This window comes from Haemaphysalis longicornis, unplaced genomic scaffold (genome assembly GCF_048455015.1).
Source record: "Haemaphysalis longicornis isolate Haplotype H1 unplaced genomic scaffold, Haemaphysalis longicornis Haplotype H1 scaffold_28, whole genome shotgun sequence".
Taxonomy (NCBI): domain Eukaryota; kingdom Metazoa; phylum Arthropoda; class Arachnida; order Ixodida; family Ixodidae; genus Haemaphysalis; species Haemaphysalis longicornis.
The window spans coordinates 2,652,520-2,796,698 of NW_027526329.1; the positions used below are offsets into that span (position 1 = coordinate 2,652,520).

At 46.4% G+C, this 144,179-nt stretch overlaps 2 protein-coding genes across 2 annotated transcripts; both read right to left on the minus strand.

Moving 5' to 3' along the window:
- Window positions 1–7,844: 7,844 nt before the first annotated feature.
- Window positions 7,845–19,691, minus strand: LOC144172978 (uncharacterized). Its single transcript, XM_077701564.1, has 5 exons — window positions 19,601–19,691; window positions 15,715–15,866; window positions 14,185–14,252; window positions 11,098–11,184; window positions 7,845–8,094 (listed from the first exon to the last, which is right to left on the minus strand). Exons 2-5 carry the CDS (start codon window positions 15,861–15,863, stop codon window positions 7,979–7,981), a joined length of 420 nt encoding a protein of 139 aa, XP_077557690.1. The 5' UTR covers window positions 15,864–15,866; window positions 19,601–19,691; the 3' UTR covers window positions 7,845–7,978.
- A 51,242-nt stretch (window positions 19,692–70,933) lies between these two features.
- On the minus strand, window positions 70,934–113,003 carry LOC144172979 (uncharacterized). The gene is made up of 5 exons (XM_077701566.1): window positions 112,780–113,003; window positions 92,992–93,143; window positions 85,880–85,947; window positions 84,143–84,229; window positions 70,934–71,154 (listed from the first exon to the last, which is right to left on the minus strand). The coding sequence occupies exons 1-5, from the start codon at window positions 112,894–112,896 to the stop codon at window positions 71,030–71,032; spliced, it is 549 nt and encodes a 182-aa protein (XP_077557692.1). The 5' UTR covers window positions 112,897–113,003; the 3' UTR covers window positions 70,934–71,029.
- Between the last annotated feature and the right edge of the window lie 31,176 nt (window positions 113,004–144,179).

Below are 144,179 nucleotides of genomic sequence, written 5' to 3' on the forward strand. Positions count from 1 at the left end.
TCCCGGCTGTCAGATATTCAGTTGCCTTTCGGCTGCCGATGTTGAGAAAGAAATCGGCCGGAGTACGGCTTTAGGGCATCCGTTTTTCCTTCGGGAAGCGGTGTTCAGCCTACGCACGGCAAGCGACCGGCCACAGGATATCCGTATTCTTGTGGCAGTTGGTGTTCGAAAGGACACCGGCCGTAGCGCGGCTGCCGCGCATCCGCTCTTTCAACGTGATCCGCGCGTCCGGCGGCAGAATATTCGTTTTCTTCGAGCAGCCGGTGTTATAAAGGAGACCGGCCGACTTACGGCCTCAGAATGTACCTTTATCTTTTAGTTAGCGGTCCTCGGCCGAATTACGGCAAGCGAACGGCCACAGAATTTTCAGCAACCGGTGTTCAAGAGGAGACCGGCCTTCGTAAGCTATCAGGTTATACGTCATTATGCGAACAACGGCGTGCGTCTGGGCGCCGAGAATTCATGCACAGACGTGCTTGGAAGAAGATCCGCCGATGTAGGACCGGTTTTTCCCTGGGTGAAAAAATAGCCGTTAAGGAGTCGAATGGCGCAGACACGTTTTTCATCCGCTCGGTGTTCCTACGTTTTAAATGAACGAACTACGTTTGTAAAACAGTAATGAGTGTTCTAGGTGAACGCGCAAGGTGCAAGGACTCGCTGGACATTACCCGGCAAACGTTTAGGCCATCGAAATGCCAGTTATTGCCACAAGAAAACTGTGCCACACCGACGGGTGAGCTAAGCCTCGCCAGTCATAGCCGCTAGAACGCCTCGCCCGTCGGCTGCGCCGACGCATCAGCTCGCGGCTATTCGCCCCCTCAAGAAATGGAGACCATTGGAGACATCGACCCGGCTGCGATGTCCAACCCGAGATGGCGGTGGTTAACCAAAATAGGTGGCCTTAAAGGGTGTCGAGAAAGCGGCCACCATGCAGGAGCTGAACCGGCGCCATGTCAAGGACTCCCCACCAAAGAAAGGCAAGGGCGCGCAAAAGCGCAAATTTCCGGCTATTCTTCTCACAATAATACTGCGAAAAACAATGTGCGCTATATTGTTTGTGATAAACGTAGAAGAGGCTAAGCTCGTTCATTGGTAGGCTCAACTTCGTGCCCTGCACTATGTTACTTCATGGAATTTTATGACTGCCTATTTAGAAACAAGTGTAATTTTGAACTTGCCATAACAACAGACCCTTGTGAATGACGAAGTCTGGATGTTAATTTAGTTGCGGTGTTTGAAATTGAGATTAGCTACACTTGGGATATAATTCATTTGGTTAAACATAATCGCCAGCATCCTAGCAAACACGGATTTCGTGGGCTTTTTCTTGCTCAACGCAGCTTGTTGAGTTCACGCACGATTTGGCTCTAGCAATAGATAAGCTTAAAGTAGCTGACTATTTTCTTGTGCGGCAAAAAAGCATTTCACGGTGTTTCATATCACCTTCTTGTTGGTACATTGCGGGCAATGAACTGAATGAATCGGTTATTGCGTGGATAGCCGAGTATATCTCTCTAAGACAGCAGCTGGTCGCTCTCAATGATTTTTCGTCCGGATATGTTCCCGCGACCTCAGGAATTCCCCAAGGCTCAGTTGCGGGCCCCCTTTTGTTTGTGTGGGAAGCGTGCTCAGGAAGACACCGGCAACACTGTCGCTCCAGGAGCCATTAGAGGATAAGACACCGCCGGGCGTTCACCAAGCCGAGCATGCGCAGTGGGGGTGTGGGCGGCGCAAGAACATCAAGGGAGGGTACATAGCGCCGACCATGAGATGCTTCACATCTACGAATAGGAGTAGCCTTGACCCAGTTAAGACCACTTGTGTTGTAGCCTCCAAAACACGTGGGTTGCTACGAAATCCTGGCATAAAGTGAATGATCTCCTGATACTAGTAAAACCAATAACACATTTTTTTGGGAATTGGTCTTTATGATAGACTCACGTTTATCGGGCATATCAAACATCTTAAAGAAAAGCAAATTTTAAAAACAATGAACATCCTAAAGGTCCTGTAGCACCAACCTACCAGGATTACATACAACTTTTACTGCGTCGTTATACCGCTTCGGTGTGATCTCGAATGGATTACGGCCGTTTTGCATACGCGTAGGCCACCAAAACAGCGCTGCTAAAAATGATCGACACATTGTTCCACTTAAGGCTTCGCCTTTCGCGCCACACTTTCGTTACCAGCCTGCCCAGAGTGTTTCCCCGGTCTGACAAATGGTTCGTGGCACACCAGCGAACTTCTATTGACTTGTTATACGTCTTTGAAACTTCATAAATGAATAACCTCCCCTGAAAACCTGTTTTTATTATACATCGTCCATTTTTATTATAAATGGCCCATTCATTTCCGTACCTGTTTTATGCAGGGTGAAAGAGCAAGCGTCTGAACTGGCTGTCTCTCACGTACCGAGGTATAATCGGTGGAACGGGAACCGACGTATAACGGGTGCAACGAGGTACGAACCGAGGTATAACGGGCAACGCAGAAAATGTTTTTACGGGGAAACATTTCTGTACAGAATTTTACAGTGACGCATCCAAAACTGCCTCCACGTGTCCTGTGCTGCGCACAGTACCAATTTTACTACACGTCGGAGCATGAACACAAACACCATTATCTGTATATCTGAAGGGTAGGGCCATGTCCGTGTTGCAAGTCTTATTGTCGAACAATATATCTTTAGGCCTGTAATTTAAACATACTATTTAAGTTGTGTTGTGTGCAGTGTCGTCCGCAAAGCCTTCTAAAAACCACATCACCACTCTTGTTACCAAGACAATTATCCTTGCATATCACTAGAATCATGGACTGACTCTGTGTTCGGTGCCTGGTCCCTCTGGTATAGCCGGTAATGAGACAGCGGATGAGACGGCCAGTGCAGCTGCACTTCCAAAAACTTTGCACATACCAACAGTACAGTACAGTTACCTAAAACCACGCCTCAAGCCACACATCCGAAAACACCTTCCCAACATATCGCAAGCAGTCTGGAATACACAGTAAAGTTACACTTAATGAAATCACGCTTAGCACCGTACACCACCGAAAAACACCACTGACACACGGAAGATGCCTAAACAAGGTTATGGATAGGCCACACACATGTAACACGCTCATCAAGACCCATGGGAAGTGCGTATGGACAGGGGCAATTTGTAATCCACATACTCATCTAATGCAAGGGACTTGACACAACACGGCGGAAACGCTCTCTACGACTATACACACAGCAAAATCCACAACACCCACCGTACTTGTTACGAGATTCGCGTATGTTTTCCGTGAACCGCTTTTTGGAATTTCTCACCGATGTTAAGTTATTCAATTTTGAGTATTACACTGCATCTCTACAATCTGGCCCTTTACACCAGTAATCTTTATTGCCTTTTGTTTCTCTCAAGTTTCTATTGAGATAGCTCAAATCCAGTCATTCCACTATCATGAAAAACTTTCCTGTGTCGATGGTTGCCCTTATTTAGGCTCACGCCAAAAAATCAAACATAATATTCATTATTATCATGAGTTGACGTACCTTTCTTTTTCCCACATTTGAAAGCAATTAATGCCACACTCGTGCATTGTAAGCCACATTGCCGCAAACCATGCATTGGGTTTGTTTTCTCATTGCCACCCGGCTGCGCCGGGCTATATTTTCTGTGCGATCAGTCAAGCGCGGGTTTCATTCTTTATTTTTCGTGCTGCACGTGTTATCTCCTTTGATAGGGGGAGTTTGTCGAACTAACATCTTCAGCCTAGACTAATCTTGTTTGATCTACAATGTTTTGGATGTAATTCGGTGGATCGAGAAACACTCGCGCTTAAAGATAAATGCCCGCAGAGCAGACGCCGCATCATTCGATTCAACGACACTCGCCTGAGCACGTACCATGGTTGACTGCTGCTTCGCTGCCTGTGTAATAATTCAAAGCAGTGTATGTCTCACATCCCTCTACGCTCCCGCCCCCCCTCTTTTCGTTGCAGTGAAGCACACTTACTGGGCGACGCTGCGGGGCTGCTCCTCGACGCCGCCGACCTTTTTTTTACAAGGGTTATTACAAAAGTTGTTCCCCTCGCCACCACTGATGCCTGTTGCACAAGTTGCGCATTCGGCTGACAGTGGCCGGAGCACCATTCTCGGATGATTGCGGAGAATCATCACCTTCTCGAACGGGTCTAAAGGCACCCTAATACCGCCGCCACCGCCGCCACCAAAAATGTAGCCGCGGGCGTTTCCATTTCACATTCCACCTCACCCACTAGCTGTGCTTCCCTGCCTGTCGAAAGTACTTGCCCCGTTCGAACGCCGGCGTGAGCCCTTTCTTTGATTTGATCGCACGTTTGAACGCGCTGTCGAAACGCAGGTGCTAAGGCGCGCCGTAGTGGAAGGCTCCGAAATAATTTTGACCACCTGGGTATCTTTAACGTGCGCCGAAATCTCGTACACACAGGCGTTCATGCTTTTCGCCTCCACCACGAAAGCGGCCGCCACGGCGGGAAATCAAACCCGCGTACTCGTGCTCAGCAGCACAATGCCTTAGCCACTAAGCTACCCCGGCTGGTGTCAGCACATTCTTCTCCTTTAGTTTGAAAGCCATTCCGAGCAACACTGTCACATTGGCGGCCCTCACGGGCGAGCTGATCATAATTCTTCTGCCGGAAGAATAATAATAAATCTTAGTCTGTTCGAATATAAAGTATTTCTCTCTCCATTCACCAGTGTATTTCACATCTGATTACACACCTATCCCTCGTTGCCGATTTAGGCGTGCACGGTGGGGTGTGAAGGGGGGCGGGCATGCATGTACATCAGGGCCTAATGTCGCTACGGATGACATACCCGTTGTGGTGCTGGGAGATTGAACCATTGCGGTCTCATGGCCCAATACGCCCAGTCAGCTGTCCTCCGCAATCGAGCGGTTTGGGTCTGGGCTGGTGTGTTGCATAGACACGAAATGCCTACGACTAGGGAGTGAAAGGGACACGCAAGTGTGTGTCCACTTGTATAATGGTCGAAGCCCTCGAGGTGGTAACTCTCCCTGAGACGGACGCATGTCTCTCGCTTTTGGGGAGAGCGGAAACTTAAGAAGTGTCAGCCCAAAGAGAAGCTTGAATGGAGTGAAAACCACAGAAAGCCGCTGCCGTCGCCTTTGCCGACTCAAGTTCCAGCTGGTCATGTAGCTGAGAATGCCTCCTCTATTGAGAGCAACTGAACAGCTTAGAACGCCTACGGGGGGCAATATCAGTCGTTTAGCTTTAAGGGCTTTCACAGGGACATGTTCGACGGTATTGTTCACTTCTAAACACCCGCACATGACCAATTGCCGGTTTATGCATGGAGGGATTGGGAGAGATGGCCGGTTTTACATGCAGATATAGGTTTCATACCCTTACATATGACAGGTCGGTTGTGTTGGCGTGAGGTTCAACATGGCCGTCAAGAAAATTGGGTTGGCGAGTTACACAAACAGTAATATGCCTACCACGCGGGAGGGAACTAGACAGCCCTACGTTTGTCCACAAAGATAAGCCATGGTCTTTTCAATATTTCATGCAGTTAATTGGCTAGGAAGTATGCTCAGTTGCGACTTAATACAAATGTATTTTGTTTCTTGCACTCGGTGTAGGACGTGTTGCTGTACAGGTCATCCTTCTTCATGGAACGGAAGGGCGCTAAATGTTTTTTAGTTGTTTGGGGAGCGCAAGTCCGCTCCAATAAAGTGGTTTTTCCTGCAATACAACAGCGTCATCTTTGACTTCGTGACAATGTTTCGGGTAGTTTTGCTCTATTTACCCCTGTTCCATCGTTTATTTTGCACTGGCCGGTACTTTGATTTCTTTTGTATCGTTTTTGAGAGTTTGCTTGGATGTTTTTGCTTATCAGTGTGATTTTTATAGTTAGGAAGGTTTTGCGTAAACGTCTTTATTAAATTTTGATGGTTTTGCCCCTTGTGTGGTCAGCTTCAACTAACCTGAAGGAAGGCAAGCTGAAGCAGGCGTAACTGCAAGACTGTGTTAGGTTTCCATTCCTGTTTTTTTTCTTTAGGTCGGTGTATTCCTTCTACTAGTTTTTTTTCACTATTATTTCAAACATGACCCAGTGAGATACAACCGCGGCGGGACATGGATCTTGGACGCGCTGTTCTGCACGCACTGGTAAACAGCGTAAAAGCGACTCTCCGGCCTAGCGATCGCTCCTCTTGCAGGATTGTAACGCTCGGGAAGTGTGCCCAGCGTGTGCGGGAAATCACACTCATAAACTAGGGCAGCTGGAAAGTGCAACATTTTTAGGTTTTACATCACGGCACTCCACACGAGTGATCCTGATTCAATTCCCAGTGCCAAAATCTGGTCTCTTTCTTTGGTAATAAAAATTTAGCTCAAGAGACGTCACAGACGGGTTTTCTACTCGAGTCTACGTTTATATGTTTCTCATTTATTAACGCATGACACACTTTCGCGTTTCGGTAATGCTCCGACGCAAGCTAGGAGAAAGCAGCGCTTGGCCACATGCTCAGCACATGAAAGATAACGGGGCTATGTGCCTGGGCAGCGCCAGCCATGCTCCTAGCGCTTCCAACGAAGGTTGAAAACAAGAGGTTCGGTCTCGTTCTTATTGCGGCCTGCTTGCCTGACTCGTCGTGACTCCTCCTGATCGCCTTTTGTAAATACGTGTAGATAAACCGCTATTTTTGCATCTTCCTTGTAACAATACGTCTCAACAATTTAAACAATAAACCTAGTTTCAGCACGACCAGCGGATTCTTTGAAACAAATTTCACCATGTTCCCGTAGGGGAAACCTGAGTAGTATTCCAAGCATCCATGGGGTGGATGCAAGTTCCCATTAGTTTTCAGTTCGATCGCGGCGCTGCGTGAGGAGAATGACGGAAGCGGAGTGCGCTCGCGCGTCATTATACCGCGGAGCTACAGGGGCGCCCCCAGCGGAGTATGCAGCAGCTACCGTTGCGTCTTTAACCCTAAGCTGCTTCGCACTATCGTGCGCGGACCTGCAGGTGTTTCCATTTGTTGTGCAATCCCAGAGAAGAGAGTAGCTTAAGAAAAGAGAGGAGGAATTCCGAAAAGGAGAGGAGCGTCAGAGAGAAGAGGAGGAATGCCTCGCATAACGCTCAGGGTTCCCTTACGGGAAGATGACGACGGTGGTTGAACGCGAAGCTATCTAGTGATGAATTCTGTGGTTGGCCAATTCCTAGGGACACCCTGCCACAATCATCACAATCGGTGCCCGAAAAGGCATGCGCAGTGGGGGTGTGGTATTCAGGGTTCCTCTACGGGAAGATGACGACGGTGGTTGAGCGCGAAGCTATCTCGTAATGGATTCTTTGGTTGGCCAATCACTAGGGGCATCCTTCCACAATCATCATCAGCGGTACCTGGCCAGGCACTCGCAGTGAGGGTGAGGACGCCGCGCAACGGCACCCACACAACGGCGGACGGAACAGCCTCGACCATAAGATGCTTCGCATCTGAAAGTGGTTACTCTGTCGTGGCGGAGTGTCTATGTTAAAAGACCTCGCCCTCAGAATCTTATTTATGAATTAGAAAAGCGGATAATGCAGGAGGTTTCGTAAATCATGCTTTCGCTGCGTAAAATTACATGGATTCTTCTTTTAATGGTATTGTGTTCTCTATTACAAAGCAACTTTTGTGATACCCTTGTACAAGTGTCCTGAAAAGAAAAACAATGATACACACTCCACTAGAATTACGAACGAACACGTACTATATCGTTTGACTACAACCGCCGCATGATCGAAAAGTTCATGTTTATCAAAGGCACTTTTATTTAAAACACTTTCATGCAATAGCAACTGCCGCACAAAAAAAAATTTTCTGAAGTTACATCTGATAAACACAACAATTCAAGGTACTACACCCAAAAGAACTGAAAGCTGCACTGGAGCTATGGTTTGGTGCTGTGTCTCCAGCGGTTAAATTTTGTGCCAGGTCGCCTAGCAGAGCTCCTTGGAGAAGTCGGGATATCCTTCGCCGCATGTTACACGAAAGGCGTCCATGCAGCGCTTAGGAATGTTTTCCACCGCCCACGTCGCCACCCACAGCATACACACTGCAATATAACATAAAGACAGGATTATCGCTCCGCAAGAAATACCATTTATTGAATGATAGTTCATCTTTTTTGTGCTTTTCAGGGTAAGGGCAACAATCACACCCAACTCAATGTTTTATATACATCTGACAGTGGAACAAAAAATTTATTATGAGTCATTTCAATCTGTGAGGTTGGAGGGCAAGCAAATCTGGAATCCCGGTAAAAAACGCGGTTAGCCTGTTATGACGATAAAAGAGAAGTGAAATTCAAAATGGATGACGGCAATTTGCCTTGACTTAGGGGCTGCCTTCCCGAGAGGCCGCAATCATCTAGACATGAAACCACACTGAAGGCCGGCAAGAAAGGGCGGTGCCACCGTACACCACCGCCCCGAATTTTAAAAGGAAACTGGACACGCTTGCGCTCGCGTGCCGACAAAGCGAGGTCAGTGCACCCTGAGGTTGGAGCACGTTCGCACCGAGGGGAATTCATTAGAATCCTCTATTACATAACCGACCATACTCACATTCAATATTGAACCTCAGCTCCTTTTGTTTAATAGCTAATGTATTTGACCCACGTTGTGCGAAGCCACAACACAACAGACACTCCACTTTTCCCCGCCATCTTTTAGATGCGACTGCATCTCATTCACTCGCCTTGTCCCTTCATACAGCGTGGTTGTCGTCCGTCCACACCCCTCCCCCATTCTCCTCGCCGCGCGAGCTGCGCTCTCCGCCACTCAGCCCCTCTCCTCTCCGATACCGAACACTCTCTCGCGAGGGGCATTGGATTGGATTAGATTGGATTGGCTTGGCTTGGCTTGGATTGGATTTGATTGGATTTGGATTGGATTGCAATAAAGTGGATTGTGTTGGGTTGTGTTGCGTCATAGCCGCGCCACGTTGCGTCATAGCCGCGGCATGGGGTTCGCGGCACGTTTCACGCGATGGGAGAATCAACCTAACAGAAACAACAACGGAACCCCCTATGCGTCGCATCTACACAGGGGTTCCCGCGAGGGGAGGTGGCAGTAATTTTTTTCAGGCAATCCGGGAGCTAATGGAGGTAAATTACCATCACTGGTCGTATTTTTCAGATTGCTCACTTTTGTCAGAAAGATTTATCCCGCTTTTATTTCAGGAACAAGGCTCTCCGCCGAACTCAATGGTTTCCCCGGCAAAACCTCCTCTTTCAGCGGGGACTGGTGTCGTGGCGCTAGGGCCGAAATGCACTTCACGCGACTTATCTATAGAGCAAGCTACACGCACTGTTGTGCTATTCTAATTTTTATAATTTTGGGCGGGCCAAATTTAACCCCCAAATGTTCTTTTATGTGATCGCAGAATATACCTCCAGCATGCGTTTCATGTATATGCACATGTCAAGGTACTGCCGACAGCAATTTTCTTGCATTTCGTGCATGAACCGAAGTCCTTGAGCACTGATTCTAAAAACTTAAAGAAGACAGTCGAGAGCACGGGGTCTTTCGTAAGCTTCCACTCTTTTTATAATAACAAGATAATCATCGACATATCGAACCATGGTGGCAACTGTTGCTGCCTCCAGGCACGAGGCAATATGTTAACAAAATGCGTTAAAGCCTGTTCAGTTAACTTCGCTGCCATACGCAAACTAATACAAGTTCTATCTCTCTGAACAACGTACTCTTCACTAAAATGCACCACAGAGGAGTAAAGATAAATCCTGAGCAATTGTAAAAAATTCTCAACAGACGCTTTGCAGAATTGCGGGAGGCCAGCGGACTCAACGCGTCTATGGAACTCGTCGCACTTCGCAATTACAATGTGCACCACGGACTTGCAGTTGAGTAAACGTTCCCGTGGAGGACAGAATCCTGACCGCATTACTCCAACAGCTTCCTTCATTAAAATTGCTGTATGAAAATCAGTAAAATTACACCCTTTCAGGGAGTTTGACGAGAACCAGCCCAAAGTAGCATAAAAACATTATCTCCAGATCAACTCCCCCAAAACTAAAGCCGTTCCACTTAATGTGAAAGCTCTCTGAAGTGCAGAGCAGTGATTCGCCATAATGAGCCGCCGCGCCGTTGTCCGCTAACTGCTGCCGCTCACAGCATTTCAAATTTTCCGCCTTCGCAGTGCTGCCTCGCCCCTTGTCTGAAGCTGCGCCAGCGGGAGTTGTGTTCTCCTCGTGCTTTTCTCCCCGCTCGTGCGGGAGTTGCACTGCCACATATTACGTTTACTATCGTAAAAACCAACCAAACGGGCGTCCTTACTTAAAGGAACGCGAGCGCTTCCAGTTAATTGCGGATATATTTTTTAAATGTGTCTATGGTTTGTTTTACGCTAAACAACGGGGAGATGTATGACAAGCGCCAGCGTTTCACGAGTTTCGAACGCACATCTCTATATACCGCTTGGCTTTCGAAGCCTCTGGAGTACGCCGCGAACACCAGCTTTACCCCGGGACGCCGCATTTGTGCTCTATATACTTGGGTCGAAGGAGCGAGCTAGGACGACAAGGCAAGCGCCTAAAGTGCTCTGCACTTACTATTAACGCAACTGGTGCATATGGAACATGGTTATATCCTATTTGGGACACATGTCAGGGAAAATAAATACGTTTCAAAGAAATAGCCTGACATCCCCAAAGGAGGAAAGGTTACGCGTGTCTAGTGATTGTGTAGCCTGAAACACGGTTGTCTATATCTAATTTGCCCTCGAAATCATTCAATGGGGGAAGGGCACAATAAAACTCAGTAAGATTTGTCATAAAAAGATGCGATTTAGAACAAAATTTGCTGCAAAATAGAACAAAGAATTCTTGTGTAAACGAGTTAAAGTTTGATTTTACTACGCACAAACAATGCACAAGTGAGCTACAACATTCCATATCCTGTCCCTATAATCTTTTACCTTCCCCTGAAGAACTCGTGTCTACAAGGTGTTCACCGATATAATTACGTCCCACTTTATTGCAATAAGCAGCCGATTGCTGATATGATTGACCACGTTCAAGGAGCACTGCCCTTACTGTTGTCCTGGTAGTACGGAGATATGGTAACCAAGCATGTCTGGTAGTCGCTGTACATCATGTAAGCAGTGTAGTTGCGACAGGAATCTGAAAAAAGACAGTTTTTAACAGGTGTGTTTTCGAGATGTCAGTGTAACGTGTCTTTCATACTGTAAGCCACTGCTTTATTTCCGCAGATTAGTAGAGTGGTAAGGATGCAGGAATTGGATTGTTCATCTGCATGTTCCATAGCTGTGGATATATCTAGTATTTGCATTGTTGAATACACGCATGTTTTAAGCACATTGGTAATGGGTTCCTTACGTACATGAACAAAGCGTTGTAATGTTGTCTGAAAAATATAGGATAAGGCATCCGCGCTGGTAATTGCATGCCTGATCTGCATACCGTTGTAAATGGGGACTTTGCAGTCCATCTGCAATGATTAATGTGCCAAGTAGCCCTATGCTACACAGCCACCGCATCCTTATCGTCTGCCTTGTACAGGGATGCCAGGTGGTAAGGCGTGCATGAGGTGGCATTTAGAACAGCGCCTTAAAAATGGCACTGATGGCCACCTCCCATAAAAAAGCTTTAATTAGGCCTCTCAAGCTGCCTAATACAGGCAATAGAGCCTGTTGATGCAGGATGGTTAGTTAACAACGGTATCCACGTACTTTACAAGGGTATGACTTTTATTTTTATTTTATAATAAACTAACGAATTTAGATTTGCACGTAAATAATCTATTATGGGGGGGGGGGGGGTGTAAATTTTCCTTTTTTGCGCCCTGATGCAAGCGTACAGTGTGCTATCAACTTCTGATTTTGGCTTCTGTTTGCTCCTGTCGCCTTTTCAAAGGTCTCATTTGGTTTGGTCAAATTATTAGCGTGGTCGACTTTTAGGCACATTTTCAATGTCACTTCGGGTCAGCATTGCGGCCAGTCGGCAGCCTTTCCTTGCCAACGTTGATGGTCACAATATGAGGCCCAAAGCTTATAATCATCATCATCAGGGATATGAACATAATAGTGTGTGTACTGCTTGATTGGTCATTTACTGCTAATCTCCTTCCCTGCTTCATGTATTCTTCAAACATTTTATATCCTGTCCCTTCATAGAGCTGTGTCTTCCTGTAGTCCGAGCGCTTTCTTTCGGTGTCCTTGTGTTACAGCGATGGCCTACTGGTACCATTTTGTTACAGCGATGGCTGACTCCGCATGACATACCTCTCCCCAACCGCCTCCCCAGTGATAGGAGGCTGGTCTTTAATTTTTCTAAAATATCTCAACGTCACGGCTATCATTCTGAATTTTATGACCCTTCGGTGAGTCCTAAGTGCTCTACAGGTGTTTGGTTATTGTTCAAACTGATGTGTTTCAGTAAATACCGGTAGTACAAACGATGATTCATTTGATTCTTTTATTCGATCTTCCGCTGTAGGCATCTCTTAACTATATGAGGGCGATGACCGAATGCGCACCCGCTGAGAAACATTTTGTGCCCTACTTTTTCCTCGCGGTTAAGATCGCCATTCCGAATTGTCAGTGTTAATACCGCAATTTTTTTAGAAAGAAAGAAAGACAGAAATAATTTATTTGTCCTGAGTCTTTAGAGGGACGGGAGCTGTAAAGCTGTAATTCTGACGTCGAACCCCATATACAATTCTAAATTACTGCTCTTGAATTTGATCGTCTGTCACAAGGTCTTAATAAGTAAATAAATCACTAGTATTACCGTCAATGTCCTAAATTTTGGTGTCCTATTTTTTAGCGGGAATGCAAAATCTGTTTAAAGTTTTCTTCATTTTAACAAGTCGGAACGAACCACACTAACCCGTCACCTAAATCCTTTGACATAAGAATACAAAATTTGAAACACCGATGCTATATACTGCCATTTAGGAAAATAATGATGTGGAGCAACTCCATCTTTAGTAATTTCGTCTCGGTGAAAAACTCGTGTAGAGGGGGGAAAGTAAGGAAGGTATGAACTTCCTTAAATATTTTGCTTCTTTTCTGCACTGTAATCATTTTATTAAAACACAACATTACCTCGCCAAACTGTTTCGTTGATGAGTTTGGCCTTGCGTATTGCAGTAAACACATATAAGTAAGGAACCAATCAAAATATTCAAGCAATAATCCCGGCGAAATGTATACATTTCTTAAGGTCACTTCTACAGACGCATCGCAGTACCCTTCTGAACGTCAAGGTGGATTACGAACGCGGGTTTGTTTGGTGGCCTTGTTGTAGTGCACTTCTTGTTGCTCGTACGCCAAAGCTCTTCCGTGGGATGACAAAGATCTCAGCCAAAGCGAGGTTGTTATGGCACTTGAGGTTTTCTGCGGTGTCCACGCAGCTGTACGAAAATATTCGGAGAATCTGCTGCTGAAAAAATATACTTGGCCTGAAGTATTGAACACGTTGCCAACGCTGAGAAGGTTGTTTGTGTCGACAACGTGCATACGCCGACACTAAAAATTTGAAAGAATACAAAACACAACTCCCAATTGAAACAATTCGACCTTAGGCACCGCCAGCCATCCGTGTTTGGAAGTACCAAGTAAATAACTAAAAAAAAAAAGGTTTGGTATGCCTAAGCACTTATGTATAATTTTTAAAACATGAATGTTCATTTACAGAACACCACGTGTTTTCCCTTTATTTTGATCATACTCTAGCTCTCTCTATCTTCTTTTGGTTATGACGACACAGCACACCGATGCATCCGCGTCGCCAAGAAAAGATGGCATATGGGAAGATGGACTTGTCTTGGAAATCCCTGGTTGTTAAGGTGTTTTTATACTATTACAGCTCGAACGTTTATCACTGTGTTATCCCTTCCTGCTAGTATACTATAATTGTTGTTGTAGTAGTCATTTATTTCTAAAGGGAAGGACATGCGGCAAACTTATGAGAGGGTAAAAGAGAGAATGGAGGTGTAGCACAGTTTCAAAAATATTGTGTTCATGAAGCCCACACATGAGTTCTTTTGAAGCAGTGGAGTCCAGGCTAAGGTAGATCATATCCTATTTATAGAAGCATTTTCTTTTACAATACGCATCAGCAAAAAGAGTTTTGTGGATGTATGGAACTTAAACTTACCACCATCGATGTAAAACCATGTCTGGTCTATCGTCCTTCCGTAATGTATGTCAAACAACGAGCTTCTTCTTCATGAAAGAAAGGAGTATTTGTATTGAGATGGCACAAAAAGGCAGCTTGCACTTGAAAAATGACAGGACGTGGCACAGCTATAGTTTTCCATCTAAATCTTCCAACATGAGCAAGGCACACAAACGCAGCACGTAAATAAAAGTGTTTGAACAGTAAGTTTCAGATATTACCGATTCACAGGCACCTTTTAAAGGGTGTTACAATCAAATGTAAGTAATCTGCGTTTATTTAGGCTAGGAGCCACATACGGAGATCGCAAACAAAGGGGGTCATGTGTTTCTCATATTTATGAGTTCAGTCTTTTTATGAGCATGTTTTTATTTTGGGAGTGAAGCAGAAGGGAAGTATTTTTATTTGATGTATGTTATTGCGCTCTCTGAAATAATTTATCGTCATTGTAATATGTATCAACGTACTGCAGGTGTTTTACGTTTGACGCGTGGCCTACTTATCTGTCTGTGAAGCTCCCCCGGGCATTGCATTTACTAAGTTGATCCTGCACCACCAGCACCGCCACCACCCTACCCGATGAGATCGCTTCAGGTGTACTTCGCGCGATAACTCCCTGTTAGCACCCTGATGCGAGACTTTTTCACTCCCTTCGATGCACCGCTCCCACAGACATCGTCAATGCATACTAGAGTGCAGGTACGCCATCTTAAAAGCCAGAAAAAATCCTCCCGTTTTAACTCCTCTCCAACCTCGCTTTTTTCCGCATGAACTTGCTTTGTGTCGAAAAAGTTTCCCTCGTACACGAAAACGCGAGAATTCCCTTCAATTAGTCGTACAAAGCTGCGCTTTACTGCATCCATATTTTACCCAGCTGTCAAATGTTTGAAAGTAGATTTTATGAAACTGAATCCAAAAACCAAATGTTTGTACGATGGGTCCCTGACGCATGTGCAATTTACCTCCTTAGCCAGACCCAAAATATGCACCCGAAATATTACAAAGGTAGGCGAAGGTTTCTATTTTAATGTTTTTTGCGTGGAGTTACTCTTCAACACGATAATTTTCGGCGGTACCAAAAGCATTCTTTTTCTTAATCGATAACTATACGATTCTACAAGACAATCGCTACCACAATCGAAATGCCGCAGGAGCTATGAGTGTGTAGGGCTGTCTTTAGTAACATCCAGAATAACTAAATAGTCATGGTTTCTTGACCACTGCGCGAACTTTACTGCATTCTTCTAGTGCCTTCCGTCGAGGTACTTAGCAGCCACCAAGAAATAAAATTCTTATATATTGGAGTAGCTGGTGGAGATCAATGAACCCAAAGCTTGTTACCCGCCGTCTATGTACCGGGCCGGTTGTGTCTTTAGCTGCGCCACCATTCGACCCCGCTCCTTTTTGTACGTAAGCAGGGTTGTTCCAGGCTCTTAAAAAATATAGTACCTGGGGCCCAACAGCTCCACACACTAAATGCTTTAAACGGCAACGTGTTTATTGACTCACGTCATTGTGCTGTTGGGACCCACGAAGTTCCACATGTAAGACACTTCTCTAGTCTCCTCATCGTACCGAGTTCGCGTAGCATTGAGACACATATATGACGGACAGTCGCTCGACGTGTAGGCCGCTACAGCCTCTGGAAGCCTGCCCATTGCCTGCGTGGAAATAATTAAGTACTTTTTGTGCATAAATTGTATAGACGCAATAACTATGCTTCTTATTTATTTTCAGTAAAAATATGGGACACGAAATTTTAGCGCAGTCAGGTCGTGCAAAATATCTACGAAGACACCGAAGCGGTCCTTATGCACTGATTGCGAAAGCACGAACGTTCAATTGGAGAACTCTAAGTGTCTTCTGGTTAGTTTTCATCACCACTTACATCTCTTTATTCTTTGAATTTGGGCAACACAACACACATATGCATTCGTATCTCAAAGAAAATAGGGCATTCACAAATGTACTTGGCCTTGAAAGCACGGTCTACGGGGGGGGGGGGGGGGTCCTATACAATCTAAAACTAATATTTTATCTCTGGCTTATCTCCTTTTCCTTAAGTACTGCAACAAATTATTTTGAAATACGCATTAGTGAAACTTGCTTCGTGCCGGCGTTTTTAAAATATAAAATCTTGATTTGAATTGCACTCGTGAATAACAGAAACGGATATAGAACTTGCAAAAGTAAAAACTGTGCGGTGGCCTAATATTTACGAAATAACAAACGCCAAAATAACTAGTACCACTGTGTACAACAGTGCCAACTAATCGGGCATCTTGCGGGTAAATACCCAGCGATCGAGTGAGCCCTTTTTGATACACAAAACGTTTACCACTCTATTGTACGGGTCAGGTAGAGAAATACGTTTTCTCTCACAGCAGAAAAGTTTAGCACGAGTGGGGGCACACATCCACTCGCTTTGTACAACCAGGAAAATTTGTATACGTACGAGTTTTTGGTCAATCTCTGCTGTGTTAAACGCATACTGAAGCAGCACCCCATCTGCGGCACGTAGATCTTCCCACAACACAGGGAACTTCGGTACACAATATAAATTCTCGCGTGGCAGCACAGTTGCTGAGGGTGGTCGGCCTTTGCCGGCAGTTGTTTTTTGCTGGCGGTTGTCTGTGCCGGCAGTTATCTGTATGTTTAAGAAATTTAAGCTGACTTTCGTATAAGAATTGAAGTCGAAGGGTTCCGGCTTGTTGGTAATTCATAGGGCTATCGCACGGAGAAAAAAAATAGGCCAAACTCTAAAGGGGAACCCTTTTCCCGGTCAAACAGAACACAAGATATGTTGAATGTGCTGAAGGGGTAATATAGAAGATTTTCCTGTCGGGTGTTGAGAACTGCGTAGGGCAAACGGGCCGCTGGTTTAACAGCAGGTTGCGGGAACGCGACACTAATTTGAGAGTGGTCTGGAAAGGCTTCTAAGCTTGCATTGTCGGACATGCGCCTATAAGGGCTGCCACCGTTTATTTAAGAAGTGTGTCATGATTTTCACTCATAATTATGAAATAATACACGATACCATCCAGTCAGCTGAAATAGCAAAGCAAGAGGAAGAATAGACAAAGTCGCCTTTCGTTGTACTAAAACAAGAAAAGACAAGTTATTTAGGATCTCCTATATTCTGAGCTCACTAAATACGTGCCGCGTGTCTGCCATTCCCATAACTGTTTTGTTTGGTTCAAGCAATTTTAACCAAAGGTTTGTGAAATGACGATAGGTGATTTGACATGACTTATCCTTTTTTTATGAATGCATATTAGGGTGCGTCTTGTTCTAATTGCAGGTAGTTGGAGTCAGTGCTTTTGTGGGTCTCTTTTTTTGTCGGTTATCGGTTTATGCGCTTTTTAGCGGTGTGACCTCTGCAGCAAGCTCTCTGGTGATATTTATTCTAGTTTTGGTATTTTAAAACGTCTCCACGGCAGCTTAAACGTTCTATGACAGTTCATTACGTGGTAGGACAAACAAGTGATCATCCAAGTATCTTCCAACACCGAATACTTCTCCTGCAAGTATTTTTTGTGGTCATATTTTGAAGTTTTCTATTGAAACGCCGCTGAGAACAAGTGCGAATCTGAAGCCACCATAGCAGATAGCCGGGTATTGTCAAAGCACTTTTTGCTTCCAGATGAAACAAGAGCTGAATAGACATAAGATAATAATATATACCTCGCCTGCAAGTAATTTTTGGTGTCTAACTTTGAATTGTTCTACCGAAAGGTCGCTAAGTAAAAGTGGGAATCTAGAGCCTTAGCAGACGGCCGGGTATTGTCACAGCACGTTTTGCTTCCAGATAAAAAAAAGCTGGCGGACATAAAACAATTATTGCCCATGAACAATGCTACTCCCAAACTGTAGTCTTTTAAGAAATTTAACTTGTTTTTGTTGTCTTTAAACCAGTCTATGCACACCCCGTTAACGCCAGATGTGAAACAGAATAAAATATGTCAACAGAAATGACGTGGTCTACATCAGGAAGGGGAAATCGTGCCTTCTGGCGGCTCTGTATTCAGCCACACTTTTAAATTCAGAAAGCTGCTAATACGGTTTCCTTTTGTAGCCTACGAAAAACACAATCCCTAAAATTATATCCTCACACCAGCCCTTTATATTCTACAATGTTTTTGTGTTCCGCAATACAACGAAAACTACTTCGCGTCAGTTTGTGTGCGGCTCTGTATCAGGGATCACAATCAGAAATCATATACACAAGCTGTTATTAACGGCTTTTAAAAATGTATTTTCTATGCGGCGCTGTTTAGCGCCCTGTATTTCGAAATGATGTAAAGTGAAGTTTCTCATGAAGTTGCTCGTTGTTTTAGCTATGCTAAGACGAGCACAATTTTTAAAACAGACCCAACGTCCTGAGGAGCTACAATGAAAAGTTTCTGTAACTGCTCAATCGTTGAAGAATTTCAACTTTCCTGTAGGGTATTTCCCCAGTCACTTTGCCTTTGCAGTACCAATATATAGTTTTCAAATGTACTTCACCTCCTGGGTGGCATAATTTTATGTTGATTCTGGGCTAGAGGAGACACTCTGTTGAGCAAGCGACTTCCAAAAAGATACTTGCAGCAATTCCTAAACATTATTATGTTGATTGTTTTGCTTCCACCCCCAAAAATCTTGGCTTCAGTTACAATTTCACATTAAAGGTTTGTATATTTATGAGTCCCGTCTACTGAGGTACCCGAATTGCTTGGCCCTTAACACGGTCCTTTGTAATTTAAATTCGAAGACAAGCGCCTAATGTTCGCAATTATTTGCGCAATAGAACAAACGATATGTCCGGTGGTACGTTCTTTACTTGCAGTTCGAGTAAGTAGTTTTTTTACCCTATACAATGCAGTCCCATCAACAACCTTGTAGTCGGTAACTCTTCGCACTATGTCAGACTTTTCTGCGGTGTGTAAAAATTGAAGGGGTGGCAGACAGGATATTAAGAGCTCTTTAACATACGAAATATAGTTTACCGTCGAACAAAAGCGGAAACCATGTTGAACAGTGCAGTCTCTTCCAAGAAAAAGCCCTTATGTCTTTCGTCTTCCCTTACGAAGCGCAGGGACAAAGTACACTAAAAATATTCGACCGGGGAGTGTTATCATGGTTTCATGAAACTTTCGCATCTGGGCGAAAGTTTGAATCCGTCAACAGGTACGTGGTAGTAATCAGGAACTGGAATAACAGGAGGGGTTCTCACGCAGAAGGATAGCCATGGTATTACGTAGCAAACTGCGCTAACTACAAATATCATGATTAACGAAGCGCTGATGGCACTCAAACTTTTAAAAGACTGCAGGCTGGGCTCCTCAGAAACAAACAGCAAACACTGGCTGATCACTGTAGGGTATGTACAACCGGCATAAATGAACTTACCAACCTTTTTTCTCACACCAGGCGCGGATATAACCGGAACATTATCGTTGCTTCAAATTCTGGGGAATAACTACGCTCCGGATGTATTTGCGGCCTCTCTACTGACGTACAGAACACAGATATTACCTTCCAATTGGTCTTGCTGGACGTGGAAACGGTAATGGTGATTGCAGTGCACACTTTCGTTGCCATAACAGAAATTGGAGGCCTTTGTAACACATACTCTTTTCAACAACGCGTAGACATAGTCAGAGAGTAGACGAGGATACATGTACCTCTGAAATCATTTTTATATTTTCCTTGCAAGATGTGGAACACGTATTCAACGATGAGTACTATCTTTAATAGCAAGTACGTGTGGAATAAATCTAAATAATTTACCACTTCAGCTTTCCGACAAGAAAACGACACAACCTGAAGTATACCTAATGCATATATAACTGTATTGATTTTTAAAAAAAATCACAGCACCGCGTGTGCTTGGCGGTGCTTTGTATTTTTAAAAGTCCCTATTCAATTTTCTGTCACCGTCTGCCCCTAAGGCCAGCGGGAAACATACATTTAATAGCAATAAATAAAGGAAAAGAGGTAAGAAACATTGCGGGAGACAAATGCTAGCTTTTAAAGGATTTCGGGAAATTCAAGAGCTTTGAGATAATATCAATGTACTCAGGGTCGGAGTACGGTAATAAATTGTTATGACCAATATCCGATGCAAACTGAAGGATAGTTACCTTTGAAATAATTAGGATGGAGAATTACGAATAGCAGAGGCGAGCGAACCAGCGAAACGTCCAAACACATACCATAGTCTTGTTCCCTGATATCCCTTGCATGCTTTCAAGCGCCCGTCATAACAACTTAAATGCTAAAACGTGGTACTGTAACCACCCGCAGCCAAATACGCATAGCCACGGAACAGACATATTTCAAGTCTGACACCAAGGCCTGGGAAACACATCTTAGTTATGGCTGGTATTGTGACCTAGTTGCGTAGATGCGAAGAAAGTAGAATGATCAAGGCATCATCTTCTGCACTTTTTATTTGGCATTTCAGTATATTTACCGCGCCGTGTTACAGAACACCCGCGCTGTTGTAAGGGCGCTTCCGAAATTACAGGTCATATACAACACAACGTGCTACGCCTTGATCCAACACTAACTCAATGTTCTCTACCTTGAATTTTTAGGGAAACCGCCCGCCTTCTCCATCACAAGAGTGCGGAAAATTTGTACCTTGAAGCAGACCTACCCTGGGCTCACAGACGAGTTTGCATATCTGAGTTTGCACTGAAGGCGCTCTGGATGGTGGACACCATATAATAAAGAGCCGTCAAATGCCACACCATCCCATAGAGCGACGTCGGTGTGACTCACAACCCATTCCATGTGTCCCCTGTGAAGACGTCTGTGTAACAAAGATGCGCCGGCTATCGCCGCAGATAAATTGTGAATCTTGTCCAACACAGTAGGGACTGATGAGCCAGAGCGCCCGGCTCAAATTCGTTGCATGAGGTGACGCGCCGACAGCGGAGCCAATTCGCGCCTCGACCAAACCAGAACAAACCGCCCGCGGCCGACAGGCCCAAACTTGCATCAACGCAGAGTTACCTATCGTTTTCCCGTCGTGGCGGCTCGGCCAAATCATGGACCGGGTGAACGACCGGCAAATAACATGCTGCTACTTGCTTGGAGGCGGCTTCACTGAGACGGCGGCAGCGTGGCTTTTCCATTCCCCATCGGGGCGGCGCGGCTGAAGCAACCGCTTCTTATCCATTCGTCGGACTTCAAACGCGGGACAGCGAGAGTCCTCGTTGGCGCGATTCAAACTTCTCGTGGCCGCAACGGACTTCCGGGGGTATCAAAACCAGCCCGGAGGCCCTTATCGGCGGCACTCTTCGGGGGCACCGAGTGCAGAGGTGCTGTTGCCTTTGTGCCAGCCATGTAACGTTGTTGTTATCCTTGGGTATATTGTAAAGAAATCTTTCTTGAACGTTTTGTCGGCTAGAGAACTTCATCTCTCTGCTCTGCGCCGCGTCGATAGCGGACGGAGCACGGCAACGGCGCTACACCGGTGACTGCGCTGGGATGGCCAGTGGGAACAGTAGTGGCTGCGGTGAGATTGCCCAGTCCCAACAGTGGTGACAGCGTCGGGATGGCTGTTTCCCAACATCGGTGAAACTTCTGGGATTACTGATTTCCAACAGGGACGGAAGCGCCGGGATAGACCGGCAACGGCTGCTACCAAGTGTGGTAAGCGCTCAACGTTTTTTCTCAGTTCACCAGACTGCACAGGTTATGGTAGTTTAGAGAAGAGCTGTGTGAAGCACTGTGAAAGCTTTGGTTGTTTCAAGCCTAGGGAAAGTGTGTTGACGCAAGAGCTGGTGCCTAGGGTAAAAACAAAGCAGCGTAGGAAATTACATGTGGGTACCTTAATAGTATAGCTAGATAGTATAAGAACCGCAAGATAATTCTAACGGGGGCTAGCCGCAAGAGGCTAGTGCAAACAATGGAGGACCTTAAAGTGAAGGAACTCACCGAAATTTGCAAGGAGCTAGGCCTTGACTTCGGCCATGCGAAACGGAAGCATGCGATCTTTGAGATCAAGACAAAAAAGAAAGTTACATTTGAGGAAGTCAATGAGGCCATGGATGAAATCAAAGAGTGCCGTCAGCACGATGAGGCCTGGAAAAGAGAACAACGTGACTGCGAAGAGGCCGAAAGGCAGAAACGGAGGAGAAGCCGAAAAGAAAGAGCGCTGTCCGTGCGAAGAAGCGGAAACAAAAGAGCACCGTGAGCGCGAGGAAGCCCAAAGGCAGAAACGGAGAGAGCAAGCCGAAAAGAAGCAACTGAGAGAGCAAGCCGAAAGGGAGCTCGAGTTGATGGGGCTACAGATGAGGCTCCGGCGGTGCTCCGTGGCGTCCAACATGACTTCTCCAACGGTTCAGGCGAGCGGTCAAGATGCCGGGACCAACGGCTGCCATTCGTTGTTGAGAGGTCAGGGGCGGAAGACGGAGCGTACCAAGGCAAACGCGTAGCGATCGCACTCGTATTCGTGAACAGAGAAACGAGCCAGAAAAAGAAGAAGGGCGCAGGGGCAGACAACCAGCATCGAAATAAAGATTTCGATACGCGCAAACAGTCCGCCAGTAGCGGCCAGTGCATGAGACTCGCGAGTTCACATCCGGGAAAGTTCTCGCAGAAATTTGGCTCTTCCAAAGCGAGACACGAAAGCACGCCGAGCAGCGTAGCCCGAACTACTCTCGTGGTAGCCTAGTCGCGACGCCAGCGGCTGAAGCGGTTTGCGTGCAACGCTTCGGTGGAGAAACGCGGCGGATGCAGCCGGGCGACACAAAGAGTACGTTGGCCCTAGCGTACGATCAGCGGTTCCGCGGAAACGAGTCCAAGGTAGAAACGCTGCCGAGAGAGAAATCCAAGGAGCTCGTAGCTAACGACGTTTACAGGGAGAGTACTGTCGTCTCGGAGGCCAAAGGCGTACCTGGACGAGATAAAGCACTTGCCGAGACGTTCGATAGAGGGCCGTACGAGTCCCCTGATAGCGGTAATATGTCAGCCTCGGTTTCAACGACCTCGTCAGAATGCTCAGAATCGGGGGAGACCTTTTGATACTGCTTCAAACCGGGGCGCGCACAGTGCGCGTGATAACGAGATTTCGCGAAGGAGTGTAATCTGTGATGCTAACCAGACGAAGCCGCGCGAGCCCCCGCAAACAGATGCTCCTTCGGGTAGGAGCTTTAACTCAGGCGATGTGGTGGCAAAGCCGGCGAACCGGGCACAAAAGGTGCTTGAGCAACGAAGTGGAGTGGCACGCCATACTACCCATTGAGGGAATTCGGCTTGCTGACGCGAACTATGCCATCGCGGCGAAGACTTTAACTTAGCGGTTCGGCCTACGAGACTTGCTCATCAACGAGCACATTGACCAACTCATGGCATCGAAGCAGATACTAAGCTCAATGGATATCGAGAGGCTCCGCCAATTTTACGACAAGGTGCAATTCCGTGTCAGCGCCCTTGAAGCTCTGTGAGTTCCATGAGATCTATACGCCGTATTCCTGAACCGTGTGCTCCTATGATGCCTGCCGGATGACCTCACTCTAATGTACCGGCAGATGGTTATAGAGACGGACCAAGGGCTAACGTATGAATCCGCGAGGCAGCAGCAAGGAGCTGGCCAGCTGAAAGAACTGATGGAATTCCTCAGGATTCAAATCGAAATTCGCGAGAAAGGAAGACGCGGACAGCCTTCATCGAACGCAGCTCGTCGATCCGTCCAATATTCCGACTTAATCCCTCCAGGACAATCAGAGACACCCGTAACCTCAGCGTTGGCATTTGCCGAGTAGACCGAGTCCCCAGCCACATCGACAGTGTCCCTTGTGTGACTGCCGTGGTCACAAGCTGGCGGACTGTCCCGTCAACCGGTTCGGCGGCCGGGAAGAGGACGCGATTGCGCAATGCTCGCTTCTACTTCGGATGTGGCCGCCGCAACCATGTTTCTCGTCAGTGCAGAGCGTCGCGCAACCTGACCTGCAGTACCTGCAATGGCCGCCACCTCACCGTGCTGTGTGACGTGCTCCGCCACGCCCACATCAAAGCCGCAGCTACAGCCTGCACAAGGTGCACCGGCAACTGTGGTAACGGCTTCGACCATGCACTCCAGACATACCTCAGTACTACTGCAGACGGCCCGAGCCTAAGCAGAGGGTGCTCGGCGACGTTTAGTGCGAGTACTTCAGATACCAGAAGCCAGTGAACGTTCATTCGTCAGGCCCTGTCTAAAGCCCTCAAAGGACTGTTCTCGACACAGAAGAGCTAGCGTTGGTAATGTTCGGCAGGACAAAGGCTCACAAGATATTACGCTGCCGGCGAGTCGAGGTAACGCTACGCGGATAAGCTTGCGGACAGCCAATCACGTTGAAAGCCTTGGAGGTCCCTAAGAATTTCTTGGTCACAAGTCCACAACTCGACAGCGCCAAAGTTAATATCCTGAGTGAAAGGCGGTACGACCTCGCCGATGCCTTCCAGCCTAATACGTGGAAGGAGGATGAAATCGGCATACAGTTTGGTTAGGACGCCTACTGGAATGTGGCCATGGGTAAAATAGACATGATCATTAACGATATGACAGCTGTAGAAACTGTTCTAGGTTAGACGGTTCAGAGGATGCTCGAATCTGCGGAGTGCAGGTTAGCTAGCGTCATGTGTCTGTCGGATGGCACACGGAGTCATTTAGACTTGGAAGCATCTACTGTATGGCGGCGGAAGAGCTGCTGTTGCTCATCGCTGGAAATCGAAAAACCTAAGGCCCGTCCGAGCACTCGTAAAAGGACATGCGCCAAGCAAGAAGTTTAAGACGCAATGACCATCGAAGAGACGCAGGTGACTTGTAGTGCTAGCCAGCTGACATCCGAGGGCGCAGATACCCAGAAGACAATCAACTCGAAGGTCTCATCATGGAAACGGGAATTCACCGATATCGCCACTGAAAACGCAGCGTGGGGACGTCAACCCAAGCTGGGAAGTTCAAGAATAGGTGACCCGCCTAAGACAATTCAGACAGGTACCGGCACTAAGGAGCCACTGGAAGAATGGTAGACAGAGACGCCGATCCGTTGAACAAAGTCCAAGAAATTATGAACTTGACGATACTACGCCGAATCGAAGCGCAGCATCAAAAGTGACCACCGCAAACGGGCAATGGAATTCGGTTAGTTCTGGGCGTCCACCCAAGTGGGAGCCGCAGACCCAACATGTGCCCGTTGGTCAACGGTACGAGAAGGAATACAGAGGTTTACACGGAACCACATTCTGGCAGCAAAGAATATGACTGGCTTACCGAGAGGACCGTATTGTCTGCCTCAAGCTCCAAGAGAAGCCAAGAGAGAGCGAGGAATTTGCATCAATAAACAAGTGGAAACGTCTGTCTACAAGTGGTTCAACTGCGAGCCGAATGCCGCTTGCGACAGATAGACAATGCTCCCACCATTGACCACAAGGAAGGAAAAATGAAGATGGACGACATCGCAATCGTGATCCTGAGCGACAATGCACTGCAATCGCAATGGGACTTTGCCAAGTCTCACTGCCGCATACGACAAGTTTCATGTGCAATCGTCCAGTGCAAAAACTGCACCCTTTTGAACTCGCCGCCTCACCATCTCGGGCCCGCAGGAATATGTTGAAAATGAAGAAGATGGGAAAGCGGGCAAGGGCACGTGGCACATTATCATAATTGGGAGAGTGGTTCGAGCACATCTAATAAAGAAGCACTGGTCGCTCTCTCTAGGGCTCAGGGTCCTTGAGTCGCACTAGCGTACGCGATAGCCCATGCGGCGAGCGGACTGAAAGCTCCGGCGGTAGCCTTAGACAAGCCGCCAACGGCCGAAGCGGGTGACGTCATCCCCATAGGCACAGAAACCCAACTGGCCGCACGTTGGGAGGCAAACTTGATGTTGTCCCCTGTTCTCGATGGCTTGCTTGAAATCATGTTGGGGCATTTTCACCCGAAGTGTAGCCCAGTGGAGCGAAGGCACTCAGTGTGAAAGCGAAAGTTGAAAGCTCTCTGCTCTGAGCGACGACCCGATTGGGAGGCATGCGTGCCTGCCGCAATATTGGGCTTGTATAAGACGTGTTGCTGGGCGAGTTGGTTCATATTACAGAAATAAGACTTAGCGCAGCGAAAGACACGGACCGTGAAAAGGACGGGACGGGAGTTTACTCGCAACTGGATGTTTATGCAGTTTTACATATGCAGTATCTATGCAGTTTTGCATGCATATATACATTCGGCGTAATCTCACACGTGTGTTAAAAAAACTAACTGGCTTCCAGTCAAGGCACACATCAACAAACATCGGAACAGAACAGAACAAAGTAGTTTATTTCATCAAAAAACATCAAAAAACCTGTTGATGAGGCATCTGGATTTATAGCCTTTACGGTACTATTGGATCCATTGCAGAAATCTTTTCAAAAATATAATTCTGGCAAAATGATTGATTGTCGCACACAAATAAAAATATTTGGCCGGAAGTTACATTGTTTAGTGTTTGTACAGTAGTGTTCCTTACATTCAAGTTAGCGCTTCTGGTTTATTGTACTTGAATTCTGAAGCCATGTTTTAAAGACGGCAACAATTTTGGTATTGTATTGATGGAGTTTGGTATGTAATTGCATATTTTTGCTCCCATGAAGGACAAGAGCCGCTTAACCTATACATTATATTTTATTGGCATGTTAAGACTTTTGTGATCAGCGTGCCTTGTATCTCGCTTGTGTATAATTTGCGTTAGCGAGTAGTACGCATTGTTTGTGGTAAGTATTTTGTGGATAATTACAGCAGTTGTATATTCCCTGACTCAATAAAACAGCAATTTGCGAAATTCGGCGCAGAACATCGCTGGTGGCTGATTCCTCGGCACTACGGCCAATATTCTAAAGGCTCGTTTTTGGATTACACTGAGTGATTTGTAGTAAGACGCGTACGTGAACCCCCATGACTCAATGCAATAGGTCATTGGGCTGTGAAACACGGCAAATTAAATGAGGCGTAAAACTTGCGGCGAAAATTGTTTGCGTGCGTTCATCAGTGTGAAACAGCCACATGATATTTTTTTTGTTAATTATTCTACATGAGGGGTCCACTGTAACGACAAATCTAATGTTATACCTAAGTATTTATGGGTGGTAACCTGTTCTATTGTTGTTTCTCCGAGGTTCAAGCTGCATAGGCGGGTCTGTTCGTTTCCGTTCAACGCGAATACTACAAACTTGGGTTTTTAAGGGTTGAATTCGAGCTTATTAGCTTTAAACAGCTTAAGGTGTTTCGGAGTTCCTGCTTAGCAAGCGACCCTGCTTCTTGATAGGATTGACAAGAGATCATAAGATCTGTATCGCCCGCTTACAAATCAGCATTGCCGTGTTTTAACAGGCGTGCAAGGTCATTATGTAAAGAGGAAAAAAATGGGGCCTAATACAGAGCCTTGATGCACACCCATTATGACATCTTTGAGTGAAGATTTACTAGATGCTATTTGGACAAATTGTTTCCTGTCGGAGACATAACTTCGGGAAACGTTAATAGCTGAACCTCGAAAACCGTAGCGTTGTAGTTTTTTTAGTAGTATGGTATGGTTCACGGACTCGAACGCTTTTCTGTTATCCAGAAATATACCAAATACCATGTTATTACCGTAAAGGGCCTGGTTTACGTTTTCTGTAACTGCTTTAACAGTGGTACTACCTGAGTATTTATTCCTGAAACCGTGACGGTGTTCCTTTATTATGCTAAAAGTTTCTAGAAAGTTCATTACACGCTACGCTATTAGTTTCTCAAAAAGATTGCTGATGCAGTAAGAAAAAGCTATGCAATGGTAATTTGCCAGGTCATTAGGGTCATCTCCTTTATAAATGGGCACGACCTTCCCAATTTTCAACTGTGATGGGTAAGTTCCAGAAAGAAATGCCTGATTAAACATCGCTGCTAACGCTGGCGCAAGGATTTCAATGTTGTCTTTGATAATTTTAACAGTAATTGCGTCATGTCCAATGGCCTTACTTGGTTTCATCGGTCTTGCCTTGCTTATAATTTGCATTAATAAAAGTCTCACTAAATACAAATGAATTGGGTTACGGTAGAGGTAAGATAGGATCGTTTTCACCACACTTACTGCTAGGGGGGTGCTTTGCTAGGTTAATATAGAAATCGTTAAAAATTTCCGCGGCACCATCCAGACTGCTGTTTAATATCCGGAAATCTGGCAGACTATTGCATTTTTGGGGCGATTATGTTACAGAATTGATTATACGCTAGATGTCTTTGGAATTGCCTTTGCTTTATTGACCAGGTTTTTGTAGTACTCTTTTTTTCTTTTGCGCATGAGGGCAAGTGATAAGTTTCGCGCCGAGCGACATTGTGCTTAATGGTAAGGGTTGTCGTTGTTTTCTTTCATCTTATTCCTCCAGTGCTTTTTGCGCTTGATAGCACTGATAATGCTTTCCGTCATCGAGGGAAAACTTGGAACCTAAAAGTATGTCGCACGGCGGAAATACATGTTAAAATTTAAACAGGCTGATAAAAGCAGTTTTGAGAATCTATTGTAAGCTATGTTTCCACTTGCTTCACAAAGCGACGAGAAGTCTTGATCTTTTACATTATGGCTTGTTTTTTTATAATCCCATCATTCCACCAATTGCGTATCTTGATTTTTTATTTTGCGATTGTCAAGAATTGCCAACAAAAATGTCGGATAGTGATCGGTAATATCTTCTGTTATTACTCCTGCCTGGACACACTTCTCGTCGTAATTTGATAGCATGTGGTCAATTATGGAAGACGTATATGCAGATACTCTCGTTGGGTTTACTATATGCGTTTTGAAGAAACTTGAAGAAACTATATGGTTTTCGAAGAAAGTTTTCGAAGATAACTCAAGAATGTTATCAAGAAAGTTATCAAAAAACGCACATTCTTTTACGTAGATTAGCAGCGATGGCATGCTCCCGCAGTTATCATCCTTTCGCTTGATGTAGAACGCTTCCGCTACTTCACGTGCCGTGACGTCCCGACTTCGTCTCAGAATTTTTGTTTTATCGAAGTCTGGTACACCGTAACATTCTTTGCAGTAGGTGGCAAGTGTGATCCGGTCCCGTTTTTCATGAAAAGAGCGTGCTCTCCTACTCGCTCATTCGCGCATCGACCAGTTTGGCCGATGTGTACTTTGCCACAATCCAACAGTATCTCGTACGCATCACCTTCACTGCAGTTTACAAAAGGTTTAGCATGCTTCTTATCGCATGTTTTGGGCTGTTTCTATGTAGGGTCGGTTCACCCGCATAGTGTGCCAAGGTTAGGCGGTGCTCAAAACACAACCGGGACGTTATACCTTGCGCAGGCCTTCTTTATATTATGTGCGACTCGGAGCACGTAAGCTATATCTTCAGGGCGTGTTTTCTCTTTGTGCAAAGGCTCTGTATGAGATTTTTTCAAACCGGTTTTTCTTTTGCGAAGCAAAGCCTTGGCCACGAAAGTAAGCATTGAGCGTGTGAAACCTGTGGTTTCTAGTCTGGTCATCTGATGCCCAAAACGATTTTCTATAGCATACGCGCATACGCGCAATTATAAGGAAGCAGTTCCTTGGCAGTCGTGGTGAATATTCCCAACTAACGCGGTCGTCTAAAAAGTTAAAGTGAAAATCTAAAAACTGGAGACTCCTGTAAAGGGTTACCTCGTAAGTAAAAGTTAAACCCTTCCCATCCAGAATAAAAAGGTCTAAAATTTTAGTCACAGTGTTCGGGTAGGTGGCTTTGCTTGTTTCTTCATGAGGACCAGAAAATCGTAAACGTACCTAAAAACCTTGTCAGAGCTAAATGAGCAACTTAGGTCACGGTCGAAACTCACTAGGAAATTGTTGAACAGAACTGGCGCTACACACGAACCGGCGCTACACACCGGCGCTATTGGCGCTACTGGCGCTACTGGCGCTACACACTGGCGCTACAACCGGCGTTACTGGCGCTACAAACGAACACACAGTTTCTTTTGAATGAAAAGCTTCTCGTCAAAGGAGATGCACGTTTTACTTAGGTAGAATTCAAGTAGAACTATGAAGTCAGTGATAGAAATACCTGTTGCATTTGGAAGGCTATGTCACCATTTGCCTTAATGCATTCTACAACCGCGCGAAAACGTTCACTGTACGGTACGGAATAAAACAAATCTTCTACATCAATCGAAAAGGCGTAGCCGATCTCCGTGTTGCCCCGCATTCCACTGATTACCATCGTAGAGTACCTGGTATCAAATGGGTCGTTTATTAACAAACCGCTAAGCTGCTTCAGACGGTAGCGACTAATAATTGCTTTCCAAGAATCTTTCTGGATCCCAATGGTCCTGAAGGACATCGCAACTTTATGTGTTTTGGAAGCGAAGAAAACCGACAGGCAGGTTTTATTACTAAAAAAAGTTCCTGTGTTTTTGCAGCCGCCTCTTTCCATAGGGGCGATTTCCCGTGCAAGCCGGGTGAACTTCCCAAGCGTTGTAGTCCCACACAAGGGCCGAGCGCCAGGCCGGGGAGTCGCTTGTACCTATTTTACCAGTAGGTGCCCGGCGCCACCAAGGAACACGAATTCACTTGGTGCCTTCCACAGGCACGATGGACGCCCAACTCGCAACCGACAGTGGCAGGACATGCCGCCAGACTCTTTCACCCCCGGCAATGGCGCAACGCGGCATGATGGTCAGGGGCCCCGCCAGATGGACAAGGGTCAGGGGCCCCTCGATAGGGTAAAAGCAGCTTTCCAGGCGTGGATCCCCCTTTCAAGGGTCCGCACTCGACGAGGGACCCATTAAAGAAACCGGTGGCTGCCCGGCGGTACCAGGATTCGTACCCAGTACCTCCCGCATACGAGGCGAGTGCCTCTGAGCCATCGCTGCGGTTCAAAAAGTTACGACCCCTTCCACCGGGGCATTTCCCGACAAAGTTGGGTAACTTCCCAAGCACTAGATGCCCTGGGCAGGGTGTGCTTGTACCAATTTTTACTGGTTGGTGCCCAGCGGTACCGAAGTACCTCCCACATTCTCGTACCCCATGGTACAAACCGATGTGGTGGAACGGTTTACAGTACACTGGATAACCCGTACAGGGGGCGCCTGTCCCCATTTTTATTCTAGTGGGTCACCAGCGGCTCCAGAGGAACCTACCACGTCAGCCGCAGTGGTAGTGCGTGTCGAAGCCCTTCATCACCCGCCGAGACCGGGGGCGCTTGTACCCTTTTAACTGGTGGGTGCCCAGAGATCCCAGACCCCGCCCGAAGGGGTTAGAGGGATCTTCTACATGGCCTCCCATGGCTGCTTGTGGTCAAGCTCCAAGCGTTTGTTCCACCGTCGAGACCAGCTACGGTACGGGGACACTTGTACCCTTTAAAGAAACCGGTGGTTATCCGGCGGCCCAGGATGTTAGATGCCCTTAGAAAGTTTAGTAAAATCACGATTCTTACAAAAGGCTACAGCGTTTTTCTTCCCCTTGGCGGCACTCACGTTCGTCGGAATACAGTTCCTGTGGACGGCCAGGCTGCCCTTCTCATTGGACACTCCGGAGGTCACCACCAGAAATCCTCCTTCCTTGTCTCCTCTGCAGAAGCCTCAGGTCATTGCCATTGAGATGGGTGGCTGCGTCGTCCAACTAGTGGTGATGGGGTGTTGCTGAAGAGACGCTACTAAGTAGACTGTCCACGCCATCCAGAAGGCACCTCTCCCTGTCGTCTTCTTGGGCTTTCTTGGCTACCCGCTTATTCAAGGTTAGCAGCCCGTGGGCTGGCATCCTCTTTTCCACACTGTATTTGGGTCCCTTCTGGAGAAGGCCGGCTATTTCCCCTAAAACATGGCCATCCCCGATGACCTTCAGAGTTCCGGCGGAACTCACTTTGCCACCAGTGGCCTTGGTTACATGAACCACAATGGTTCTCCACCAAAATTCTGTCGCTTCACCAAGAAGTTGTCTGTAGAAGTGGAGGTTCCTTTGGCCGATCTATTAGGGTGCCGTGCACTAGCGCCCTTCCCGTCCTTTCCACCATCCGTGTCTTTCGCTTCGGTATATCTTATTTCTGTTTTTGGCCTTCAAGTTAGCTCCGCACGATATTACGGGCGTCAGCCCTGCGAAGCTTGTATATGACCGGGAAAAGAGAACGCGTTTCAAATGACGATTGGTTTTAACGCGCCAACGAATGACGAAGACATGCCAACAAATGGCGAACAAATGACAAATGACGTTTCAAATGACGAAGGGTTTAACACGCCAACGCAACGCAGGCGATGAGGCACGCCGTAGTGGAAGGCTCCGAATCAATTTTGACCACCTGGGAATCTTTACGTGCAGCAAAATCTCGTACACACGGGTGTTTTCGCTTTTCGCCTCCGTCAGAAAAGCAGCCGCCGTTGCCGGTAATCGAACCCGCGACCTCGTGCTCAGTTTCAAATGACGGAAGGAGCCCGGGGAAAAGAGCTAGTTCTAACGTTTCCCAGTGCGGAACAGTACGTCCCGTAATGTTGAGCTTCAGTCTCAAAAACGCGCCGTATTTCCTCTCAAAACTTACGGATTGTGTGTTTCGTAGCCTGTCTGAGAATGCGCTCCTTTGCTTCAAAGATGCCGCCAGCTTTTCTAGCACATGGGAGGAGCACGTGAGCACTTACGAGTCGGGCTGAGCAGGCTCAAATAAGCAGGCCTCTCAGTCCAACCGTTGAACGGCTACATAGGATAGACCGAAGTGACGCATCTAATGCAGGTGGTGGCAGCGCGGCCGACGCCGACCGTCGGAAAACAAATTACCCCAGGCAGCACAGAAAGCATGGCCAGCCTTTGGCTTATTTTTGGCCGATGCTTGGCCTGTTTGGCCATTGGCAAAGTTTGGACTGCCAGAGAACATATGTTCTTTGGCATGCATTTGGTCACGGAATACTTGTTGTCTGTTCGGCCAGCCGAGGTCTTTACACCAAAGGCAAGCATCTGGCCACAGAGAACATGTTTTTTCATTGGTCACTATACGTCCGACGACGAGCAGCACGCGCCCGGCCACAGATTACTTGTTTCCTTTTTGGCCAGGTGAGGTCCGAAGACGAACTGCAAGCGTCTGGCCACGGGGGCCGCGTTGTCTGTTTGGCCAGTCAAGGTCCCCAGATGAACGGCAAGCATCTGCCCATGGAGTACACGCTTTCTCCATGGCCACCATACGTCTGATGACGAAAAAAGAGCGTCTGGTCACGCAGTAATCGTTTCCCATTTGGCCAGCGGAAGGCGGAACACGAACGGCAACAGTCTGGCCACGAATTACTTCTTTCCTGTTTGGCCAACAAAGGTCCGAAGACGAACGACAAGCATCTGGCCGCGGAATATTCGTTTTCTCTGCGGCCACCCATGTACAAAAGATCTCCGGACAGAGAATTGCGCGTGTGTGCGTGGCGACCTCTGAAAGGAGGGGTCGCGGTGGGCAGGAAATACAATGGTGCTGGGGACGAGCCGCTTGTCCGCGGGGACTCTATGCCATGCAGTACCATGATATGTAGCTTCGCGAGCGCCTGGCGGTGGCAGTGACCTCTACCGCGATTCTCCCTTTCTGTGAGTCAGCTAATGATGGCCATTATAGGCAGAAAGATCTCTCCTTCAGTTTATAAGCTCTGATAAAGCAGGTACGGCTGCGGACATGAGACTTGCTTTAACTGAAATATTAGTGTGTGGGATGCTAAATCCTACTTCAAACATTTTTTTCGCGCCGAAGCTGGCTCAAACAAAAAGGCACACCTAAATGCTACATTTACATCCCACGAGGATATTACGTTAGCGCCGCAAAGGCGACGTAAGGGCATTCTTAGAAAAAAACAAAAAAAACGGCAGCTGTTGCAATGGATCTAACTAGCATTCGTGTCGTGTTTGGAAGCACCGCGCCACTCTGGTTACTTTACGCGTGATACCCATGAATAAAAGCAAAAACAGGCAATGAACATGTAGATAAGTCATTTAATTTTCTTTTTACCAGCCTACCAAGCACATGCATATGCTCCTAGCATACAGCTAAGTCCCCGTGATACACGTGGCGCTACTGAGCCTTTCATTTGAGACATGTGTTGTGTTAATAAATATTATTAAATTTGCGTTGTAATAACAACATACCCCTTAGACCTGCATTGCATTACTGCATACTTCCCTGTGCCACAATGTCTCGTGACCCAGCTGCTTCGCCGAAAACACGATGTTTCGTCTTTTGTGAGTGGAACATCCTTGACACTTTATTTCGGTTATATTTCCTATAGAATTTAGTACCTGGATAAAAAGAAGAACCCTTCGAGGATTCGAAATATGGAATTTACGATAGCTACAGGCCATGTAAGGTTTTACGCTCTAATGTATACTTATATGAAACGCGAATGCTCTGAAACGACGTGAGTTATTCATCAAAAGGGGTGGGAATCACGCAAGTTGCGAAGCCCTATATTTCTGGCAGCCAGGCCATAAGAACTCTCCTGACATGCACAGAGGATAATATAAGGGTTACGAGGTTGCACGCAGGTTGTTGAATCCAAGCTATACATACGACAATTGTGAATACCTTAATAGTACGAAATCGCGTGCTGGGCGCGTCCTGAATTTGAAAATAATGTATTCCGTGGGTGTGATGAAACGCGTAGGCGTGTTGTAACATCATACCCAGCTTTCTCGCTCAAAATTACAACCTCTCGGCAACCTAGAAAAACCACTTTAGGAAAATGAAATTTGGCATAATGCTAGAAGTCAACGTAAAGATTAAAACGCTAAAAGAACATTTCAGGTTTCTGAATATGTTTTTGTATATTTCGCTGTCAAATCTAACTCCTCATGCATTTCTATGGGATAGTTCCCATGGCTCAGGAACCCAGTCGCGCAACGTGCGCGACTTGAAACTGTGCACAAAGCAAGTATTCACCCTCAAATATTAGTTGTGCAAACGAACATTTTAATTTCGCTAAAAAATTGCAGAGTAATCACTGTTGAAAGGACTGCCATGAGCGGGAAAGCTGCACATGGGAGATTTAAAGGAACGTTACGCGGTGTTTCCCTGCAACGGAATATCATGCTTTCAATTATCGCTTTAATAATCTTCTCCGTGTCGTTACCACAAACATATTCTCACCCAGGCAACGCATGTATCACAGCTTTTTTTCTTTCAAAGTAGCGAATCTAGTGCATTTGAACGCTTTCTTCACGATTTTGACTGCCGCCATTTTTACGCAGCCGAGGTGATCAATCTGTCTACAAAATGAATTATTACGAGAGCATTACGAATAGTTACTTCCGTACAATGTCCTTGTGAGGCTATCAGTTGGCCAAGTACTTCAATAGTATATTCGATATCGTCAGTAAAAAGCCATCTATAAAGTTAACGAAAAACCAATGGAGGTTACTGGTGACACTGCTGAAGGAAGATCCGGCATGAGGTCACGTTTTGCCTGAACACAAAAATGTTTGCCCCTACGCCTCCGTCATCCGGTTTCTCCCACATGCGCGCTACTCTTGCAACGGTCGCTTCCTATTTTTTCACGAACATTTCCGGCCAAGCGGAGCTTTGCGGTTACTAAAACGCTTTTGAGCTACTTCTGTGGATTTTTCCTCACTCGAAAGATAGAAACAAGAAGCATCGGTTCTGTGCGGGACTATATGCTTGTTTAAAACTTAGGGCAGGAAGTGAAAGTGTACTGTCACCCGCCGCGATGGCTCGATGGCTAAGGCGTTGCGCTGCTGAGCACGCGGTCGCGGGTTCGATTCCCGGGCACGGCGGTCGCTTTTCTGATGGGGGCGAAACGCAAAAATGCCTGTGTGTACGTGATTTCGGCGCACGTTAAAGATCCCCAGGTGGTCTAAATTAATCCGGAGCCCTCCACTACGGCGTGCCTCATCGCGTGCGTTGCGTCGGGACGTTAAACCCTGCAATCAATCAAATGAAAGTCTACTGTCGGCTCAAACGTCGGGCTGAGTGTTACTGAGGGAACAGGAGGGGTAGGAGAGGGAGAATAAGGGCTCTTAGCGAAAAGTAATACGTTTGAAATACCTACGAGTATGCTTGAAGTGCACTTCAAATATGCTTTGTATATGTACATGTATTTCAAGTGCATTAAAAATTGTACTTTCTCAATTTTTAGTAAATATTGAAAATACATTATAAAAATGCGGAAAAAATACAGTGCTTTTAAGTACCCTACAAATAGATTAAGACTGTACTGAACCTCACGAATGCGCGCTTAAGCATTCAGAATATATTGAAAATGAATTTCTTCCCGCCAAACAATCATGGTGTAAATCCACTCTATATATTATAAAAATACGCTTACATAACTACATTTAGAGCCGCACTCTGAGTATACTTAAAAAGTGTGCTGAAGCATTGAAATATACTCCGAATATATTCGAAATATAATTCAAATGCATTTTACGTTTGTGGAACGAACATGGTAGAGATACACTCTCAATGCAGGAAAAATATTTATTGAAAATACATTCTGAATGTATTAAAAAAGCTTTGCCGAAATACACTTCGAGTGCACTACAGGCGCTACTTCAGTTGCTGAATCGTAAGATTCACGTAAAGCATATCTTAAGTGCCGGATAAACTACATCTGAAATGAATAAACGTACTGAGAATTTCTCCTCGATGTTTGCTTATAATAAAAGAAACTGAGGGAGATACTTTCACTTACTGCACTGCCTAAGGCAGGCATACATATAAGGTCTCCGTATTAGGGAGAAACTCTGCGTACAAATATGTAAGCGGCGGTGTTCCAACGCAATCGGCAAAGCAAAAACATCTAATTCAACAAGTATATATATGTATGAAAACACTAGCACTTTGCCAGCGTTGTGACGACACTATCACTGTGGAGGCTTTTAAAATTTTCTTTTTCTGAAAAATGCTGGTCTTAGATGGACAACGCTGGCTATGCTTGCGAGGGCGAGCAGCTTGGCGCCTCTCAGTGCCGCTCACTACCTCCTCCTCTGTGCCCCGTACCTGTGGTGAGTGGCGCACCCCTCCTGCACGTTTTGTCTGCCCTCGCTGCGTTTCTTTTGGCTGTCTTGTGGTGTTACAAGTTTTCGGACTCCTCAACGCGCGGTCGTCGTGCGGACGGATTCTCTGCTTGGACGGCGCGTTGCAGCGGCGTTTTTATCAGGATTGCCGTCTGGCCAAGGTAAGCACGATTTACCGGCTATTTGCGCGTACGGTGTCGCACAACAATTAATCGATGTATGTTTGCCTTGCAATAAAAGTGTGTTAACGCCTTTTATGAAATCCGCACGTGGTTGTTAAGCTAACCTCCACCTGCGAGCAAGATTTCTGACCGTCACTACTCCTTGCAAGGGAATATACCCATAAATCAACAACCGCAAGAAGATGTTAAAAAACGGGTTTTAGTGCTTTCCTTATTGCGCGTAATTTTTAGCTGGGGTCCTGCTGAGTGGCCGGGGGACTGTTGCTACGAGTTTTCTTGAAGATCGAGTTATTCCGTTCTGAGTTTATTGATGACTAACACTTGCAGTAAACACATAACAGCCAGGAACGTTGTTAGCACGGCCTGATCACAGAAAGTCCGCCGTCCATGTTTACACGCTTGAGAAATTTGCGAAGTGTATTCATGCTGAGCACGAGGTCGCGGGTTCGATTCAGAAGCGCCCGTGTGTATGAGATTTCGACGCACGTTACAGTCCCTTAGGTGGTCGAAATTAATCCGGAGCCTTCCACTACGGCGCGCCTCATCGCCTGTGTAGCTTCGGCGCGTTAAACCCTACAGAGTGTGAGAGGGAAAAAGGTTCCTCGCCTGCACTACATAAATATCGCACCCTACAAACAATCAAATCAGTGTATTCTGGGACGCAGCTTTTTTTTTCTGTTCCCAGCAGCCGCTCACAGCTGCGCATGTTCACAGCAGCCGCCGTACGGGTCAGGAACGAAGTTTGTGGCATACATGCATCCGACTAATGCGCATGCCCGCGCCATACGGCGAGAAGCTGAGTAGCCTTAGCGATTTTTGTCTGTCGCATGTCACCATTCTGTCAACTAAAGCATTGAAAGAGTTTTCGCCGTCTGTTTGGAAGTGACCAAGTGTTTCAAGCCACCCACGTAACTTCGGTGCAAGTGGCTTAGCAACACTAAGTGTTTCATGCCTAGGGACTTAAAATGATTTGTCCATCTAAGACAAACTGTATGAGAGTCGCCGCTAAGTTACAATCAGTTTCCGTTCCCAGAACCAAGAACCAGCAAAAGAAGGACCGTGAAGGAAGGAGGGCTGCGAGGGGGAAACCAGTTCCCCCGCACGACACCCCTCGGTTCGCGGAACGGGTCCCCCAGCCGGGTTTGTCTCTTTTTGTTTCTTGGATCGCTCCCCCTAACAATTCGTGAAACTTCAGGATGTTCCACCCTTCCTCTTTTGTGTTTCCTAGCAACTTTTCCCCCCCTTGCTGTATTCATTTTGTAGCGCATTCACGAACACGTGTGCGCGTTCTGAGGGACCCTTAGGCCGCTCATGGTCGAGTGGGAATTTCAAAAATGTGCGCGTTGGCTGCTTGGCGGTTGTGTGTGTTTAGCAGCCGTAACTGCTCATTTGCGTCTAAAGGGTGTACTTAAACGAGTTTCTTTTAGGTGTCTCGAGTATTTATGAAGCCACTACTTTTTACTTGATGGTCCCTGACTCTAACAGGCGTGTATCTGTTTTTTGTATGTTAACGACGCGAACATTTACAAATTTTTCCGCGTTGCTCCCCAAATAAATTATTACGTTGTCTGTGTACAGCAGAAAGTATAAAATTACCGGTGACGTGCGTTGGCGAGCAAAAAAATTACATATGTGTGTCAGCAAAATTACACTTTTTCTTGCTTAGCTTGTTTTAATCGCCTCGGTTAGGTGCCTACAATATCAGAGCTTGTAATTTTAAGAACGGCTTGAAAGTTTATTTTTTTCGAAATAAACTTACTTTGCCCTTCCTTTGAAGGCATTGTTGAGTGGTTACGCCAATCTAATGACTTTTATGTAAGCTTTCTACTACAATCCTGCCCATGCATTTTTAAACTGTTTCGCTGCGCAGTATTTTTTTAGCAGGCAATCTCCGATGAAGTTGACGCCGAAATACGGAACACATAACAATAATTATAGTTAATAAGTTTACTACTTATTTTATTAGCGTCCTGTGAGGTCACATAACAGTTTTTTCCTAGTTAGTTGAAAAACTAGAATGGCGACCATTTGAAGTTAGCTCAAGCCCCTAAGAAAGAGAAGTAGCGTAACGCTAAGAACTCTGTTGCATGTTTGCTAACGTTGTTATCTTAGCTGTGTCTGTTTTTTTCTCGTAATTTTCGCTAATTTTTATTCCAGACAATGTCCAAACATAAGCGTACCCCCCAACCACCATCCTTTCTTTATAATGGTCTTGAAGATCCAATGTCGCTGCTGCATGACAATATAAACTATACTTAACATTGCATACATTGTCTGACGTCCTTCAAAGGGGCATTGTTTTCATGAGTTTTTTTTTTTCTTTGAAAGGGAAGCTAAAAAATCCTTGCTCTCGAGGAACGTTGGCCCGGCTATAGAAACGGCCTGATTGATTTGACATTGATTTGCTTGCAAAAAAGAAGTGTTTCCCTAGTGTTTTCCCCGTTTTCTTTTCTTTTTACTGCAGGTGCTGGTGAAATTTCCCGCGTGGAGAATCCGAAGTACGAGGACTCTGAGGCGCAACGCTGCATCTGCGCTGGCTACATAGGTGACTGCAAGGCATTCATTCCTGCAGCTTAGTAATGGTGAAATTGACCACTTTGCTGAGGTGTACAATAAACAACTTTCAAACAGCCAATCTGTGCGCATACATGCAGTTCTTTTCAGTCATTTGCTGGCCCGCAATCAGAGCATGACCGGTTTACATTTTCACAATGGATCATATTTTTAGGCTAGAGCCTATTAAACTTTTCGAAACCACAAAATGAAATTTTCTAGTTGAACGTGAATAATTCCCCCTAAGACACATTGTAAGGCATCTCTCAATGTATTTAGGGTTTTATTTAGTATACACTAGTAACACATATTGAGTATATTTGAAGCAGTATTTTCTGTGCATTTAAAATGCATTACGATTGCATTTTGTACCTATTTAAAATTACATTGTCTGAGCCTTTTTAATGCAATTGAAATGCATTAAAAATATATTTTCAAAGTTATTCCAAGATTAAAGGCCTGCTGTAGGGCATGCATGGCAGCAACCTTGGGCGGGCTTCCTCTGGCCTGCATAGAATAATCTGAATCAGGCCAATGGTAGGCCATACATAATTGGCCAATGGTAGGCCATACATACTTGGCCAATGGTAGGCCTACATGCTTGGCCAATGGTAGGCCATATATGCTGGGCCAATAGTAGGCCATACTTCTTTGGCCAATCGTAGGCCATGCGTATTAGGCCAATGGTCGGTAATGGTATTACCGGCCATAGCAGATTGGCCAATGAATGACAGCCAAGCTCCAGCCTTACACGGCCAAGGACCATTTTGGACTAAGGCCCGAACACTTTGGCCGAAGATTGGCGGGGAGGAAAGGGGCTGGCCAATCTTCTTTGGGCAAAGATTGGCCGCACATGCTCGTGCTGCCTGGGACCCGCATTCGTGAACTATCGCCTACCAACCACTAAGTCAGAGATAAGGGCTTTTTTTGGGGTTGCTGGGTATTACCGGCACAACGTGATAGACTACTCTACACTGGCTAGTCCTTTAGCTGACGCTCTCTGAAAGACGGAGACAGTAAAGGTGGAATGGGACACAAAGAAAGAGGACGCGTTTCGAACTCTGCAAAGAGCCTTGAGCGAGGAGCCAGTTTTAATGGCCCCAGACTTTGCAAAGAGCTTTGTGATTCAGTGCGATGCCAGCGATTGTGGCATGGGAGCTGTAGTATGCCAGTAGGGTGGCAACTGCTAGGAACGACTACTTTTGTGCTTAGGCCGTAAGCTAACTTGCACTGAAGAGGCATACAGTACGTCCTAAAAGGAATGTGGCTGCGTCGTGTGGGCAGTACAGAAGTTTGCGTGCTATTTAGCCTGTTCCAAGTTTGTTGCAGAAACTGATCATTTCCCGCTATCCCGGTTAAATAACATGTCATCCAAAAGTGGTCGTTTGCATAGGTAGAGTACGTTACTGAACCAGCACAATGTATTCGTTCGCTTTAGGAAAGTAAAGTTGAACGCTAACGCAGACGCACTAAGCCGCGCGTTCTACGTAATGCTGCCTTCGTCTTCCGCGTGTCTTTCGTTTCGCCTTTTGGAGAACAGCTTTTGACTGACAGGTATATGGCAGAAAAATTATTGCCCTTATTTGCTGTCTCAGTTGATTATTTCGCACCGCGTGACTTCAAGTAATCAATCTTAGTTATGATCATTTCATGACGTGTGTTATCTTCGACACATAGTTTGAGTTCTCATTTAGGAGTCTTGCATCCCGCATTGGTCGCTTGTTGTAGAGGGTACAAATTTGGGATAGACACTTAGCTAGGAGAGTTTATTATGTTTTGGAGTCATGTGATCTGACGGAGGACACAGGGTTATTGCTTGCGCTGGGTGTTGCCTGTTGGAAGTTGGTTTTTTGAAAGCTACAGAACGATGGGCAGCCGGTGCTTAGAAACAATACTGGGACAGCCGGGCAAAGCTGGTTAAGACACCTGGGCAGCACGGCGATGTACCTTCGATCACGACCTAGCAGGTGGTACCTGTTCGTTGAAAGGAGCGTTGTGGAGCCGCTGTTTCCGGGAGCACTTAGGTGAACCTGAAAGAGCCTGGCCAACGAGCACGCCCGGAATCCGAGCCACGTGAAGGCAGCTCGTTTTCCTGACGCATTTTCTGGTGGAGGGGGTGCTATTGTATCAGAGCGCCCAGCCCAAATTCGTTATAGGGGGCGACACGCCGCCAGCGGGGCTGATTCACGCCTCGACCAAACCAGACCTAACCGTCCGCGGCCGACAGATCCTAACTTGCAACGCCGCAGAGTTGCCTCTCCTTTTCCAGTCATGGCGGCTCGGCCGAATCACGGATCCGGCGAACGACCGGCAAACAACATGCTGCTACTTGCTTAGAATTGGTTTCGCTGAGATGGCGACGGCGTCGTTTTCCCTTCCTTCGTCGGTGCGGCTCGGCTGACGCAACCGCTTCGCATCCATTCGTCGAAATTCACACTTTGGCCAGCGAGAGTCCTGACTGGAGCGATTAAAACTTCTCGTGGCTGCTACAGAGCTCCGGGGGCATAAAAACCAGCCCGGAGGCACTTATCGGCGGCACTCTTCGGGTGGAGAGGCGCTATCACGTTTGTGCGAGCCATGCAACGCTTTTGTTACCCTTGTAAATACTGTATATAAATGTTGCCTTAACTTTTCGCCTGCTCAAGAACTTCATCTGTCTTCTCTGCGCCATGTCGATAGCGGACGGAGCGAGGCAACGTCGCTACACCGGTGACTGCGCCCGGATGGCCAGTAGCAACAGGGGCGGCTGCGGTGAGATTGCCCAGTCTCAATAGTGGTGACAGATCGGGATGGCTGATTCCCAACATCGGTGACAGCGCTGGGATCGCTGATTCCCAACAGGACGCATGCTCATGTGGCCCTCTATGATTCACAGATGTTCACTGTTTGCATTCAAGCCTCGTGGGACGTCAATACTGCAGAGGCTGTATTGGGAACTGAAGCCAACCACCTCAGTAAACAAACAGATTGCTTTTACTCCAAAGCAGTATGCGTCTAACCCCAGTTTTTATTCTGGGGAAGCCTATATCCTCGGCGTCGCGGCGGCGCTCCTTTTAACCACCGCCGACACCACTTTCACAACTGTTATCCTCCTTGCCCCCGCTCTCGCCCCCGCCCCCCCCCTTCCGATGCCTGTTTCACAAGCTGCGAAATCTACTGAGTACTTCGGAGGCTCACTTATCAGGTGCAAACAGAGCAACTTGCCCGCTTTAAATACCGGCGTCAGCCCATAATTCTTTTTCAGCTATAAAGGCTCTAGGCAATATTTTCGCCACTGTAGTTAACCCTAAGCAGTGCCCAGCTTCGGTTGCCAGTTTATGAGTTTATGCGTGCACTGTTTGGAGGTGAGACTAGGAGGTGTGCATGCACAGGTAGACTTCATGCTATTTCCGAAGACGTGCGCGTTGTGCTAGCGGAAAATTTAACAGTGGAAGACTCGCAATTCATTGCGACTTCCGAGCTCTCCTCAGTGGTCGAGTGGTTTGGGTTCAGGATGGTGTGCTACGCTGAGAAGATGCCTACGACGCGGGACGGAAGGGGACAGCCACATGTGTCTCCACTACAATAAATGTCCTGTCTTTCTCACCTTTAACTCCCTTTGGACAGACACATAGCGTTCGCTCGGGAGAAGAACAGCTGGTATCGAAGGAGCGTCTTCCGGAACTGAAACGTGAACGGGTGCGAAAACTCCACAAAGCCATAGCCACCGTCGTTTCGACCACACGTTCCTGCTCGCCGAGTAGCTGAGAATTTCTCCGGGATCAATCGCAACGTCGACGTGGGAATGTATTTTTTGTTGGGCTTGAAGGGCTTTCAGAGCGAAACTTTTGGTGGTGCCTTTCACTTCTAAGCTCGCGCACTTGAGCCACGAGTTTCGAGTGGAGGAAACGGGGGCGGCGTGAACATATGTATGTAGGTTTTTTTCTCTCAATGACGACATGTCTATGGTGCTGGCGGCAGGAATAAACGTGTAAGTCCACCGCCCCAATCAGAACTTTCCGGTGGCCTCAGTGGTCGGGTGGATTAGGCTGATATGTTACGCAGACAGTGAGATGACTACGAAGCGCGATGAAAACCGAAAGCTTCATGTTTGTCAGTACCATAAATATGTCGTCCGTAAAAGTTTGATTGGGCTAAGTGATAATTGCTGGATAGTAAATTAGAAACAACCGTGTTTTGTTTCGTGCATTTCGTGTATTGCGCGCAGCTCCACAGGTCGTCCATCTTCACAGAGTGGAACAGCAATAATTGTTTCTATCTTAAGCTGACCCTCGGTAAAACGGGCGTCTAGTAGTGGAAAGTTGGGAGGACACATAATGTTCGGGTGTACAAATTAGATCTTCGGGTGTAGAAATGTTCGGGCGTAGAAATTTTCGGGTGTACAACTGCCCTCCTGATCTGACGAGAGATAGGGGCGAATTCAGCCTTTTTTTTCTGCAGCAACCGTGTTTGTCCACCAATTTTTAAGAGCCCCAAACTCGCCGTCACCGGTTCGATATTTTCGCGTGGTAGGCATTCTGGTTGCATGCAGTCACAAAAGTAGCTGGCTAGGCTTCCTCATCCTATAAGCCCGAGGCACGGGGCCGCGCAAGCAAGGGTCCCTATTCTGATCCAGACGAGCAGTGCAGTCACTGAAGACAGTCCTCCCTAGATTTCCAGCCTATGCGGTATAAAATTTTTTACATGATAACATATAGAAATCTTTCACCTACAAATTATTGTTTTCTTACTAAAAGTTGGGGCTAGAAAATTAGACTCAGAAGCAATATCGCCTCGAAAGATCCCAGAAAACGCAGCGACCTTAGTAGGGTATGGCGCAGTTATATGCGATTTTAGTAATACCGGACGAGTTTTAATGTCTGTTGATTGATTAAGGAGTGACACCGGTGGGAAATATACGTTGCCGTTCCATAGAAGAATACTATTGGAAGACATGCACTCATTCAGCAACAATCCTGTATCAAGTAATTTAACAAAACTTGCAGGGGGGGCTACTTGGTTCATGATTGTTAAATATGTTTTGGGCAAAAACAATATTTACCTACAAATTATTGTTTCTGTAATTACTGGCTCCGGCGGTGATTATACATCAGTTGAAAGTTAGTGCTTGTCCTGTCTCCTTTCTTGCGTACCGTCTTTGTTTTTGCGCAAAACAGTTATGTATCCTGTATCCCTCCTCCTTTGCTGGGGCAGTATTTTTTGGGGAGATATGTTACTTCTTGATAAAAGAACAATGTTCTACAATTTGCACTCGACCGGTTGCCAACCTTTCTCTACAACTTGTTCGTGCAGTGTTTGCCTTGGAAATCATGAACCAACTAGCCACCAGCCAAGTGGTACTGAAATGGGTTGCGTGCCCCCTCTGGAGGGCTTTTTAGGCATGCTTACTCGGATCTTGAGGCTAGTCCCATGCCGGCAATTATGTTTTATTTGGCAGCAGTTCGCTCACTTCATCTGAGCGAATTTATTCTCTCACTGAAAAGGATTGCTTTGCAATTACGTTCGCCGCTTCAAGATTGGACATGTTTATCAGGGGAGCTGTCACACAATGGTTTCCATGCATTCGATGCACGCATGAAGCAAGCGGGCATGATAAAAACTCTCGTAGCACAGATTCAGATTAAATGAACCACGGTGTGCCTTCTCCACTCACCACCTGTAAAGCCTCGGCCCTGGCATCAAGATACGACTGCACAATTTTGTGCCGCCTAGGGGCGGACTTCACAGCTGCGCTCATTTTCTTCGCTTACCACCAGTTTGCAGTCCGTAGTAAGCAGTACATTCAAGTTTACGTAGCTAGACTGGTCATGCACCTTTACAGAGTAGAACGGTGCTGATTTTTTACTTCGAAGCTGTATATGTCTAACCCTGTGCACATTGTATTCTGGTGGAGCCAATTTACTCGGGGTGCCGTTGCCCCGCTCATCCTCACCAACGCCCCGAGCCGTCCTGCACAACTGTTAATCCGCTAGCAACCACCTATGCCTCTTTCATATTTTGCGAAGTCCGCTGACAACGACGCTAGCGCCGTTTTCAGATAATTGCAGATAATCAACAGAACTGCGAATGGGTGTAAAAACCACCAAAAGCCCCCGCGATCGCCGCCGCCGTTGCCCCCATCGCCCCTTCAAATTCAAGCTCGCCGAGTAGCTGTGCATCCCTTCGGGTTAAAGAGCTACTTTCCCGGTAGGAATGCCGGCGTGAGCCCGTAACTCTTCAGGTTGAAAGGTTTTCCTAGAGACATTTGGGCTGGTGCACTTTACGCCTAAGCACGCACCCACCTTAGTTGCCGGCTTATGCGTGCACGGGTTGGGGGTGGAAGGATGGGGCGTGCACACACAGCTGGGCTTGATGCCACTAACGATGACTTGCCCGTTGTACTAGTTGGAGATTTAAACATATAAGTTTCATGGCTCAATGCGCCCTGTCAGCTGTTCTCCGCAATCAAGCACGTTGGCGTGGCTTTGTGTGTTACATAAACAGTAAGTTTCCTACGACGGGCAAGGGAAATGACAGCTGCATGTTTTTTCGCTAGAATAAAGGTCGAGGCCTTCGAAATCTCAGCTATCTATTGGACGGACACATGTTTTTCCCTTGAAGGAAGGAATGCGGGAGGGGAAGAAGCATCGGCACGAGTAGAAGCACTACTGGGCGATTAAACAACGGCGCCGCTGCCGCTGCCGCTGCCATTACTCCCTCAAGTTCCAGGTCGTCAGGTAGCGGCGAATCCTTCCCGAATGAAAAGCGCCTTGCCGGCTTGGAACGCGACGTGAGCCGATAGTACATTTTTTGCCTAAAGAACTTTCATAGCGACATTTTCGAGGGTGTCTTTCACTTCTAAGCACGCGCACATAATCGGTTGTTGGTTTATGCGTCCCCGGGTTGTGTGTGGGGGCATTGGGGGAAGGGGGGCTTGCATGCGTAGCTGTAGGGGTCACGTTCTTACTGATGACATATCCGTTGTGCTGGCAGGAGGTTTGAACGTGGACATCATACAGCCCAGTGCACGTATCCGGTGTACTCAGTGGTCGAGCGGATTAGGTCGGCGTGTTACACATAGAGTAAGATGCCCACAACGCCGGAGTGACACAGACAGGTCTATGATGTTGCACTAGAATAAAGCACGGGTCCTTCAAAGTATCATTCAGCTAAGTAGCTAGAAGTATGCTCAATCGCAAGTTAGAAACAAACGTGGTTTGTTTAGTGCTCTGCGTAGACGGCGTCTAGACTCGCAGATCCGCCTTCTTCACAGAGCGCAACGGCACTGGTTTTTTGAATTGAGAAAATTTCAGTATTAATTTGACACATCACAAAATGCTTAAGAGCTGCAGGGCTTTCATAATCCGGGAGATAGACAAACCACATAAGCGTTACACTGCAGTGTTGCAACTATTCCTCAGAGCATAAAAACGGCTCCACAAAAGCAGTCGCCGATGCGATTTCACGTGTTCTTAGTGGCACGCAGTCGCAGGTAAAAACGCTAGTAGGATCCCTAGCTACAATAGTGCAATGGCGCAGCAAACCACAGAAAAATGCTGGGGCACCTGGTGATGAAAGCAGAACACCGGAACTGCTCTCAGAATGATGGATTCTCTCGATGGGTAAGCCACAAGACCACGGCGGAGGCACCGGCCGACACCGCAAGTGCAACCAATATTTTCACTCCTATGTTTCATGAAAAGACGTTTTTCTGTGCCGACACATCCCCATGTGAGCGAAAACACGGACACCATTACCATGAGTTCTTCCTCGCAAGGGAGGTAGGTCTTACCTGGGCTGCAACCACGATTCCGCCTTTTTCGCTAGTCATTCTGCCAAATGGGCTTTCGAAATTTTGTCATACCGTAAAATTACCATTAATGTGCCAAGATATTTTGTGGTAAGCCAATTCCTCATAGTTGCCTGAAAGGATAAGCCGTCTATTGGGTACTCCCTAGAAATAATGGTTAAGGTACAAAGTATGACACCAACACAGCTGGTTGCCTATAGACATAAGATTTTCCTTTTCGTTACTGAGGAAGCTACAAGTGGGCCGAACTCTTTCCGTTGCCAAATCAACGTCTAAAAAAGTCTGGGATTGTTTGCTGGAAGTTTTTATGAGGTTCGGGTTCCCCTTACGACTCATCGCGGACAATGCAATAAACTTCACCAGGAAAGTATTTACTGACACCTTTCAAGGCGACATACATTTGTTCCACCCGACCTTCACTTTGTATCCCGCAAGCGGTTACAATAGAGGGGGTAAACAAAAATTTCAAAGTATACGATTGTCGCCCACACTACTCGTTACAAGTTTTAGCCTTTAAAGCTTCCACAAATGGCTTTTGTCGCACACCGGCTCAGCAGAGTCACATGTTTCATTCCTGCACAAAATTACCCGCGGAAACAGCTGCAATTGCTGCTGGATGACGCTTGGAAGTACGCCTCAATAAGTGTTCGATCCTCCCGAGCAATGTTAAGAAGTAACCAATCAAAGCGGCTGATGGGCGACGTTCGGTGAGTTACCGAAAGGCTTCATGATTTACAACAAAATGACGAGAACAAGAATCGTCCGTGAGATTAAGAATCCAAGGATTGTATAACAGTCCCCACACATCCTCTAAGCGCGCCAACTCACGGATTCGAAGCTTCGCTTGCCCGCAGTTTGGATAGCCCCTACGTGCCAGTAATCGATCACCACGACATTATATTGTAACATCACAAAACGGAAAGAATGTGGTCGTATACATGTTCCTGATCTCATGGTTTTTACAGCGAAGCTGTTAGCCTCTCTGCGGTCGAATAATATCGTGTCGTAAAAAAACCCGGGCTCACCTAACAGTTCTCGCCTAAGACGCCAAGCGCGTGCGTCAGATGTATCAGGCATACAGCATAGAGCTCAGTATTCGTGTAAAAATACACAAAACAAACATCGAATCCACCCTATGGTTGATACGGCGCCTTTAAATAATGGGACCCCCCGTCATGTGTCTTGGTCGTGCTTGCAGATTATGTTTGAAGACTCGCGGGGACTAGTGTGACTAATTGGAGCAGATCTTTCCCAACACGCAGAGCACACGTGTCAGGTTAGGGGGGTACCAGCATTTGCTACCATAGAAGCCGAGCGCAAGCGACAATCCGGCCGAATTGTCTCCGATAGCATTTGTAATGGTTTACAACAGGTTCACTGGAAGGGGGGGAGAGCAGGCGGGGGGTTGAATAGCGACCATTTTTTCGCAAGGGGGAAGAGCAGCTTTTGAAGCCAAACGACGATGGTTCGTATCGAACACCCTTTCTGTAACAAGCACCCAACTGCTCTTCTCGACAGAAACTATTTCGAAGGGGACAAGTGTCACAGGAATATTCTTAGCCACCTGGCTGGCGTTCCATGTCAAACGCGCTTTACAGCGGTATCACTACGCACGCGATCACGCACCCGCGCGCCATCTTGAGAAAGCCGGAGACGGCGCCTAAAGTGAATGCGTCGCTTTCGCCAAGGTCAGGCAATGCCAGATATAACACCACGCCAACTGATAACACGCCAGCGCTTCAGTGCAAGTCCGCACGCGTTCTGCGAACCCGCTCGTGGAGCAATGAACATTACGCAAAAAGGGTGAATTCAGTAGAAAAACTATTGGCCCAAAACTAATAACCCAAAATAAAAAACACGCGATCCTGGATTTGAACGTGCGAATTTCAAAACAATAAACCGAGTGCTCCAGACCACTCGGCCATAAGCCAGAGCTGTCAGCCCCTGAAACATCAGGTATGTATTCTATAGCGAGTTTACGATTTTATTTAAATTTAGCATTTCAAGCAGTTTAGATAACTATTTTCTGGAATAGCCCTCGTGCAGTGAGTGTCCCTCAATATTCTACAAATATCTCATCTCTAGCTGCATTCCTTAGGCGGATAAGCATTAGGGAATGTGTGGTCGTGCTGGTGACTGCTGTGCTTGTTCACGCAGCGCAAAAAAGTGCTTCCCGCACCTTCGTTTTACGTTGTACGATAACCGTTTCAGTTGATTTTGATTCTTTAATACAATTTTAGACAAAAAGGACTAAAAGTTCTTCCTTTGGGGGACTAACGACCTTTGGCCCAATCATCACCCCCTTTTGGGACTAAACGTGAGGGGACGAACGGTTATTCCGCCACCCGGTTGGTCCGTTCCGATACTCCGCAAAGGCGAAGTGATGAGAGTAGGAAACAAAAGTTCGGCACCAGTAGGGACCGAACCACCGACGACTGCAATCATACACAAGGAACCCGACGCGCTACCACTACAACATGCCACCGGACGGACGCGGCTGTAGTGCTGTGCCGGGTGGATTCATTGCAATTGTTGCCGGAATTTCTATCCGTGCATGCGACTGTGACCGCGAGTTGAGCTTTGCGCTTAGCGCTTTGCTAACTTTAGGGAATATTGCTCGCTTCGATTCTAGGTACAGCTTCAAAATCATAGTTTTTTCTCGTAAAAAGCAATCAACTCGTCTCCTACATGAGATAGATGGCTGGGTGATCGGACGACTCATTCGTTTCCGCACAAATTAGCACTAAGTGTATTCATAGTGTTCGATCCAGTTGTTAAGTGCTCCACGTATCATTCGTGAAAGCGATCGTCTGTGTGAGTGTCAGAATAGGGAAACAGACCACATTTTCCTGCATCGGCGAATTCAAATTCGGTGTTGCTTAGCCTGAATTCTTCAAGTTAAAGTCGCTAGACGATCGGGGCTGGGAAATGCACCTGGGGTTTACAGCAGTTGCAGCATTGTCATAGCTTTAGTGCGCAAGGCAGTTATTTACCGAGTGTAAAAGATAACTTCAAGACGCTTACCTGTAGCGAGCATTTTGATTTTGCAGTTGTTGTCACCAGTAACTAATGCGTTTCTTCTCGTCTGTTAAACATATACATATTCATTACGGTTGGGGATCAACGTTTGCTATTGTCACTAATATTTGTGTTACTGTTGACGGGTTTAAAATCATTCATTGGCCGTTATTACCTCTCCCGAATCGTATGCAACACAGCGTATCAACATAACATCACAGAGAAGCGTCTGTCGATCGCGCTTCGCCGCTGCTTGCCATTACCCGCCGCCCCAATGACGCTAGGCGATTTTCTTATAATTAACTTATATATTTTCCCTCGTGGCATCATGTAAAGGACCCACTGACTGCAATTACTTGTGTATGAGAAATCTGAAACTGTCCATAGACATATGCTCGAAATGGCAACGACAACGCCATTACAGGGAATAAACGGCGCAGCAACGAGACTAAATGCGTGCGTTTCATCTTCCCGTTACTCGTTATAGATCGGCGGGGACGAACAGTTAGTCCGCATTTGTGCACAACGCACACACTCTGCTACGGATACTACACTCGAAGACGAACTGTTTCCCGCGAAGACTAACAGCTGTATTTTAGTCCCTATTTTAGTCCTTTTTGCCTAAGAGTGTACACATATCAAATTCGCTAACTCTTCTTTCGCCTTCAATCGACCTTAGATTTTCTACTAGCGTACCAGTCACCGAAGCGGCGCATGTGCGCTTGTGTGGAGTGGCTGAGAGGTTAATACAGTCTACAAAGCAACAAATTAAAGGCACATTCTTCCAGGCACAAATGTGCCGTGGCTTAGTTTCAACTGAGCTAACGAATTACGACGACCCGCCGGCGGCCGGCCGAATAAACGCTTGGCCGTCTGGTTCTCTCGGAACGTCGGCGAACCGTGCTACAGCGCAGTCAACCAAGCCATCTCATTTTTACGTCTTACCAAAGTCATAGAAAATCGGCAAAGCGGATGCAGAGAGGAAGACAGCATTTGCGAATTGCTTTTTTTACTGAATAACGTCGCGTAAACGCATCGAGAGTGATCGAAACATGGCCTACAGACTCCATGCTACAATTTGCGCTAGTAATATCACAGTGTTTACAAATCACTTCAGCGTCCCTTTAGGACGACGGCAGACCCGCAACTCTTTCATTTTTGGCACGCATGTATTCGTTGAAGTATCTAACTTTTCGCTCACAATAACAGAATAGAATAAGTTGCAGGCTCATATTGTTCCCATATCATACATCTGACTTGCAAAATGCTTGTCTAAATTTAGGGTGTTTTTTGCGTTCATCTTTTGCTGCTTTTCCCCTTATATCATTTTGAATGGTTTCCTGGATTGGGTTTGGTGTCTACCTTTTTTCATAAGTGAACCTGGGTGCTTATTGACTTCTCCTTTGTTGCCTTTTTGCATTCTGTATCTGTGTGCGCGATGTTTTGCTACTTCTGAAAGTTGCTCTTCTGGACTTACGTACGCTCGAGCAGGCTGAGAAGAAATCACATCAGAAATTTTCTCTCACTTTCACTGTAGCGTTTTCGCATCTTCTCCCTCTCCATTGGTCTTTCCACGGCTTTGTCTATGCTTTCCACAACGAAGTTCTATATAGCTACGCTCTAGTGGCAGTCGATGTCCGCCCGACTACGCGTCGCGTCAAAATAAAGGCATTTTCGTCGCCAGTTTGTCGGAAACGCTGTGAACCTCTCATCTTAGTACAAATATCTTGTAAATGATTATACTGAAATTGGCTCATAAGTTGAGTCGCCCACTACGCAGAGTTTAATTTGATTGTCATAATCCGTTCACATTGCAGTAAAAACGTCGGAAACTACCCGTCTGGTGTCAATGCGTGGCCGTTTGCAGAGGGAGGATGGGTCGAGAAAGCGACTGTAAGACTTTTTTATGAAAACTATTCCTGTAGAAATCGCATGGCAGTTGGCCGCAAAGACGACTCTAACATGAAGTTTAGGCTAAAGGGGCCCTGAAAGAGGTTTTGCCGATGAATGGGCGCTCAAATCTTCAGGTAAATCAATGTCCTTGTAATAACCTTCTTCAAGACTTTTATTAAAGCAATGGGTACTAGTCGCGTTATTGCAACATCGCAATTTTGGCAGTTCTGCGACTTTGCCTCGTTTCGTTGACCTCCTTGCCCCGCGCGAGCGTGACTGCCAATGAAGCCTCGCTTCTTGGTGACGTCTGCAACATCAACATCCGGTTGCCGAAATCGTCTGCTACTGCGATATCCTGCGCGCAACATCGCTCTGCGACGCTTTCGCCTGACTCTTTGTTTTCTGTTTGGGCCGTTTTTTATCATTTTGCTGATGAATCCTGCACTCCGCTCACGGAAGGAAAAACTGATAGAAAAAATGTGGCCGGACTTTAACGCTTCAATACCACGTCGACAGATCATGCGAAAAGAGAACGATCCTGGCACCGTGAGGTCTCGGCAACGACATCTCGTGGTACGTATTGGAGTATAAAATATCCGACCGAATGAATAAAGCATCGTCTCAAAATTTTTTAGAGTCACGTACACGCGCTCCGAACCAACGTCGGATTGTATATTGCTTAATTGGCCGCGCGTTCGCGCCAATGTCGAGTTTGTCGTGCTGTGGTAAAGCCATGCACGCGAGTATACAGGCAGTTGTAGTTTCCATTCCGTTATTCCGATCAATTCTAAATATTTATAGCCACAACAAAAAACAGCCTAAGGGATGCCCGGTACAGCACACAGACCTTTTTAGTGCGTCGTGCATTCTGTTTCCTCCACCCCTTACTTTCCGGGAAACGTCTACGCGACCCTGTGTTGATCGACCACTGGACAAGTACACGTCAACAGATATTGCCGTTGGGATTCCCTCTTTTGAACTATGGCACACGGCTATTTTTCCTACCGGGGTATGCACAATTTTACAAAGATGGGGGTTGAATCTTACGAAAAGGTTTACGACTTAGTTCTTCAGCTTTTTGGTGCTCAGGTTCTACTGTCAGCTGATGTGTCGTTGAAAAGTCATCCATATTTCTGCCTCTGTTCGTGACATTTGTGGTATAGGGGAGGGTAACCCCACGCACCTCGAACTAGGTAAACGTCTAGACCCATACGGGTGTTATCAGGAGAGAACACCAGTGCACAACTAAAGTCACCGCCTTCGACGTCTGCAACCAGAATTTGGCCTGCTGGTGGCGCCTCCACGCGTCATGACAACTACTACCGCTTGCCTAACAAACCAGTACTATTGAGCCTTCTTTCAGCTGGTCGCCCATTCGCACCGTACGCCGCGGTCCTTCCGAGTGATACTTTTGATGACGTTGACGACTGGCTCGATTTCCATCGCGTAGCTGTGTTCAACAACTGGGATGATGGACGACGTAAGCTACGGAATCTTTACTTCTCACTCGGATATTTCGCAATAACGTGGTTCGAAAACCACGACAAATTACTGACAACCTCGCTTTCGGAGGCGATTTCTCGACGTCATCAAAACAAGCGAGGGGGTTGAAAACGGGGAACTTGCCCTACAATACGGTGCTCAAAAACCGAATTTGAGCGGCCCTATGCTCGCCGAAGACATGTCGCGCATGTTAGGCGAGCTAATCTGTGTATGAGTGATGACAAAAAAATTCACGCCTCTCCACGAAGTGAATCATGACGAGTGGGCGAAGCACTGGGGATCGTTCTTAGCATAAATCATCCACAGCATTGCCCTCTCGCGTATGTAAATGAGTGACAACGCGTGTGTACAGTACGTACTCCGGCGTAGCTTGTTGGCATTGCCGTTGAGCCGCTGCTTCTCGAGCACTCAACTCTGGGTCCGCTTGGCGTTTTTCTCGTTTTGCTGCCGCTTCTCGAGCTCTCGCCTCCGGGGTAGCTTTTTGTCTGCGTAGATGTTGAGGCGCCGCATGCCACGCCTTACGTTCGTTTTCATCCTTGGCAGAAAGAGAATGTGTGGTCTGTAACGCGCTTATGCACACAATTGCACCACAGCGCTCTTTGTCTCTCTCTCTCTCTCTCTCAATCTCTCGCCATCTCTCTCTAACCTTTGGTGAACCTTTTGATCACAGATGGTTCGATTTATACAGTGCTGTGCTGGGAGCACGGACGCCGGACTAACGCCGGACGGACAAGCCTCGGCCCTAAGGTGTTTCGCCCCTAAAAGTGCGCCATCAATGCGAGGTGTGAAGGAGCAGCTCTTTGCTGTTCTTGTACGTAGCCGACCGACCACTGTTTCGGGAAGCGACAGTGACCTTGCAGCACGGACACCAGTCGCATTTGGCTAATTTCGCTGTCGCAATAACGAGGAAAGCGACAGTCGGGAGCTGGTGCGCACCATCGTGCTCGAAGAACTGTGGATGCTCCAGCAAGTTGACAACCCAGCAACATTCGCTGCCGTTACCGGCGTCATCCGTGACGAAGGTCGGCGAGTAATAACTCCCCTGGTACCAACTCCGGTTTGAGCGCCCTGTAGCAACGTACGTGGATGTACTTGCATTCCAGCTTCTACACACGCACTCCCCAATTACACCGGTGTGCTCCGCACGCCAGTTTCGGTCCCGCCACAGATTCCACCTACTACGAAGCAGCCACTCAGACGCACCCTGACCCCGGCCACGTGGTGCGAGCCAAGTCGTCTAGAGCGCAAAGCGACTGTTTGGCGCACACCCGACAATCGGCCTCTCTGCTGCCATTGCGGGGAAGCTGGTCACATGATTCGTCACTACCCTACCGCGCCATGGGGCTGCGTGGGTTCCCGCCCGAAGCACCTGGACCACGCTACAGGGACCAGCCCCAAGAAATCCAGGAGTATCTTTCCACCTACGAGCCGTCGCCCAATTTTTCGTAACTCCTCAGCCCAGATCATCTTCACCCCTCAGGTACTCACCGCCTAAACGCAACATTTCTCCTTGGCCAGCCGGGAGCAGGTCCTCGAGCCCTAGCAGGGGAAACTCAGACCAGCGATCCCCGTGAGTGGGGCCGCTCTGGAGCATGCTCTAGAGCCTGCACCGACAAGACACCCGCACGACCATCTGATTCGAACGTCTTTTGAAGAAAATGAACTGATTTTGGCCGATATTCCCGCTCTCGTCGACAATCACCCGGTGACTGCCCTCGTCGAAACAGGCGCTGATTATTCGATAATAGGCTGGTCACTCGCAAACAAGCAGCGTAAAGTCTCGACGCACTGATTTGAGCCCAAAATACACACAGCTGATGGCCACCTTGTGCCAACTGGCGTCTGTACTGCCCGAATCAGAGCTCGAGACGCGACCTTCCGCGGGTTTTTTGTTGTGCTGAGGGAACGGCCAAAACCGCTAGTACTTGGTTGAGACCTCTTTCCAGAATACGGAGCCGATATCAACTTACGGGAGCTGATTGTTACATTTTCAACCCCGCGCCCTGGCAACGATGAGATGGACTTTGTGTCTAGACCTGCGTTACGTATTTGAGGCGGCAGCGTTACCCTACCTCCTCGAGCTAGTAAGTTCGTTACTGTCGAGTGTTGCTGCCATTTTTTAGTTCCCGTATAGCCAAACAAAACGTTTAACGCCGGCTCACCCGCCAAATCTGTGCAGCGGGGGCCTTGTTGACGTCATGTTGTGCCAGAGCGCCTGGCCCAAATGCGTTGCACGGGGCGACGCGCCGACAGCGAGGCTGAGTCACGCCTCTCCCTTTCGTCGCTGCGGCGCGGCCGAATCCCGCATCTCGGAACGCTGCGGCGCGGCCGAATCCCGCATCTGAGAACAACCAAACAAGGGCATGTCGCTACGCCCGGAGGCGAGGTCACGGAGACGGCGGGGGCATCGCCCTCCCTTTCCCCATTGGAGGCGCAGCTGACTCACCTCTTCGCTACCATTCGTCGGAATTCAAACTTCAGGCAGCGAGAGCCCTGATTGGAGCTTTTCGAACTTCTTGGGGCCACAACGAACTTCCCGGGCTATAAAAGAAGCCCGGAGCCTCTCATCGTCGGCATTCCTCCGCGGCTCCTCTCCGGCACCAGTCTCTTCGGAGGCACCGAGTGAAAGGGTGCTGTCGCCTTTGTGCGAGTTATGTAACGTTTGCTTACCCTGTACATACTGTATATAAATGTTACTTCAAGTTTTCGTCGGCTCGGGAACTTCTTCGCTCTGCTCTGCGCCGCGTCGATAGCGGACGGAGCAAGGCAACGTCGCTTCACCGGTGACTGCGCTCGGATGGCCAGTCGCAACAGTGGAGGCTGCGGTGAGAGGGCCCAGTCCCAACATCGGTGACGAGCTGGAAGGCGAGTCACAAGCTTGGCGACCTCCCTGGGATGCTCATTCCCAGCAGTGGTGAGAGCGGTGGGATAGTCATTCCCAACACTCAGCAACCGAACAATGGAAATAATATAATGAACTTCCGCACAGAACACCAGAATTTATAGGACAGGACAGCAGTCGCCTTATGGAAGAAATAAATGACCTGAACGCGCAACGAAACTTCACAGCCATGCCTGCATAAAATGAACCAGGAATAGCTATGTACGTTGACGTAAACCCCAACCAGACGCCATCACAGCAGCAAGAACTTCTCGGTGTTATCCTCACTTTTAGTGACTGTTTCGCGCTGCCATCCAAAGTGCGGAAAACAGCAATACCTAAACATCATATCACCACTGGCGAAGACGAACGACACATTCGGCAGCGCTCTTATCGAGTTTTGACTAAAGAACGGGAGCCCATTCGCTGTCTAATGAAGGAAATGCTCCAGGACGAGTCATACAACAGTCGACAAGTCCGTGGGCATCAGCGTTCGTCCTCGTTGAGAAGAACCACGGTACTGTTGGTTTTTTTGTGGACTACAACAAAACTCAATGAAGTAACACGAAAAAACGTCTACCTTTTTCCACGCATGGACTGCTCGTTTAACCGCTTGCGCCATGTCGATTCTTTCCTTCAATTGATTTATGCAGCGGTTACTGGCAAATAGAGGTAGATGAACGAGATCACGAAAAAACAGCTTTTATTATGCCTGACAAGCAGTTCAAACTCAAGGACTCTTTTAGGATGTGTTCGGCCCCAGCCATGTTCCAACGAATTATGGGCACTGTTCTGTCTGGACTAAAGCGGAAGACGTGTGACGTGTGTGGTGTAGCTAGACGACATTATGGTGTTTTTATCAAAAACTTCGAAGAACACCTAAACTGGCTGGGTACCCTTCTTGTAGCCGTCAGCTACGCAAAGCTATCACAAATCCCACAGAAGTGCCACTTTGGGTGCGATGAGCCGAAATTTGTGGGTCGAGTGGTTAGCTCTCAAGGCGTCCGTCCACACTCCAAAAACACTGCTGCGGTTGCTGTTTTTCTAACGCCAACCGACAAAATGCCGTACGTCGTTTTCTATGCGTTTGTACCAACTATCGACGGTTTGGGGAACACTTTTCCAATGTAGCGGAACCGTTGACGGGCTTAACAAAGACACACGTACAGTTTATGTGGGGCCAGGAAGAGTCTGCAGCATGTGATCAGCTCGAACATCGCTTGCACAGCCCACCTCTACTCAGCCACTTCGACGAGGGCGCTGCCACTGAGCTGCTCACAGATGCAAGAAACATTGGTTTGGTAGCGGTGCTAGTTCAGTGGCAAGGTGGTGTGGATCGGTTCGTAGCTTACGTGTGTCGTCACGCACCGAGGCTAACTATTCCACTACTGGGAGGGAACTGACTATTCCACGACTGAGAAGGCTGAGCCATCATATGGGCCATTCCTAAATTTAAATTTAAACCATATTTCTACGGGAGACTTTATCAAGGTGGCTAAGGATCATCATTCTTAATGTTGGTTGTCAAATCTAAAACATCCTTCGGGAAGTCTCGCTCGCTGGATTCTCAAGTTGCAGGAGTTTGATGTGAGTATCACCTACAACTCGGATCATAGGCATAGCGACACGGACTGCCTCTCCCGTTCCCCGATCAACAGAACCTCGAGTGACGAAGACGGTGACGAAGGATTTTTTGGAGCCATCACGCCTTCTGGCCTTGCCGAGGAACAACGGACTAATCCGTAGCTTCGCCCGTCATTGGTTACCTTGAAAGGAACTCAAGCCCATTGCCAAGCCCTTTCGCACGTGGTCTTACGTCATTTGATTAGCGCAACAACATCCTGTATAGGCAAAATTTCGGTGCCAGAGTATTGATATGCTTGCTTATTCAACGGAAAGACATGCGTGACGACGTTTTACAGGCATGTCACGATGAACCACCTTTCGAGATGTAGGCGTTCCGCTTCCCATCCTACGGTTCCGCTACCCATCCCGCTACGCCTCCGGTAATACTGGCAGCAGCTTACCAAAGATGTGAAAAGGTACGTGCAGACTTTTAGGTACTGCCACAGGCGAAAAAGGCCCCCAGCAAAACGTGTGTTACTACAACCGATTTATCCTCCAACGTACCATTTCAGCAAGTCGGCATGAATCTGCTGGGCCCTTTTCCTTTGCCGTACTCGGCAACAGATGGATTGTGGTTGCGACAGATTACTTGACACGCTACTGCGAAACAAACACTCTTGCCCGAAGCACAGTTGCTGAAGTTGCTAATTTCCACATTGAGAACATCGTAGTTCACCATGGTGCCCCAGCACTAGTGATCACTGAGGGAGGAGCGGCGTTCACGGTACAACTTATTCAATAAGTCCTAGCGCTCAGCCGTAAGAGTCACCGCCGTACAACCATTTATCAACTCCAAGCAAATGGACTTACGACACCGCCGCAAAGGACAATTGCCGATACGCAGTCTATGTACGTTGATGTGAACCACTGAAACTAAGATCATCATTCTTCTGTACGTACCTTCGCGTACAATACTGAGGCGAAAGAAACTACACGGTTCAGCCCTTTTCGTTCGGTTCATGGTAGAGACATCAGGACAATGTTGGACTCGGTGCTCTTACCTATCGACAATGGTAGCTTCCCTACAGATGCTCAAGAAAGTGTTCAGCACGCAGACGCCACACGCCAGCTATCACGCCAGGGCATTCGATGTCAGCAGGCAGTCGATTATCGTTGGTGTAACCTGCGACACCGACAAGCTGAATGCCAGCCAGGCCAACTGGTCTGAGTTGTGGAGCCTTGTTTGCCGAGGTGATCACTCCGAAAAGTTTACGAGGCGTTACATCGGCCCCTATAAACTAGTGCGTCGAACAGGTGCCATCAATTACAAAGTGTTTCCCCAAGGAGCCGGGCGTTACCTCGCACCGCTACACAGTCAGACGTCGTTCACGTTGCAAGATTGAAGTCGTGGTTCACTTGCCCGACTTCGCATTGAACTGCTCTATTTCCCGTCCCGTATATTTTCCGTCTATTTATGAGATAGCATTTGACTCGGTCGAAACGTTAGCGGTCATTCAGGCATTACGGATCCAGGGTGTAGACGATCATTATGTACGAATACTAGAGGGTATCTACAATGGGTCCACAGCTACCATCATCCTCCATAAGGAGAGCAGTAAAATACCTATAAGGAAGAGCGTCAGACAAGAATACACAATCTCTCCAATGTTATTCAAATAATGTTTACAAGGAGTACTCAGAACATTGGATTGGGAACATGTGGGAGTAAGCGTTAATGGAGAATACCTCAATAACCTGAAATTTGCTCATGATGTTCCTTTGCTAAGTAGCTGGCGGGCCAACTTGCAAAGCATGCTTACCGCACTGGACAAACAGAATAGAAACGTGGGCCTGACAATTACTATGCAGAAAACTAAAGTAAATATCAATAACCTCGGTAAAGCTCAGCCGTTTGAGATAGGTGGCGAGGCAGTGGAAGTGGTAATCGAATATATCTACTTAGACCGAGTTGTGACCCCCGATTCCAATCATGAGGCAGAGATAATCAGAAGGATAAGAATTGGGTGGAGTTTATTCGGCAGGCATTCTCAGATAATGAATGGCAGCCTACCATTGTCCCTGAAGAAGAAAATGTTTTACAGCTGCATCTTACCGGTACTCACCTACGGGGCAGAAACTTGAAGGCTAACTAAGAGGGTTCAACTTAAATTGAGGACGATTCAGCGAGCAACGGAACGGAAGATGATAGGTGTAATATTAGAGAAAAGAAAAGACCTGAGTGGGTCAGGCAACAAAGGCGTGTTAAGGACATTAGTAGAAATTAAGAACACGAAATGGACGTGGGCAGGGCATGTAATACGAAGGCAAGATAAACGTTGGTCAATAATGGTAACGGAGGGGATCCCTAAAGAAGGCAAGCGTGGCAGGGAGTGGCAGAATTTTAGATGGGCTGATAAGATGAAGACGTTCTCGGAGATAAATTAGTTGCAGTTCCGTGCAATTGGTCGATGCATTTACAGGGGACGAAATAATGCAGCAGATATTCCCTCTTTTGAACTGTGGCACACGGCCGTTTTTCCAAACGGGGTATGTACAATCGTACAAGGATTGGGGGTCAGAGAAGAACAGATAGTTGACGAGCTAGCGCTTCAGTTTTGTTGCTTTGGTTCCACTGTGAGCTTGTGTGTCGTCTACAAGTCCTGCTAGCGCAGCAAATATTGTGTTCCTGCACTTATTCGCGACAATATTAAAGACGTTCTCGGAAGAGTAATGCGAGTTTTGGGGCTGTGCGGGCCTGCCTCTTTGTTCGACTGTACGTATGATATTACTATGATATGATATGATATGATATGAATACGTGCGTATGATATGATATGAAATTACGTATGGAAATTATTACACCCATGCCATTCCTCTATTTATCTCTATAAAGGCTGTTAGTTCAGGTTTTACGCGCTCAGTGCTGCCAGTGGCGATACGTGGACGGTTTGATTGCCGCCTGCGGCCCTACTTTCCGTCCCCCCCTCCCCAAGCCTACCTTGTGTCGTGTTTAACTTGACGGGAGAAAACTATGTCTATGCTATATAAAGACATACCCCTTTTCCAAAATACATACATCAGTATTTCGTCCTTTGAAAATACAGTTGCCTTTTTACAGATAAGATGCACGAGTTTACCACAGACCAAATTGCACCCGTGACTCTAAACGATGCAATCACGCGTTGATGGGGTAGTTTCACTGTTCAATCACAAAGTTTTGCTTTGAATCTGCGAATACGATACGCAAACTACGTCACTAAAAATGCAGGAAAAAAAAGAGAAAGTGACATCCTGCCAGAATTTAAACCCGGGACTTCGATTGAGCGTGTGCGAGGCTTTAGAACACTGCGCCAGAAAAAAAAATTGGAAATTGACGAAAAATACCCTGAAATCTACAATGAAACCCACCCTGTCTGTCACATCAATGTTTCTTATCGTATTTCAAGAATTTGTGGCTGGATAACTGAACATTTCTATTTCTTGAGTAAGAGTTCGGCAATAAGGTTTGCTAAATACCCGAACATAGCTGATCTGCAGCAACAGCTCTATTTGGGATGTAAGTGGGATTCGCAATGCGGGAACAGGGCTTTTCGTTTGCGCTTTACGTCACGTCTTCTTTCGATATTGATGCTAAATTACCTAATAAACCTTCCGCAACTCCTCTTCTGATCTAGCTTATGTTTTCTACAAGCGCTGCCGGCCGTACACCAATATTCAGTTTGCAACTATGTAAAACGACTTGTCGCCAATGCGAACGGACGAAGCGTCGTAAGCCGGAATACTCGTGCTGCTGACCACGATGACGCGGGTTCGATTCAAGCCGCGGCGGCAGCTTTTCTGCTGGAGGCGAAAAGCAAAATACCCGGTGTGTTGAGATTTCGGTGGACGGTCAAGATGCCCAGGTGGTCAAAATTATTCCGGAGCCCTCCACTACGGCGCGCGTCATCGCCTTTATTGCGTCGGTGCGTGAAACCCTACAATCAATCAACCAAGAGGAAATACGGATCAGATTATCAGTGGCGTTGAGCTGCATGTACTTCATGGATTTAAATATGTTTATTATACTCTAGGAACTAACAGAACAGACCTTTACTACGGCACGAATGTGTTCGTGGTGCGGGTTTCGCTTTTCGATCGATTCCCCACGGCCGTTCGGCCGATCAGTAGTGTCGGATAATTCGGTCAGCGAGTCAGTCGCGTGCTTCCGGTCGGCCGGCGGGTTCGTATCGCCGTCGACGTCGTATGACCTGGCGGACTGCCAACTCGGATGTCGGCGTCGCCTTAGTGTCTTCTTCGTGTAGTTCTAGTCAACACGCCTTCACGGAAGTCGTGGTAATAGAGTAAAGAAGATAAATATGGACAAACAAGATAGCGTTAAGTGTGCTGCAGGAAGCGGTAATTAAGCAAAGAGGCCGCCGCGACCCGTCGACGCTGCGCAGACGACGATTCTCCTTGGCGGAAGTGAGAGAAAAAGCCGTCCAATTGCAAGATTTCTGCTTTGTGACGAACATCCCTGAACCAATTATGTAGGTGCATAAAGATGGCTTATCCCAAAAACACGCAGGAAAGGGTGGGACTGCGGCCAAAAACTTCGAGAAGAAAGTTTGAGCTTTCCGCTGCACGGAAAATTGTCATTATAGGCACAGCTGAAGTTGACCACCCAATCTAACGATTGCGCTATTTCTTTTAGTCTACTCAAACCCCTTTCTGGACCCTTTTAGCGTACTTGTCCGAATTACGTATTTCACGGGAAAGTTTTAAATTTTGTACAATTGCTTTCTGATCTCAATACATCGACTTCTGCAGGAGGGAAACGAACAGCCTCATGACTCTCCCGTTGAAAAAATTGACCGCGGGTCAGCTCACGTCTCTCCAAATGCCGTCGAAATGCGACAGTCTTGACATATGGCATAACAATGACATAACGGCTGCTCCTGTGTTATCCGCTCACCGGTCTATCGGTTGCCCTCTCTCCCCTCGGTTTCCACCTGGCGGATAAAGCTATCCCCCAAAGCTGTATCAACGTGACTGCCGTCATGATGTCCCGGTGTTGCTGCTAGATCAGTAGTTAATTATACGGCGAACAATTTTTCTAGAGTGAGGCACAAATTGAGATCCCGAGCGTAATACTATGCACCTTTTATGGCAATAACTGAGCATACTTAAGAAGTATCGTATGCTTTTAGTAAGTTTCAAAAACGCATTTATCTTTGATAAAAAATGCATCAAATATAAACCAAAAACAAATGCGGGATGAGGCTCCAAATTCTAATCCGGTATTTTGTGAGGAGCGTCGGTCATATGGGAGTAATTTAGAAAGCTTCACTGGGTCACACCTTGGTGGCGTATGTTGTGTCACTTCGTTCCTTGCGGAAATCAGCTTATCTACACACGTGCTGCAGCGGCTGTCCAGCCTACGATATGAATAGGGCCGCCGCCGCCGCCGCCGTTCATTGAGACATCCACTGTTCACTACGTGCCCGGAGTGGCCGCTGCGGATTTTAACTCACCGCCAGCCAGTTATGCATTATTACGTGAGACATTGCTGGGAGATAGACTTACTTTGAGTGTATATTCTTCGTAAATTAAACACAAAAATGTCCGAAAATTTTTTCGATTGCTAGCGTATAACTACGACCTTGCATAAGTGTGGTGTTATGCTCTAACTGAACGCTGTTATGATTTCGGGAGAGATGAAACAACCGCCAGCTAATAACAATAATGATAATTTTATTTGCACAATAACATGGCTTTCTAGAAGAAGTAAAGGCGAAGCAGAAAGGAAATCGCACACGTAGACGCATAAATTCTGAGTGCCAGTGTGTGCGAAACTATTTGATACATGTTCCTTCGATCACTCAAACCCGCAATTCGGAATTTTCGAAGATGTAGTTGATGCTTTGAATGACACGTTTCCGTACGTGCCCGGTTATCAGGACCACACCGCCTCAAGGTGGGTTTGACTGAAATGCCTGCGGTTTTGGCGGGAAATCAAAGTCTGTCTATAGAAACCCTCTTGGAAGCATCTTAACCTAAGGCACATACGTGCGTTCTTGGGTCGCGATGGCCCCGTCGTGTATTTTGTTCAAGGCCAAGCCGTCCATGGATGTATGTCTCCCTTCAGAAGTAAATGAATTATATTGTGCATATAAGTTAGTTTTTGCACCTTATTAGCTAAATCATAGCGGTTAATTTCGAAACAGCTGCCAAACAGATAACCATAACAGGTGAAGCAAAATACTTAGCTTGAGACTATCATTCTTCTCTACTGTAGAGTATTGAAAGATTTAATGTGTATTGCGATAGCAGTCGCTTGAATGGCCGACAATAAATCAAACTCAGAACATTTCTTTTCCGGCAGTTGCAGCTGACCGTATCGGTTCAGCTAGGACTACCTAGCGACGTTCTTCAGCTATACACAATAGATAGAAGCAAGGTATATTAAACCATCCACCACGCAGTTAGAAATGCGTAGCACAGCCTTCTTATTTCTGCTAACGTCATACCGAAGCAAAAAAGATGCAATGCCAGACCTCGAATTTCCACGCTTCCATTCCAGCGTGCTCGCAGCAACAAGGATGACGAAGTTGCAGTACCAGAGCAGGATGCCAGTAATGCTGTACCTGATTATGAAAGGTTCGGGTAATGCTCATTCAGGTTTTGGTCATCACTATTCTTATCTTCATCAGACATAAGGGAGGCATAATGCCATGACACCGTGTGTTTCGTGTACTTCACACCATAGAGAACATTATGTGTTCCGATCCCGGCAACAAAATAAACACAAATATGATATCGACAGCCTTGCCGATCCATGCTTTCATCAGTTTTATTTGCAACATCAGAAATTATTTGTGCAAGCTGAACCGAATTAATTCCTGTACACGTACATCCCTATATTTCTCTTCATATGTGTAGCACATTACGCTCGCTCCGAGAACAAGCAAATGACACACAGAAGAGGCAAAAGGGTCAGATGTACATGCAGTTATCATCAAACAAGATTTATTTCACCACCAGTAATCCCACCAGGCGTATAGGAAAATTTGTGGTGGTAAAAGCGAGGCTAAGGTGACCGAATGTGCAAGTTTAAAGAAAGGAAGAAACAATAGACGAAAGGTAGGGAAGTTAACCAAGGAAAGAAGACGAAGAACAGTGTGACTCATTGCGTTAGACATGAAATAGAAATAAGAGAGTTGAGAGCGAAAGAAAGGACTGGTAAAAAATAAACGATAGAAAATTGGGTATAATGTAAAACAACAGGGCGTGGAAACGGCTAGTAGAAAGACAACACCGCGGCCCAAAAAAAGTTTAATATACGCAGGCAACAGAACAAATTTGGCAAACGATGGTTGATGCAAGCTGGTACTGTGTGTTTTTTTCTGTATTATGCAATTAAACTTGCTTCTTCAAGACAAGAATTGATTTCACTGCTTTGGCTGCACCTGTCTAAAGCAGCAGAAATACGACTGATTTGCGGTGCACATAATATAAATATTGTTCAAACATTTTTTTATTAGTTTTTATTTTTCCCGAAGTGGAGCTTCTCTTTTGATGCAAGCTTTTGTGCCTAACTGACTCGTAGAATTGCACTTGTTCTGTTCATTTTACACTAGTCTATGCTGCATCTATTTACATCGGTTTATCTCGTTCTTCTTCTCTTTTCAGGCGCATAAGGTTTTTACATTCAAATTGGTATTTTCTTCAAAGAGGTATTGTGGCTGTTAGCGCTATCTGCTTATTGGCTTTAAACATGCTTTAGCTCTGCTGGAGAAACTGAGCTCCCAACATTGTTTTCCTCTATTTATTCTGAGAGAAGAGGAACATGGAATTTTAAGCGGTAACAGCACTACAGCGATTGTATTTAACACTTCCACTCCTTTTATTGTATTTCGGAGTACTGAAAGGCACAGTTACAGCAGACCCAGAATTGCACTGCGTGTTTTGCATAATACCTGTGACGAGATGACTGACAGTTGTGCTGCGCGCATCGGAAATGGCCTCGACGACGACGAAGTTCAACTGTTTAATGTGGACGATCACCCTGTGGGGGTATGTGCCGCCTTGGTGTCGTCAGCAGGGAACCGGCGGAATAGCCGGTAGAAAAACGTTATGTCAGAGAAGCAGGAAGGGGTGATCGTGGCTGGGGAAAAAGGACAGTGGAGTCGGTGGAGCCGCGCTCTGAGGGCTGGCTACAAAATGCTGTAGCCGTGACCGCCCGAGGCTGTCGTTAAGGACGCCCAGAGACCCAGTTAGGCTGCAAGGTAGCCGTCGACGACCGGGCATTAAGTCGCCAGCATCGACTGGACGACGTGTCGGTACCCGTGTCAACCACCAAGAGATCGCCGACAACCGGGACAGTAGCAGAATCGACTGCATCGACAGTGCCAGCGCACGTGAGACATTTTATTCCATACCGGTTCCTGTTGAAAGTGAACTTGAACACCCACCGCGGTGGCTCAGTGGCTAAGGCGTTGCGCTGCTGAGCACAAATTCACTGGTTAGATTCCCGGCCGCTGCGGCCAATTTTCTGATGGAGGCGAAAAGCAAAAATGCCCGTGTGTACGAGATTTCGGCGCACGTTAAAGATCCCAAGGTGGTCAAAATTCTTCCGGAGCCCTCCACTACGGCGCGCCTCATCGCCTGCGTTGCGTCGGCGCGTTAAAACCTACAATCAATCAATTAATCGATCAAAGTAAACTGGAACGTTTGAATTTTATGCCCTAGTAGAACTCTGTCTTTAGGATTGATATCCGTGTCGCATTCTTCTTCTCCCTATGAAGTCCCACTTGTTTAGTCGTCCAGATAAATGTTTGTGTCCGTGGTCATAAAGCTTCCCAGGGGCCTCTCTCGTGTGTGCAACGCAAATCTCAATTTCTAGCCACTAATTACATCACAATACTCTTGTAGTCTCTGGTGGGCTTTGATGGAGATTTTTGTGCAGCTATGAAATAATTTATTCGCTTCTTAAAGCAACCTGCAAACAGTGTTAATGTGGCTTCTGTGACGTCCCCCAAGCACACACCTCTGCGCGATCTTCGAAGCTTACCTAGAAAGAGGAAACATCTCTGGAGTGAGTTTCTTGAGGCACATAACATAGTAATACGTTCCTTGGGTTATTGAATCTAAGGTAATCCAAGCACCACTAATTAAAGGCATTAGAATTGAGGATAAGCAGTTGACACGCGTGCTGCAGGCGCCTCGAAGACAGGCATTTCCATTATTCGAAAAGTCGTGTTTCCTTAGAATAAAGTGCAATAACATTTAAGGGGTACATTTGCACGGATTTTAGGGTAGGATTGTCCAGATAAAACTTCTATTCGCTAGAAAAATAAGCGGTTTGAAACGGCAGCTCAACGGAGCTTGAAGACATTATCTAGGGGAGGGGGGGGGGGTGAAAAATGTTAACAAGGCGCGGCCGAGACCGAACAACAAAGAAGAAATTACCCGGAACTAGCGCTGGACATCAAACTTATTCTGTTACGGCACACAAAAGAAGGTATGCATAATCAGCGCATACGTACACAAGGGCGACCAATCAGGGAAGATATCGGGGGAAAAAAGCAATTAGGAGACCTTATTCATTTTTAAAAGAAGAAGGAAAAGAAATGGCCGGTGGTATTATTGAGCTCTCGTGGGAGCGCACCTCCATTCGAATCAGTGCAGGAGTGGGAATGAGAGGGAAAGAGGTTAGGAGAAAAAAAATTAGAAAAATTAGAAAAACTAGAAAAGAACAGTTTTACTGCTGTCGATCGCATCACACACAACACACCTCGAATTCTGCTGGCTGCCGTCATTCTGTGTCCGGGGGACGAGAAGCCTCGACAGGAACGGTGAAGCGCACAGGCGAGCTTGCTGTGACAAGGAACGAAGTCTGCGGCGGTTCCGACCAGGCCGTCTGACGGGCACTGAGAGCGGCACTGACACTCGAGGGCCCACAGCGGCAGAGCGAAAGCCGGTCGACATACACTCAGCAGCCCACCCGGACGACGGGCAGCCGAAACGAAGTCCGTCCTGTTGTCGAGTAGCGTGAAAAAATTGAAGGGGCTTAGCTCAGCTAACCTTGGATATGCAAAGCAAAAGCTTGGCGTAGTCTGGCTGAGTCTTGGTTTCGCTCGGTTAACATTTGGTGTAGCTGTATTGCCGACCACGGCTCAGAGCTGTTCGGTACCGTGCAACGCTCACAGAAGGAGGACCGGCCTCGCTTTCATTCTCGGCGAGAGCGGCTTTCTCTCACGGCGATCGTGGTGCAAGATGGGTCACATTGCCTTTTAGATGCCACGCATCTCATTCACCCGCCTTGTCCCTCCATCCGGCGTCGGCGTCGTTGTTGTCAGCGTCTGCCCCTCCCCCATTCTCCTCGCCGCGCCAGCTTCGCTCTCCGCCGCTCACCCCCTCTCCTCTCCGATAGCGAACACTCTCTCGCGAGGGGCATTGTATTGGATTCGATTGGGTTGGCTTGGATTGGCTGGGCTTGGATTGGATTGGATTGGATTGGGATTGGATTATATTAAAGTGGATTGTGTTGGATTGTGTTACGTCATATCCGCGAGAGACGCACTGGCGCCGGCGCGTCCCCTCACCGTTATGCGCGCTATAAAACGCGGTGCCTGCGCCGCTCCGTTCCATCGTTCCAGCGCCGTTCCTCCGCGGTCCAACGCTGCAACGTGAACACCCTATGCGTCGCATCTACACAGGGGTTCCCGCCAGGGGAGGTAGTAGTTTTTTCTAGTTCACTATAACCCAACCGCGCATGGGTGGGAGGCTGTGGATTTGGTCGGCTGTCGATGAGCCGAGCGGCCGCTCCGTCGCCGCGGCGACGGGACTGGCCGCAATGTTAGCAGAACGACTTAAAATGAGGCCTTGTGGGCAGCGCCGGCAGCGGACTCAGGGAATCGAGCGACGCGCTTGGAGGGGTGTGTTGCCGTGTTGGCTGTTGGGTGTGTTGGGTGTTTTGCCTTTGGTCGAAATGATAACTTGCGCCTCCTCTGCGACACCACTGGACGAAAGTAGTTAAGCTTCGCTTTAAAAACGCGTCCGCTTAACCTACCTCCGAACGTGCGAAGCACGCGCTACTCTACGCGCTACCTTTCTATGTTGCGGGGACTTTGTCACTGCATCTAGCGCGTTAACATGGCGCAAAAGTTGGCTACGTACTATACAAACAACTTCATGCAACGTTTTGACACACGAAAGTTATCCCAGCACCTCTCTGCGCATATGCGCGTTTACTGCAGCGGAGGCTGTCATGATGGAATGCGTATGTTGTCAGGTGAATACTCATTAATGCCATCAACTTTGGCAAGTAAAAATACAGTGGGCCTGGCATTAAGGGTGGCATCATGGCTGCGCTCGGGTTTTGCAAGTCAGTAGTATTAACTGCAAGGGTTTAGCACGGTTCAATATACGGGCTGGCCTGGCAGCTTTTCCTCTAGAGTCATTAGTATACCTCTATGGTTCCCATCCATTAGAGGTTTTCTGTGTTCAGTTTAGCCGCGTTCGTCCTGCTGCATGCCATCTGGTGCGACTCTTGAGACTTAGCAGTGGAGCCACCAGTGGGAGGTCTGGGCGGCAGCCGTGTCTGCATCTCGCCGTTAAAACATTTCTTTCAAGCAACACGTTTTATGATTCCCGGAAAACTCGTGTATCAAGCTGATTTTATTTAAATAAACACTGCAAACGCCAGTTATGTATTCACATTGTTCCTCAACTAACCCTAAGTTTACCTTTTTGCTGGAGACTTTTGACACATATAGAGCATATTTAATGATTTAATGGATTGCTGATGTTTTCCTAAATAAACGTGACCCTCAATAATTGATTTCAACATTTGGCTGGGTGGCTGTGTGTGACGGACCGACAGGCAGACAGACAGATTGACAGATAAGCAGACAGGCACACAGACAGAGAGAAATAATTTTTTTTTGCGTTTGAGTAACCATGGAAAGACTATTGTGTATAAGAACTCTCATTTCTTTCACGTTTTGTTCAAGTAATTAACTTGGAAGTATGCTCCACCGTAAATACCAAGAAAGGCGTTTTGGATAGGTGCGTCGATTGAGGTGACACAAACCCCATTTTCGCTGCTCGTTCTTCAGAAAGTTGAGGGGACGATGATTTTTTATGCGAAATTAAGTTCGCCCTTTTGCTTTCATTGTAAAAATTGTTTTCTGAATTTTTTCTGTGCGTGCGTATTGTTTTTCCTTGGCGTATGCTGACACAATGTTTCATTACGAATCCCAGCTTCTTTGCCCCCCGAAGAGACCTTAGTATACATAAAAATAAATAACTAATAAAATAAATAAATAAAGAAATACAAAAAACGACTCGTCAATTCATAAAGAAGTTAAAGAAAGTATTTTTATTTTCTTTTATAGGCCCGAACCAAATAAACATAAAAACAACCGCTGCCATCGGGCATCAAATTCAATCTTTTGCACAGGCGTCCTCTTTTGTTCGCCATCTCCAGTTGCATTTTTTAGCCAGTCTGGCACATCTCGTCGCTGTAGTCACGGTATCCTTCACCGCAGGCAACACGAAATGCATCCATGCAGGGCTTAGGAATTTGGTTCACCAGCGGCTTGATGACCCACAGTATACACACTGCAAAAGACACCAAATATGTGATGATCTACCAGAATGGGAGATTAGCTATAACAAATATCTCGGCAACATTTTTCTCTAGATCATGGGGAAAGGAATGCGCAGTAGTAATACCTTCAGAAGTTCTTATGTTTATGATTGAAAATGACGAATAAGGGCATTTAAATCACAACACCAAAGTTTCTGAAATTGCTTGAAACATTGCCTGCTCTAAACCACACGCTAATGCGACCCCTTTCACTAAGCAGACTGCTGCGCTGGTTGAAACGTCATCCACGGGCCCAGTGAAGTCATTGGAAGGGTTGCACAGAGTGATTGAAAATCAGCCATTAGGCAACGGGTCAAGGAACAATGCGCTGCCTTTCTGCAAATGCTATTTTGCCAAACGCCGGCATTTCCACAGAAAATGAAATTACTGAAGAAGCTGTAGCACGTAGATTTACGCCCTGCTGTGTGTTTCCACAATCTAACGTTCACCCTATGTAACACGCTTCCCGAGTGGCCTTTAGGGTGACTGTGAAGCAAAAAGAAATAAATAAATTAGTGGTCGCACTACACACATAAATATCAGGCAAGGCAAAGCGGACATAGGTGGAGGGGGGGGGGGGTTATCGGAGGAGCAGCTCGGTTACACTCGCCAGCTGTCTTGCGTCAGATGAAGGACGAGTAGTGAAACCAGCCTACGCTAGAACCTATGAAAAAACTGCGGACCCACGGTAGTTTGTTTTTATTCATCTCCGCGTATCTCTAAACGCTCAGTGCGGCTCTAAAAAAGTCAAAGTAGATAGACAACCGGCCATGCAGGCAAGTGTGCCAGCATTATGTCGATGCCATTTCCGCATTGGTAACAAAGGAAGCCGACGTACTCGCCAAAACACGTGCACCTAAACACGGATTCAGCAGTGCCCACACATTCACATACACTGGAAGGAGACAACTAAGCCTTTTTTGTACACGCTTCTCCGAACAGTTATTCCTTTGAATATACGTCACATTTGCTTGTTTTAGAGCGAAATAGGTAGCGAATACACTGCATCGTAAAAGGCGAAACGCACTGAAGAAAACGTGTACCTTTGATGGGGGCCTCCGCCGGAGTTACAATTACGTAGTGGCCACACAACGTGCGTCCTAAATCCTTGCCCACGCAAAGTGAATTTGCCGAAGAACTACGCCTAGCATAAAAACCGCCTGATCGCACAGAGCACCCTTCGCCCCCTTTACCACACTTAGTCTAGTTCAGCCTTCCACGCAGCAAGGAATGCTTTCCTCTGGTTCTTGTTGGTCGTGAATGAACGTTTACGACACTGCGTATCGAACACACGGTTATTTTAGGGATCCCAGAAGAAACTCAGCCGCCGCTGGAGCAGATACACAGGCGGTAGTGAAGGTAATAGCACGCCCCTCGACATAAAACTGATACCCCGACACTTACAGAAAACGTACCTTTACCTGTTTCTTTTTTTCCTGCAGAAGTCTGGAGATTCAAGGTAGCACATCGACCTCGATGAAGGTAACAACTTTTGGATTTGTTTCAGGCGGACAGCCGCTTAGATGTCTAGGCTGAGTGGGACTTCGTCGGAGCCACCTAAATTAATCCTCCGAAGGCCCCAGAACACCGAAGCAACAACCCACATTTTATAATATTTTCTTTATCGGCGACGGTGTTATTCCTTCTAGGCTGCACATGACACAATATTCGCAGTGTGTATGCGATGGTGTTTCTCAATAACCGTCCACCAAAAAATAAACTTGAAGTACCGGGGAAAAACTGTTCCTTTGAACCCTATTTGACCCTAACCCATTCTATTTTTGTTGCCACCTATGACGAAACAATATACACGTGAAATAAGAACTCTTTAACCGAGATTTTTTTTATTCGGTCAAATGTGGGGAGTTGGAGGGGATAAGGAATTGTGGCTTCTCCGTTGAGCTTCTCACCGCACAGGCTTCGCAGCTACCGACTCATGCTTACTATAAATTATCTGTAAAGTGTAGGTTTGGTCCAATTTAAACTTAGTTATGATTGCGGTAATAGGTCCTTGATCTCATCCCAAATTACGGGGAAGCCGCCAGAAGGGCAGACTATCGACGCCCGTAAGAAATGAAGCACAGGTTTAATCTCCTACCATCTCGTTCGGCTCGCGACAAAATCAAATATGATCTACCGGGACTGCTGCCAATTTCGGGGGGCCGGGGAAAATGGTTAAGTGACTTTATTTAAGAAATTATGTCGTGATTCTCTGTGAATGCGTGTTGACAGCCTATAACGTCGCTGTAAATACGTTTGTTTTTTATTCAGCTACAACAAACGGATTGGTTTAAGATACGCTTAAGTTAATGTGCCTGGTACTCTTTTTCCTCGCAACACGCTTCGTGAGTGAGAATAAAACACATAGAAATTGTAGAATCACAATGCAAATGCTTCTGGCAGGTAATATCACTGGAGCATCAAAACAGAAACACTACGCTGCCTTTTCCTCTGCAAAGTTGTGAAGCTCATTAAGAAATACAAGGACTGTGTTGGGCAACGAAGGCAGAAAAAAAGCAAGAAACGCAAATGCTTGCGGAGTTCCTAACTAACTAACTAGCTAACTAACTGACTGACTGACTGACTGACTGACTGATTGACTGACTGACTGACTGACTGCAACGGCTGACTTGCACGAATGCTTTGCTCTGTGGGCAGCCAATGCACTCGCCATTTGTACAAGTGCGGCACGCACACACACAGCTGGCTGGCGCCGCATCTTTTCAAAGTGCTACGAGTTGTGCCGCGCCTCCGCCAGATGGCGCCACGGGTCCCGCGACCGAGAGAAGACGCAGTGAAACATCCCCCTCGCGAGGGGCACGATTAAATGCAGAGCATTTGCGGGGGCGCACGACGTTAAGTAGTTTGCGTTACGTTAATGTTGTTGCACTTGTGGCAACTGCTGACGAGAGAGCACTCGTCAGCAGTAATTTGAATGAGTCAACGATATAAGGCGCGTTCGTAGCGTCCCATTCTGTGTCGGCTTTGTGGCGCAGTGGGTCGAGCACCATGTACATTGCGTTCCGCCCGCAGGGTCGAGGGATCGAAACCGGGTGCCGGATAGTCTTTTTTATATAGTAGGGACAACGACGGTGCGGACTACGGACGTCAACCGGGTGACATCGTGAGTTACTGAAATCCTCTGTATTTAAAATCAAGCCGCTCCACTCAACGTGAAAACTGTCGGAAACAGAGAGCAGTGATTTGCCATAATGGCCTGTGACGCCGTTATCAGCTCATTCTTACCACCCATCACGCTCTTCGCCGCCCTGTCCCATTCCTCTCCTGGTGAATTCAGCAGAGGTTTGTCCAACGCATTTCGTAGGCCGCCAGGTGGCAAAAGCGAGTGGACGTCTCTTCACATCGCTCCCGCTTCGACATCGCCCATGCCCTCAACGAATCAATTTAGCCCCCGAAAACAAGCGACAACATGACCAGCTAGACGCCCGCTATCACCGCATACCAACCAAGGTGAGCTTAGATCATCGAAACTTGCACAACAAGCGGTTTTCACTCTGCCAGCTCGGAGCTTCAAAGTAGGCCTAACGTTCCTTTCCCCCCTTCCCCCCCCCCCCTTCCTGACGACGCGGCCGCCACGCGGTAGCTGCGTTCGCGGCAGCCGCTCACTTCGGCAGCGGCGCCTGCCGGTTTTGCCAACAACGCGGACGCTCGCTCGGCCCGACGCACATCGCCTGCACCCACTACCCTCCATGATTTCACACCACGCCATGGAATACACGTATAATGACAACCAATAGACCCAGCAACTTTAGATAAACCTGGATGGGTTCGCATCTGCTGTCAAGCCAAAACATTGAACCTCCAAAACGCCCGCAGTCAGCTATTCTCAACCAAGAACTCATGCACAGCACCATGACCGTTGAGCACGCCCGCAAGCCCAGACAACAGCCTAAACAGAAACTACCTCGGCCTGCAGAACCTCTGCGAGAAGGCGACATCAAAATCGTGCTACGACCCCAAGGTGGCCTGGACCTCCAAACCGTTCCTGCAGCATCCCTTGCAGACCTCGTCCAAAGGGAAGCAAACATCATTCAACAATGAGGATAAACTCCCAATCAACCAGAAATCTAACTTCATCGTGATCACTACCCCGTCACAAGTGCGAGCCAAGCTATACCTCCAACTAACGACCCTTCAATAACAAGTAGCAACCTACCTCCTCTCCAACAACATCCCCCCACCGTCCAACACATGTGTCGTCGTCATATTCAATGCCCCAACAGAGGACGATGGAAGCACAATACTCAGAAGCCTAACTGACTACAACCCAGCGCTTCACATACTGTATGTCAAAAGACTTCAAAACTCCTCATTGGTGTAATACTCTTCAACGGAACAACAATACCATTCTGGGTACGCTACAGGGCAGCGATCGTACGCTGCTACCCTTTCAAGAGGAAATCCGAAGCCTGCCCTAACTGCTGGCGACCTGGGTACAGACAGGATGTCTACCCCCCACGCCCCCTACACCTTGATGCACCAAGTGCGGCTCCACCCCACCAACAAAAAACCACCCGTGCAACCCTAACTGCATACTCTGCGCAGACTCCCACCTCACCGGAGCATCGTGTTGTCCCCGCCGCTTCTAACCACGACGTCCCCACCAACCACCCATCGTCGCCCTAGACTTCCAGGCTGAGCACCAACCCCAAGCAAGAGAAAACTCCACAAAGAAGCAAGACCCCAACCATGAATATTTGACGTACAGAGATGCCCTTCAACATTCGCCCAGCCAATCATCTCAAGGCAGAAACATGCAGATGAGCACCAAGGCCTTCCGAAACCCGTACTCAACACGCCTCCGAAAACACAACCCCAAACAACTCAAACCAATGCACACCAGGCACTTATGAAAGAAATATAGGCCCTACGAGCTGAAATTCTCAAACTGCGGCAAGAAAACGCCCAGCTGAAAGAACAGAATCTCTTACTGAGACATCAACTACACTCATCTTCTGAAGAAGAGACATGCAACCAACAATCATCTCACGAACCCTCCCACACAAAATCGCCACCCCTCAAACGAAGGGCAACAACAGAGAGTGCACATTCTGCAGTGTCAATCGATATCGCCCAAGAACTACGAACACAACGACAAGAATATTTACAACTTCACGCATCAGTCAAGGTGGCACAAGCCACCATGCAGGGATCTGTAACGGCTCTACACAATGAACTACTTACATGCATGAAAGAACTTCGGCCACAACGACTAGCGATGCAAACACCCGACCCATCTGCCAGTAGCCCTCTAACAATCGAAATGGAAGCAGATGCCGACCTATAAAACACACGCTGCCTGGAAATGGAATTGTAGAGGCTATCGCGACAAACGCCCCGCGCTCCAAACACACCTGTCAACCGCTCATAATCCCCCAGGGTTATAGCACTGCAAGAAACAGGTACTATTGGGAAACTAACAGAATACCAGACCTTTCAAAACGCCCAAATAGCAACACTTTATTTATTTATTTATTTATTTATTTATTTATTTATTTATTTATTTATTTATTTATTTATTTTCAAATACCCTCAAGGTCACTGGGGACACAACAGAGGGGAGTGGGGAAAATTGTACAATAAACAAGTAGCACAGCATCTGATGCGGACATTAGACCATGTCCAAAACAATCAAGAAAATATTACCGTTTTAAACATGAAAATCAGACCTATGAAACATCAGAAAAATGCGCAAGAAGGGCAGCTTTGAATAGCTTGTTATCCTGTATTGACACTAGCGGTTCAGGAAGGCGATTCCATTCACTCACCGTGCGGGGTAAAAATGAATGATAAAATGCGTTTGTTTTGCAGGAGAACGGCGCAACTTTGTAGCGATGATCGACGCGGCGTGATATGTAAGACGGGGCAGATAAAAGAAAATCGCGAAGATGCGCGTGGAAATAAATTTTGTGAAACAAAGATAATCGAAGCATCTTGCGGTGCAACGACTGGTTAGGCAGAAACAATATTGATTTCATAGAAGATACACTAGCAGTGCGATGATAGTTCGACAGTATGAAACGAGCCGAGCGGTTTTGGATTGCTTCTGCCCTGGTAACTAGAAATTCGTGGGCAGGGTCCCATATTGAGGCCGCATACTCTAGCTTTGGGCGAATTAGTGTTTTATAGAGTTGTAGCTTGAGGCAAGAAGAAATTGACGAAAAGTTGCGCTTCAAGTACCCTACTAAGCGGTTAGCATTGTTTGATACATACGTAACGTGTGGATCCCATGAAAGATTATTTGAAATATAGACTCCTAGGTACTCGTAAGAGCTTACGACGTCAAGAGTATGTTTCTGTAGGGTATAGGTTGAGGAAGGTGCATTGGTGCGTGATACATGCAATACTTTGCATTTATTAATGTTCAATGTCATCACCCATTCGCTGCACCATGAAGATACAGCGTTTAGGTCTGACTGAAGTGCTAGAGAATCGTTAGCGTTTATTATTTCACGATAAATGACACAGTCATCAGCGAAGAGGTTAATAGAAAAATGCACACGAGATGGGAGGTCGTAGATATAAATTAGGAAAAGGAGCGGACCAAGGACCGACCCTGTGGAACTCCCGAAAGAACTGGGGACAAAGAAGAGTCGAAATGATTAACGGTAAAAAATTGAAAGCGGTTAGTAAGAAAACAACGCAACCAGGCAAGTACACTAGTATCAAGGTTTAGCTTACTTAATTTCAGAAGCAAAAGCTTAAGTGAGACCTTGTCGAACGCTTTGCTGAAGTCAAGAAATATGCAGTCAACTGCAGCGCCACGATCAAGAATGCTATGGAGGGAATGAGTAAAGCATGCTAGCTGAGTTTCGCACGAATAATGTTTGCGGAAGCCATGTTGTGATCTGTGGAAAAAGGAATGACCGTCCAAGTGTGCAGCAATTTGAGATGATATAATGTGTTCAAGGATTTTACATGAGATGCAAGTTAGAAAAATAGGTCGGTAGTTATTGATGTGTTGCTCTTGGAAGAATGCCACGTTCGAGAGATTGTTGAAATATTTTAGTCAAGATAATTGATGAACACATTTTGGTGTTTTTGAGAAACTTTGAATTTATATTGTCGACACCGGAAGCAGAAGACAGCTTTAAGGTATCAATCACTCTAGAAACACCAACTGGGTCAATAACAATAGGAGGCATTGAACAAAACTTAGAATCACTAACATTTGCATCAGCAGAACAATCGCTAACTGAGAAGGATTTCGAAAAAAAATCATTAAAAGCAGAACAACAGTCAGAAGCAGGCAAGGTGTCGCCATCAACAGGACTGATAGTGATATCGTCCTCCTTTTCCCCTCCCATAACACGCCAAAATTGGCGCGGATTAGTACGGAGCATCGACGGTAATGTTCGTTTAAAGAAGAAATCTTTAGCTTCATGCACTTGACACTTTTACAACGCAACATAAGCGCCGAACATGGGGTGTTTTAAAATATTAATATTCCACATAACTTCGTCACGCTATGTCCTCTCCAACCCGACCGCAGCAAATTACACTTGCTCAATCTATACAGCTCTCCAAAAAAACACCCAACACAACTTCAAACACGTCCTCATGGAAGCACTACGAGAAGCAGGCAGTCAACCCCTACTGGTCATGGGGAATTTCAATGCCCCACACGTGGCATGGGGCTACACGCGAACAACAAAAAAAGGCCGACTTCTTTTGAAACAATACAAAAACTACAGCTGACTCTATACAACGAAACGTACATACCCAAGCGCATAGGCAACAGCGCACAAAGGAACACAACACCTGATCTCGTATTTGTACAGGCTGATTTGTACACATCTGCCCTAATACAAAACCGCAACAAAAACACATCAGTGATTGGGACGGTTTCCGCACCTCAACCCTCAACGTTTCACCATTATCCAACCAAACGGACGAAGAGCTAGAACGGTGGCTCAACCAAATAATGCAAGCAAAGGAAGATAACGAAAAACTTGTTGATACCGAACTACCAGTTTCCTACGCCGATTTACGCATACAGCGTTTGTGGGAGGCGTACCGCAGCATAAAACGCCATTGGAGAACCCGCAAACACAGACAGGCCTTCAAAAAACGCCTTGCCCAATTACATAGGGAGTCCATAGAACATGCCGCGTGACTAACCCGAGCACAGTGGCACCAAGTATGCGACAAAATGAGGGGAGGACTGTGTATGGTGCGCACCTGGCCCTCCTCCGGCAACTCATGGACCCCACACCTTCTAAATCACGCACTACGCAGCGCATAACCCAACTACTGCATAAGCAGGCCCCCATGGGACAACTCATGCAGCCACTACGCAACATGTACATCCCCTCAGCAGCGGATACCTTCCCACCCGACCCAATATATTGAGGTGACCCAAACCCCACACTAGACACAGAAATCACAGAGGCAGAGGTACACAATGCCATTTTTAGGCTCCGACTTTTAACAGCTCCCGGCTCCGACAAAATCACCAACAAGATACTAAGACACCTAGAAGATCAAGCCCGCGACGCAATCACGACACTCTTCAACCACCACTGGACGGCAGGGACCCTTCCAAACACATGGAAAGATTCCAAAATCTCGCTAATCCCTACACCTTCAATACCGATCAAATTAGAAAACCTCCGTCAAATTTACCTTACGTCCTCTTAGGAAAACGTCTCGAGCACATAATGCATATCAAAATAACGAGACACCTTGAACAACAAGACCTTCTCCCACCAAACCTCATAGGGTTTCGCGCAGGGCTATCAACTCAACACGCACACAATCGAATTTACCACATAATCCACGCTCCTTCCAAAAAAGACAATGCCGAGATCCTCGCCTTATACCTACACAAGGCCTTTGATCACATCTCCCATGCAGCAATACTACAAGTGATCACATCTCTCAACCTAGGGCAACGCAAACACAAGTAGGTGCTGACTTTTCTCACTGAAAGGACTGCCACGCTCAGATTAGGCCCACTCTTTTTTGTAACTTTTCGAATGCCAGCGAGAGGCACTCCTCAAGGCGCTGTCCTCTAAGCCCTGCTTTACAATCTGGCAATGATGCCCACTGCACGCAGCCTGGAAAACATACCGGAACTCAGATCCACAATATACGCAGACGACATTACACTGTGGGTGCCCCGCGGTGCGACGCACATATCGAGGAAGTCCTCCAACTGGGAACAACGGCAGTGGCACACACAACACAACAAGCCGGTCTCACATGCCCGGTGCACAAATCCGAACTCTTAATCCTAAGCCCTCCACCAACAAAATCCCCCGCCAAGCACACCATCCATATAGCAATTAAAAATCACCCCATTTCACATGTAAGTAACTTATGCATCTTAGGCCTTACGATTCAAGCAAATAGAAGCACAATCCTTACAAAACGCTCTCCTTCAAAATCACACTCTAAAGACCATCGGACTCATAAAACGAATAACAAACAGACACCATGGAATATCAGAAATGAAACGCCTCCGACTGGTGCAAAGCTTCATAATAAGCCGTTTCTGCTACCATCTATCATACGGAATCTACCGAAAGCTAAAAAAAAACTACTTAGACGCGCTACTCCACAAAACCTACAGAACCGCGCTGCTACTGCCCCCCCCCCCCCGCCCCGCTCAGACTGCAAGACTACTCGCCCTGGGTGTCCATAACACCGTTGACGAACTTGTTGAGGCCCACAGAACAGCTCAAATGAACAGATTGTCTCAATCCCTCCATGGGCGAAGGATCCTCGAGTGGATTAACCTCAACCCACCAATGCCCCTCGACCCTCCTCAGGTCATACCAAACGACCTACGTTAACTTATCACGATCAGGCCAATTCCTCAAAACGTGAACCCAACCGTCCATTCGGCTAGGCGACAATCTAGAGCACAACACCACAACACAAACTACCCACCCTCGGAGCACACGCTGGACGTGGACGCAGCACAGTACCAGCCCAAGGAAGTCTTCGTTGCAGTAGTGCTTACCTCACTCGCGGATGCACCAACCAATTGCTTAACCATCCTCACTAAATCCCCGGTGACAGCGGAGGAATCAGCAGTGGCCCTCGCCCTCACACAAACCCCCACGCCCATGAAAATTTTCACCGATTCCCAACAAGCACTTCGCAACTTTGCCAAGGGCACCATCTCTAAAGGGGCAATGCAAATCTTGCAGAAAAAGCCCCCCCCACCCAACCTGTATCGTTGCTGTGGACCCCGGCCCACACCCGCATAGGCGGTAATGAGGCGGCCCACCATCAAGCTCGAGCACTGACCACCCGAGCAGACCCTCTTTTCCGCCTAACAACGGTGTGAGTGAAAAGACTTTGCCCCGAAGGCTTCTCGGTATGCACTTCCAACATATCGACAAGTCGTCCAGCACTACCGACTCCTCCGCAGGCGCTATCCCCCACCGCACCCGTTGCTAAGTCACGCTGCCGCCGCCATGTGGCGCATCCTACACAGTCACTGCTTCCTCCACAGAACCACGCTCACACACACGCACCGACAGAAATTTCCAACACCACACTGCCCTCTATGCCACCAACGTAATACCCACTTTCATTCGCTCTGTGAGTGTTCACACGACCCATTTCCCTCCTACCCCACGCCCCACCACTGGGAACAGGCCTTGGGGAACTCGGATCTGGTGGTTCAGGAGTCTCTAACCGCACGGGCCTTTGCGGTCGCCGAAGCCGTATGGGCTTCGGCCATCCCTCCCTTCTAATTCCAAGTTGTAAAATAAAGTGGTTCTCTCTCTCTCTCTGTCTCTGTCTCTCTCTCTCCAACGCATTTCAAATTTCCCGTCTTCGCAGTGCTCGCTCACGCTTTGCCTGCAGCTGCGCCAGTAGTAGTTCTGTTCTTTTTGTGATTGCTTTTCCTCCCGCATGTGCCGGCGTTGCAGTGCCACTTTGTTTTGCTTACTATCGTATCGTAAAAAACCAACCCAACGAGCGTTCATAAGTAAATGAACGCGGGCAGCGCCATTTAATTAGGTATATTTTGCCTCAAATGTAGCTGCAGTTTTCTTTGCGCTAAACAACGGGGAGATGTATAACCAGCGCCAGGGCTCACGGATTTTGAACGCTTGTGACTATATTAACCACTGGGCTTTCGAAGCCTCTGTGGGACACCGCGACCACAGTCGCTACGGGTGAGCACCGTGTGGCTCTACTTGGGTCCAGCGAGCGAGCTACCACGAGAAGGTGAGCCCGTAAAGTGCTCTGCACTTGAAATACACTTTTTTTAAAAGCTTGCATAGCTCCTCGTGCACATCTGCTTTCTTGCTAAATACTGTCTCCGGAGCTGCAGATCTGAGTTAAAGAGACGGCAAGCCAGAGTCACCAGTGTAAAGTTGCTGTTAACTGTCCCTTGGAGGTACGAGAGTATTTAGGACACTGCACACTCCGGTTCCTCCTTTAACCCGCCCCAGTGGCTCAGTGGCGATGGCGTTGTGCTGCTGAGCCCAAGGACGAAGGGTTCAATCATCGGCCGCGGCGGGCCCTTTTCTTATGGAGGCGACAAGCTAAAACTCCCGTGTGTTCAAGACTTCGGCGCATGTGAAAAATCTCCAGGTGGTGAAATGTAATCCGGAGCCCTGCACTACGGCGCGTCATCGCCTCTGTATCGTCGGCGCAGTAAACGTCATAATCAATCTTCCGCCTTTGTCCGTAGAGGTCAAAGTTACACCACTTAATAACGTGAGCGAAGAAAAATATTTGCAACTCCATACGTAGACAAATATCGTGCGTGGATACAAAACTATTGTGCATTGAGCAAACTCTGATGATCTTTATTTATATCAGTTACCATTACGATGACGCAACTTTCGAATAAGTAAATCGGCCTTTTTTTTAGTTTATATGCTGCCTTGCCTTTCATTTGTCCTTCAGTGTTCGCCGCGGGTTGTATGTTCCTTTTGCCATGCGCTCTTCACAGTGATATACTGACTTAAATTTGCTCGCAAGAATTCTTCGTATTGCGTCCTGTGTCATTCGACGCGAGCGCACGTTCCTGTGCACAATGACCAGTGTGCACGACATTTGCATCTGCAGGAAGCTTTTAAAACAGGAAAATAATTCCTATGGCATAAATTCACCACTATCTCGTTCAGCCCATATTATTTGACAGGCCATGCAGCCTATCCCGTGAAAAAAGCTACAGGAACACAAAAGAAGATCCGCGCACCATCAGTAAAAAGTGATGCCGCCGGCGCACAATAAAACAGCACCAATAAATGGGTCATGTCAGAAGGCCTTTTAGTCGCCAAGCACGAAGGCGGCAACGCGAACACAGCACAGAGTGACAACAGAATAGGGACGGCAAATATCCAGTGTCAGTGCAACCAAAATATTAAACTGACAATCCATCTAGCCCCATTGACGCAAATGTTGCGAACATTGCTTGCTAAATGGGAAGCAAAAATTTTCGACCAAGCGCGCTATTAAAAAAATACTCTGAAATGTTCTGTCCGCTGTTCATAACTTTTTTTGCAGCCAGATATGAACAAATGGCTCTGGGTCATTTGGTAATTTTTCAGTTTTCTGCTGTGCATATACTCCGCCTAAAACGAGTGATTTCGACCTATATCTTACGTATATGCAGTGTGATGGACTCTTCTGCTTTCAATTTGTTGGATGCAATGGCATATGCGCTGGTACATTCCGCCGCTGATTCTTTAATGCACAGGGGAACTATTTGTAGTGAGGCTTGTCAGTTGTAAGACTGCTTTATAAACCTTTCCATTCACACTGCTATTTATTGGTTATCAGAATCGCTGGTTGCACGCGGTCTGCTGTTAGGACAGAGTGCCCCATTACAAGAGCGAGTAAAATTCAACGTCCCCGTGAAACGGCCCATTTCCACCTAAATTAAATAATGTTTTTCAGTCTAGGCTGGTGGCAATGAGGGGATGGTAACGAGAATGATTAACTGCAAGCAGAGGAAAATTAGCTTACTGTTGTCCTGATAGTACGGAGCAACGGTCACCAAGCACGTTTGGTAGTCGCTGAAGCTAGCGTACCCAGTGAAGTTGTGGCATTCATCTGAAAAACAATGTGACGGAAAATTATCACAACAAACCGAAAGAGCACACAAAATCGACGCTTTAATTTGAAAGTCACAAAAGACCGCGCTAGGCTTCTCGGCGCTAACTTCGAAAGGTCGACTACTGCAACTCGGCCTCCAAACACGTTTACCGAGTCTAGGGAGGCCCTCATAATTAACATGCTGCGTCGACTACACCATAGCAGTCCCGCCAACACCTGTTACGTAGGCTTGGCTGACACGTCGCGAAGACTCCCAATATCCCCAAGAAATATCCACAGCTCTACACGCAACAACCGCGCCTATTTGCTTCCTATCCATACAGACCGCACGTACAGTATCGGATGCCGAGGGCATCGGACGCTCCCCTTGCTTCAAAAATGCGCAAACGACTCAGCTACCGTCTGAACCGACGCCGTTCGCTGTGACCGACAACGGCCATACGTAGCTGACATAGTGCGCATAAAGGCCACTGTCCTCCTGACTTCAAAGCAACTGGCATCATCAACCAACACGGAACAATACGCCGCTATAGCCCCTCACAGTTTACGCTGAGACTGACTACCAAGCAGGCTGACGTCGCCACGCCCAAGTCAGAGTTTCCAATCTGGCACTTCACGTCCTGCCAAAAGGCTGTAACGTCAAGAACAAATGAAATGAGAACACAAAATTATGAACACGCACAGGTCACATTGAAACGTAATATTAGTGGAGGCCGAATAATGACGCTCTATTGGTCTCTTTCGAATGCCACATTTCCCTCCTCTATTACTGTTATTAAGACACGTGGCACTGTGCCGAACATCGAAAGGAATCGCGCCATTTGTTTCTTCTGGTTCATATATTGGTGGTTCTATTTCAGTTGTTCACGACTGTACACTATCCCTTACAGGCAACGAGTAGACACCCACCCACCTCTTTTCACCTGGGAACGACGTGGCTAATGCCACGGCCTGCGCTTTCACACCTGGTGCTCGCAGACCTAATGGTCAGCTCTAACGTGGACCACAATCCTCCTGTTCCTTCCCCGTTCCCCCAAACATACACGGTGTAACATCAGAAAGCCTCCCACTCACTTACCGTCCTCTCCACTCTTCGCACTCGTCTTCCGGTGCGCGCATCTAGTGAAGACTTCAAACTCACGCCTACCACAGGCAGGTCGCGCACCACCACATCTCCCTAGCATTTCAACGCCCCATAATCTCGTCGTTGTGCCTGACCACCTTCTTCCCCTATAGTTGGTGGTGAATCGCTATCTCTAAGACCAGGAATCACTTTTCTACTTTGTGAAAACGGGGGCAACGGCCCCCTTCTGCCGAGCTGGCATGGCCACCAACATCCTCTGACTCTTTCTCTGTGTCTTTCGTCTCCCTTTTTTTACTAAATGAAGCTTTTGTAACAACATCAACAACTGTTGCAGGTTTAGTTCAGATCCAGTTACTCCAGTTCGAGTTATTCCAATTCCAGTTGCAGGTTTACTGTGCGCAAATTAATAGTGACTCTTAACGAAAACTTAATGTTTTAATTAAAACACCTTCGCAAAATAAACTAAATGCTAAAACTATAACACTGGCGTACATGAAATCACAAAATCTCGCGAAAACGCACCCTCCATTTAATTGATATCTCACATAAAAAGTGCTACTTACCACCGTCTATGTAGAACCCTGCTTCGTCCAAACTGCTACCGAACTGTATTTCCATCTCCGAGTTTCTTCTGCGTTAAACATAGAGATAAGGATCAAACTTTTGCACAGCTGCACCACGGCGTCTGTCACTAGAATGCATGCTCTAATATATGACCATCCGTTTCCTGGTATTTGTGAGAACCGATATCAAATAAGCGACACTAGCTGGACAAATAAACTGAACTGTTTAGAGTAGAAAGTCTTCATCACATGACACAGAGTAGAAGAAATTAAACTAAGCTATGTTTTCAAGCAGTATATACACACTTAGGGAACTTAGGAGTGCGAGTTTAAGGAGGAGCTATATGGTCCTGCTAAGCCAGAGTTCAAGGCATTAGGCAGAAGAATTTATACACCCGTCAGTGAACACAGGAAAGCGAGTTTGAGAAGGGGCTTAGTGCTCCTACTAAGCCGGAGTTCAAGGGATTAAGGCAGATAGAACGTATACACATGTGAGGGAACACAGGAGGGAGAGTTTAAAGCGTAGCTATGCGCTCCTGCTAAGTCAGAGTTCAGGGCTTTAGGCAGATAGAGTTTGACATCTCGAATTTTCGCAAAGTTAATCTATTGCTGCTCTCTTTTTTTGCAGAACTCTTTCGATGAAGCTGAAGGGGAATTCTTGCGTCGGTCGTCGCTGTGACCAAGCTATGGTTGAGAATGTTCGCCCGAGTAATGAATATCAAGGCAAAGAAAGCAAATTTGGTGACAGGAGTCTGGTAATCAAACTTGGAGCATAGTGTGGTATGCAAAGGCCTCAGTGAGCGGATTCACCATATCTTGTTGCTTTTCTCACTTCAGACTGTATAAGCGACCGACGCAGCTGCACTATCGGTGCTAGTTCGTGAGCCGTACTCTGCCTGTAATCTCTTGCTTATGGCACCCTTTCACATCAACGCTGTACCAACTCCCGCTGAATTCTCGACTTGTCCTCACTACAGGGAGTGGATGTTCCGGACAAGCCATCATGACAGACATTGTGCTGCAAGCACCGATTTAAACAAGAGCTATTGTCGCGGCTTGTTGCTTGGCATGAAAAACAGCATTGATGAAGTTTCACCAAACCCTGATACGCTTTTCCTGACAAATTCGTTCAGCGACCGACGTATGTGCACTTTCGACGCTGTACAACGAGTCACGGGAGCCGGATGTTTGACACGATGACTGCAAGTTATCAAAGACCCCGTATTGGCGTAAATGCATGCATTTCTGGTTTCTGGTGCATCCCCGGGACACCTTAGAAATATCACAGCACGTTGGTTATTTCGGGGACGGAGACAGAGCGCCAAACCTCGCGCAATGTGTGAGTCATTTTGAAATGACGGTCGCCGTTGAATCATCCGATTCATTGAACAGCACCCGTCTTCACAGACATCATGTTTTCAGCCCACTTTTAATCAAGACGTGTGGACGCGGTTACCCTGCAATTATAAAATAGCGACCGCAATGTGCATAAAAATGTTATGCTTTTCCTTGCAGGTCAACTGAGGCGTTTGTTTGCTCTCTAAAATGTGATACATGATTAGACTGGTCCTATTTTAATGCCGAAATGTAGCGGCTATTAGTAGTTGTCACTAAATTTTTGTTGTGACAATTTATTTGCTGGTGGTATGTGTCCAGCTAAATCTGAGGTCGTTTTGACTAGACCACAGGCGGGATCTAGTTAGAACGCCGTAGAGAATTCAGTTTTACCGAGGTGTATTTTCTGCTGCAAACGCTGAGCATTAAGACAAACAAACATATGTTGATCTACATCGAACTTGCCGATCGTGAAAGCGGTGCATCGATCTCAATTTTGAGAAACAAATTGTGGACGTCCATATTAGGCCGTTAGCCGCACATGAAAAGGTATCTGCAACAGAATACGAAAATAACCACGATACAACCCGAAAGGTATCTGCGCTGCACGCTGCGAGACAGCTTCACTATCCGTTGTTGTGGATGTTATTAGTTACATCCATGCGCAACAAGTTCTTATTTCATAGACAAACTGATCACCTTAATGAAACATGCGCACAAACTGAAAAAAAACACCTACGTGAGCTGCTTTATTTACACGCCGGGTGCGGCCTTTCATTGACGTTTCTCGAAGAGAATATGCACTGTGTAAATATTCCCGAATAAAGTGCCGGCCGGTGAGAGTAAAGGTTTCTAGCTTCAAAAGAAATGACCCTGCACCGCTAACGCTATCGCTTCCACAATTGAAACACGTAGCAAGCCAATCGAATCAGAACTGGAAGTGGCACGCCACGCCATATTAAGGGTGACACTATGCCTAAAAATTCCACATGTTACGTGAAAATTCCATCTGCTGGCTCCGTCTGCGACACTGATACCGAGAGAGAGAGAATAAATTTAAATGGAAAATCAGAACATCATCCTTGAACAGCTTAGTGAACCAAATTGTTCAGGGTCAACAGACGTCCCTCCTGCACTGCTGTATTCAAGGCAATGCATTTATTCTGCAATTGATATTTCTTCCTTCTTAGTAATATCAGCAGCCATATTCAAAAGCGTAGAGGAGCTTAACCATAATGACGGAAAGTAACTTGCTATCCTGGTATGGCAGTCTTCCTCCTATACTTTGAAATCGGCTTAATGCTTAACAACGAAGTACTTGTCGTAGTAAAACATTTCAATCTTTAGCCTGGTGATAGCATCCGAAAATCAGGAGGAAGCGATTTGGTCGCTGTTGCTTACTCGTTGTCCTTTGGTGTCACTCTAAAAGCATGCCTAGAACTTTTCTGCGCATGTGTACGTTCCCCACGCCGACCTTGTTTTATATGAAATTATATAAAACGTCATGTTATCCACCTCTTAATTCTCTTCAATCATAATAGGACCCCATGCATTACGAACAAAACATTATGACTCTAACTCCCCCAAACGCAGCTAATATCTCTATAAGTCATTTCTATTTTGCTGCGAAGAGTTTGTTTCTGCTGTTGCCGATCACGTTTATCGTGTAAAGACAAAGATGTATTACCTTCCTGCTCAAATAACATTTTCCCCGAAATTTCAATTGAACACACGAGATACAGACTACGAGTTTTAACACAATGGACCTTTTTTGAACTACTATTGTTGATTTTATTCATTCGGTATTAATGTAGTTTTCATTGACGCATTATACCTTGATAAAGTCTTCTTGATAGGCACAATTATTCATCCGCCGAATAAATCTAATTATTATCGATATTAAAGAAAGGCCAACAATATTTATCACTTAAAACTTGGGAATGTGTTTGAATAACCACACGCCTAATTCGATAAGTTGCGAGCAACTGATCCCTTTCAACGTTAGCATACCTTATCTCTGGACGCAATATATACTCCTACTCGTAATTCCTCGTACGCATCGATCACCTTGGTGAATAGGCAGCTAAAATTGTTAAAAACAAATCCCGCTCTTTATTCAAGCAGAAAAAGCACACTAGTTGATTGTTGGTATGCTTTCCCAAAATATTCTGAATTGCCTAACATGGGAGAAAGAATGCCGGAAAATGTGTTTTTTATGAATACACTTCACGCGACATTTGTTGAAAAGGCAAAAATTTTGAAATCATGTTGGCAGCAAAAAAGGATCCCGAGTCGCTAATTACGGTAGTGCTGGTGGCCAACGTCAGGTGCTGTGTTGCCCGGAAATCCATGTTTTCGAATGGTTATATGTAGACTGCTTATTTATAACCACATTCAAGTCGCACAAAACCGACTACGAATGACACTGAGAATCGCCAGCAGTTCAAAAACCAGTTGCACTAATATATTTCTTTGCCCAAATTTGATCCGAATAAGTTGTTTATTCTGTAAATGTTATCATGACAAAGTTCTAAGCCAGATACCCACATAAAACAATAACTACAAATTTTCAAAGATGCTCCGCGGAACGACGTTTGCACCTGGCGTAAATTCGCCGAAACAAGTTCCGAATGGCCTGTGAAAGATAATGGGAACCTGTACAGTGGAGCTCCCGCTTGTCCGGCGGCTGGCACGGCGCGCCGCAGTGCGCACAGTTGGGATCGGTTGGGATTTTTGTGCTACACCGCCGTGCTGTATCGTTATCAGCACCACATGTTTTAGAAAAAAACACATTTGTAACAATAGCCGCAATTTTCAGAAGCTAACAAACTCTTCCCGCGCTTGCAATGTTTGCGGAGTTATTAAAAGCTTCTGGTTTAAAAATAATATTTTTACTCATACTCAATAATATTTTTACCCATTCCTGCTGCATCTACACAAAAATTTTCTATAAATTCTTGACCGCCCGCACACCTACAGACCATAATTGTTGTATCTAGGCTGGCCACACTCCACCTCCAACCATTAGACACCTCCAAAAGGGTGACGACTGAACTTAAGTTGTTCTACGTGCTACCTTGTCCTCCCTCGCTAAGTGAACTAAAACCGGCCTTGCCCATGTAAATAAATATATCTGCAAAAAGATAGCCCGTCGTTTTTGCGAAGTGCGAAAGCTAACAAAAGGGCTTCTCTGCTATATCACAAATTAGACTTTCTTTATTAGAGAAATAACGTACTTAATTTTATAGAATGTTACATTTAGTCTACCTAAAGTAAACATCTTATCAACTGCACATGCCCCTGGTGAAAGCACGAAATGGCGGTACATAGGTAACTTTTGCGCGTTTTAGTGTTTCGTCTAACTTGGAAGCTACCGTAGGCTTGCCAACCGATCTTACAAGTCTCTTCTCGATGTGGAACTAGGTGAAAGTCTCTGAAATATTCAGAAAGCTGTATGCACGTAAAAACGCAGCAAAAACGGTTTGGCATTCGTCGCCGCCCGTCCTATATTCGTTCCCGCTAAAAAAAAGACCGGTTTCTAAGGCACAGGCTAATCAAAGATGCTTCTGGGTATCATCCAAGCAAATGGCCTGCTTTTCTGTTCGCAACGGGAAGGACTGCTACTCGAGCAGGAATTCTAAGGTAAACATAAGTACACAGAGTCTATTTCATCTCGGGTGATTGCACAGCGAATTGCGCGTAGCTTCATCATCCCCGGGGAAAAGTCAGTCGACGTTCTTCTGTGGAAATATCAGCGGGAAACGGGATGCTACCCCGAGAATTTTGAGGCTGCTGCGAGCGGCCGCCGGCGCGGGCACGCCCGCTTCGGCTCCTTCACCTACGTCACGTCCGGCAACGGGTAATGGCCACCTTTTCTTCCAGTTCGTTACCGAAAAGTCCCCTCTTCACGAGCTGTTTACGTCGCCCACGTACCTGTTTGGGACGCGGTGTTTTGCAGTTAGCCCTCTTTTTATTTCTACCATTAGATGAAAATTTTTACATTTCGAAACTTGGGTGCAGTTGCTCTTTAAAGGATAAGAAACCTGTACATTAGTGCTCGAAATGACTTCCCGTTGCTCAAAGGAGCTCACGTGAGCAAAGTAAAGGTTGTGTTGAATATGCAGGGTAAATATTGTACCCGTTTGGGTTCTATTAGGCGTAATCCCAAATGCGGAACAAATCTTGAACCACTGAACCACTGCGGCTTGATCATAGCTGACTATAGAAAAACCCAGTGAGTTGGTAGTTGCATTCAACGTTGATACACGTGTTACAGAGACATGCCCAAAATTTCACGGAAAAACTGATCATTCGAATTGAACAAGTACCAAATACGAGAGTTACAAAGCTCGTTCCTGCTAGCGGGGTATATGAAGTCCTACATAGGCAATTTTTCAAGCCTTTCAGTCACTGAAGCCGAAGGTGACAGCAAATGTCGCAAAGGGAAGGGTTGATGATTGTTTTAGCAGACACAGGCTACCACTGGACATGTACCGCCATAGGAGCCCTGCATAGGATCAACGTGCGGACTTCTACACGACATTTGTTCCATGAATTTTATCTGTGCGCTTCATGAGTGGATGGACACTGAGCCATCTACATGAACAGCACCCATAAAACATGCCAGGCCGGAAAACCGGCACATAAGTTGTACCGTTCTACAACATTGGTTTCGCATTGACTACATAATAAAGAATACTCAGTTGTTCTAGAATATCTTGAGGCCGAAGAATATTGTGAGCCAAGCTTCGAATTTCCGCCTACATGAAGAGGTCCCAAACATTGCGATGGCAGCACTCTCCAGCCTTGAAAGCCACCATCTCAACGCAATCTCTACTGTGTCATGTTTTGATCTTCTATCGCCCGCTCTGTTGCCAGAGGAAAGCAAAATTTTGCCGACACGACTCATGCATGGCTGAGCAAGCAAAAAACGTTCGGTACCACAACACGAGCCCGTTCCTCGGGTCGCGAGCTTACGATTTGCACTTGGTCGCATAGACTCTAGCGGATTCATGGCAAGATGTTACGGTCACCGCGGCTTCTTATGCGGAACACTGTTATCGTAAAAAATCTGGCCAATTATCTCCTTGATTCCCTGCGAATGTCGTCTAAGAAATGTTCGCCGGCCGCTCTTTGAACGTAACTCCTTCCACCCTCTTCGCTTCCCATCTCACGTTCTTCCGGTCCCCTCTTGCTCCTCCTGTGATTTATTCAAGGCAGGTTTGTCCAATCCAATTATATTTTCTGGCCTTTGCACTGATTGCGCCCCCTGGTGAGACAGTGAGAATCCTTTTCTTTTTTTTCTTTATTGTTCTGCCTGGAACAGCACAAGGGAGAACTTCGTTTTTTTGTGCTTTCTTTTATCTCGCATGAGCTGGAGTCTTTCTTTGCAAGTTTCATCCCGTCGCTCTATACCCTTGCTATCGTAAATATCAACTTAACATGTATTACTAAGTCAAAAATCACCGTGTTATGTACTTCAATTTTGGATCAAATTGACCTAAGCTACTGTCTGCGTCAAATATTGGCGACATGTATGACCCAACGCAGCAGTTTGGGTGTTTTTCTTACTTTGTTGACAAACTATTTTAACTTGTGACTTCAAGGGTAATTTTTTAGTTTAACAGACTGAGAGACAGACAGACAGACAGACAGACAGACAGACAGACAGACAGACAGACAGACAGACAGACAGACAGACAGACAGACAGAGAAAAGTTTATGGGAGACTATCGACCCTAAACCTGTGGAAAATACTCTATTTTTCATTTACTCACGTCATTGTGTTATTTATGCCAGCAAACTTCCACATGTATGACACCTGTCTGGTATTCACATCATACTGGGTTCGCGATGAGCTGAGACACAAGTACGAGGGGCAGTCGCTTGAAGTGTAGGCCGCTACAACCTCCGGTAGTCTGCCCATCGCCTGCGTGAAGATTTGTGCCAGTGCATTGCCATATATAATCATTGAAGGTGCAAACTGTACGTGTAATACACACCTCAAAGTATATATATTAAACGAAAATTATTACAATACTTTTCGTCGTAAACTAGACAAGCGTTTTTACAAAGCATAAACACCTTCAACGGTGAAGTGGCTGAGTGTTCGTAGCCAATTTTTAAACATGCGTTGAAGCTCGAAATGCAGACACTTGGCCGTCGAAAATGCATGAAACTTGTACGTACATTTTGATATAGGCCAATTTTTTCGCTCCAACATTTAAGGTAATATGCGAGAGAGATGATTTCATTGGATGGCTGGTGTGTAATTTGGAGGAAAAAAATTTATTTTTCGAAGGGGATAATTTCCGCGTGCGCACATAAATAAATACCTTCACAAATCATATAGAGTCGTTCTTTTTTGAGTTTGATAAAAAGAAAAATGCCATAATTTCCATAGGTTTCAGAAATACAAAAGTATAGTGCGATGTTTTTTTTTACTTTTTAACTCAGCCTAATTACTATCTCTTCAGGCTTCAAGTAAGGCTTCGATAGTGTATACGCATCAATGTTTAGGCCATTGGTTTGATGTTCTTGGCATTACTTCATTGAAAAGCGCTACAAAATTTTTCTGCTGCCGACAGCCAAACTAATAGCATAGACAAGCAGATTGGACTTCCTGTATGTAAATATGAAGCCTTCGGTAGCAACTTTGATTTTACGGCGAAAACAAAAAAATGCAGCATTACGCGAAGATCCAAAGTTTGGATGAGCAAGGGATAGGTCCTACAATGGCTGACAGCACTAAGAGATAAAAGTATACAAAACAAAATTAATACCGCGACGGGTATCGGGGCTTTTAACCTGCGCTTTGAGTATGCAAGGCCTAAACGCATCTCGCGGCTTCTTATGACCATGAGCAGGAACCATGTACTTCAGATCATGCGCTGGAGCTCACGATGTCAGATTCTCAGCTGTAGCTCATTAAAAATGCAATTAGAGATTTCGTTTTATTGTTTGAGGTAATAACGTCTGTTAGAGACACGTGGTAAAGGCTAATACCGTATATCCCGGGTTGCAAAGCACTTGTACTCAATTATCGCGTATGTTGGGCTGCCCCGGCACTGGTTCCCTAGAAAGCGACTCCTCCCAAGGTACCCCCTACAAAGAACTCATTCGTTTCAAAAAGCCAAAATCCAATGCTACCAAGACGTCTCGGCTTCATTGGTATTATAGGCAATAATTCTCCCGCGCACTCTGGAGACATCGCCGTTAATAAGAACGCTGCAAATGCAGCCTACACATCCGAGTCTTTTAAAAAGTGCTTCGACCCTCACCTTATACAGAGGCTCCACAAAAGCTAATCTCTACCATTTCGGAAAACAATTATCAAGATTCACCATTTCAAACCTCCATTTTAGCCAACGCGCCACCACCACACATACACAAAAGTAATTACACTTCAACACACTGTACGTTCCGCAGGGTTTATACTCTAAACACTGACATTCCTCTAGCTGCATAATTGACATCTATACTGCCCGCGCAGTTCAGATGAGGACTAAACAGTCAGAAAGTGATGGTCCACTGCCCTGCCTATCACCTCAGCCCAATAGGCCTCCAGCTTTTTTCCGCCAACACATATAGAACACAAGATCATCCCGCAAAGGTAAAAGGATGATGATTATGGCAAATTGAGAGCATCCGAATTAAAAAAATAACGCGATGCTTTCCCTCTTACTCCTGCTCCCTTGAATTATTATTCAAAGTCAAAATCCAAAATGTAACCTCCTTCGAGCGTGTCCCAATGCCGCAATCGGGTAGATGTCGGCTTCATAATGCGAGGAACCAACGTTCGATTGCGACCACAGCAAGGATTTTTATAGACGCGCTTTCTGCAGCTTTGCTTATCATCGTCATCGTAGCATTTTGAAACCACGATGGTATTTTTACTTAGTATTTATTGCACTACATGTCATTGTAGGGAATAATATTTACAACACATATTTACAATTATGTACACATACAGAGGAGTTGATTACAAGACGAAATGCAGAAGTAAACACAATGAAGAATTATCTATATCTGGTTTAAAACGGGGGCAACAGTGAACAACAAATAATGGGGAGATAACAGTCACGGTCATAGATGTCATTTTGGTCATAGACGTCTTTAAGATGAAATATCATTTGGCAGAAGTGTGATCTGGAAGCTCAGCGTGCCTATCCAGCATTCGCGTTTTCCATAAAGTACGCACAGCGATAAGAAAAAAAAACAAATATATGAAACATTACCGTCTGCGGGTCGTACGAGATACCCTGTAGACTGTGGAGTCAATTCAAAGTCCTTCTTAAGAGTTCTTTGTGGACACCCCAAATATAATGGCGTCCTTTCAATTTATGAAGCAACGCTCAATAATTTCGAGTACATCGCACAGGCGACAGTTCACAGAAGACACAAAAATGTTAAGGGTGTGCAGCCACGTCTTAGCAGGCAAAGTTTCGCTGAGCAGTTTGAACAAGAATGTATGTAGAGGAAGAAAGTGGCATTTTGCGGACACGTAAGAGCACATCTTGTCAAGACAACTTAGAATAAACAGTTATATGTGGATATCTGATGAATATACAGGCACGGTGTAATGAGGACAGCGCCGATGAACCCCGTCTTGACGGAGACCCCCTCCCTTCTCATGGCCTTGTTGTGTCTCCCCATCCGGTGGCGGAATGTTGGGGCGGCCTCCGCCGACGCCAGCGACTCCCAACCCTTTGTATGGGCCTCGTCGGCGGCTTTTACGCGGCGTCGGGGAAGGCTTGCCTGTCCTCCTGACCTTCGGGAACGGCCAGGAGGGGAGCGGAGGTGAAAACCCTTATTGGCATGTGCGCTGAAGTGGCGAGGCGGCATTGCTTGCGACATTGCTCGCGCATGCTTAAACGAGTTTGTTCGGAGCTGCGGCCCAGAGCGGTCGCACCAAGACTTGCTCCCGTGTCGGTTTCTGGGCGCCAGAGCCCCACGAATGTCTCGCCAACCGTGCGGCGGTTCGGCACCTTTTTTGGCCTCCGGGCCCCCACCAGGGATCGCGCCGCGACACCCCCTTTTGTGCGCTGCGGCGCCTTTTATTTGTAATTCAGTTTTCGTTTTGCCTTGTTGTATGTTTCGTCTTCTCCTGTAAATAAGTGTATATAGACTTTTTCTTCATTATCTACCTCCTGCGTCAGCGTCACCGGCTACTTTCACCCATCCACGGTGACACCAACCACATTCTTCTACGAACCAAACTGTACTCACGGACTTAGAAAGGTAACCTTTAACAATTAAGTGGGTAGATTAGTTACTATGACAGAGATGTACTCCTTTGAAAACGACCGACCCAACGTTGGCCCGCTCTAACAAAGAAAACCGAAGTGAATAAGAAGTACGATGAAACGCGTTTGAAATATCTATCCGCTAGAATGCGAGCTGCTAATAGGAATCTTTAAAGAAATGAAGGGCTGTTCGAGCAATGTGTAAATTGGTCTGTATTGATCGGTCGTGCAGTCCACGTTGAAGTTGACCAATAAGAATGGACGTGGCAAATTGCAGACGACTAGATAATATCTTCGCGAAAATTTTGTAGTCACCATTTGTAAGAATGATTTGTGTGTACGTATGTATAGATAGCAATTTCTTAACGGTCTTTACTTTTGGAAATTAGTATACTGTATGACATTTCGTGAGTGAGGGCGGAAGGGAATTAGCGTCCAGGTAGCATTCCAAAACACCAAAAAGAACTGGACGTAAAATATACCTAAATGGTTATAAAACTCTCCGGGCAGCCCATCGGGGCCAGGGGGTTTGGATACCTCAAGCAGATGTACTGCGACCTCTATCTCTTCTAAGGTAATAGGGGCACTTATATTGGAACTGTATTCATCTGTCAATTGCTATACTAGGGAGACAAAATGTCCCAAAAGCTCGCTATCAATGGGATCAGAGGCACCGCCGAATAGTTTCTTATAATAATTTTTAAATTCAGATGTAATCACTTTCGCGCTAGTCAAAAGATCACCATTTGAATTTATATCCGGAATGAACTTAGTGACAGCGTGGTGGCGCTCCCAACTCCTAGCACCTAAAAATAGGAGCGCTCAGGTTTTGTCATCCGTCCTGGCGGTTTCTTGGCTAGTGGACCAGGGGTTACTGGTGAGAGCGGCTTGTTCATACACACATTTTCAATGGCTTTCTCATGCTCGACCTGACAAGATCTACATTACTTATGCGCTCCTTTCCGACAATCCTGCATGTGACGTCCCGCCCATTTCTTTCTCGGATCACTGTCTTGTTGTGGTGGCCTGGGTGGAGGTGGTCGTAGTACTTTCAGTCCCCGATGGGCTCTATGGAAACCCAATTCGTCTCTTTTACGAAATAAGGGCTTTTGTGGCCATGTGCGGGAAACATTGCTGGCATGCCTTTCTATGCACTTGCCTTTGCTTGAAGCATGGGAGCTGTTCAAGCAAAGAATTCGGGGCATAGCGATTGAGTGTCGGTCAATTATTACTTTCTACAAGCACTACCACGAAAAGTCATTGCTCAAAAGCCTGGATAACCGCCCTAGAATAGAAAGCGAAATGTCCGCACGTGTGCGGAAGAAATTGCTACCGCAAAACGTCAGCTTCAGGAGGTTGATATGCACTGATATTGTTGAGCACGTGTTCCGTACTGGAACAATCGTGCTATGCACTGTGAGAATCCGAGACGCCAGGCTTTACTTGCTGAGCGCCACTGCGCAACGACATAACTAGAGATGCCACGGAAATAATAATAATAATAATATTAATAATATTATTAATAGTGTTTATTGATTCCATAAAACAGGATGAATATGCGGGTCTGCCAAGGCCACAAGGGCTTGAAGGGCTGTTACCGACAGCGAGCAACACGTCATACACCATACACCAACAGATAATATTCACTCTCATGAGGCAAAACTATTCAGATATCCAACAAAAAGACAAAAGTTATCAGAAAATAATTTAGACAAAAAAAGCACTGTTAAAGGCGAAAGTGAAGTTCTAGCGGAATGTATGTCATTTTCCTTCGACTATTCATCGAAAGGAAGACGTCTGGCAAAGAATTCAGGACCATTGGACATGGTACTGTCGAACATGTTCATCAAATCAAGTTCTAGTTCGTGGTAAAAGAAAACGATCGCGAGGGCGTAAATGCCGCACAAGATTGCACGGCTGGCAAAATCGCAGAGACCAAATATACTCAAGTACAATCCTTTGTTTGAACAGCGAGGTAAAATCAAGCATGCGAAAAACACGAAAGACATAATTAGTATCAAGATCTGGTGTACCATACAAAACGTGTTTGAGTGTCGAACGTAAAAAGCATCCGCCTTATTTTTCCAGAAATCAGAGCATCAGTAAAAACAACAAATTCCGTACCTTAATGTGGATTAGGACAAGGCAAAAGCATTTTGCTTACGTACTTTTAAGGTACAAAGTGATATGAGCCCGTACATCAAATAGGCAGTTTTTCTCAGTTCAGAACATATAAAGGCCAGATGCGTGTTTCGAGACATGTGAGAATCAAAAAATATACCCAAATATAGCGCTGTCCTGTCTACTTCTCGTTCCTTTTTTGTGGTGTGTTTTTTCCACGCTGATTTCTAATCATGAACGTTCACCAACCCAGCCAAATTACAGTATCTTTGAAATATACCCAAGCATTTAACAGAGTCCACAGGCAAAATAGGTGTACATTTACAGTTCGAACAATCAGGAACATGCAAAACAATTGATGTAACAGTCGGTATTGGCTTTAGACTATTATAAAAGCAAACAACTTGAGTCTTTTTAGTGTTGATTCGAATTTAGTTGCTGCAAAACGACTTTATTATCTGTTGACAATCATGTTGCAGATTCCCAGCGGCAAGATCGAAGGCACTATGCCAAAAAACAAGCAGAGTGTCATCCGCGCACAGAAATACCCGGGAATGAATTACAAAGTTTGCAATGTCAATTACATATAACTGAAAAAGCAATGTTTTTTTTAATGATCTCTATACTGGATTTACACCCGCCCTTTGTGTCTCATCTATGTTTCTACGTCGTTTCAAGAACTCTTGCTAGTTTAACTGAACATTTCTTGAGTAACCGTTGCGCAGTAAGTTTCCATTAAGCCCCCACCACTACTTATCTTCAGCAGCAACACTGTTCTGGGAAGAAAGGCGATTGCGAATGCGTGCCCGGCTGCGGCTGTGATTTTGCCCAGCGGGCATAGTGCTTGCCGCACTTTCGTTTTACGCTTTACGCTGAAAACGTTGGTTTGTGAATCTTTATTACCTAATCAACCTACCGTAACTTATCTTTTGCTCTTAACTGGGCTTACATTTTCTACAAGCGTTTGAAAATCGCATACTAATATGGAGTTTGCAACTGCGGCAAACGAATAGTCGCCAAAGCGAACGAAAGAAGCGTCGTAAGCCGAAATACGAATCGCAAGAACGCTAGTGTTCAGTTGCAATACCATGATGGATTTCACTGTGTTTATTACACCTTATGAACTAACTGAACAGAGCCGCATTCATTACGGCCAGAATGTTGGCGGGGCGCAGTTTTCGCTTTTCGTTCGCTTTACGAGGAACGTTCGGCCGATCCGAATTGTCGGCGTCTTCGTTCAGCAAGCAAGTCACACCACTCGGACTTTAGATCGGCCAACGTGTTCGTGTCGCTGTCCTGTGACATGGCCGTCTGTGAACTCGGAAGTCGGCGTCGCCGTCGTGTTGTTATTGTGTCGGCCTAGCCAACGCACCTTAACATGGAGCGTGTTAGTTATTGTAGTAAAAAAGATAACAATGGAGTAACAGGATTGCAGTACGCGTGCTCCACGAAGCGCTAGTTAACCAAAGTTGCCGTTGCGACCCGTCGAAGATGAGCAGACGACACCTCTCTTCGCCGGAAGTGCGAAAAAAGCCGTCAAAAAGAAGATTTCTGCTCCGTAATCCACATGGAAGAATCGATGACGTACATGGGGGAAGGTGGGGGAGCACAAAAACGCGCTGGAAAGGGTGGGAACACGGCAACAAACTTTGCAATGAAAAAAATGAGCTTTCTGCTGCAAATAAAAAAGTGAAACTTGACACAGATGACGTTGACCAACGAGCCTCACAATTGCGCTTGTTTATTAAGTGTGCTGACAACGCCTTTCAGGGCCCCTTTAATTCCTTGAACAATATATCATTGTTACTTCTCATCGTTGTCGTTGTTGTTACCAAAAATGTCTGATGAACGGTGAAATTTGCCCATCCTGCGTGAGTATTATCACTTTACCGCAGCTCTCGGATCGCCATTTCTCGTTTCATCTATGCGTTGCTAAAAGTGTCACTACCGAGGCGCAGGGCAACACATATCCGCTGATGTATTTGACGACGCTTAGGCAAGGCGTTTTTGTTTTTTATGCCAACCAGAGGGGAAACGCCAATAGCGTTATGCGGAACGTTCTGCTGGAAGGTGTAACAACGTAAACATTGCTTGGAACATTGTCCACTTTAAAGTTAGGCCTGTCCTCCGTTAGGCAATATAGCGGCGCCAAGAAACGCTTTTCGCGGGTCTCCGTGTGAAGAAAAGGGATGGGAGCAAAAAGAGTCGGAAGAAAAAGAATGGGCAATACACCGCTGCTTATGTGCTTCCTGAGACCAAGAAAACAAAGAAGGGGTTGAAGCAAGGAAAGTAAACGCAATACCAGCGCTCACGCCACCGGGGAGTGTGAAAATAAAATGAAGTCAAAAAATAAAGTCCGGACATAGTTACATCAGCGGTGCATTCCTACTATTGGAAAAAAAAAACTCCGGTAGGTTTACGTTAATAAACGTAATTGCGATTCCCCTCATCTTGCTCTACAATAGGAACACAGATTCTATTTTAGCGGTGACGCGTTGCTCCTTTAGTGGGTCCTTTACCGGCAAATTGATCCCCTCAGTGAGGGGTTCCATTGTACTTCAGATTGTGTGTATGCAATCGTCGGCTGCCTCTGCGAGCAGCAAGTACCCTTCAAAGTGCTCCAACATACTGCTACAAGAATGTCTGAATACTTGCATGGACAGTTTTCAGGACTCAGAACATGTCCGCTTACATGCTTCATTGGCGGCGAAATCATTTTCAGACTGCCCGTAGACGGTGCTGTCAATACTTTCTTCAACACCGGCTGTTTATTTAAGATGTAATATACCGGCTCTAAGAAACCGTGTAGGGGTGGTTAATGTAACAAAAAACAATTCGGCCTTTATTCGTTTGAATAAGTTTTGAATATGTTTCACAGACTTCCACACGGTTCCGTTATACAGAAAGAGGAGATAAACAAGTATATCTTCTGCACGACTTCAATGGATTAAACCAACAAAAACCACCAGTCTACGGTTGTGCTCCAAGAAGCAAATGCCTTCTTCAGCGCCGAATATTGGTTTAGTCATTACCCATGCAACAGCGTGCGACATGTGATTACTACGATTGAAGCACCTGGGCTCATCGAGAGGCCAGTCGGCAGCTCCTCGATTGGGCAAAAAGATCTTCAAATATCTATCAAGCAAACACCGGACGGGTTTTAACATAGCGGTAACACACGTCGCAGTGCATCTTCGCACAGAAAGTGTCCCGCCACGCGGTATTTTCAGTGTTATTGTGCTTGGCGTGGCTCCTGATTTTTCTGAACGGTGAACCTTAGAGCAATTTGATGGATAAGGAACAACGTTTTCGCTCTCCCTGTAGAAGACGCCACCCCCTGAAATGCACAGGACGCGACACACGCTCAAAATGTGACTTCCTTGGACGCCCACGGTCGCATCCTCGCATAGTCACTTCCTCGGCCGTCCGCCTCGGCGTACACAATAAAAATGTCACCAGCAGCAGCACGCCCAAGCTTTCCCGATGAGGACAACTGAACCTGTTATTCTGTTATTCCAGGCTTTCCTGTGCATTGTTCCAACGGCAGTGCAAGCTTCAAGCACGGGCCTTGTTTTCGGATGCTACCCTGATGCCACTTTGATCGAATCTACAAGGGACACCGCCTCCTACGCGGTGTCCCTTGTAGACACCGGGACGTTGACCGCATCGACAACACGCTGCACGGACTACATAAGACCAGTGATCGGCGAGCCATCCTGTGTGCACGGCGAAGCTTTCCCGATGAAGACAACTGATCCTGTTATTCTGTTATTCCAGGTCAGTTTGTAAAATGTTACGGAAGCGACAACAGATTTATTATTGCTGTGCCGTGCCCCGAAGTGCCTGCCGCAAATGCTATGCAGTGTCTTTCAATGTTGTTACTATTAGTTGGTGATGTACAGCTCAATCCTGGGCCTGATACTATGCATGATATGCTTGATGAACTCTTGAAAGGACAGAAAACCATAGCTGGAGTCATACGAGTAATTAAAACAACGCAAACGGCATTCTCAGCGCTACTCGACGCCATGAGCCGCAAAATTTCCGAGATTTAAATTGCACTCAAAAGAGTCGAGAGACATCAGGCGAAAACTGCACAGCTGAAAGACGACATAGACAACATGCGAACTGTTATCGAGTGTCAGCAGGACAAGCTAGTCGATTTTGAAGACAGGAGTCGTCGAAACAATCTTTTAGTTTTTGGGATTCGGGAGAGTGCGGACGAAGTTGACAACGAGCTAAGAGAAAAAGTCCTGACCGGTGTATTCGAAAAGCGCCTCGGTGTCTCAGTTACAACAATTGAAAGTATACACAGGGTGAGAAAAAAAAGGTAATGGTAAGACGAGCCCAATAATTATGAGATTCTTTGACTACAATGAAAAGGCTATGGTTTTTAAGAACTGTGCTAAACTAAAGGGCAGCGATATTTCCATCGCAAACGATCTGTCACAGACAACGCTGCAAAAACTACGCAAATTGTGGGAAAGTGCTAAGAGGGAAGGTGAAGGGGCCTGAAAGTAAAGCTAGTGCGTGAAAAAATTACGATTGAAAAAGAAACATTCGTGTGGGATGACGCAAAGGATTGTAGGGTAAAGTTAGACACGAAAAAGTCGCAAAAAGATGATTCAGATTGTCGTTGTAACAACGTAGCAGGGCAATTGGTATTAGTCAACAATAATGCGCGCGGCCTAGCAAACAAAACAGAGGATCTCGAGCGCCTTCGTTTTGAATACAACCCTGATATAGTCATCGTAACGGAAACCTGGTTGCGGCAAGAAATTAAAGACTGCGAAATCATTGCCCCCGCATATAACATGATACGTAAAGACCGCGATACACGGGGCCGTGGCGTCGCAGTCATTCTTGAGGAAAAACTAAGGCTTGTACTAATGCCTATAAGTCCTGATTGTGAAAGTGTCTAGTGTAAAACAGAACTGAGCGGCATGTCTTGTGTTATCGGGGCAGTCTACCGCCCACCGAAGGCTCCTCTTTCCTTTTTAATTCGATCCAAGATTTTTTGTACGTAAATACTTCTGATAAACCTCGGTTATCATCGCAGGTGATTTCAATCTTCCCGGTATACAATAGGATAAACTTGAAATAAACAAAGCACATTTCAAGCACTGGTAAATTTTGTTTGACATAGCATTTACTTATGGCCCTACGCAGTGTGTTGAAGGTCTAACTAGGGTAGGGCCTGCTTCAGAGTCCACCCTTGATCTTGTATTTTTAGATAGCCGGCTGTCCGAATACGATGTCTCAAATAAAGAAGGCATTTTCGATCATTAGCTGGTTTTGGTTTCTAGAAAAAAATTGTTGTCAATCAAACATGGTAGAGACCCACTTTAACTTGCAAAAATTTTTCCAGTGCTGATGATGTTAGTATTTTTGATTATTTAAAATTGTCACTGTACCCCTTCCTAGAGGCGTCTGTTGTTAATGTGTTATGGAACCAATCCAAAGATATTATGAACCTTTGTTCCTGAACGAGTAAAACCAATTAGGAAATACAATCCCTGGATTAATAGAGACATTATTCATTTAAAACGTAAAATAAAACGCATGAGGAAAAACAAGGCGAGCAATAGGTCTGATCTTAGGGATCTTTAACGTACGCTCAAGCATAAATTGTCAGCAGCTAAGGAAAAATATTACTCAGACACTCTGAACCAGTTTATGATTAACTGCCCACAGCGATTGTGGGGTCACCTTTCCCCGTCGCAAGGACAGGTCCAATATATTTCAGTCGATGGATATATTGCAACTGACGAATGGGAAATAACTCGAAGATTTAGCGAATACTTTCACTCTGTGTTTGCTCGTTCCGAAAAATCCTCCGTACACGCGGTATTCAGAGTGGGTGGGTAAGTACTTAGCGATAATTTTCACCGCGTCATTAAATAAAAGCCAACTGCCTGATGACTGGCTAACTGCAAGAGTTACACCTGTATACAAAAGTGGGAACAAATATGATATTGAAAACTAGAGACCTATTTCAAATACCTGCACCGGTTGTAAAATATTGGAACATACACTGTCTAGAAGTCTTTTTACCTACCTCGAAAGTTCTAAGGTAATTTTTCCGAACAGGCACGGCTTCAGACGCAAACTGTCAACAGTAACACAGCTATTCCAGACAATTTATGATTTTGCTAGCGCATTAAAGGATTCAGGTGAAATAGACGCAGTTTGTTTGTATTTATCCAAGGCATTTGATCTCTTACTGCACGCTAAACTTGTAATTAAACTTACTCACTTTGGAGTTAATAAGAACCTTGTTAACTGGATTAAATCATATCTCCCGAACAGATCGCAATATGTCGAGATTAAGGGAGTGAAATCAACTCAAGTAGAGGTCAAGTTCGGGGTACCACAGGGGAGTGTCCTTACCCTGTTTTATTTTTGTGCTATATCAATATTCTTGCAGATATTATTGACAAAAAGCTCACAGTTCGTCTATTTGCGGACGATTGCTTAATTTATTCTAAAATATCCAGTCACAGTGACTAAGTTACTTTGAATTCAGTATTGCAAACAATCCATGCATGGTGCACAAAATGGGATATGAAAATTAATTATGTCAAAACAGTATTCGCCAGAATAACAAACAAAACTAAAAATGTCCTCTCCTTCAATTACGAGCTCGCAGGAAAGGATTTAAAACGTGTCACTCACTTCAAGTATGTGGTGGTCACAATCTCCGAAGATTTAAATTGGACAACGCATATAAATAAATTATGTTGTGCAGGTGAACAGAAATTGTGGTCCTTGAGAAGGAACCTAAACTAGCGACTACGACACCCAAGTTGACTGCCTACACAACCACTGTCCGTCCACTATTAGAATACGCCTGCATCGTGTGGGACCGTTCGAAGAAATACCAAAAGGGAAAAAATTGAAAAAATTCAAAGGAGGGCCACAAGGTTTATTCTATCCAACTACAGGTCATCAGATTCGATTACTGCCATGCTAAATAAAATGAACATGCCACCTCTCACAACACAGCGCCGAGTAGCGAGAATAAAGTTTGTTTACTTAATGCACCGTAACTACTTTAACTATAACACAGAGCAATATTTGAAACCTAGACTTTCTCGTACACTTAGAAGTCGTCACCCTAACCAATTATTGTATATCATGACTCGGTTAAATACATTTACACTCTTTCCTTCACGATACAATTGAAGACTGGAACAATTTGCCGCCAGAAATTACTAAATCAGACTCCTTAGCGCAGTTTGAAAAATCCTTGTTGCAGTACATAAAAGCCGATAGTGCTGTCTCTTCTTGATGATTTGGCCCTATACTGGGGTCCGCGCCCATACGGAAGCTAAGTGTTGTATCCAGTTTGGCTGAATTGCGCTTGTGCAAGAGTTGCTTATTGTTTTGTACCCTTGCACTTTGCACCTTTGCATTTTCAACCTGTGCACAATGTAGCTGAATACTATACTTGTGCCGCATACTGTACCGCATACTGTATCGCACACATCCTGCGTTGCACTCCTGTCTCAGGCGGCAGTTACTACCTCCATGTTCTCTGTTGTACGTCCACCCTGTACCGGCCCCTGGGCTAACAGTATGAATAAATAATTAAATTAGTAAATAAATATATAAACCGGAACAAGAGCTAACTTAAATTGCGTCTTAAAAGCCGCATGGTAAAAGAGCATGAATGAAGTTTAGCAGCCCCCCCCCCCCACCCCTTCCAAAAAAAAAAGCTTTGATGCGCCGAAAACTATATTTGTTTTTTAGGGCGGTCAACAGGCATTTTTCGGCCCGGTTCAAATATCTGAGAAGCTCGGTGTGCACTCGTAACACAATACGTAAAGAATCAAAAGCGGCAGCCGGTACGCCTTGGGTATAATCGGTACCACCAAGGACAAAAATACACATCTAGTGGAGCCGCACATTTTTTACCTCGCATTATTGGCAAACTCAAAGCAGGGTTAGGAAATTCCGCGGATACCATGGACATGGAGTTTGAACTTCGTTGCAGCGCTTCCTTCCCATGGAGAAAACTGGATAAGAGAGATTACCGGACAGCGGGAAGCAACAAGGGAAAGCGCATAGGAGCAGGCGCCCATTTGTCAGTAACAAGACACCGCCACTGGTAGGATGGGGTTGCACGGAGAATTTCGAGAAGTATAGGAGTGGCCGCAGTGTCGGGAGAAAGAAACCAGGGCAGAATGACTAGGATAAGCGCACGGACGAGCTTTGCATTGAAACCTCTCGAACTAGCTCCGACTCATAAAACGTAGAACAAAGTTTTTTTTAGTTCCATTCCGCCCATTCGGGCCGCAGAGGAAGTATGCCTGTACTTGTTGGTGCGGAAAATTAAAATCTTTTATCATGACATCGACCGCCACCCTTGGGCTCCACCTCAGCCATTCCATACGGACCTACAGCGAAGGAAAGACGGGCCATACTTCTACAGGTAACATGCAACATGAACGAAATATACAAATGCCTTTCTGCAAGCATGGACCCGAACGTTGGCTCATTGAAGGTGATTTCGCAGCACGTCTAGACAAACACCACCAAACTAACAGAAATTGGCGCCACACTCGAGCAGCACTGAATAAAACTTCTACAATAAGAACTTTCTCAGTTTCAAAGCAAGAGAAAACCGTGGGAACCGCTTTGTGGACAAATAGAAAGAAGCGTGCACAGGAATTCGGATTTTACGATAATCGGCAGGTTTAGCTACGTCAACTCGGCGTGAGTAATGATGCACGAGCTGTAATTTGTAAAACAATCCTCTGGCGCCTGAGTCTTAGGTCCGTGTCACCTGAGTACCATTTCAGACGTCAGAGTCGGCTAGAGAAAGTTTACTAATAAAAAATTCCCCGCATTTCCCCGAGGGGAAGAATGTGAAAGTGCGAATGCAGGAGGTGAATTTGCGCGGTTCGGTAATGTTCGCGAAAGAGAGATCACACACACAAACACAACTACAAAGAAAGAAAGATGCATTTATTCACAGACACCTATTTGTGTTGTCGTTGTACTTGATTGCTAGAGCGGATCTCAGCTTTGAAATTTCGTGTCAGTACTCCTTTAAGGGGGTGCATTAGCCCTTCTCACGCCCGATTCCTGGCCAATCCCCCACGTGGGTATGTGCCATGCACAGACACCTATTTGTGTTGTCGTTGTACTTGATTGCTAGAGCGGATCTCAGCTTTGAAATTTCGTGTCAGTACGCCTTTAAGCGGGTGCATTAGCCCTTCTCACGCCCGATTCCTGGCCAATTCCCCACGTGGGTATGTGCCATGTCAGCGGCCAGGCAGCGTGCGCCCATCTCCCCCCGTTGCCAAGGAAGACGAGGAGATTCCTGGCCAATCCCCCACGTGGGTATGTGCCATCTCCCCCCGTTGCCAAGGAAGACGAGGAGCGCGCGCACCCGCAGCTGTTGCTATGTGGACGGACGGCGGTCAACGGAATTCAGGGTAGCTTATAAAGTGCATTCGCACTTAAAACCACTTCTATGGTAGACAAATGTGGGTGCCTTCAAACAGACATATTTTCAAGGTTGTTCTTCCTTTCAGACACATATTTTCAGTGCACATAGAATGCCTATACGATTGTTACCAATAACGACCTCTAAAATATTTTCCAACAACACAAGCCAAGCACAAGGGCGCTGTATTATTGTCGCTCATATTTAGGTCTTCGTTGACACTATCTGTTCTTCACTCAGCCTGCAGCAATGCGTGCTTTGCTACATGACCGCGTGCGTTTAGTGTCTATTCTAAACAATGGCTCGACTGGTGCCCACGACAAAATGCTCGTAACCGTATTGCGGTAATATACTTTCATTATCTAGGCTCCTATCTTGTTACTGATCCCTGCAACAAGATGTTCCATTCAACGTTCCATGCACTACATTGCTCCAGTTCACAAACTAGGGAAATGACACGTCATGAGCCGGCGGGAGGTATTTTCAGAAGTTGTTCAGAGCTGACCTCATAGACGTATGGAAAAGGACGTTTATGTTATTTTTCCGCTCAATCACTATGTCTGCGTATTGTGGACGTCCTTCGCAGGCACTGGCGAGTAAACATGCTTTCACATTCGTTGAAGAACCAAAAGACGCACTGGTTTGAAGTGTCAACATTTGTTTCAGTCAACAAAAATGAATAGCCCTTTAAGCGATAGTGTTGGCCTTGTCTTCAGTATTTTTAACAGTTTAAAGTTTAGAAAAATTGAGCGCCACTGAGACAACGACAAGAGAAAGACTACTGAACAAGCGCGCACTTGCAACTTCTATTTATTTGAAGCATCGTCTCGTTCAAATACATGTGTAATCTATTGAAATACCGCTAACAGAAAAGTACACACAAAAAAAAAGTTCAGCAGCTTCGCACTACGTGCGCGAACACTGGGCAAACATCGAAGCTTGCGGCCGAACCTAGCTTATTCTTGGTTCGACTTAGTTTATGCGCGGTTATGCTTGGTGATTCGGACAAGCCTTTTCCGGGGTTATGCGTCGAGACTCGGGCAATGCTTCGGCACGGTGTCGTCGTTAGCCCCCCAAATAGCAATGAACACTCCGTCATTAAAGTATTTACAATGTACGAGTTCCAAGCTTTGCGGTGAAGCTCCAAGTGTAGCGAAGGGTGCAGCGGGATGCGCGGTTGCTGAAAATTTTAAATACAGAGCATTTGAGTAACTCACGATGTCACCCGCGTTGACGTCCGTAGTCCGCACCGCACCCCTCCCTAATATATAAAAAAAATACTATCCGGCGCCAGGTCTTGATCCCTCGACGCTGCGGGCGGAACGCAATGTACATGGTGCTCTAACCACTGCGCCACAAAGCCGACACAGAATTGGAGGCTACGGACGCGCCTTATATCCTTGAGTCATTCAAATTACTGCTGAAGAGCGCTCTCTCGTCAGCAGTTGCCACAAGTGCAACAACATTAACGTAACGCAAACTACTTAACGTCATGCGCCCCCGGAAATGCTCTGCATTTGATCGTGCCCCTCGCGAGGGGGATGTTTCACTGCGTCTTCTCTTGGTCGCGGGACCCGTGGCGCCATCTGGCGGAGGCGCGGCACAACTCGTAGCACTTTCTTTGAAAAAGGGCCTCGAAAGCGTGGCAAATATGAAATAGGGATGATGCGCTTTAACGTGCAACCGCAGTTTCTTTCCAACTGGCTGCTAACCCGTACCCCTCGGGCCTTTGGGGTTTTTCAAGGTGTTCGCCTTGGGAGAAGATTCTTACACCCTTTTCTGTTTTGACGAGGCCTTTTTCACGGCGACATGAACCCATACGAAGGGGTGTCGTTTTCGGCAGCGTTGCTGTGCAAGTGTGCACTAACTCTCTGAGCTGCTTGATTATTTGAACTCGTTCAGTGGCCACGCTTCGGCTTGTGTGGTCTGGCGTGTGGGACGCTAATTAGGAAGATGATTACCGTTGCCGCTCCACGACCTTTAGTATTCTTTTATATTGGCATTCAGTCTTCTATTTACATCATAAAAACTGCCCCACTTGTCGCAACAATCCATCCGGCGACGCGTTTCCAACGCCGTGTTGTACCAGTTGTATCGTGCATCCCCGCGAAGCTTTCCTACAGTCGTGCTTGTGCCACTTGTAGTGTACCTCCAAGAAGAGTCGACACGAGTGCCGTCCAAGCACTGGTGAGGCAAAGCAAAGGTGAAGTGGTGCCGGCGTGCGCGATGATGCCATCGCTTGGCGAGCTTTGCTGAGCACGATCAACGGCCCATCCGCCACGTCAAACAGCATCGTTCTTAAAACGGTAACATAGCTACAGTCAACTTGACGCTTCCCAAAATCGAATTCACTGGCACGCAGAAGCACAGACGTGTCGCTGACGCATTGGTCGCCTTTTTTCTTAGTATAAAAAGCTTCTAAGAGCTCCCTGGTCACTGTATTCTCGCTCCTGTCCAGAATTTCTACCTGCTCAAAAAAAGGCCTGCATTTGGTCTGAAAACATCCGAAAGGCCAGCACTGTTGACAACCCTCCGGCAAATTGCACGTGCGTAATATCGTTTAGTGACGGATTGGGCTCGCGTCCCCTGACATTCACGCATCTGCCCGTCTGACGTATATAGGCGTCCCCGCCTGAAAGGGCCATTTTATTTACTACTCCGACGTCACAGGGCGAAAAACGGTCGGTGTGCTTCTTTTCGCGCTTGTTTCTTTTTGGCTTTCCAGAAATTTTCCGGCACAGGCGACCAGGGTATTGTGGAGCGGGAAACAGAACTGGAACTCGGTACCTTTCTTCCACCTGTTAAAGCTCTTGCGTCACCAGATGTTTATAAGACAAAACAACTGGGTTCACCTTAAGCTGTTCCAGCTGGTTTTGATGAACTTGGCCTTCGGGTTTTCGCAGCTGGGCGTCATCAACACCCACGAAGGCAGAGGTAGAGTAACCAATAGACAGGAGTATATTAAGCTGTGTGTCAGAGCTCTCCGGAACAGCAAGTACGCGCGACTTTCTCAGTGCGGATTCGAAAACCGCAGACGCCATGGCCCTTTCTACCGTTTTTTATCGTGCAGATGCATATTGGGGGAGCTGTTTGGAGCATTGGGGCAATAAATCAAATATTATCTTCAGATAAAAACCCAACATTATTGTCTAAGAACTGCATGGTGTCATGGCTAGGAAACTCGTGCGTAAATGCGAGACTCTTGTAGTGCCGACCAACATTCTCCAAGATTACTTTGGCGGTTTCACGCTTGTGACCTGAACAATGCTTCTTCCTCTTGTCGTTGTCTCAGTCGCGCTGTAATTTTATAGCAATTATGCACCAAACTGTACAACAGTGTGTTTTGATACAGTAAAGAGGTTCCTGGAATGCTTGTACTTAAAGCGCTCTACACGCCGCGTTTCTGAGCAAGCTCCTCAACATCGCACTATTCAAGTGTGCCGTCGATGCCACTACACCACATATGAAGGTAGCACCATAAGGCACATCACGTCACGTCATGTTTACACCATCATTGCCGACACTCGCAATACATGTTTGCAGCCACATGCAGTGGCGCAATATGTAGGTACCACATCGAAGACAATCGAAATCGTAAGACTGTAGCAGATCGTGAATAATGTCGTCTCAAGGAGAAAAAGGAAGAATCACTGTAGAAGTCGGAGCATCCCTGCAGAGCGCGGGAGCAAAGCATCCCTTAAGTTAGATTGGAAGTTATTGCTTTTATTTTTAGGGCCCTTAGGAAACGCAAAGTTGTACTTGGGTTTTTTAGGATAGTGACTTTCCTAGTACCACAGCTCTGCTGTAAATTGTAGAAATGAAATACTGCCGCATTTACCTTTGAATACGGCTACGCAGGACGGGAACGAGACTTATTTGGGGTATTTCGAGGTTGGGCGCCACATATATCATGGTGACCCAGTCTCTTTACTCATCTATACACACACGGTAAGCGTAACCTGCCAAATGTACAGCTTGTTTGCGGCCTTGATGGTTTAGCCGCAAGTGCGAGATAGTTTACCCGCAAGTATATTTACCCGCAAGAGCGGGTAAATATACATGATCATACGCAAGCATTGCTTTCATTTCTGAAGTGGAAAATGGGGATCGTCACGGTGGCTATGTGACCACGCCAAAGTTGGGTGTGGCCGATTTCTGTTGGTGAACTTTTCTTGCCGAAATATTAGTTTACATACACCACTCGCATCAACTTCAATTAACAGAAATACCTAGGAACGCTTAGTAACCGTACGTTTTCTAACAATAGGCACTGTATCGTAACGTAGCCGTTTATTTACGAGACAATTTGCATGGTGGTAGAACTGTTTTTTGTGCACTTCCCCCCTTTATTGTAGCTTACGCGTGTGTGCTACCTTCTCCGGTTTTTTGCTCCTGTAAAGGAAGGGTTCTCGGATGAGTTTTGTAATCTTCAATGCGGGATTGAAGGTTTTGGTTTGATGAGCCTAGAGTCCGGCGGTAGTTAAAGCTTTCCTCCGTGCAGCGGCACCATGGCCCACCGCTATACTTTTACATTTCACGATAACGCTTGCGTTAAAGTCGCAATGCACAAACGAAAATAATAACGTAGAAGGCGTATCCACCGGGGTGCGAGATTTATGCTTTCAATGCCATCATGTTTTAAGGAATCCGCGCTCCATATCACCAGAGGCTAGGTGTACAACAAGCGCATTCTTTTACGGGCACGGACATTTCATATTTTGTGAAGCATTCTCGCTTAGCCTTACCTTGAATCCATCAACAGGTATGTGGTAGTAATCAGGAACTGGAATAACCCGAGGCGTTTTCACGCAGAAAGAGAGCCAGGGTATTACATAGCAAATGGCGTGAACAAAGAAGATCATGCTTCAGCAGATACCTAGGTTGCTGCTTAAAACCTAAACACAGTGCACACTGAGCTGTTTCGATGTGAAGTGTAAGGGGCTCTCCAAATCCTGCAAGCTACGTACTCCAGATGTGAACACCTTGTTGCCAATTCTAAAAAAAAGAGCCTGCAACTTTCAGCGGTACTTTACACTTTTTTCCAGCCCATGACCTAAATAAATTGCCCACGTACTTATTTTAACAGCCTTTTTCCTCGCATAGAGCAAAAGACATTACGGCCAATGTTCTCTTTCAGATCGCGGATATGTCAGTTTTGCTACTCTGCACATGGGAGCTTGATAAAGGGAGGATGTAAAAGCATTTTTATGGAATCGATATTTTAAGTATGCGGGCACACGTTTCAGAAAACGCGAACCTGCCCATACATATTCTGAGATATTTTGGACTCCTTTTGTGTTTCAGCTTTACGTTGTCTATGAGCAGTCACTTGGATGTCAAACAATGGTTACTTGCGCTGGAAAAATAAATATTTGCACAGGTAGATTCACTAATACCTGAGACTGTCAAGTTTACATATATCCCATATTTCTTTCTTGCTGCTATAAAAAGAACAATGCAGCTGCTATCTTTCGGGCTCCTTTGTTAGGGCTCCTTCATATATACGACTTTGTATGTATACTTCACTTTTCGGGCTTAAATTTTATTTTGTAGAATGCCTCTCAGTGGCAGTAATCAAGAAAAAGTTGAAGTAGGTATAAGAGGGCAGGTACGGAGAATGCTAATGATGGTTTGTTGCATCTCAGTTTCACAAAATATGTCATTCTAGTGCCTATACGATAAATCGTTTTGTGATACTTTATTAGCAGCTTCCCTGAGAGATAAATCATGACATTTTAATACGTATGAAGAGTGTTTTCAGATAGACAGACCAGTGCCAAGCCTGGAAACGTTCTCTACGGATGAATAGTGTTGTTTTTGTTGGCTTCCTAGTGAAATAATTGTTCCTTATAACACTGGCATTTTTTGAGGCAGGCAGAAATTCTGTACGCATCCGTTATTACAACCTGCTACGACTGTGGAAGTCAACGTAAATCAGAACTTTGCGTTAAGTATTGAGTGCTGCCCGTTTGATTAAAGTTTGACACAGTTCGGCTTGCTGCTACCAGCAAGGAGCTTACGCTGAAGCAGTTGTTCAAAAACGCCGCGGTTTATTTGCCGCTCACAACAATTGATACTTCATGATTCAAGACCGGCGCCAGGGACGGCATTCGAAGACCGGGTGGTCCTTCCTGAGTATTATCGCCGCGCGTTTACAACCGGCGCTGATTACCCTCGGAGGTGGTCGATGCTGCTCTCGTCAGGAACCACGTGTGACAACAGGCGCCTTCCACAGGGGTTCCCACTAAAACCCATCGATACACTGCCCTCGCCCGCCGCCTATATTAAGTAGCGCCAGGCAGCCCTCCCTCTTTCATTTTCTCCGAGCTATGGAAGCAGATCTGCCGCCATGTTTTGTTTCCAGCGTTTCCACGCCGACTCCGTGACCACCCAATCGTGGCCAGTTGGTACACGCATTGAATGGAGCTGCGTTGCTACTTTGCTTCCCAGGCAATGTCTAAGCCCCGGTCCCATAGTGCTTTCGTCCGCCGCATAATGAACGTCGTCGGCGGGCGTCATTCCTTTTTTTCGCCGTCGACAGCCAAATAGCGTTTCGACAGCGCGCATAAGCGTGGACGTATTTGCCGCCCGTGACTGTTATCGCCAGGTGTTTCTCCAGGAATGAAATCAAGGGCGGGGGTGTCTCAAAAGCGTAGGGGGGAGGGGGTGGGCAGGAGAGGCGGGAGGGTAGGTAAACTACCTAAAATGCTTCTTTTGTGTCCGCTAGTTAAATCTTGGACGTCTCTCTTCGGCAAAACAAGTTAAGTAAGTTTTCATTCTAAATTTCCACATGTGCTTGATGCCAGTCAATCTGCATAACTTAGCAGGTCCATCACCAGTATTTCAGCATTGTAAGAGATAATCAATCAACTAAAATTAATTTTAAAATGCCATTTGACTTCACTTTGCCCATTGTTGGGACTTCCTTTTCCTCACCGGCAGCAGCCGACGTCGATCATCATCATTTTCATTACGCTCCTCATGAGATGTCGCATGCTGTCGTGGCTGAGCCGGCTTGCGCCCGCTTTTTATAGCCGTTTCCATTAAAGCTTCATCCTATCAAGACGTGTCGCTCCGCATGCTCACCGCGGTGAAGTATGCTTTTTTAAAATTTAATTTCTTTATAAAATATGCTTGAGGTTGTATCACTTGTTTCCAATATTAATTAGCGTTGTGTGCATTTAAACACGTTCTCCATTTATAGTTTTGGGCCTCGAACTACATCTCTTCCTTTTTCTTTCCACCTGACGTCAACTACAGCTAAAGCTTCAGATGAGGCATCATATCTTCAGAGAAATTTGGTCCCTGGTTGGAAGTAAAGCTCCTTAAAAATAAGCAGACAGGCGCGTATATTCTCTTTCTGTCTCGCTTTGGATGGTAACGTGGTGTTTCACTCCCTTTATTGGGGCCTGACCAAACTGCCCAGACGTTTAATACAAGAACTGACATGAGCAATACTTGTAGATTCAAGGGGGGGGGGGGTTGTCAAGAAAAACTAGGGGGTCTACACACCCCCTATGTTGTTTGTAGGACAATCTCTGGTTTTCGCTCAACGCTGAACGACGGAAATTGCTAGGGAACAGGTTTTTCGAACCCCGCGCAAGCGGAACTAGGCGGGGGCACTCTTCAAAGGATGGCGCTATTTATAAAAGCGGACGAGACTGTGATGTAAATGCTTCAGCTCCCAAGGCTAAGGCTGTGCGGCGGCAGACCGGTGCATTGAACTCCCAAGACCCGGAGGTCCTTGCATAAGGACCGAGCGCGCGAGGTTCTCGTCCATGGCTCGTGCTCCGTGGGGGTGGGATCCGGTGCAGCCAGTCGTCAGCAGCGGTCTCTGCATAATAAAAAAAATCTGCCGTGCAGGCATGCACGCCTATTGTAAAGAATTTTATATACCACCGCGCATATTTGTACGCAGGGATAATCGCGCGAGGCCTTCCTGGCGTGCGCGATCCACAAGATACGCCGCTGGCCTGCTTCGACACTTGCACGTAAAGACACCCACTTCTCTAAGCGTAGATTAGCAGCGTAGGCTCCTACAAGTTACAAACAGGGAATGAAAATTACACGTGTTTTCTGCTGTTTACACCGCCACAATGAATCATCTGCTCAGAAGCAGCGTTTTGCGTGTTCACAAATGCAGAGACAGGGTCGAAATATATGGTCCATGATTTACAATTTCAAATGCCCTTTCACTTGACTTTGCCCATTGTTGGGGCTTCCTTTTCCTCACCGGGAACAGACGAAGTCGATCATCATCATTTTCATTATGGTCCTCATGAGCTGTCGCATGCTCTCGTGGCTGAGCCGGCTCGCGCCCGCTTTTTATTCCCGTTTCCATAAAGCCTCAACCTGTCAAGACATGTCGCTCCGCGTTCTGACCATCGCGCCACAGCTGTAGAACGCAGAGGTCCTACACATATAATATAGAATGTGGCTATCACTATCTTAACGCCCGATAGTATAAATTCACCGATCATCATTGTTATAGAGCTAACGACCAGCAATACAATTTCCACAATGTGAAACGTTCATTGGTTCGTATAACGTAGCTCGTGGCAAATGATAACAAAACCGCACGAATAATTTGTGTTTCGCACATTCATTGCGGTTTCGCTTGTGATGTGCAGTTTTTTTTTTTAGGTTTCCAAGGACCATGCATAAGCTCAATATTTAACAAAAGCCTCTCTTTGGCAAAACTAAGTAACGTAAGTTTTCATACTAAATTTTCACATGTGCTTGATGCCAGTCAATCTGCATAACTTAACAGGTCCATCAGCAGTATTGCAGCATTGTAAGACATATTCAACCAGCTAAAAATTAATTTTTGTTGTACTGTTTGTATCGGATGAGGGGGATGGTTCCTAAACGAATCGTTGCATACCATCCCAATGCTAAAATTGGCGTAATATTCTTGATTAGACTCCGTAATCTGCGGGAGTGGTTCAGATCGTCGAGACGAACACACCATTCATACCGGAAAAATTCCCCCATTTCGCAGCCAGTGTTCTGAGATATTGTAACGCTGAGAAGGCTTTCATAGATGGGCCCACCACTGGAAATGTTTTGTTCGCTATGGCTTGTAGTTGATCTCAAAGGATCTGGGCGAAAAAGACGGGCGCACCAAACAGTTTTGTTTCTGGAAATCCAGGATTTGGCTTGCGCACTGTAACTTTCTGTTGGTTTACTACAGTTTGCGAAAAATGCGAAATGTATCATTACCGCAACAGGAAGGATGGGTATACACTTCGAACGCTGATGAATACTATTCAGCAATTAAAAAGTTATTACTCCTTTTTCTGATCCCCTCATCAAATGCAGTAATAGGTTAGTACGGTGATTTGGAGCGTATAATCTGTTGCAGCCTGTTACAAATTGTGAAAAGTCACGCTAGAAAACGAATGGGAACACGCGTACTAAAAGAAATAGGTAAATACATAAATAGGTATATTATAAAAATCTTATTTCACTGGGTGCTTCGGTTCTCGATTAGACTTTTTCTATCCGGTGCGTAATACATTCCGTAACATGTAAGCAAGTTTTGATTACGCGACTAAAGAAACTCTTTTCATAATATTTGCCCACTCGGAGATTCCCCATGTACAAAATTTAACTAAACGTATTGCGCGATCACCTATCGTCTTGAGTTCCTTTAGCTGCATATAACAGGCTGACGCCACGGTGCAATTTTGTCGCAATACTTGTACAGTCGCGCTACGACTAGCCCTCGTAATTAACTTTCAGCCGTATAGAAGCACGCGCCCATTCCCTCACATCGCACAGTTTCCCGAACATTCAGTCACGAAGATTGCCAGGGTAGTACGTTGCGACAATTGTTGCATCAGTTTTCTCACATTACGGCACCGGTGTATACTGTGCTTGAATGGTTTCGGTAATTTAATCGAAGAAATTTGGTCCGGGCTTCTCAATAGTCCTTCGTAGGTTGGGATCCAATGATGTTGGTTGGGAAGGGTTTGTATGCGTAGTAGTCGCTGGATCCATGATACCTCTCAACGATAGTGGGGTGTTGCCTATCTTGGATAGGATTGCCTGTCCCTATTTTTGTTACTTTGCGCTAGGATAGTGGCTTTCTTGATGTATTCAAACGTGTTATCAGACCGAATTTTAGGACCCTTTCGTCAACCGTAATAATAGGTGGTATGGGGGTGGCCTCACTAACTGTTCCCGTGAACGCGTTTATTTGGTTTTGTTCGGTAAGGGAAAGTTTTTGTTTCGGAGGGCGCTTCAATATCTGCCTCATAACCAGTACCTGCATCAGTCTTAAACCATCATCTTCAACTTGTGCTGTTCCTTTAGTAAGGCGTTTTACAATGGGACCCAATGCATTAAATATGTACTTTGGCGTCTGTGAGAACGATTCTAACATCTCTCCGTAGAATCACGCCGAGTAGTCTTGCAAGAGGGTTTCCGATAATGACGTCCTGAAATATTTTGGGGTGTTTTTTTAATGTTGGCCGCATGATGCCCTCACTCCTGTGCTCCACACACAATGCGCTTGTGACTAAGCCGCAAAAAATCAGAGAAGTAAATTAGAACTTAGTGTAATTTGGCGCTTTACACTCAGTTTCATTTTTACTACGAGACACTTTGACTCGTTTCTGCTTAAAATATAGACATTTCTTCGTTACTTGGACATTGGTGATAGCATTCTTCTGCTTCCCTGTTAAGTTGCGTAACAGAATGCTAATGCCGCAATTAGTTGCGATATAAGAGCCGCTGTACTGTAATGGCGTCGGTGGGTGCTTGGGCACCTACTTGCTTTGTCAATCCATGGGCAGTTGTGAGAGTAGGCATAAAGGGTCCAGAGTGCGGGCCCCATTTTGTTATAAAAAGTTGGTCACTCGTGAGTAGTGGTATGTCAACTTTATATGGTTGTGTATCGCTTTTCTAGGAAAACGGCAGCAACTGTTCAATGTGCACCGCTCATGTTTAACATTTGTCTTTTATCTATCTTCAGCCGGCAACCGCAGCTCGACGTTCAAGGAATGTAGTGGTATGAAGGTTTAGATATTTATTTTTTTGAAATACTGCTAGTCCCTTTTCACACCAGAGCAGATGGGCATATATGAGTATACGTATACGATAACAGTAAGAATGATCCGGTAGATAACGTTACAGTCGTAACCAAACATTATAAGGCTGATAAAAAGGAAAGGTGCTGGTTTGTTGACACATCCAGGTGTTTAGTGTCGACAAGAAAAGGAAAGTTCTCGACTGATATTTTAACAACATTTTGACGGAACGGAACTGGGAAGTGTACTTGTGTGAATGTAGCGTTTTGTTTACATCGAAGTAGCGAAGATCAATCACGCGTGTAGTGCACGGTATGCAAAATCAAAAAATACAACAGAAACACATTTTTACAGGGATCAGGAATAAAGCAGGAATTAAAAGTCAATAGCCGCCGCAAAAAGCATACTTTGCAACACGCCATGCAGGCATACAAAGGCGTAAGGTACTTTCCAACTTTGTGTTGTTTTCCTGTTAGGGAAAAATATTAGGGATTCTTTAAAAAAAATATAATGAACCCGTGTTAATAATAGGTGGGCTTAAAGCGGCTCGACTTCCGAATGGCAAGCTGAAAAAAAAATGAACACAAAAGGCGTTGTTTTGACAGGAATATCCGAATAAAGTGTGCGGGTGCTTTTGTTTTGTTTGCTGAGGTTTCACGAAGGCGGATGTACTGATATGTGCCGATTTTAAAATGATTGAGCAAGAGTTCGAGAAGGAACTTTAATCCCACTTGTTTGGTTCTTAATTCAAGTGTAGAAAGCCCACAATCACATCTCATATTAGTTAGTGAGTCGGTACGCACATACTTATTCGAGATGAACCTGACAGCTTGCGTCGGCACCCTTTCCAGTTTTTTTAATATTAGTGGCAGTATAGAGCATAGGTCGGCAAAAACAGAAAAAACTCACTCAAACCCAATTACAATTTTTTTCATTAACCCTGTATTCAATCAAACTCAGACTCAAAAAGCTCGTCTGTTCTCAAAATCACTCATAGTTACTCCTCACATTCTACTTTGAAAACGTACTCACTTGTGATCAAACTCATTTGTCCTCCCGAGTATTCGTACTGAATCTGTACTCATGAGTACTCAATCTGTAATCATGAGTAATAAATCTGTGCTCACGAGTACTCAATGTTTTATACTCATGAGTACTCAATCAATACTCATGAGTACTCAATCTGTACTCGTGAGTACTCGTGAGTACTCATGAGTACTCAATCTGTATTCACGAGAACTCAATTTGTATTACTCACGAATACTCAACCCAATATTCAATACCCCCAGGCACAATTAAGTGTCAGCGTAAATTGACGCCCGTTCATTTACTGATCACTATCTGCTTTTTCGCAGTTGCTTGATGCTCGCGCTGGTTTTTTTGTGGTTCCGGATACTAGAAAATTCGTTACAGGGCGTTTGTCTCGATGGCTTGCGGTGGATATCAAATGGGCTTGCTTTTTATTGTGCGTGCCGTGGTATTCACCTCGTCCGACCTGAACTTGACAGAGTTTACGTCATTGCGTTAGTCACGTTGCTTCCGTCGGCGACCGTGTTCCTGTAGCTCGTTCCGTGCTTGATGCATGTGGGAGCGTAGACGGCCCTTTTGTCTGCTGGCGAGCTGCGATGGGCACGGATTGCATATTTCGGCGCGTGGAGGACGTTCCTTCAATTGAGGTATGCGTTGCGTATGGTTCGAGAGCCGGTTGTCTGTTCGTTTGCCGTGCGGTGGCGTGGTGTTGTAGTCGGGTGGCGTGGCGGATCGGTCAATATCGTTGTGGTTCCGTGCTCGCTATCGCCGTGGTTGCTTCCAAAGTGAAACCATTGTAATGGGGAAGCGGGCGTGGTTCGTCTCGTTCGTTCGGCCCACATTCCTTGGCGTCGTAAGCGTCACTTGATCGCTAGGGAGTTCTGTGCTTTCGTCGGGATCGGGCTCATTCGTTGGCATTCTTCCCGTGTCCACGTCGTCGCTCAAGCTCTCCTCTTTTGCCCGTTGTTTAGAGAATTCTAAAATCGCTATCCCTCCCGTACAAGCAGGTTCGAAAGCGGTACGTTCGTCCCGAGTATGCTTGCTCGCGGTTGCGTCATCTTGTACACAATGGGGTTTGTCGTGTGAGGCTCGATCGGAGCAGCGGATGCCGGTGATCTTGCACGTTCCGGCTAGGACATGCCGCAAGCGCTAGCCGTGTCGGTGCGCGTTGACGGACCTACCTGCACGAGTGTAATGTCGTTCGTTCGCTGGACACGGGTTGGAGCAGCGGGTGCCAGAGAGCTCGTACGTTCCGGTAGGGTTCAATCGCGTGCGTTGGGGTATTTGTTGCTTGTGCCAAGGCTGCTTTCGGCGTTTGTGACATTCGCTGGCCAATTCCGGATAGCAGCACCGGGAGCGAGTATGTCGTAAATAGTGGTTTCCTGCGTGCGTGCTGGCTTGGTCGCGTTCCGTGCGCTTTGCATGTCGTTCGCCGTGGTCAGCTCCACCGGTACAAGTTGGATGTTGTTCGTCACCTCTGGTGCGTTTCGTGCGCTGTGCGTCTAGTTTTTTCTCGGAAACTCCACTAACATTGGTGTGGGGTCATTCAACATGTATGGTGCCTTCCGTGCGCCGTGCGTCTTGCTCAACGTGGCGTATCCACCAATCCGAAAGCGATGTCTTTGGTTGCGCGGACCGGGGCCGGGACAAGACGTGCGGGAAATGCACGTTCTGGCCGCGTTGAGTTCCGCGCTTTCAGCGTTTCCTTTGTGTACGTCTGGACCGGAAGAGCGGGTGCCAGGCACGTGGTGCTTTCTGGTTCGTGCGAGCTACGTACGTTGCGCGCCTCGTTGCTCGTTGCTGGAATGACCTGCGCACGGGCGATGTAGCTCGTCGATTGGTCCGGTGTCAGAGCAGCGTGTGTTCGTGATCTCGCCATTACCTGGGAGAGGCCTGGTGAGCAGTCAATCACAGTTATGCATACGTCGTCTCGTTCGTATGAGTGCCGTCGTGCATGCTGCCTGAGTCCAGATCACGTGCAGTTCAGGCACGGTGGCAAAAGTGTGGCTAACTCTCGCCGGTTGTCTAAAAAAACTTTCTCGTTCTTCACGCAGCATCCTCCTCACAAACAGCGCCGCTTGCAAGTTCCTCTGCCGCTTGTCATCGTAAGAAGCCTAAACTATCTTTGACACATTGGTTTGTTTGCAGAGCTAGCGACCTTGCTCGTTGTCCACTAGAAGACGCGAGACGATGTCGTCCTTATGGCCAGAGCAGTGCAGCCCTCGTAATCGTTGTGCGCTCAGGAACCGCTGTTTTCTCGTTGAACATAGGACCTAGCGTTCCGTTGAAGTCAGCAGTGGGTCGACCACCGTTCACGTGGCTTCTGTCGGTGCCCACGTCTGCGTGCCGCACTGTCGTAGTCGTGGTGCGGTTCGTCCGCGTCGTTCGTCTGCTCGTTCGTTCGTCCTCCCGTGGACTTAAATCCGGATGCGCCATGTTAGATAGGTCGTGGCTCGAATGAAAGGCTAAACAGGAAAAAAATTTAGATGCGTAACTAATTAGAAATAGTGAGGTTACATATACATCAGGGCAAGGGAGCACGGGAAGAAAACGTCCTACACTGTGCACTGTCGTAAGGCGACGCACAACGCGAAGGCGCGTACACGGGAGAGAGCGGAACGGAACGTAAGCACTCGCGTTGCGTCTGGCGTCTCGTCGTGTTCTCAGGAACGAAGCATAGGAGTCTGAGGCGCGTCGCGCACTTGTGAGAATCGGGGCTTCTCGGCGCTGCCGTGGCCGTAAACTGCCGTTTCCTAGGTATTTTTCGGCGGCAGCTTTTTTCGTCGCTTATCGTTCTTGGTGCGCAGACATTTTCCGAATGCTCGGAGCTTACTCGCAGTATATTCACTTCTACTCAATCTGTAATCACCTGTATTTCCTTGTACATAATATGCCATAACATTTTATTGTATTTAACAATGGTTCTACTAATTTGGGCAATTGTGCAAGGGGTAAATATCATCGTTTCACAGATATCATCGCTATCATTTTTAAATATCATTGTTACGAATATCACCCTTACCGTTTGGTGCAGTGCAAATAAACTCCACCAATGCTTATTAAAACAACGGTAGCCTTGAACAGGGGACCAAATTTGCCAAGAATTTTAGCGATCTTGAGGCACATCGTGTCGCTCAACTTTCGTCAGGCTGTGTTTCTGTCTGCGATTGTCATTGTTTTCGTTTGATTTCAATATCGTGTAGAAAATTTCTTTATTAGTGAAAATAAGTTTTCATCGGTCTTGTGAGGTCAAACCAAGCCTGATGCACGCCGTAGGGAAAAAATAATAGTAGGACACGATGTTCTGTCGACCATATCGGCTACATCCAACCAATAGCCCCAGTTACGATTAACGCAATGTTGCGTCATGCGAAGTAGTACAGCAGACGCAATGTTGCATCAGGCAGCGTTGCATCATCCTCGGTAGCTCTTCGCAACAGCTGCAAGGCAAGTATTCCTTCCGAGTGACTCATTGGAGAGCACTCTTTCTGCGACTTCAAAATTACTCCTCTGACACCCTGTTGAACATGACCACTGCCATTAAATTACATCATTGAAGCCTAAAAAAGATGAGTGATCAATGCACGATTAAGGCGGTCTTGAGTTCTCTTTGGTGTTGTTTTGTGCGCGAGGAGGAGACGGAACAAATTTCCGAAGGAGGCGTTTTAACGAAAACCATCAAAGAGCTGTCACCACGCTATAAAAGGCCCAAAATTCGAGGTATGGGCAGTTTGCGGATACGGACTGTGGAGGTCAGTAAAAAAGTGTTGCTCTGACGATTGTTTGTAAGACCTGCTATGGCTGCCTGCTGCACGCACTCAGCGGACGAACTAGTGATAGCGCAAGGTTTTAGAATGCCAGATAGTTTGAAGGACCACTATGATTACATCGGCACTAGCAAGGATTTTTGCAACGTGACCTGCCATGTATACAGCATGTTGTAAACAGGAAGCTGCTATGTATACAGCAGGGCGGGATATACGTTGGAATAATAAATTATCTTTATGACAGACAGAGACAGACAAACAGACAGGCGAACATTGTGGCGCTCGAGTAGCCAAATAAACACTATCTACTTCATAATTAGCTGCAAAGAGACGCTGCCGCAACTGTTCCGCATGCTGCGAACATGGCGCAACCGTACCCCTCACCGCCGATGCCAGACCGCAAAATAAGAGATAAGCACAAAAACGAAAACCGGCTAGCGGGCGAAAACCCCAAGAGGGACGTCCCACCGCGGGAAAGGGACAGGACGGGGGCGTTACGCGTCGTGATGTTTATTACCGTTCAGAGCCCGGGCAGAACCCACGCGGCTCTTACTTTTATCACTAATTTTTGTATGCGTGTGTGTGTTGTGCCAGCGCGTCCGACACAAATACGCTGCACCTGGCGACGTGCCGACGGCGCAGTTGAATCGCGCCTAGGTGAAAGCGCCAGCGGCGGGAAAGGCGCCGCCGACTCGGCTCTCCCTTTCCCATCACGATGGCTGGACCAAATCACGCCTTGGAAAAACGACCCCCGGAAGACACGCAGCAACTAGCGCCTAGAGACACCGCCACTGGTTCGCCTTCTCTTTCCCCGTCGTGGTGGCTCGGCTGATGCAACCGCTTCGCCTCCATTCGCCGGATTCATACTGCGGCCAGTGATAGACCCGATTAGAGGGATTCGAACTTCACGCGGCTGCAACAGAACCCCGGGGGTATAACACCAGCCCAGAAGTAGCGGTGGTGCAGCGGCATCTCATCGGAGGCACTCTGTTGACAAGTGTTTTCGCCTTTGTCCGAGCCGTGTAACGCTCTTGCTACCTTCGTATATGTAATACATAAATACAGCTTCAAATCACTGTTGAATCGACTACTTCTTCGCTCTACTCTGCGCATTTCGATAGCCAACTGGGCAGGGCAACGGCGCAACAGTGGTGACTGAGCTGGCATGGCCCAGTCCCAAAAATGTATGTGTGTGTTTGGGGGGCGGGTCGTGGATCGGGTACCGCTCAAAGTCGTAGAGCACCCAGTTCCTGCTGTGCTTTGTAGCCGTTACAGCACTGGCCAACTGCTCTCTCGTGCTTTGTGAACTCGAAAGCAAAGTTTGGAGACGCGTTTTTTGGAGATGTGATTGCTTGCACTGATGTCGCTTTATTGCCGTGTTGGTGCGTTGGTTGCACACTGGAAATCTGCAGCTCTTGTCTCAAGCAGCCCTGACGAAGCTGACAGATATCGTTCAAAAAGTGCAGTGGCGTCGTTATGGGCAAGCAACATGTTTTACGAGACGTTCGAACACGCAAGCTTAAGCTAAAACCTCAACGTCTGGCGTTGCCTTTCATCATATAAAAACGGCCCCTTCACGAGGCCTTCCACAGTGCGAGTTTTAACTCGGCAGTAGTTGCTAGCTAGGGGTGGTCGCCCCGCCAGTAAAGAGCAGATGAAGGTAGGGGAAGAACAACCACCGAAATTCACCATCGTCATCAGCTTCCTCATTACACGGTGGAAAAAACGAGAAGCGCCGCATAGGGTTGCCATTAGAAAGCAAAGCCATTCGAAAGCAAAAGGCTCTTCCAGCGGCAAGATGCCTGAGCTCTTCAACAAAATATGCAATGCGATAGAAGGCGTTTCACGCGTGCAAATGGGCATTATGATGTTCGATTAGCAACCCACAAACGTGCTGCGGTGTACTCGGATATTTTATTTCAAATGCAGGGGCGAATTACCCCGCCGCGCCTGCACGGTGGGGTAATGCTCACTTGTAAATGGCACTGCATGAGACCATAGTCCTACCGAATCTTAGCAAAAAGTTTCAAAACGGGAGCCTAATAAATCCATATGAGCGCACGTATATCGGCCATATGATCGCTTGAATGCGCACAGCGGTATGGTGCGGACCATTTCGGCGACACAAACCATGCAGTCGATTTGCCGCGAATCACGTAAATTAACTGCGGCTGTAGAAATGAGCAGTTCGGCTCACAAAACGAGTACACGTAGTGACATGCCTCCACGAAAACTGCTGACCACTAGAAAAGAGCGACTTCGGTGCGCGTAGTGCCTGCATTTTTAGCAGCCCCCACCGCCTCCCCTCTAACAACTTGAACAGAGCATGCGGAACGAAGCAGCTACATGTTCCGAGGCCGCGTATTTATAAACATTAATAACTGCGCCAATCAACACGTTCCGCAGAAATAGAGTCACTGCCGCTGCACTTCCCGCCGAGACCTCACCCCCTCGTTTTTCTCGTTTCACCACGACCCATGAGCAAGCGACCGCCGAAAAACACTAACAGCGCCAAATAGGGCAGGGAAAGGAGGGAGGCGCAGTTTTCGTTGTCTGATTTTACCATCATTGAGAGGTAAGCTGCACAGCGGCACCGCCAATTGTTTGCGACTCGTAGACGCGCGTCCCGACTCAAGTTCGTGATAGAACTTGGTTGCAGTACTGTACTCACGAGTGCAAGTACTCGAAAATACAGTATTCATGAGTATTGTACTCATGAGTACTGTATACTCACGAGTAGTACTCGTGAGTACTGGGTATTCATGAGTAATCATACCCGTGAGTACTCATAATAATGAGTAGTGTCACATGAGTACTATACTCACGAGTAGTGGACTTACCACTGTACTCACTCATCATCATATTCACTCGTTAGTTTGAGTACAAATGAGTACAAATGAGTGTACTCACGAGTGAGTACGCCGACCTATTGTATGCAGGAACCATACGGTGTTGGCATATTCTAGTACTGGCCTCATGTATGTGGTTTAAGCTACGACTTTAGTTGATTTAAACGCAAGCAGCAGGCATCTTGTATTCTAAAACAAGTTGTTCAAGGCAGCAGATGTAATGCTTCCGATACGCGGGTCTCATTTGACATCAGATGTTAGAATTACCACATATTTGTGTTCATTTACATCGGCCAGTTGCGTGCCACTGATGTGGAAGGAGACGTCTGTGTGTTCGTTTTTCCTTGTTTCTGTCATATCCACTCTTTTCTTCAGATTAATAGTCATTTAAAATTTGTTGCACCAGATGGCAAGCTAATTTTAAGAATGAGCAAGTGCGAGATGGTCTCTAGGACTGCCTATTTCCTGGTAGGTAATACAATCCGCAGCGAAAAATTTGATGTTACATAACATATTTGCCGTGATGTCATTAATAAACATAAGGAAATGAAGTGGACAAAAAACGGAGCCTTGGGGGACCCCTGGCGTGACACGTTCGCTCTCTGATGGCACGTGTTTAGAGATTACAGATGGCGAATGGTCATATAGGAAGTCTTCAATTCAACTAGTTAAATTTCCGTTTCCGAATGTGCTTTCTAGTTTTGTGATTCGTTTGCTATAGGCGTACGGAGTCGAACTATTTGAACAGTTGCATATTTGGTCGGTTTGTGTGCGGATATCGATAGAAACAGCGAGGTCGTGTAAAGCGTCTGTGAGCAGCATAGATGACACTACTTCCAAAGTCGGAATTGATATGGGAGAAGGCGCCTTTGGCCTCTAGGGGTATGTCATGCCCTTTAAAAGGATCACTCTATAAATGTATGGCGTGATTCAAGAGTTGAAATGCTTCTCTACTCCTACCAGCGTTGTTTGATTCCGCCCGCAACCGTAGCTCTATCAGATGTCCTGCTCACTCCAGGAGGAAAGCAAAATAAAACTGCTCGCGAACTCTTTCCGCTCTGGATGGGGTAAGGGCGGTTGCATCCTTTCTGCAGGGGGGAATCAAACCGCAAAAAAAGAGTCAGTCGGGGTAGAAACAAGACATGCAAAAAGGACGAAGTTGGAAGGAGCTCGGTCATGTCGCCGTCCACCGAAAGCTGTCGCGCGAGAGCGGGTGACACCACAATACGGAGGAACGAGGCAAGAAAAAGCGGACGCAGAGAACGTGTTCCTGTTAGGCCTGGAAACCTTTCGTTTCCACAGGCTTTCAGTCAAAATTTGTCAGTGGCAGCGTGTATCAGTGGCTCGACGACATATTTGCGCTTTGCGCACTTTATAGGCTCCAAGCGCTGGTATTGTGGCGACACCGGCGACTAACCACTGACACCCCCTCAGACCACTCCGGGCATTTTTCGGATGTTATTCACGCCTGCCATCACTCTTTGCCAAAATAGGCGAAAATAAGATGAACTGCAGCATTTACGCCTCGCGAAGAACATTTAAGTCGCTAAAGACGCGCCAAAGGGTGCGGGAGCAACCTTTGGAGCAACAGCAACCCGCAACGTTGCTGTTGCTCCCCCTGGCGGTGTCCCTCCGACTTGTTTCTACTTGTTCGGCGGCCAGCGGGGACGGACGTGTGAAAGGTGAACTGCGGCAGCGGTGGCTTTTCCCCATTCACCCTTTTTTTGAAGTTCGTGAGCTTCTGCCTTAGCGTCAGACTGTCAGTTTTTTTAAAAAACGAACGCCAGTCGATTCGCTGTGCGCAACTGCTGACGGCGACCTCATTTTTTTTTGTTTCGGTCAATATTTACCTATTTTTTTTACTTAACCCTGAAACAGTAAAACGCAATTTTCTTCAAACGAGCGCCCTAACCGCATAAATACCCGCCTCAGATGGAGCAGTGTACAAAAAGGAACCTCACCGCTAACTTTTGCTTCTTTTGAAATAGCAGTTTAAATAAATGTATAGCCAGAAATGTTGTAAAGCGTGGTTAACACGTGGTAGAGACTCTTGAAGGGCTCTAACTTTTTAGGAAAACATATGAACAGTAAAATACAACATGGTGCTGTTAGGATACGAGCATTACGTGCAGAAATCTTCAAGTTTAAATGAAAACGTGATATTTAAAGCAGAAAAATGAGAAAAAGTCTGGCAAAACGCCTGATCTGCAAGGGATGCGTACACTCTGAGGCTGTTAGGGCAAAAACAGTTGCACCCTCGTAACCGCCACTACGTCCAGAATAAAACTAGACAATAGCGGTTAAACTCTGACGTAAATTGACTGAATTGGGCATTTTTCTCCATATTTTGCGGAACCCAAACTTGTAATCTGCCGGACCACAGCAGAACGGTAAAATGAAGTTTTCCTGGAAGGTGCGGTCTGATCGCCGTAATAAAAGCCCGTAACAGAACAGTAGTATCTTTCTGTACCTCACGGCGAGTTTTTTTTTCAGAATACAGTGTGATCTAATGGCCCCTTTTTCAGTACCGGTCCTCCTAGTGGCCGCAACTGCCAACTTAAACTGGCAGTAAGGCGCCCCTCAAAATTGTTTGGCTTTCGGGAAACTCGTGGACGAAATATTCTCGTCCTGCCTCCCGCACCACCCGTCACCCATGCCTTTCACAAAAATTTCGCAGCAGCAGGCGCACGCTCGCGTGACTAATCTAGAGTGGCCGAAAGCTTCCTTCACTTTCTTACATTTTTGTTTGTCCCTCGTGGTAGCCAACTGCTCGCAGCGTGGTCAGCCTCAAACATTTTTGCCCGTTTCCTTTGAAAGCATTTTTGTGTGCACGTACGAACGTGGACGTCAGTGGTACGAACTTACTGTGAACTGTCCGCAAAGAGGAAACAAAAACGTGCAGCCATAGCCACTCCCCATGCAGCAAGCTGAGGGGACGCCCTTTTGTTTGTTTAGCCCGAGGCTGTTTGTTAAACATTGTTAAATTTGCTAAACATTGACAAAATTTGGCTCTTATTACAATTTGAACGCATTCTTCGACACCGACACCACAGCCAGAAATAAATAATCAACTTGTTCTACAAACCCGCACCATAAGCCCAGAAAAGGAGGTTTTCTTCCAATTATTAAATATTTCTTGTTTTTTTATTTTTGATGTCAAATCATTTTGATTTACAGCTGGTGCTGAGAGCAAGCGTCTCTTTCCTTACATGCCTCATGAAAAGGAGGGAAGAGGCCCTTGTTTCGTCCTACGTAAGCCTCTAAGCATGATAGCGATTCTGCATGCGAATAATGAGCAATCTTTATATTTTCTGTTGCTCTGACACAGTGGTTCAATGCGTTCAGTTTGAGAGCATGAGTCCCCAGGTTCTGTTCTTGGTTTGAGTGGCGTCTTTTCTGCTGGAGTAGGAAAAACAACAAGGCCTAAGTTTTGCATGTTAACGACCATGACCAGGGTCCTAATTAATCCGTAGCCTTGTACTCAGTGCACTTCACAGGCCACGTTTGACTGGACTCCATAAAGCGTTGATTTTGCTTTTCGGGTATATTTACGCATGCTTGTTACGGCTGAAAGAAACTGCGTTTTTATCGTTTTTGCGTCCTACAACGAAAGTTGTCCTAAATAACACTTTTGTTGACGTATTTATTTCTTGTAGGAGCGGGACGACATGCGCCCCTTGCCAACAGCGGCACGGAGGATAAATGTCTCCTCTCAACGGACAAGTACCTCTTGCAAGTGGAGCACGCTTGCGCCAAGGACAGCAGCCATGTATACCCCGAGTAGCCCAATGCTGGGCGCATCGCCTTGACAAGGTCTGTCCAACAGACCTTCAAAATAGAGACTCCCACATTCACAGTGGAGTACGGTTTACTTGTGTTGTGTATGTTGCTTACACAGCATTGGAATAAAAGCTTGAAGGGGACATTTCCTTTGTCGTGAATATTTTATGTGGCCAAGAAATACTTTTTCTGGTCTCTTGCATTTACTCCTGCTTTCTGAATTGTCGGTCTAATGGAACGACAGTCACTCCACGTGGAGTATTTGCACGAGCCAACACATCGTCTTTTAGTATGCACGGTTAATCCAGACGAGAGCATTTGCAGGGATGAACATTCAGTCTTGAAAGCATCAATTGGTCTTGGGGAAGTAATGGGAAAGATTAACGACTGATACTCAGAGGACGAACAGTTGGTCTCGAGTGGACTAACAATGGAGACTAACAGTTAAACTGCAAGGGACCAACGTTAGTCTTTATGGTGGACCAACAGTTGAACCGTCGAGGGACTACGTGTAGAGAGACTAACAGTTGGTACCCTTGCTGTTAGTCCCAAAAACGACTAATGCTAGTGGCAACACATTTTTAGTCCCCGAAAGGAGTAACCCCGATGCCCCTTTAGTCCTTTTTGGCTAAGACTGATGCTGCTCCGGTTACGGCGCAATGGCCAGCAGCTCCTGGTAACACGTGCTGTAATGTGGCTGCACAGGCATTGGCAATATTGACTCGTTTTTCAAAAAGAAAAGCGTCAAACGTGGTCGCCAGCTGTTCACCGCACACAATGTTTACGGCGTTCGGGACGAGTTGGCAAGCGCGAGCGGACCTGACGTTCTTCGCAAGTGAGTGGCGCAAATGAAAGGTGTAGACTACGACGTTTGGTTGGAGGTGAATACAATAAATGGGAATGAGTTAGGTTCAGTACACTCTAACGCATTGATGTATTTTATCAAAATTTCAGTGAACCCAAGGCAGAATGTCGGGGCAATCTGCAGTTGTAAAGCCGGCTGGCGAGGCTGGAGTAAGAATGCCGCTGTGGTGGCCACTTACATCAATGAGCACGAGTTCGTTTCGTGCGCTGACGTGCCTTGTGAATGGAGGAAGCTGTCATTTCGACCTACGCTCGACGCGAACAAGTCTATCGAAAAGCGTTTTCAAATTAAGGCTGTTTATCAGCACTCCTACTTTGTTGTCGTAGGCTGGCGCCTCGCAGGCGTCGTCCGTATTGCGGTCTCACCACTCCTTCTTGCTGCGGCCCGAAGACGGGCATCGTTATGTGCGTGCCGTACTCGCGAAGTTCGGCTACAGTCAGGCATCGGGCAGGCCGTACACGCCCGCCAATGCGCTCCGACAGCGGGATCTTCAACCGGGTGCTGACGGAGGGCTTAATTAACCCGAGTTGGGCTGTATGGGAAAAATTCACGCATCTCCACGAAGTGAATCATGGCGAGTGGGTGAAGCACTTGGAATCGTTCTTACTGTAAATCGTAAATGAGTGACATTGCGTGTGTACAGTTTATACAATTTCAATCCAATCCAATCCCATGCCACTCAATTTAATCCATTCCAATTCAATGCTCCTCGCGCACGCGCAACACTGTGTACACGGACGCCAAGGGACTAGCCACGGACAAAGCTAGGTCCTCAGGTGCTTCGCCCCTAAAATGGGAAAGAAATGAGGGCGCAGGGGGAGAAGCTAAAAGCGCAGGGGGAACATAATAGTATGCAAATGCAAGAAACGGTGTCAGGGTGAAGCTTGAGACCACGGGGAAGGAAGTGAGAGTTCGGGCCGCGAGACGAGGAGCGCGCCGGCGAGCAAGTGCGGCAATTTCCTGCCGTCTGATTTTGTTGTTGATCTTCCAGAGTACGGCACGCATATCACTACGGTAGCTGTTTCGCGCACTGGAGGGTTGTTTGCTAACGCAGTGTTGATTAGTGGATGGTCACCCACGATGCCTCCGAGGCACCAGCCGTATCGTACGCCCGCTACTGCGAACCTCAGCGTCTAAACATTGGTGCAGGCCGGCCACTACCAGCACCGACCCTTCAGTGTGCGGATCTAGCCGCGGCTCTGCAGGCGTTCCGGTGTGTGACCTGTTCCTTATCCCGTGTGCGGCAACCCTAAGACAGCTGCTCAGTCGAGGAAGAGCGCCACATTTTGCCCTCCAGTGAAATCAGCTCCTTTGAAAATTTTATAACATCTCTGATTTGCGGTGAGCGACGCCTCTGCGTCATGATGGAGGTGACTGCAACCTCCCCACTCAGAGTGAGGCAGCTGCACATGGAGGTAACATTGAGAAAAAAGAAACAAAATTACGACAGGTTCATAAAAAATGTTGATGAGATTGTCGAAATAGCCCTGATTACGAAGGGTCAGGCAGCAGTCAACACGTTTATTATTGGTGTTTTTTTCTATTAAAATTGCTCGTCTACCACCATGTTAAGAACACTTGTTTACGCAGATGGCACATGGAACGGCAGGTGCATATAAGCAGTTCAAAGGCTCAGAGAATAAAAACACGCAGCCATCTCCATGGCATCAAGCAAGCTGTTTTGGTCCCAAGAGACCTCGCATGGTAAATTTAAAACCATTTTTTTATTTAAAGTGAACTTTCTTCCGTTTCTTAGCAGCACTCTGTTGATTACTTCTGATGGTTACGAAATATTTTTTGCTGCATGTGCTGCTGCAGGGACGCATACGGAAGACGTTGCCTGGCAGGGGCGGGAGGTGGCACTCGTTATACCAGTGAAAAAGGTAAATATAGATCAATTGGTAGTTTTAAGTACACGGGCCACACATAAGGCCCGTGCTGATTTATATGTGTAATGCGTGATGTTTAGAACGGCACACTGTTTAATATTATACTCTTTGCCTTATGCGCGCAAAGGTTTAAAAACTCACGCTGTCAAGTCCTCACTTTTTTAACAGGTTTGCCTGATCATCGGCACTGACCAACCATGGCGTTGCTGCAGCTCAGGCGGCATCATTTCAACAGGCTGCGCTGCTCAACTTATAGAAATCAAGTGTCCTTGCCTCCTCAACTGCAGCCTACTGTTAAACCCGGAGGAGGAAGAAAGCTTTGTGCCGCTCATAGGCTATGTGTATGGGACGCTCACGTTGAAAAAAAAAACGCATGCGTATTGCACTCAGATTATGGTAATGCTGTATGTACTTAGTCAAGCAGTCCGCTAAGAATCGTGTACTCGTCACACCAGAGCACTTCAGTTGTGGTTGAGAAATATATACCTTCATGGCCGAGTACATTCCCAAACTTGAATGGTTTTATTCATGTATAGATTTTTATTAAAAGAAGGCAATCTATGTCAAAAAAATTCTTCACGAAAATTTGCTTTAACCTATTTTGAGTATTACGGATGTTGTACCTGGGTAGGCTGATTATGATGATGATGATGATAATGATGAGGTGCATTCAACTTCTAAACGCTGCCAAGACGACATCGGAGCAGAGCGGCTTATAATTGTCGAGAAGGTACGATTGGATGTCGAGCACGAGGTCGCGGGTTCGATTCCCGGCCGCGGCGGCCGCTTTTCTGATGGAGGCGAAAAGCAAAAACGCCCGTGTGTACGAGATTTCGGCGCACGTTAAAGATCCCCAGGTGGTCAAAATTAATCCGAAGCCCTCCACTACGGCGCGCCTCATCGCCTGCGTTACGTCGGCGCGTTAAACCCTACAATCAATCCATCAATCAATCAAATCAACGATTGGATGTCACCGATAGTGATGTTCCTACATATATGGCTTTAGAGAAATAATTTGCCACAGTTTGTACTTACTGAACAAATTTCCTCAATCGTGCAACGTACTGGCGTCGTGAAGGGGCAGTACACAGACTAAGCTCTAACATCTGCTTTTCTCATAGACCTCAAGCACCAATTAAAAAAAATGTTTCAAGGGATGAAAAGTAGAAAACGTTTTGCAAGTATGCATTTCCGCGCTTTCTATACGTTTGGTACTGTTCTCGTCATACGCGGCTTCAGTGTAATAGAGTACGTCCTCCTGGGCTAAATTCTATCTATCTTGAGATCATTTATGGAAACAAACAAATTTTGCTTGAATATTTTTTGAGGTGCTATTCTGAGCCAAATAACCCATGTATCCTGTTGCTTCACTTATACCCATTTTTTGGGTGTTTATCCAGACATTCAGGCGCATCCTGTCCCTTGCCTGAACCCCGTGGACGTAATTGTCATAATCCGGGATACAGAAAATGTATAGGTATGACAATTCTGGCACAAAAATAAGCGTATTTTCTAAAACACCACCTTTTAATTTAACGCTTATATTTTTATTTCCGGCCATTCGTCTTCCGTACACCTGTGCCAGTAAGTTTTTCTTGCCCTTGGAATATCGTAGCATAAAACATCTACGTTCAATCGTTTCAACACTATCAAAACATGCTTAAAGCACTGCTTTAGGCATTGATATGTGGATAAAATAATTTGATAATTTGATTGCAAGCTAAAGTACCATTTATGGCGTGTAGCAGAAACGATAAGTCAATCCTTGAAGGTACTATTTAAATGAAGTCGAGCAGTGACGTAGAAATGCTCCCGGTTATGGTGAGACATCGTGATAAATGCATAAAGTTTAACTGAGCCTATTGTTCCGTGCCACAAAGACGTTTTTTGGTTTTTTTTGTCAGCTTACACAACATCGTCGGTAAGCACATTGTTACATTTATTAGCACATTTCTTTCAAAATGTTATTTATTATTGGTCCCGTTTGTTTTTCAGTTACTCTTCGAAAAGCCTTCGCCTGAATTCTTCATTCTTGATGCTAACTCTAACAGCATACTGTACCTTAAGTACAGGTTCCCGCAAAAGTAAACGGAGCACAGGACAGGCCGCCGAATTGCACTGCTGCGCCGTTTAGGAGCTGCGACAAGAGCCAAGGAGCCGCGTTCTCGGAGAGCGTTCCCACTGTCCCCGCCGTCCTATCTAATATGTGTATTTATCGCTCAGCTCACTTGTCACACTGGAAATTTGAATTTAATTTGTTTTCCTGTTACAACAAGAATGTGTAAAATACAAGGTTTCAGAAGGAGGTCCCACAGTCAGAGACTGAGGGGGTATCTCCTGTTATTCATTAAACAGACAGAAACACACGTTATAAGCAGAACTATATCAATCAACGAAACGCAAAATATTATCAGCAAGATAAATTACGGTATAGATGCAAGTACACAATATGCAAGAAACACATACAAAACAGAATGCCAGATTATGACGGAATCCGAATTAGAGATCTTGTTTTGCATTTAGAAAAGCTGAAACCATTGCTTGTGTACATTTTTTCAAAAATACTAGAAACAGAAAAAATTCCCAGAAAAGTGAAAATTTTATTCATTATACCTGCCTTCAAACAGGGCGAAAAAGACCAATGCGAAAATTATAGTCCCATTGATATATTGTCCTGCGTGGCCTGTATACTGGAGAAAGCTATTTATAGGCGCATGATGTCCTTTTGCGAGGAATTTCAGCTTCTGTCCAAAGCACAACCTGGCTTTCGTACAGGAAGAAGTACCATTACATTATTAGAGGACATTGCAGATTGTGTAAACGAAGTAATTGATCGTAATAATATAGCCCTTGGATTATTTATAGACCTTAAGAAAGCATTCGATGTCATTGACCACAGTATTATGGTTACCAAATTGTCATAGTTCGGATTTAGCGGCATATATACAAATTTGTTTAAAGATTACTTTCAAGACTCTTACCAACTTGTTCGAATCAACAATACTGATAGTAACCGTTAACATCTCCGATATGGCGTGCCTCTTGCACTGCAAGACTGCAATACCTTATAGCCAATCTCACCGTTTTAGGCGAATCTGCACAAGTCAGGCGGATTTTGATTCTAACTGCAAAGAACTTAATACCGCGCTCTTGAAACAAAAATACCCAGAGCAGGTGATCGATGACGCGGTTACACGAGCTAACCAGATGAACCGCCCCGACATTCTCCGCAAAACAGCTCCAAAACCCAATCAACAAATATTCCTCGTTTTCACCCATTTGGCCTCTTCTCCGAAAGTTGCATCCATACTAAGGAAACATCAGAATAGTTTGCTCAAAGTGAACGCCTAAAGAGAATATTTCCCGAGCCGCCACGCATTGTTTATAGACGCAGCAAAAATTTCGGCGACGTTCTCACTAAATCCAGCATCAGCCGACCACAGACTACTGGTTGCATGCCCTGAAATAAACCACGGTGTAAGGTATGCCCACAAATGACCACTACACAGCTCGCCGCCAGCACAGCTTCAAACTATTATGTTAATGTAAAAGGGAACTTTAACTGTGATTCCGCCAACGTCGTATATCTGCTGGAATGCACCCGTTGCGGCAAACAACAAATATGGCAGACTGAAACACCATTTCGTTTGAGGTTTAACAATCACCGCTCTCATGCAAAAACCTTCCCTTCGTTGCCTCTATCAAAGCATCTTAACACTCCTGGTCATTCCTTTGAACAACTGAAGGCCACAATTCTTGAATCTAGTTTTAAAACGCATCACGATCGCGAGGTTCGTGAGTCCTACCTCATATACATGTTTAAGTTAGCGTCATTTGGCATCAATGAAACATATGGGAAACTAACGTGTCTTTTCTCCGATTAAAATTTTGGTTGCATTTCTCGGGCTATTGTTATGCCTGTTCATTTCTTTTCCTCGATAATATTCGCCCATCACCTGGCAAGCTCCCGTAGATGGGTATAGTTTCGTGATAGCACCGCGTTTTTTAGCACAATGGCTTCACTGAACCAAATTTTACAAACAAGTCTGGACATTATGTTATGGGCAGAAGGCGGCAGTACCTTTGTTAGCTTTGATACTGTCACCTGGTAATCAATTTGTGTACGCCAGCTTGTGTGATTTCTTTCGTGTCCTCTTTCCTTTTTTGTATTCCTCTTTTCTAATTATTCGTTGCTGACCGCCTCGGCGTTCCCTGAACGGGTACCATGCGCCGGCCAGATGCATATCACCCGATGCCCCGTCATACGCGTGCACCTGCCTTCTCTGTTCTATCTTTTCATGACTTGTTTGACCTTGTCTTTTTTTTCTTCCCGTTCTTTGTATACCAATGTACAGTGCTCACGGATTGAAACACGACACTGCGAGCGCGTGGCCTGCGGTACATGCAGCGCCTCCCGTGGACGCCCATGGAAGCTAGGTGTTGCATTGAGGTATACCACGGGGATGAGAGCGTTTTACCCGAAGGGTTGCTGCTTCCGGTTGCCAATCAACGGGGTTGTGGTTCCCCGTAGCGACAGCGGTGCGCGGCGAGCCTGGAGCGCGTAGCCACCCTGCAGTCCGCGCAGCCAATTTCGCGACATCGTCTCCTCGCGCGCTCTTCTTACGCGAGCCCTTCCGATGCGACGCAGATAATGTGCATGTAAGGCACGGTCACGCTTAAATGAATAAAACGAGCGTCTGCAGGAAGGAAACGCCAACTTTATTTCATGATATACACTAAAAACAGAGGAGAGCAGAAGAAGTACTAATGCACCGCAACACACGCAAACGTGCCTGCAAAGCCGTCTTTCCATTTTTTGTAGTTTACATCGTGGAATAAAGTTTGCTGTTCCTTCGTACAGAAGTTTTTTTTATTCAGAAGGGTGTGACTGTGCATTACATGAACATTACTGTGCGCATTGTGAAGGCATGAGTAACAAGAACACACGCACACGATGTGGCGAAATCGGCTGCCCGCACAGCGGGGCTAGGACCGTCGGCGCACAAACGCGTTCCAGCGCTCCAGGCTCGCAGCGCTCCGCTGTCGCGGCGGGGCAGCACCTATCTTCAACAGGCGTCCTCGGGCGGCACTGCGTGTACTGGCGGCCACGTACTCGCAATGTCGCGTTTCAATCCGTGAGCACTGTACACTGATTTCCCGTCGAAACTGCCTGTCCTACTGCTTTTGGGAGCGACCACCCTATCATCAGAAACCAAGTGTCTCATGTTTCAATGACCTTACCCTGATTCCTAGAACGGGTGTGGGCAGATGTTCGCCCTTTGTGTGCAGAGGCATATCTTCTTTGAACCTTCTTCGTTCCGCGTGACTGATTTTTTCGCAGATTTCAAACACGTGCATGGGCATATCTTGCTTTGAACCCTCTTTCACCCCTGCTGCAACGGGGTAGGTGGGAATTACTTGGTTAATTTGTTTTTCTCCGTTTTTTTTCTTTCTTCGTGTTTGGCTCTTCTCTTTCTTTCCCATGTTCGTACCGGGTGACTGTGGGTTCTTATTATCCTTTTTATAATTTTTATTTTTTTCCCGCTCTCTCTTCCACATCTTTCATTCTTTTGCTGCCCACCAACCATGATCCATTTTTGCAAACTCTCCCTTCTGTTACCCTGCCCTCGCCCTTGATACATTTTCTGTATACATATAACTCTGAAACCAACGTATTCTGCACTCTGAAGAAAGGAAGACCTCTTCCTGAAACGTCAGTAAACTTTTATTTTTATTTTTAATGTCTTTTGCGTGTGTCTCTATATTTACATACCTTGCATATATATATATATATATATATATATATATATATATATATATATATATATATATATATATATATATATATATATATATATATATATATATATATATATATATATATATTGTAGTAAGCATGTTGCACCCATGAGAACTGTGGTGAGCATCAGCCACAAGGGGCAAATCCCCCTACGTGGATATGCTGCGCCGGATGCCGCTTGAGGAAGAGGACGCGCTCGTTCAGTGTCAGTCTCGCGAAAAGCTGGTCGTTTCGGCTCACCCCGTCTGCATCAACGTTTTGTTCATGAATAAACAAGTCCAGCCTTCTACCGGAACGCCGAATATCTCCTTTACAATTTTTGGTGGAGGTGGCGGTGCTGCTGGGGACCCCATTTATCTACCCTGGAGCTGCGCAGCCGGCCACTTCCCTCGAGGATGTCTCAAGGTAACCACCACGAGTCCCTACCTCCTGTGGAGACTACCATCTGCCCTGGCACGGTCCGTTCACGGGATCTCCCCTTCTTCAACGGCACTGATGACCAGAATGCTGAGGACTGGCTCACAACCTTCGAACGGGTGAGCACCCATAACAACTGGGACGATAAACTCAAACAGAACAACGTCAGTCTTTCGTTAACCGGTGTCGCAGAGACCTGGTATAAGAACCACGTGTCTGATCTACGCACGTGGTCGGACTTCAAGACCGAATTTGCCAAAGTGTTCGGGCACCCCGCTGTTCGGAAACTGCGCGCTGAACAGTGTTTGCGCGAACGCGCTCAGCGTAAGAATGAAACCTTTGCCTCTTACATCGAGCACATCCCTGACTTGTATAAATGGGCAAACAACGCTATGACCAAAGAGGGCCAAATCATGCACATTCTTAAAGGCATAGACTACGATGCCTTCCAGATGTTGCTCGCTAAAAACTCTCGGACGGTTTCTGAAATCATAAACGCTTGCCAAGAGTTCAATGAACTTCGTAGAGAGGGGGCTCCACTCGTAAGCCCGTGGAACACGACCATTCCCTTTGCAGCTTGGCATCTGAGGATAGGGGTGTTCTCTTGACCCAGATTTAACAGTTTGTTTGCGAAGAGGTGGCTCGTAGGCTTTCTATCGTTAGCGACGTAGCGAAGCCGCCTCAGTTGGATTTAGCCCCAACCCTCAGGAGCGTTATACGACAACAAGTGTCTGATGCATTTCCAAGCACTCGACCGCCCAATTCCGCTTAGCTCCAGTGGTATACGCCGACGTAACGCCGCAAACTACGGTGGCAGCTCCATTGACCTTCGTCGACCCAGTGCAACATAGGCCTTTCACCTATGCCGAGAGCGTTGCACAACCTTTCCCTGCAACCATGCCGGCACCCTTCTTTGCACCTGCTGCAAGCCCTGTGAGTCAGGCCACGGCCGGACTTCAACGTGTCCGGTCCATGCGTGTCGCTCCACATCCAGCGTCTACATACGCGAATCCTTGGCGCACGGTGGATAATCGCCCTATCTGATATTCGTGTGGGATTGCCGGACATGTGGCCCGCAACTGCCGTCGTGGCATGATGGGTGCACGCAATGCGTCGTGGCCCGTATCCTAGTCGCCAACACCGCCAATGAAGCACGCTCCGACCATGTTGCCGACGACGCCTGCTCCCTCTGATAACTGCGACTTCACCAGCCATCGTTCGCTGTCTCCGCGACGGCGCTCACTCTTTCCAATGTGCCGTCGTCCTACCAATGATGACTCGGAATATTAGACGCCGCAGTTTCGGAGGCACAAACTGCGTCAACGTCGAAATGCCTAAGTCCTCATTGTTCGCCGTCCAATGTAATCGAACTGTGTGTTGATGGTGTTGCTACCCTGGCGCTTATTGACACTGGAGCTGCGGTGTCTGTTATTGACGCGAACCTTTGCCGAATGCTACGAAAAGTGACGACACCTATAGGCGGCTTTACTCTCCGAACCGCTAGTGCGCAACCGTTAAAGCCGCTGGCCGCATGCACTGCTCGGGTCACAATTCAAGGGGTTGTATATGTAGTCGAGCTCATAGTTTTGTCGGCGTGCTCTCACAACGTGATTCTCGGATGGGACTTTTTGTCGCCCCACCACGCCATCATTGACTGTAATCGCGCTGAAGTTGAGCTGTTTCCGGAGGTAAAAAACCCGCAGGACGAGAAAACCGCCAAGTTGCGTGTCAACGACGATACGGACGTTCCTCCTGGCTCATCTGTGCTTGTGCCGTTTCTGACAGCATTTCTGACGCCACAGTCGTCTTTGCGCCATCCGGTCTTATTTGTGCTCGCAAAGGGTTGTCACTGCAGTTCGCCGTTCTTGATATTGCCACTGGTGCCGGCACAATGGTTATTTCGAACCCGACGTCGTTCCCTGTTACACTTTTCCGCGGCGAATGCCTTGGCATTGTAGAAGGAGTGCATGCCTGTCTAGTTTTCAGTGTATTCGAGGAATCGACACCCGTAGATATCACCGCTCTTGGTCTTCAGTCTACACCTGATGACAGTCTTTTGAGAAGTGCCATTGACGACGACTTTTCTTCGGCCGAACGTGACGAGCTACGTACTCTTTTACACCGCTTCACTTCACCCTTCGACTGCTACGACACCGCTTTGGGCCGCACGTCGACTCTGTGTCATGAGATCGACACTGGCACGCACACGCCGTTGCGACAGCGACCCTATCGCGTGTCCTCCACCGAACGGCGTGTCATTGATGAACAAGTCGCGGATATATAAGAAACACAACGTCATTCAACCATCCGTGAGTCCTTGGTCTTCTCCTGTGGTTCTTGTTAAAAAAAGGACAGCTCTATTTGATTCTGTGTGGATTATCGCCACCTGAACAATATCACGCGCGAGGACGTTTACCCGCTGCCTCGCATAGACGACGCGCTCGACTGGCTGCAGGGAGGAGAGTTTTTCTCATCATTACACTTGAAATCCGGCTACTGGCAAGTGCCCATGGCCGACGATCATCGTTCAAACACGGCATTTACGACACCCGATGGCCTTTACGAGTTCAACGTCATGCCGTTCGGACTCTGTAATGTGCCGGCCACATTCAACACCTCCAGACCTCCAGACCGGTGGTCGTGGGTTCGGATCCTACCTGGCGGGCATTTTTTCTCCACTTGCTTTCCAAATTCTTTACCTGTTTCAATTCGTCCCGTTGAAGGGTGCAGTCGGTCATAGGTGGGCGGTCAGGGCCAGCCGTGGCGACCTCCGGCTGAGGGCGGGGCAAAGGCGGTCAACGGCAGTCAAATCACGGCGTTCTACGAACCTCAAGCCTAAGAGGACGTCAGTGTTCTCCTTCGCCGCACGTGTTCATTCTCCCGGGCCTAACGGCACCAAAAAATATAGCGGAACAACGACGCAAGGCCAACCTGGGCCATGGCTGCCCTTAGCGGGGATGAAAACTTTACACGCACGGTCTATCTCTATGATGATGGCGATGATGAACGGCGCGTACCCAGCAGGAGATTTAACAGCATATATGCAAGAACACGGTAAGCAAGAAATGCATTAGTAATCAAGGAATAATAAAACACCATTCACCGTGACACAACAAACTCTAATAATTCTGGTTGGGATAATAACGAGCCCCAACTATTTTAAGGTAAAGGCGGTATCGGATGTTTTAATAGAGAGCGGTACTATAGTCCAAACGTGCATAGCCGAAAAGTTAGTGAAAACTTTTTGTAGTTGGTTGTTACTTCCGGCAATAAATTGTCCATGTTTAAAGAACATCGAGTGTAGTTACCACGGGGAGATTGATCGATACTAAATAACTGAAATGGGAGGTTGCCATTAATAAAATTATCAACTAATAGGCTGTGGAAATGCTTAACAAATTCAGAAACCGACAAGATATTTTGAGTACGAAGCAACGAAACTGCTTTGGATTGGAAGTGGCTATTGCTTATAGTTCGAACAGCTCGATTCTGAGTGTGTTGCGTTGGAGATAACTAAGCTTTGTATGTATTTCCCGAAAATGATATGCCGTATACTATGTTACTCTCTAAGAATGCGTACTAAAGTGAGACAAGAATGCGTTCACTAAAAGAGGAACCAACTTTATAGAGCGCTCTTATACCGTAAGCAGTTTTTTTTGCTCTTTATGCGATGTGGTTTTTGAATTTCAGGATATGGAAATTTCTACGCCAAGAAATGTCAACTGTCACACGGAAAGAGTACACCACAATCAAGGGTAATGAAAGGACGTCCTGGGACAGTTCTTTGATGTGGCGTGAAGATCACAACGTTTGATTTGGCAGCGTTAATTCTGCCAGATCAGTTTCTGAAGGCCAGAGCTAGCTTCTTGCATTGTCGCTAACCACCGCAGAGAAAAGAGAAGTGGAAAGCATGATGTCATTGGCTAGCATTCGCAATCCAACCTTGTCTGATGCCACTCACTCTCTCCTGAGGTTCCTCCGCTGCACTACATTCCAGGAGCTTCTACACCAACCCCAGGTTCGCGGCCGAATTAGGAGGGCCCACCTGGGCCGGTCAACGTATCGGAGCAACATTACTGAAAGCACCTTACAAGAAATTTTGCCTGCGTGGAGACATTTTCGCTGCCTGGGATAGCAGAAGTATCGCCGCTCCCCCAAATTGAGGCGAAAGAAGGGTTATTGCGCAACATCAAGGACTTCCTTAAGAGTTGCGAACCGAATTTTACCTCTGACGTTATATTACTTATAGGTTCCGGACACTCTAGTTTGATGATGATGATGGTGGTGATGAGGATTAGTAGTGGTATTCCCTTTGTAGCGGGGTGATGGCGTGTCACTTTACCAGAAAGCTAAAAAAACGAGTATACCTTTGTTTTACATTCTTTGTTTAATGCTGGCGGTGCTCTCAGTGCAGGTAGAAAAAAAGTTTTATGAGGCACAAAATACTTATTTTTTCTGTTACAGGTGGTAGCTGTCTCAAACAATATTCCCCTCTCCGCTTTTCATCCACGAGTATTCTAATCTTGTTTTCGTCACATCTACAGCCTTAAAGTGGACTCCCTCTGTGCACCCTTGAATCGTAGGGCTTCTGGAAGCCGAACATTTTCCTTAAGTCGATTTGGATGGACACCCTCACAGTCTAACACTATGTGCCGCATAGTTTGTGTTTCTTTTCCGCAGACCACGAATAGCCCGTTCTTTTGAGTATCGTCATCA

Coding starts and splice junctions, on each gene's coding strand:
- LOC144172978 (XM_077701564.1), bottom strand. CDS start 15,863: ATGGGCAGGCTTCCAGAGGCTGTAGCGGCCTACACGTCGAGCGACTGT. Junction 14,253..15,714: donor GGTCCCAACAGCACAATGAC/GTGAGTCAATAA, acceptor TCTTTCATGAAG/AAGAAGCTCGTTGTTTGACA. Junction 8,095..11,097: donor TCCGTACTACCAGGACAACA/GTAAGGGCAGTG, acceptor GTTATATTGCAG/TGTGTATGCTGTGGGTGGCG.
- LOC144172979 (XM_077701566.1), bottom strand. CDS start 112,896: ATGATCTTCTTTGTTCACGCCATTTGCTATGTAATACCCTGGCTCTCT. Junction 84,230..85,879: donor AGGGTTCTACATAGACGGTG/GTAAGTAGCACT, acceptor ATTGTTTTTCAG/ATGAATGCCACAACTTCACT. Junction 71,155..84,142: donor TCCGTACTATCAGGACAACA/GTAAGCTAATTT, acceptor TGTCTTTTGCAG/TGTGTATACTGTGGGTCATC.